Source organism: Arachis hypogaea, chromosome 13 (assembly GCF_003086295.3).
Source record: "Arachis hypogaea cultivar Tifrunner chromosome 13, arahy.Tifrunner.gnm2.J5K5, whole genome shotgun sequence".
Classification (NCBI taxonomy): domain Eukaryota; kingdom Viridiplantae; phylum Streptophyta; class Magnoliopsida; order Fabales; family Fabaceae; genus Arachis; species Arachis hypogaea.
Genome location: NC_092048.1, coordinates 135,043,193 through 135,185,726, shown reverse-complemented (window position 1 = coordinate 135,185,726; position 142,534 = coordinate 135,043,193). Strand labels below are relative to the sequence as shown.

The 142,534-nt window shown below is 34.7% G+C and overlaps 13 protein-coding genes and 3 long non-coding RNA genes across 19 annotated transcripts; 5 read left to right on the top strand and 11 right to left on the bottom strand.

Annotated features, from left to right (window-relative positions):
• The first annotated feature begins 13,235 nt into the window (after positions 1-13,235).
• On the top strand, positions 13,236-27,142 carry LOC112733868 (alpha-glucan water dikinase, chloroplastic). Its single transcript, XM_025782965.3, has 34 exons — positions 13,236-13,536; positions 13,747-14,045; positions 14,539-14,580; positions 14,685-14,794; positions 14,914-14,992; positions 15,104-15,195; positions 15,297-15,450; positions 15,809-16,051; positions 16,193-16,546; positions 16,663-16,773; positions 16,883-16,981; positions 17,076-17,213; positions 17,316-17,404; positions 18,278-18,412; positions 18,611-18,773; positions 18,851-18,940; positions 19,020-19,205; positions 19,563-19,625; positions 19,722-19,784; positions 19,875-19,934; positions 20,033-20,185; positions 20,593-20,676; positions 21,654-21,830; positions 21,911-22,017; positions 22,161-22,374; positions 22,995-23,098; positions 23,477-23,615; positions 23,778-23,903; positions 24,237-24,347; positions 24,558-24,656; positions 25,547-25,720; positions 25,848-25,940; positions 26,235-26,350; positions 26,712-27,142. Exons 2-34 carry the CDS (start codon positions 13,779-13,781, stop codon positions 26,914-26,916), a joined length of 4,440 nt encoding a protein of 1,479 aa, XP_025638750.1. The 5' UTR covers positions 13,236-13,536; positions 13,747-13,778; the 3' UTR covers positions 26,917-27,142.
• A 7,696-nt stretch (positions 27,143-34,838) lies between these two features.
• LOC140178027 (uncharacterized) lies at positions 34,839-36,013 on the bottom strand. Its single transcript, XM_072212707.1, has 2 exons — positions 35,734-36,013; positions 34,839-35,434 (listed from the first exon to the last, which is right to left on the bottom strand). Exons 1-2 carry the CDS (start codon positions 35,955-35,957, stop codon positions 35,002-35,004), a joined length of 657 nt encoding a protein of 218 aa, XP_072068808.1. The 5' UTR covers positions 35,958-36,013; the 3' UTR covers positions 34,839-35,001.
• Positions 36,014-41,996: 5,983 nt separating this feature from the next.
• LOC112733865 (protein neprosin) lies at positions 41,997-47,337 on the top strand. 2 transcript variants are annotated; one of them, XR_011870033.1, is made up of 8 exons: positions 42,144-42,681; positions 42,751-42,837; positions 42,919-43,134; positions 43,898-44,062; positions 44,312-44,365; positions 44,999-45,145; positions 46,622-47,064; positions 47,239-47,337. XR_011870033.1 is itself a non-coding variant. In XM_029291760.2 (7 exons), the coding sequence occupies exons 1-7, from the start codon at positions 42,514-42,516 to the stop codon at positions 46,997-46,999; spliced, it is 1,215 nt and encodes a 404-aa protein (XP_029147593.1). In that variant the 5' UTR covers positions 41,997-42,513; the 3' UTR covers positions 47,000-47,337. The 2 variants fall into 2 exon arrangements, 1 of the variants encoding a protein (XP_029147593.1); XM_029291760.2 differs by having other exon boundaries at positions 41,997-42,681; positions 46,622-47,337.
• Positions 47,338-49,615: 2,278 nt separating this feature from the next.
• LOC112733864 (large ribosomal subunit protein mL101 (rPPR4)) lies at positions 49,616-52,118 on the bottom strand. Its single transcript, XM_025782962.2, has 2 exons — positions 51,771-52,118; positions 49,616-51,043 (listed from the first exon to the last, which is right to left on the bottom strand). The coding sequence occupies exons 1-2, from the start codon at positions 51,996-51,998 to the stop codon at positions 49,799-49,801; spliced, it is 1,473 nt and encodes a 490-aa protein (XP_025638747.1). The 5' UTR covers positions 51,999-52,118; the 3' UTR covers positions 49,616-49,798.
• A 6,294-nt stretch (positions 52,119-58,412) lies between these two features.
• On the bottom strand, positions 58,413-58,911 carry LOC140178211 (uncharacterized). Its single transcript, XR_011870474.1, has 3 exons — positions 58,774-58,911; positions 58,610-58,703; positions 58,413-58,524 (listed from the first exon to the last, which is right to left on the bottom strand). It is a non-coding gene; the product is annotated as an uncharacterized lncRNA (long non-coding RNA).
• Positions 58,912-60,231: 1,320 nt separating this feature from the next.
• On the bottom strand, positions 60,232-60,918 carry LOC140178210 (uncharacterized). Its single transcript, XR_011870473.1, has 4 exons — positions 60,872-60,918; positions 60,600-60,665; positions 60,421-60,516; positions 60,232-60,297 (listed from the first exon to the last, which is right to left on the bottom strand). It is a non-coding gene; the product is annotated as an uncharacterized lncRNA (long non-coding RNA).
• Positions 60,919-62,358: 1,440 nt separating this feature from the next.
• LOC140177759 (uncharacterized) lies at positions 62,359-63,018 on the bottom strand. Its single transcript, XM_072210921.1, has 2 exons — positions 62,748-63,018; positions 62,359-62,645 (listed from the first exon to the last, which is right to left on the bottom strand). Exons 1-2 carry the CDS (start codon positions 63,016-63,018, stop codon positions 62,359-62,361), a joined length of 558 nt encoding a protein of 185 aa, XP_072067022.1.
• A 2,606-nt stretch (positions 63,019-65,624) lies between these two features.
• Positions 65,625-67,441, top strand: LOC112735514 (tryptophan aminotransferase-related protein 1-like). The gene is made up of 5 exons (XM_025785048.3): positions 65,625-65,839; positions 65,917-66,220; positions 66,302-66,564; positions 66,681-66,982; positions 67,093-67,441. Exons 1-5 carry the CDS (start codon positions 65,718-65,720, stop codon positions 67,284-67,286), a joined length of 1,185 nt encoding a protein of 394 aa, XP_025640833.1. The 5' UTR covers positions 65,625-65,717; the 3' UTR covers positions 67,287-67,441.
• A 217-nt stretch (positions 67,442-67,658) lies between these two features.
• On the bottom strand, positions 67,659-71,819 carry LOC112733863 (AP-1 complex subunit mu-2). The gene is made up of 11 exons (XM_025782961.3): positions 71,307-71,819; positions 70,854-71,000; positions 70,673-70,735; positions 70,379-70,555; positions 70,175-70,278; positions 69,673-69,780; positions 69,444-69,540; positions 69,246-69,343; positions 68,927-69,068; positions 68,718-68,840; positions 67,659-68,189 (listed from the first exon to the last, which is right to left on the bottom strand). The coding sequence occupies exons 1-11, from the start codon at positions 71,433-71,435 to the stop codon at positions 68,091-68,093; spliced, it is 1,287 nt and encodes a 428-aa protein (XP_025638746.1). The 5' UTR covers positions 71,436-71,819; the 3' UTR covers positions 67,659-68,090.
• A 1,161-nt stretch (positions 71,820-72,980) lies between these two features.
• Positions 72,981-75,942, bottom strand: LOC112735513 (lysM domain receptor-like kinase 3). The gene is made up of 9 exons (XM_025785047.2): positions 75,270-75,942; positions 74,694-74,900; positions 74,478-74,617; positions 74,301-74,390; positions 74,109-74,214; positions 73,740-73,891; positions 73,550-73,647; positions 73,317-73,458; positions 72,981-73,250 (listed from the first exon to the last, which is right to left on the bottom strand). Exons 1-9 carry the CDS (start codon positions 75,940-75,942, stop codon positions 72,987-72,989), a joined length of 1,872 nt encoding a protein of 623 aa, XP_025640832.1. The 3' UTR covers positions 72,981-72,986.
• A 2,742-nt stretch (positions 75,943-78,684) lies between these two features.
• On the bottom strand, positions 78,685-81,901 carry LOC112736059 (protein POOR HOMOLOGOUS SYNAPSIS 1). Its single transcript, XM_025785418.3, has 8 exons — positions 81,591-81,901; positions 81,202-81,318; positions 80,810-80,875; positions 80,588-80,691; positions 79,749-79,948; positions 79,613-79,659; positions 79,428-79,455; positions 78,685-79,090 (listed from the first exon to the last, which is right to left on the bottom strand). The coding sequence occupies exons 1-8, from the start codon at positions 81,864-81,866 to the stop codon at positions 79,029-79,031; spliced, it is 900 nt and encodes a 299-aa protein (XP_025641203.1). The 5' UTR covers positions 81,867-81,901; the 3' UTR covers positions 78,685-79,028.
• Positions 81,902-88,334: 6,433 nt separating this feature from the next.
• LOC114925006 (uncharacterized) lies at positions 88,335-88,859 on the bottom strand. The gene is made up of 2 exons (XM_029291272.1): positions 88,788-88,859; positions 88,335-88,682 (listed from the first exon to the last, which is right to left on the bottom strand). The coding sequence occupies exons 1-2, from the start codon at positions 88,857-88,859 to the stop codon at positions 88,335-88,337; spliced, it is 420 nt and encodes a 139-aa protein (XP_029147105.1).
• On the bottom strand, positions 88,856-90,275 carry LOC112735512 (uncharacterized). The gene is made up of 3 exons (XM_025785046.1): positions 90,071-90,275; positions 89,782-89,990; positions 88,856-89,719 (listed from the first exon to the last, which is right to left on the bottom strand). Exons 1-3 carry the CDS (start codon positions 90,273-90,275, stop codon positions 88,856-88,858), a joined length of 1,278 nt encoding a protein of 425 aa, XP_025640831.1.
• A 6,337-nt stretch (positions 90,276-96,612) lies between these two features.
• On the top strand, positions 96,613-102,177 carry LOC112733862 (uncharacterized). Its single transcript, XM_025782960.3, has 10 exons — positions 96,613-97,270; positions 97,476-97,961; positions 98,054-98,211; positions 98,390-98,473; positions 98,572-98,624; positions 99,210-99,291; positions 99,513-99,620; positions 99,759-99,882; positions 100,024-100,109; positions 101,515-102,177. Exons 1-10 carry the CDS (start codon positions 96,901-96,903, stop codon positions 101,734-101,736), a joined length of 1,773 nt encoding a protein of 590 aa, XP_025638745.1. The 5' UTR covers positions 96,613-96,900; the 3' UTR covers positions 101,737-102,177.
• An 854-nt stretch (positions 102,178-103,031) lies between these two features.
• Positions 103,032-110,494, top strand: LOC112733861 (protein MAIN-LIKE 1-like). 2 transcript variants are annotated; one of them, XM_025782958.3, is made up of 4 exons: positions 103,032-103,228; positions 107,953-108,695; positions 108,813-108,900; positions 108,993-110,494. In XM_025782958.3, the coding sequence occupies exons 2-4, from the start codon at positions 107,974-107,976 to the stop codon at positions 110,295-110,297; spliced, it is 2,115 nt and encodes a 704-aa protein (XP_025638743.1). In that variant the 5' UTR covers positions 103,032-103,228; positions 107,953-107,973; the 3' UTR covers positions 110,298-110,494. The 2 variants fall into 2 exon arrangements, with proteins under 2 accessions (XP_025638743.1, XP_072068806.1); XM_072212705.1 differs by having other exon boundaries at positions 107,953-108,900.
• Positions 110,495-124,318: 13,824 nt separating this feature from the next.
• LOC112733860 (uncharacterized) lies at positions 124,319-136,768 on the bottom strand. Of its 2 annotated transcripts, XR_003813204.2 has the most exons (6): positions 135,977-136,768; positions 135,756-135,869; positions 135,432-135,669; positions 125,975-126,084; positions 124,611-124,674; positions 124,319-124,521 (listed from the first exon to the last, which is right to left on the bottom strand). It is a non-coding gene; the product is annotated as an uncharacterized lncRNA (long non-coding RNA). The 2 variants fall into 2 exon arrangements; XR_011870031.1 differs by lacking the exon at positions 125,975-126,084 and having other exon boundaries at positions 124,322-124,521; positions 135,977-136,752.
• Between the last annotated feature and the right edge of the window lie 5,766 nt (positions 136,769-142,534).

The following is a 142,534-nucleotide window of genomic DNA, read 5'->3' as shown; positions in this document are numbered from 1 at the left end:
CGATGACAATTTCAGCAAAATTTACCCTTGCCTGTCTATAGGCTGAAAAATATCCGATTTTTTCATAATAGTAGAGACAAAGAAGAAAGAGAGAAGAAACTACAAAGTCGGGACAGAAATCGAGAAAACAGAGGACAAAATAAAAAAAAAGGTCACCAAAAAATCTTAGAGAAGGTCCCATTATCTGCCATGTCAGCAGCCACATCAGCAGAAGAGGACACGTGGCGACGCTAAATTGGAGAAAAAAAACACGTCAAGGATGACACAACAGTGACCTAGAGCGCGGATGTGGAGCGCAGGTTGATTGAAGCTATGTGTCTTCAACATGTGGACAGTTCTGGAGCATTGATTTGGGATGCAGATCAATAGTTCTGGATGCGTCTGGAATGAAGAAGAGGTGATGGCGGGTAGGGAGCTTGCGGTGGCACGTGGCAGCACATTAGGGCGTTTCTGGCGAAGTGGTTGGGCTCGTTGGACTCCGGACGACAAGACGAAGAGAATGGGGTGGTCACTGACAAAGGAAAACATTGGGAAAGAGATCGAAAACAGGTACAAAGAGGTTGTCGGAAGAAGAAAACATGAAAGGCTAGGAACGATTTTTCTTGGAAAAAAAACCTATGCTCTTGATACCATGTTAGAAACAAGAGAGTAATCTAAAGAAAGGGTTATCTATTATTCAGTGAATTGAAAAATAATACAATATACAAGGCTATATATAAATGCTAAAAAATCAAAGTAATAAAAGTGTAATATCCTAGAATAAATATACAGTTATGCTAAATAATTATAATTGATGCTAATTAATCCTAATTATACTCTAACACTCAGTAACATAAAACCCTAACTGTATACTATATACTAATCTACTGTATACTAATGGAGTGAATGAATACCAGTGACGCACGGTGGAAAATAGGAAAGACTCGACGGCGCGACGTGGAGAGTTGGCCAGAGATGCAGCATTGGAACAGTGACAGAACGCGATGAGGTAGAGGAAGAGGCCCCGCTTTACAGGCTTCAAAAGTGGATGAATAACAGTACGCGAGGTAAGAGGAAGAGACACGGTAGCGCGACGTGGAGGGAGAGGCAGCGACGACGAACCATGTAAGTGGAGCGGCAGTGCACTATAGAGATGCAATGGTAGCAGTGCATAGAAACTTTGTGACCGACAACGGTGGATGATGGTACAGGGGGAGATGGCATTGGAAAAGATGAAATTAAGGTTTAATGGAGATAAAAGATAAAAGTAAAAATATAAATGAATAATTAGGTTGGGATTTTTTTTCATGGTCATTTGGATCTAAGAGTGCAACCCATTATCCACGTTATTTGCACTCCATTCTACTTAAGAATTCTATCTAAACGTTTAAACATGAATTTTCTTTTCATTTAAAAAAATCTTTGTATATGAGAGCTAGCTCAACAAAAATACACTACTTGTAATTGAACTTTATTTTAAGTTAGGGCGGAAAACGAAGCCTAGAAAATTCTCACATGCATAAGTCATTTCATTAACAACTTCACATTTGGAATCTAAAATGTTTATTTAAATTTTTATTTACTCCCGTTTAGATTAAGTTCCAATAATATTTAGGCTCCTTTATTGAAAATTAATCAATTATGGCAAATGTATTTTAAATGAATTTTGTCATAACTTTATCATGTAGTATTAATTTTTGAAAATTTTATACGAAAAATACTTGCCAATAAAGGTGTTCAAGATTTAGTCGAATCCAAAATTTATTTTTGTCAAGTTTAGATTTAGGGTTAATGCTCAAATTCGTCTTTGAAAGATTACACAATCTTCATTTTCGTCCCCGAATAATTTTTTTAATTAAATTAGTCCCTGAAAGATAAATTGCTAGTCAAATTAGTCATTCCGTCAGTTGGATGATGACGTGTCATGTTAAGTGCCACATGTCACTTGACATGTAAAAAAGTTTTTTATTAGTCAAAATAGTCCTTGAAAGTTCAGACGTAAGTCATTTTCATCCCTCAAATTTTAAAAATTAGTCAAACTAGTCCTTATATTTTTTTTATAATATTAAATTTATAATATTTTTTATAGTACTAATTTTAATATTATTTTTTAAATCTTAATAAACAAAATTCTCTTTACATAAAATAATAAAATTTTTATAAAGTTATTTTGTCATTTGTTTTTTAAAATTTTATATTTTCAAATTGTAATTTTTTATGTGAATTTTTTTTATTTAAATGAGTTTATCAATTATTGTTGATTATATATTTAAAAATTTAATATTTTAAATTTTACTAAATAATATAGTAATTATTTTAAATTTTAAATCTTTTATATTTTTTAAAATTATAATTTTTATTATTATTTAATTTATATAGTAAAACTCAATAATTGAAAAAACTGGTTTATCACTACCAGTTTATATAGGAATTGAAGCAAAATTTGTGAATCTTCTTAAAATTTGACTCTAAGTATCACTACTATTACATCCTATATGTAAGTAATATCGTAATGAAAAAAAAGATGTAGTAGAAAAAAAATAATGGTATAACTTTGTTTAGGTTAACATACATAAATTTTGATTTTGAGCATATAACTTTGTTTAGGTTAATAAATACATACATTTTAATTTTGAGTATATATATATAGAGAGAAGTTCTCTGGTGACCAAGGTAGTAGTGACTAAGGGTGGCCAAAGATTCACCCACAAATAAGAGGTTGACATGTGAAATGGTTGATTATAACGAGAATCATTTTAAAAATATGTTTTTGTGAATTACATTAAAGCAAGGAGCCAAAATTTTCACAAATTTTTAAAAAAAAATTGGTGGGCCTTCGACAATGTAGGCAAAAAGTGGGAAAAGCTAAATTATAAGAAAAAAAAGAAAAATATAAATACATCAAAAAAGGGATAAACAAAAAATTGTGCAATTAATAAAAATGAGAAACCAAGTAAAAAAAATAAAAAATAAGAAACTACGACATTGATTTAAAGTTCATAAAAAAATCTTATTATTTTTTGTTATTTTTAAATTTACGTAATTGAATTCCAAACCAACAAATTGAGTAAAACCTCATTTAATTGCATTATATTTTGATTTTTTAATTTTTTATTATATATCTATTAATAATTATTGATTTTTTCTTTAAATGGATAATATAAGAAGGAGCTAAGCTGAAAACTTAAAATCAAAATTTGTCATATTATAAAGTTTTAAGTTTATTTTTTTCTATTCAAATATTTATATTAATAATTTGGTTTCTATTATATATTAGTTATATCTCTTAATTAATTTTTTATAATTAAAATTTGTAATTGAGTATATTTTATTTTTTTAATTTAATTTTTTTATTGATTATTTTTTAAATAGATATATACGAGATAAAAGAGGGGTACTTATTTCGGTAAATATTTTTAAAATTATTTATTTTGGTAATTATTAAATTTATTTAATTTATAAAAATAAAAAATTCCACAAAAATGTGACCATTATCATTCTTTTCACTCGTCATTTTTACTTAGATTTAATTACTCTACTAGTTCCTATAATTTTATTAAATTTATAATTAGATTTTTATTTTTTTTTTCAATTAGGTTTTTACATTGCTTTTAGTTTTGCAATTAGGTCATTGCCAATAAAAGAGTAATTAAAAGCAATGACCTAATTGAAAAACTAAAAGCAATGTAAAAACCTAATTGAAAAAAAAATATAAAAATCTAATTATAAATTTGATAAAACTATAGGGACTAATATAGTAATTAAACCTAAGTAAAAATGACGAGTGAAAAGAATGATAATGGTCACATTTTTGTGGGATTTTTTATTTTTATAAATTAAATAAATGTAATAATTACCAAAATAAATAATTTTAAAAATATTTACCGAAATAAATACCCCTCTCTTATCTCTTATTTTTGTCATATACATCTATTTAAAAAATAATCAATCAAAAAATTAAATTAAAAAAATAAAATATACTCAATCACAAATTTTAATTATAAAAAATTAATTAAGAGATATAACTAATATATAATAGAAACTAAATTATTAATATAAATATTTGAATAGAAAAAAAATAAACTTAAAAATTTATAATATGACAAATTTTGATTTTAAGTTTTCAGCTTAGCTCTTTCTTATATTATCCATTTAAAGAAAGAATCAATAATTATTAATAGATATATAATAAAAAATTAAAAAAATCAAAATATAATGCAATTAAATGAGGTTTTACTCAATTTATTGGTTTGGAATTCAATTACGTAAATTTAAAAATAATAAAAAATAATAAGATTTTTTTATGAACTTTAAATTAATGTCGTAGTTTCTTATTTTTTATTTTTTTTTACTTGGTTTCTCATTTTTATTAACTGCACAATTTTTTGTTTATCCCTTTTTAGTGTATTTATATTTTTTTTTCTTATAATTTAGCTTTTCCCATTTTTTGTTTACATTGTCTAAGACCCACAAAATTTTTTTTTGAAAATTTGTGAAAATTATGGCTCCTTGCTTTAATGTAATTTACACAAACATATTTTTAAAATGATTCTCATTATAATCAACCATTTCACATGTCAACCTCTTATTTATGGGTCAATCTTTAGCCACCTTTGGTCACTACTACCTTAGTCACCAGAGAACTTATATATATATATATATAGCAAAATGTAATAATGTAAGAAAAAGATTTTAGAATAGAAAAGAATAAGAGATATTTTGAGAATAATTAAAGGAGAGAGATAATTTTATTGAAAAAATTTTTAAGAAGAAAAGATATAATTACTAATGTTTTGTTTGTCAATTACATTTCTATTAAAATTAGTAGTATCAAAAAATATTTTAAATTTAATATTATGAAGAAAAAAATAAAAAAAAATTATATAAGGACTAGTTTGACTAATTTTTAAAATTTGAGGGATGAAAATGACTTATGTCTAGATTTTAAAATACTATTTTGACTAATAAAAAACCTTTTTACATGTCGAGTGACACGTGTCACTGACCTGCCACGTGGCGTGTCACGTCATCATGCCACGTGACACTTAACGTGACACGTCATCATCCAACTAACGGAGTGACTAATTTGACTAACAGGTTATCTTTCAGAGACTAATTTGATTAAAAAAAATCATTCAGGAACGAAAATGAAGATTGCGTAATCTTTCAGGGACGAATTTGAATATTAACCCTTTAAATTTATCATTTGTAGTTAGTGTTATTTTTGAAATCGAGTTCGAGTTATACTTCTCCTTGACTTAGCCAAAAGTCATGTTTCATAATTAAAACACATACTTTGTAGTAAGATTAGTAATAAAGTATTATATTTTTATAGTATATATTGTTATTTTTGCTTTATCCTAAATTTAATATTCAAATATAAAATTTTATTAATTTGTTATATATGAAGGGTATTTATAAATTTGATTAATTAATATTATTAATATTATTGATATTATTATTAATATTATTAATATTAATAAACGGTTACTAACCGTTTAGTACCATTTGGTTGAAGGGATATAACTTTTTAAGGATTATGTATGTTCAAAACATTGTGTCTATTGGCTAAAGGGACACAATTCTTTAAGAGTTGTGTATATTCAAAACATTGTATCTATTGGCAATAGAAAAGACACAACCATTTGTATACGTAACCAATCATAATTGCTATGTGCAATATGTATAAATAAGTCCTTGTTCATTATTTCAGATATGACGTACTAAGTGTACAAATTACTCAACCATTAAGAGATTTTCTTTGTTCAAGAGAGTTGAGAATTTCTTACTATTGCTAATTAAGAAATTCTTAGGTTTCATTGTATCTTGGGAGAGTATTGTCATTAACCCTATAGCAACTAAGTGTGGGGACAAATATCTCTCTAAAGAAAGCGATCTAATCGTGTCTTGAAACCACTACATAAATATAAGATTTTGTCATCTTACCATCTTCATATACCCAACAATTTTAGAGAGATATTAGTTGAAGATGGCACAAGATCAAAACACCACGTTCAAGGTCATGAATCAAGAGTTTGTCAAGTTAGATCGCTTTGATGGAACGAACTTCAACCGTTGGAAAGACAAGATGATGTTTCTTCTTTCGGTTCTCAATCTTGCATATGTGATTGACCCAAAGACTACACCAATTGTCGATGCCGCTGAAAACGTCACACCGGAAGAGAAAGAAAAGATCGTTCAATTGAAGAAGAAATGTGATGAAGATACTTTCGCATGTCGAGGTCATATCCTCAACACTTTATCCGACCGACTCTATGATCTCTACATGTCAATTCAATCACCATTAGAGATTTAGAAGTCTTTGGAAGAAAAGTACAATACCGAACGACAAGGAACAGATAAGTTTATCATGATGAAATATTTTGAATTCATTATGAATGATACTATGCCTGTCATGGATCAAATTCATGAATTACAAATCCTTGTAAGTAGACTTCGTGATCTACAAGTGGTGATCCCTGAATCATTACAAGTTGGAGTAATTATTTTAAAATTGCCTTCATCTTGGAATGGTTATAGGAAGAAACTTTTACATCTTGGTGAGGACTTCAATTGAGAAATTACTAAGGCATATACGTATAGAGGAGGAAACTCGAAAACGTGATGCTGTGTATCTTTCTCAAAGTTCTAAAGTGAATCATATTGATGAAAATAACATCAATAAGAAAAAAAAAAGTTCTCTAAAGATTCAAAGCAAGATAAGAAGAGACAAAGAGAGTGTTATCATTGTCACAAGAAAGGACACTATATCAAAGAATGTAGACTTCTGAAAAAGGAAGCATCAAAGACCAACTTAGTGGAAGAGAAGGATCTAATTGCTATGGTTGTAGAAAAAGTACAAAACATGCATATTGGCATGGTTACAGAAGTCAACATAGCAACACAAGGAAAATCACTTGAGTGGTGGTTAGATTCTGGGGCTACTGTTCACGTTTGCAATGATCGCAACCAATTCAAAACATATGAAGAAGTGAATAATAGAGAAGTCTTGATGGGCAATGATAACTCAGCCAAAGTTTGTGATCAAGGAAGTGTGGAATTAAATTTTACATCTGGAAAGAAATTAAGTTTAATAAATGTACTTCATGTTCCAGATTTGAGAAAAATTTAGTTTCTTTTAGTCTCTTGTGTAAGAAAGGATTCAAAGTTGTAATGGAATCCGATAAAGTGATATTGCTTAAGAATGATGTATTCATAGGAAAAGGATATTGTACTGAAGGCATGTTTAAACTTAGTATTAATAAAGTGAATGTTTCCTTGTATGTTGTTGATTCTTGTGATTTATGGCATAGTAGATTAGCACACTTAAATTACAAATCAATTGAATATATGCAAAAGAGTAACTATATTAATCTTAGTAACAAGGATTTTAATAAGAAATGTGATATTTGCATACAATCTAAAATAACTAAGAAACCTTTTCCTAAGGTTGAAAGAAATACACATTTATTAGAATTGATTCATAGTGATATTTGTGAACTAAATGGCAATATTACTAGAGGAGGAAAAAGATACTTTATAACCTTCATTGGTGATTGTTCTAGATTTACTTATGTGTATTTGCTTAGAAATAAAGATGAAGCTTTTGAAATGTTTAAGAAATATAAAATGGAAGTAGAAAATATGCATAATAAGAAAATAAAAGTTTTTCGTAGTGATCGAGGTGGAGAATATTTTTCTAATGAATTTGATCACTTTTGTGAATTACATGGTATTGTGCATGAATCTTCCGCTCCATATACTCCGCAACAAAATAGTTTGGCAGAAAGGAAAAACCGTACCTTAGTGGATATGGTTAATTCAATGTTACTAAATGCAAAATTGCCTTACAATTTGTGGGGTGAAACATTATTGACATCATGTCATATCCATAATAGGATACCATCAAGACATAGAAATGTTTTTATGAAATTTGGAAAGGAAGGAAACCTAATTTAAATTATCTTAAAGTGTGGGGGTGTTTAGCCTTTTATCGAGTTCCTGATCAAAAGAGAACTAAATTGGGGCCAAGAGCCATAAAAGGGGCTTTTATAGGATATGCTCAAAATTCTAAAGCATATAGAATATTAGACTTAGTGTCTAATGTAGTTGTTGAATCAAGAGAAGTAGAATTTATTGAAAATAAATTTATCAATGATTCAACTTTTAATTCAGAGTATCTCCAAAATGATACTAATATTTCACAAGAAATAAATAATCAAAATAATAAACGTCTAAACGACAAAGAGTTGATTGAACCAAGGAAGAGCTTGAGAGTAAGAAAAGAAAAGGACTTGGGTCCAGATTTTATTTCTTCTCAGGCTATCACCTTTTTGGTAGAAGGAACTAGGAATTCTGTAACAAACAAGATTCCTATTGTGATGAACATAGATGGTGATCCTCAAACGTTCAAAGAGGCTATGGCTTCAAGGGATTCTGCTTTTTGGAAAGAAGCAATAAACGATGAAATGGACTCAATATTATCTAACGATACTTGGGTCTTGGTTGATTTACCTCCAGAATCAAAGCCTATAGGATGTAAGTGGGTATTTAGAAGAAAGTATAACACTGATGGTTCATTACAAACTTTTAAAGCAAGGTTAGTAGCCAAGGGGTTTAGACAATAAGAAGGTCTAGACTATTTTGATACCTACGCACCTGTGGCAAGAATGACTTCCATTAGGGCTCTTATAGCATTAGCATCCATACATAAGCTTCATATACATCAAATGGATGTTAAAACGGCTTTCTTAAATGGAGATCTTAATGAAGAAATTTATATGGAGCAACCGGAAGGCTATGTGCTACCCGGAAATGAAAAGAAAGTTTGCAAATTAATTAAGTCTTTGTATGGGCTAAAACAAGCGCCTAAACAATGGCATGAGAAGTTTGATTCAGTGGTGTTATCAAATGGCTTCTCACATAATAGTGCGGATAAATGTATTTACTCAAAATTTACTAAAGATTATGGAGTAATTATTTGTTTATAAGTTGATGATATGTTAATCATCGGAACAAATTTAGAAGGAATTCGTATAACGAAGGAGTATCTAACTTCTAAATTCAAGATGAAGGATTTGAATGAAGTTGATACAATATTAGGCATAAAGGTACATAAGAATGAAGTTGGCTTTACTTTAAGTCAATCTCATTATATTAAAAAGGTATTGGAAAAGTTTGATCATCTCACAATTAAAGAATCCAATACGGCGTATGATCCTAATCTTAAATTAGAAGGAAACATGGGAAGACCTATAGTACAATTAGAATATGCTAGTGCTATAGGAAGTTTAATGTATGCAATGCATTGTACTAGACCTGATATAGCATTTGCTGTGTGCAAATTATCAAGGTTTACAAGAAAGCCTAGCAATCAACATTGAAAAGCTATAACAAGAGTTATTGGTTATCTCAAGAAAACCATAAACTTGGGATTACATTATAGTGATTATCCCATAGTTTTAGAAGGTTATTCCGACGCAAGTTGGATTACAAATCTTAGTGATAATAAATCCACTTCAAGATGGATTTTCACCATAGGTGGTGGAGCAATAAGTTGGGCCTCAAAACATGTATTACACATTCTACTATGAAGGCTGAGTTTGTAGCTTTATCAGCCGCAGGTAAAGAAGCGGAATGGTTAAGAAATTTGTTATATGATATAAAGCTGTGGCCACAGCAGACGACAGCCATTTCAATCTTCTGTGATAGTGAATCAACCATGTCTCGAGCATATAACAAGGTTTATAATGGAAAGTCTAGACATATAAGTTTGAGACATGAGTTTGTGAGGCAACTAATAGATGATGGTGTAATTACCATTACTTATATAAGATCTCAAGGAAATTTAGCAGACCCTTTGACTAAAGGTTTGTCAAGGGATAAAATCAAAGAAACTACTGCTAAAATGGGATTAAAACCTATTATTGCTAAATGATGAGAACCCAACCTTATTCTAGTAGACCACTAGTTTCAAGGTTTAATGGGTAATAACAAGTTATTTAGCAATTGGAGCACTAATGTATAGGATTTAGTGCTATTTATAATAAATTAGGAGGGTGAGTTTAAACTCTTAATGGAATGATAATATTATCTATCAAAAGATTCCACCTATATGAATATAAGAGTGGTGCCGCTCTAATCGAGAATTTTAGAGGTTTTATTCTCGTAAATATTCATGAAACCAGGATGAGCACAAGGCCATATAAGTGCTTAAAATTGTAAACTCTTGAACTTGGAAGGTATAAGTAATGTGTGTGGATTTTGGTACTAGCATATGGAGTATAGGTTTAATCGATTAGACACCTATTACTTCGTTAGAACTTTAAAATTTACACTAAAAGAATATTTAATCTTAGTGACACATTCTTTATGCATATACTTGTATGATATTTAAATTTTGTAAACAGTGGGGGATTGAAGGGTATTTACAAATTTGATTAATTAATATTATTAATATTATTGATATTATTATTAATATTATTAATATTAATAAACGGTTACTAACCGTTTAGTACCATTTGGTTGAAAGGACACAACCTTTTAAGGATTGTGTATGTTCAAAACATTGTGTCTATTGGCTAAAGGGACACAACTCTTTAAGAGTTGTGTATATTCAAAACATTGTATCTATTGGCAATAGAAAAGACACAACTATTTGTATACGTAACCAATCATAATTGCTATGTGCAATATGTATAAATAAGTCCTTGTTCACTATTTCAGATATGACGTACTAAGTGTACAAATTACTCAACCATTAAGAGATTTTCTTTGTTCAAGAGAGTTGAAAATTTCTTACTATTGCTAATTAAGAAATTCTTAGGTTTCATTGTATCCTGGGAGAGTATTGTCATTAACCCTATAGCAACTAAGTGTGGGGACAAATATCTCTCTAAAAAAAGCGATCTAATCGTGCCTTGAAACCACTACATAAATATAAGATTTTGTCATCTTACCATCTTCATATACCCAACAATATATAATTACCAAAATAGTATACATTAATTATATATTGAACTAACTCAATTTAAACATATTTATTTTGAATTAATTTAAATATGGGTGACTTGCATTCTACAACTACACGATTGCATTATAAATATCTGTATCAATTATATTCATTCATCTTCTCAATACTATTTTTGGATTCCTTTTCTCTAGAAAGAAAAGTTACTTATTTCAGGATTCTTTTCTTCTTCAATCCTCTTTCCCTTTTTTCGGCTGTTTTTGAGCATCTAAAATAATTCAGTATGATTTAAATGAGTCAATGAACAAACAATCAAGATGCCTATGATACAGTTCGCCGCAAATTAAAAGGGATTCAAATAAAACAAAATCACAACCCCAAGGCCATACCTCAACAAAAATAAAGTTAACAAATGGGTTTGGCTTTGCTTGTGTGGTTGGCTAAGTGTCTCTCATCTTAATGTTTTGCTACCGTCCGTTTTCATGTGACTAACCACAAATCATTTTTTTTTCCATTTTTGTGTTCTTATCAACTTTGCTTTATTTTCCAGCTCCTCACTTGTGAAAGCTCTTCATTTTCAACACCACTATGTACCTTTTGTAATGCTTACACCTAATTCTGTTTGCATCCCACATTTTCTCCGTGATGATTGATAAACATATATATTAATATATTATATATACTAATAAAGTAATAATAATTAACGGTTTTACTTTAAAGATCAGACGATATACTTCTGTTTATATGATATTCATTTATATGATGACACTTGTTTTATAGTTTTTAATAGTAGTTTCTTTGGAAGTTGTCATTTTCGGCCAAAAATGAAAAGAAATATTTGCCAGCGTGTTGAATTAAGATTTTATTGATCTTGAGAAAATAATAAATTAATAATTGAGTATAAATAATAATGCAGTGACGGATAAGATATTTGAATACGACCTTTGATTCAGTGATTCAAAGTCATAATTAATCATGTGTAAAATAAATATACGATGGAATTGATCACATAATATTTTATCAAATATCTATGCATCTTCGATCCTTCAAATACTCGGAATCTAGAAAAGCGGTCTCTTAAAATTACCAAAGTGGGGTCGAACAAGTGCATGAAACTACAAAATTGGTATAACATAAGCCAATAGAGTATAGACAAACCAAAATATTTTATTACTGTAAATCTGTAATAATATAACATTTTTTTTATTTACATAAAATTTTAAAAGACTTTTATACAGTGACGGTTTTTATTAGGGTAGATTTCAACTTTCTATTATTGTTTTCAAGATAAAGAAAATAGTCATATTTATACTCATATATAGCTAACTAATTCAGGTTGATCTAATAATTAATTTATTAATTTATTTAAATAAATATTAAAAATTTAAATTTTATTTTATACATATAATAATATAATAATTTATTAATTAATAATAAAATTTTAAATAAAATTTTAATATGTGATAAATTAATTTTTAATTTATCAGACTAAAAAAATCATAAAAAATCAAATAGTCATATATAATTGACTATTCTTTTAAATAAATTATTTGAACTTCAGTTTTAAAAATCAACAAAAATATTTCATACATTTAAAAAAATATTTCTCAGAATGTCTCTATTCTAATTTTCTCATTTTTTAGAGGTCGCGGTTCGAGTCTCATTCTTATCTTTGGTAAAATTATTAACATATATTTGTTTATACTCTATATTTATATATAATTTTAAATTCTTGTTATAGCAAAATAATTAATAATTGCCAATGAATTATAATTCAAATGACATAGTCTCTCTATATTTATTTAAGAGATTGCGAGATCGAGTCTCCCTATTTTTAGTAAAAAAAAAATTAACAATTCAAATAATTAAACTTTTTATAACAAAATAATTAAACTTTTTTTATGAAATATATTCATTTTTTCCACGATTCCTATATTTTTCCATATTATTAATGACTTATATGTTCATGTCTCCTAGGATTTCAACTATCGAAGGTCAATAATAATTGTGAAAAAAGAAAAAGAAAAAGTATACATGATTATGAGAAATTAAAGCAGTGAGAAACTGAGAACTATCAAACAAAATATCAAAGGAGGAATGGTATTTTCGAAAATAACCAAAAAGAGTAAGGAGAGATCAAGGATGAAGAAAAAGTTACTACTAAAAAAATCGGAAATTAACAATTAGAAAGTATCCTCTCTGACACGAGCCGAGTCTCCACGGGACAGGCACGTGATTACCCACCACGCCCGATCCCTATGCAATCATTTCCCGCCACGTGTCAGTCACCGTTGATATTAGTATCTCGGAGTGTAAGTACTCATGAGAGCTAGCGAGTGAACGAACCAACAGCTATCGTTCATCCATGATTCATTCACACTTCTGAAATCTGAATTCTGATTCCAAAGCGCGAACAAAAAATAAACTCTCCCCTTCGCCACGTCGTCGTCGTCATCATCATCATCATCATCTTCTTCTTCGTCGTCTTCGTTCGCGTTCTCCATTCCTCGCACCTCTCTCATTATCTCACACGATTCCGATCTCATACAGTTCCAGGCTTCCAGCTGAAGAAGCTTTGTTTCAACAAGGTTCCTTTTCTCCGTCTCCACTCCATTTCACGAACTTGAATCCTTATTTTCTTCGCATCGCTGCATTTTTACGATTTCTGATTGATTTACGTTCGATATTAGCTGATTGTTGATTTCAGCAATTACTAATTCTAGTTATCTTGTTGTGTAATCTATAATCTACGTTGATTAATGGCGTGTTGCTCATGAGGTTTTTTTGGATTTGTGTAGCATAAGGAGGAGGAAGAAGTGGATCCACGAATATGAGCAACAGTGTGAGCCATAGTATATTCCACCAGACTCTGCTTTGTCAAGCGGTTTCGGAGTATCAAAGTAAGGCTGGTTCTTCAAACTCTTTATTCCAAGCTTGGAGCGCCAATAAAGGATCGTATCCACCGAAGAAGCTTCTCCTCTCGACAAATTTCCGAGGGAACAGGCTCTGTGCCAGGAAACGCAAGTTAGCTATGGGAAAGCTCAGGCATCAAGCGGTTATTCCACGCGCTGTGTTAACCACCAATCCGTCTTCTCAGGTATCCTATATAAGCACTTATTACTGAAGTACTGAACCATGTTCCTTGTGGCTACATCGTTCGGATTTTATGTTATTTTTATTGTAAATGTGATTTTCACTTTTTTTTTTATATGATGCTGAGGCATTGTTATTACTTATTAGTATAATGCAATTCTGCAATTAAGGTGTAAGCTCAGATTACCTTTTACGTGTGGGAAAAGAAGTAGGCATGTTTCTTGTTTTTAAAGCGTGATGTAAAGGCCGAAGCATGTTGTTAAAAGTATTCAAAAAATAAGATTTGGTTATATTTAGCTTCAGGAGAAGACTCTTCAATCTTGATCAATTTTTTTCAAGCAAAAGGTTAGCCCCTAGGTGAGAACAGCTGATTCTTAAGACATAACAAGAACTGGCTTACAGTGCCAGTGTTGTATATCTTTTGTCTGAGACAGTAAGATGTGCTTATTTGAAATTGAATGTTATTGAGTATTGACTCATTTTTTGCCATGGATCAGCTTTCAGGGAAGTTCAACCTTGAAGGAAATGTCGAATTGCAGGTAGACAACTGCCCCAAACTACTGAATTTTATTTACTAATAATAAATACGGGAATGTAATGCAGTAATCTGTCAGCTAATTGATGCTCGTGATTGATGGAGCAGGTTGGTGTTAGCTCTCCAGCAGCAGAAGGTGCAACAGTAGTAGATATTCAGGTTTCAAGTAGTAGTGGCTCTCTGGTTTTGCATTGGGGAGTTATTTGTGATGGTCAAGGGTATGTTCAGTAATTATTCCTCTATTGTTTTAGGTAGTTGGACTGTTAAGTAATAACATGTAGTGGATCTTGTTACTTGAGGAAGATTTTGTCCACTTATACTTATTTCCTATTTCCAGGAAGTGGGTACTTCCTTCTCGTCGCCCAGATGGAACTAAAAATTACAAGAACAGAGCTCTTAGAACACCTTTTGTGAAGGTGAGTTTCCATTAATAACTAGAAGAGTGAAAAGGTTTACCGTTCACTTTCCAGGATACTGATTGACTTATAGATTTGATTATTTTTTTACTATTACTTTGCTCTTATTAGTCTGGCTCAGCATCCTTCCTTAAAATTGAAATTGATGAACCTGCTGCACAAGCTATTGAGTTCCTTATACTTGACGAATCTCAGAATAAATGGTGCGCATTACATAGTATTGCTTGTTTTCTCTGCTCTATTGAACTCAAAATGTTATTGTGATTGTGATATTGAACATCATCCTTTTTTCTTCTACACACAGGTATAAAAACAATGGTGAGAACTTTCACATCAAGTTAGGAGTCAAGGACAAGATACTTCAACAAGTTTCAGTTCCTGAAGACCTTGTACAGGTTCAAGCATACCTAAGGTGGGAACGAAAGGGTAAACAGCTGTACACTCCAGAGCAAGAGAAGGTCAGCAATGAAGCAGATATGCACATAGTCGATTTATTTATTTATTTTTTCTTTTCTTGGTAAAATAAGAATATCACTAAGATGGAGAGGAATACAAGGATATGGAGGATAGAAAGTCCTCCATACAATAGCCAAGAGATATCTATACAGCATCACTTTTCGATATTTCAGCAACATGAGAGGGAAATCCCTCCACATGCTCGAATTTGATAATCACAATTCTTTTCTTTAATTTTAGGTGTTAGTATTCAAAATCCACACTATATGGTCCATGGCTTTTACTATGCTTGAGTCGAAACTAATACATTTTGTCTGCTCATCTACTACCTGTATTTGATTTCTACCCGTATTATGTCAGGAGGAATATGAAGCAGCTCGACGTGAACTACAGGAAGAAGTAGCTAGAGGTACTTCTATACAGGACCTCCGTGAGAGGCTAACCAAAAAAACTGATTCCACTGAAGTAAAGGAGCCTTCTGTTTCAGAAACAAAGCCTTCTGTTTCAGAAACAAAGACCATCCCTGATGAACTTGTACAGATTCAAGCTTATATACGTTGGGAAAAAGCTGGGAAGCCTAACTACTCCCCAGAACAACAACTTGTAACTTTATAATATCCTTTTTAATCTTACATTTTTTTTCTTTTGATTATTAATTACTTATATCGTCAAAATTATAATTCCCATTTATTGCTTTCTGTATCTAATTAAATTTTCTGCAATCAATGTTTGCAATTGACGTAGTTCGAATTTGAGGAAGCAAGAAGAGAATTACTAGCTGAACTTGATAAGGGCTCTTCTCTGGAAGAGATACAGAAGAAGATTACCAAAGGAGAGATACAAACTAAAGTTGCCAAGCAATTGAAAACAAAAAAGTATTTTCGTGTTGAAAGAATACAACGGAAAAAGAGAGACTTAACACAGCTGATCAACAGAAACATTGCTGAAAGTGATGCTAAAAGTGTCTCTGAAAGTGTTGTTGAACAAACTCCAAAGGCCCTGAGAGTAATTGAAAGGTATGCCAAGGAAAGGGAAGAACATGATAAGGGTCTTGTTTTGAATAAGACAATATACAAGCTTGCTGATGATGATCTTCTGGTGAGACATTCTTTATCACATTGATGTTTTCTTCCTTTGTCATCTCTTTCTCTTAAGGGGGTCCTTCTTTCTTTTAGACGATGATCCTAATTTTGATAGTCTTTCATATTTTTAAGGTCCTTGTTACCAAGGATGCTGGAAAGATAAAGATTCACCTGGCTACAGACTCCAAAATGCCTATTACACTTCACTGGGCCTTATCTAGAACAACACCTGGAGAGTGGTTGGTGAGTATTTGGCTATTTGTTTGTTATTTCTAACTCTGATGGGATGATTTTGGATGTTAAAGTTGCTGTTTTTTCTATATCCTCTCATGGAAAACCATGGTTATCTTAGGTGCCCCCTGCAAGTACTCTGCCCCCTGGTTCTGTTACAATGAATGAGGCCGCTGAAACACCTTTTAAAGCTGGTTCTTCATCTCAACCTTCATATGAGGTGCCTTCAAAATTAATCTGAAGTTGTGATTTTAATCTCTTATTATTTTTAGATCTGTGATGAAGAACGCTAATAATATCAATCTAATTTTCAGGTCCAATCCTTAGATATAGAGGTTGAAGATGATACTTTTAAAGGAATACCGTTTGTCCTAAAGTCAGATGGAAACTGGATAAAGAACAATGATTCAAACTTTTATATTGAATTTGGTGGGAAGAAGCAGATTACAAAGGTTACACTTTCTGAAACTGTAACAGAGATTCCACTTAATCAATCTGTCTTGGTTTGTATAACCTTATCATCTAAACTGATAAGATTTTTCCCCCATTGAAAGGATGTTGGTGATGGAAAGGGTACTGCAAAGTTTTTGTTGGATAAAATAGCAGAAATGGAAGGCGAGGCACAAAAGTCCTTTATGCATCGGTGAGTAATCATTTGCTATTTCCATCTGACTTTTAATGGTTTGTTGAATTATCATCATATATCATCAAATCCAAGAATATGGTCAACGTTCAAGGATCTTTAGGAAAATCATTTGCTATTACTTTGTGGGAACGGATGTGCAAAATGGCCTAGGTTCTCCAATGAGAATGGATCCTCTTGTGCGAGATTTTTATTTGACCTAGTAATCTATTCTCACATCACATTACCTTTGCTCTGTCCCTTTATTTAAATTACTTTGTTGTATAAAAATCCAAAATAGAATATATTTGCAATTCCCATGTGACCATGTTTGTCTGCCTAAACATGACCTTGTTATGTTAAATTTTCACTATGATTTATACTTAATCTCCAAAACATACTTGTAACCTTAAAGGCAAATTCCTGGGCCACAAATATAACTGCCAAATTATGTCTGTGTTATGTGCATGCATACATCAAAGGCTTAGCTCACACATATATGTTCTTAACATGGCTGAAAATAATGCTTCTCCTAAACACGCATGAAAGGAAGTAATCATACATTTGGTAAACAAAGGGAGTTTCCTAGGTTATTCCTCTCACTTTTTTTCTTTTTTACTTTTTGGTCATAGTGTAGATTCTTTTCCAAATAATTAGTCTCTTTCGGTATGAACTTTATCTTCCCCCTTTTTCCCTTTTTATTTGTCCCTGAATGAGGATTCCTTAGCATATTATTTTCTTTCTAATGAATCCATGGCATGATCTTGAAAATTTGCCCTTCATCAACATCTAACATAGCATCATTGCTAATTTAGTGTGCTTACCAAAGTATTTTTTAGGATATTGTTTATTCAGTTGGATCTTGCTTGATCAATCATACAATTTTCCCCCCAGGTTTAACATTGCATCAGATTTGATGGATCAAGCCAAAAATTCTGGTCAACTGGGTCTCGCGGGTATTTTAGTGTGGATGAGATTCATGGCTACGAGGCAGCTCATATGGAATAAAAATTACAACGTGAAGCCACGGTAAACTTCCTATAAAAATGTTTATTATCACTTTGTATATGCACTTCTGGACAAAAGAGATTTTTAACCCCCCTCTGGAAAGTAGAAAACATGAATCACAATATCTGACTTTCTGCTTTAGATTTGGTTGGTTTAGTCATAAATTTGTGCTTTTTTTTCCCCTTTTCTAATCACAAGTACTGTTGCCTACTGGAACAGTGAGATAAGTAAAGCGCAGGATAGGCTTACGGACTTGCTCCAGGATGTTTATGCAAGTTATCCACAGCATCGGGAACTTGTGAGGATGATCTTGTCTACTGTTGGTCGTGGAGGTGAAGGTGATGTCGGACAGCGAATTCGAGATGAAATCCTTGTTATCCAAGTATGTATGATTTTTTTCCCCTGCTGTCGTCATATATTGATCTTAAATAACATTGAATATTTCTGTCTGATTTTCAGAGAAACAATGATTGCAAGGGTGGAATGATGGAGGAATGGCACCAGAAGTTGCACAATAACACTAGTCCAGATGATGTTGTTATCTGTCAGGTAATGAAGGTGTTGATCTCTCTCATTCCTTGTGGCTTGCCTTATCATTCTCACCTTTTATTTTGGTAAATCTCTACAGGCACTACTTGATTATATAAACAATGACTTTGATGTTGGTGTCTACTGGAAAACATTGAATGACAATGGAATAACAAAAGAACGTTTGCTAAGCTATGACCGTGCCATCCATTCTGAACCAAATTTCAGAAGAGATCAAAAGGAAGGTCTTCTGCGTGATCTAGGACATTACATGAGGACTTTGAAGGTTAGATTCATACATGTGGCATCGATTCCGCTTTTTGTTTTGCTTCTTTCTTGTTCTTTTTTCTTCTCTTTCCACGGTTGCACTTTATTGTTCTTTCTTGTTCCTTTTTTGCAATATTCTTGTTGATATTCTAATGTGGATGCATGTACATTGAGTCTGATCATGAGAGAAATGTTGCTGTGCACACATCATTTGGTTTCTACTTTGCATTATTTAGGGGAGCTCATTATTGCAATATTTGTTCATCATTCCTTTGTTGGTGGTTTTTCTACAATTCTTTGTTACTTGACACATTTGGCTCACCTATAGATTATATTTTGCCAAGTGACGATTATGGTTTGGTTACATCATATGCAGGCAGTTCATTCAGGTGCAGATCTTGAATCTGCTATTGCAAATTGCATGGGCTACAAAGCTGAGGTAACAACCCTGTAAATACACCTGCTTCCCGGGGTATCATCTGTATATATTTTGGCAGATCCTCATTTTATTTTTTTATGCTTTATTTTTCTTCAGGGTCAGGGCTTCATGGTTGGGGTGCAGATAAATCCAGTGTCTGGTTTGCCTTCTGGTTTTCCTGTAATGTTATCTAACTTTTCATATGACTGTTTGTGATGCTGTTATGCCTTCTGAATTTTTGAAAATTACTTGTTACTTGTGTCTAAGCAGGAATTACTTCAGTATGTCTTGGAACACGTTGAAGATAAGAATGTTGAACCCCTTCTCGAGGTTAATGTTGCTTGGATACAGTGCATATTCTTTTCTTTTCTTTCATTATTGTTGAAAATATAATGTTGACTTCCCCTCTAATATATATGTTGCAATAGGGTTTGCTGGAGGCTCGCCAAGAACTCAGACCATCACTCAGTAAATCCCAAAGTCGTCTGAAAGATCTTCTATTTTTGGATGTTGCTCTTGATTCTACAGTTAGAACAGCAGTGGAAAGGGGATATGAGGAGTTAAACAATGCTGGACCTGAGGTGACCCTATTTTAAGGACCTAATTGTTCTTAAATTCTGCTTGCCAACTTTATTTTCTTTCAAAATAAGTTTATAGGGGAGGTTTAGGGTGGCTTGAAAATTAGTTAACTATAGTGGCTATGAGTGGTCTTGAAACTGGAGTACAAGACGTGGAGATTTATTCAATATTTGACCTTGTTTTGAATGATGTTTGTATTCATTAAAAGAAAAGTTTATTACTAATTTTTACTATGGTATTTATTTAATGTTGAATTATAGCCACTATAGTCATTGATTCTGTAGCCACAGATGATTTCACCATATATAGATATATATATATATATACACACGTGTGTGTGTGTGTGTGTGTGTATATATGAACTTAAAATATACCGAGAATACTCTGATTTGATGTATGGACAATGCAGAAAATAATGTACTTCATATCCTTGGTCCTGGAAAATCTTGCACTTTCATCAGATGACAATGAGGATCTTATCTATTGTTTGAAGGTATAATGATGTTGCAGCTCATGTACATTTTATTTGTGCTTAATTTCTTGTTAGTGTCGTCGTCATGATTTCAAGGTGCAGAGTTATGCTTGTAAAAACTTAGTTTTGTTCCGTCATCTGAAATATTATGACATGACAGTAAGTCAGTAAGGATGAATTTTGCACGTGTTAAACATAAAACCATTTGAGACCCTGTAAGGTTGTGGTCTTGTGACCTGGAATTCAGGGATTTAAATCCTGTAAACAACCTCTTTGCTTATGAGGGAAAGTTTACCTACATCCTCTGATGGGGAGTTTCATGTGCTGGGCCACCCTATTTTTGAACCTTCAGCTACAACTTAACTTTGAATAGTGTTGGTTTCTGACATAATGTCAAAGCCTAGACTAAGTAATGCAAAGTTCAATCTTGGCTGCCTATGGATATGACCATGTATTGCCCATGCTTTAAGCCCAAGGGGCTCTTACACGAGGGGCATGTTAAATATAAAACTATTAAATGAGCTTTTAGGAAAACTGTTTCTTGACTGATTGTTTTACACATATTGTTTGTTTTAGATACAAGCTAAATATAATAGATGGTGCCAAATTAGAAAGGAGGTTGGTAGCATAAATATATGTGTGATTAGGTTGTTACTCAGCTCTTTCATGACCTTTGTTATTTTATATAGTTTTTCATTATGTAATAATATGTTTCTCCCTTGGTCAGTTACACAGTTTACAATAATCTAGATTATTGCTTACAAAAAATGTGGATGTTCATTTAGCAGCAGCAGTATATAGATAAACTCATCGAGCAAAATTAAGCACTAATCATAACACTGACAAGAATAGTATGATATCACAGGTGTTGTATAAATACTGGTGCTGAGTAACTTGTGATGTTATAGAATTTTGATGTTCATGATCTATTTGTTTAGATAATGGAAAATGTCCACCACAATATTTTATTGTTTCTTTTTTTGGGGCTTCTTTTGAAGGGATGGGATATTGCCTTGAGTATGTGCAAGACTACAGACAGTCATTGGGCATTGTATGCAAAATCAGTTCTTGACAGAACGCGCCTTGCACTTGCAAAGAAGGCAGAGTCATACCATCAGATTCTACAACCATCAGCAGAGTACCTTGGATCACTACTAGGCGTGGACAGATGGGCTGTATGTCCTTTTAATTTATTTACATGCTGTCTTCTTTCCATTTTCCCCCCTTGTTTCTCTTCTTAAATTTCCTTGTGCAGGTGGAGATATTCACAGAAGAAATTATCCGTGCTGGCTCGGCTGCTTCTTTGTCTACTCTTGTTAATAGACTGGATCCTGTACTCAGAAAGACAGCGAATCTTGGGAGGTGGAATGAATCATGCTTTTCAAATTTATTCCCTGATTTTTTTTCCTTCAATATAATGTGATTTACATGTTATATTGTCATATCACTTTTCAGTTGTTTGACAGTGATAACCTTCTAATCCAACTCTAGCTTGTCTGGAACAGCTGGCAGGTCATTAGCCCAGTTGAAACAGTTGGATATGTTGAGGTTGTGGATGAGTTGCTTGCAGTTCAGAACAAATCATATGAGCGGCCGACCATTTTGGTAGCAAAGAGTGTTAAGGGGGAGGAAGAAATTCCAGATGGTACAGTTGCTGTGCTGACACCCGACATGCCAGATGTCCTATCTCATGTTTCTGTACGAGCAAGAAACAGCAAGGTAGAATGGTTTGGATAGCCAGGTTTATTGTTGTAACTATCTAACGCTGCTAACATTAAATGATGAAACTGTTTATTTTATGTCTAATTTGGTGCGTCGTCAGTGTATGTGTACCCAAATAATTTGCCCTCACGTATAATGAATATTCTAAGATTAGGAACTGGTCAAACTGCTAGTTATCTTAGTGCACTCAGGCTAGATCTTAACTTTATAGTTAGTCATTATCTTAAACAAGTTAGCTTCATTTTAGTAGATTCAACTTCCAATCATTAATATTCCTTGAATTGATATGGTAATAAAATTAATGCTTGACCAATTATCAGTATGGTAAGACTTGAATATTTGCACCATCCCTTAACCCACCCCTGAATGTGATTATAATAAATTTGAAAAATAAATAATACAAGAATTACCATGTTGATCTTGCATGCCACCTCTTAGCAAAATTGAATACAATGAGAAGTATGTAGTTGATATTTCATGTTGATAAAGAAAAATTTTGTCTGATGATATATCAACAGAGTAAGACCCAGGTTTGGTTAATGAAAAATCTTATATGCATGATAATTTTTTTGTTGCTATAGAGATTTTCATATGCACTAAGGTTTCAAGTTTTTCAGGTGTGTTTTGCTACGTGCTTTGATCCAAATATCCTGGGTGACATCCAAGCAAATAAAGGAAAGCTCTTACGCTTAAAACCAACATCAGCTGATGTAGTTTATAGGTAACAGACCGAGTCATGTACAATTTCTTGGTAGAAAACCCTATCTGCCTCATGGATTTATATTGAGATTAATGCTTTCATTTACAGCAAAAGAATAATATACTTCCTATTCTAATTATAATGTCAATTTTTATCATCCTAAATCAAGCAACAACTATATAATATGAATAAATATATGAACAACTTTCAAGTCTTCAACATGCTTAACTGGTTCATACATTTGTACCCATATCGCATTATGTGAGATGAAATGTCTTCTAATAGAACAATCTCTTCATTCTCTCACCAGGGAACCAAAATTTGGATTTCTTTTTTCCTTTCTTATATTGTTCACTTTTGTTATTTCATATTATTATATTCATTTTTCATTTCTTACAGTGAGGTCAAGGAAGGTGAACTTACTGATAAGAAATCAACTCACTTGAAAGAAGGTGATTCTGTGCCACCCATATCTTTGGTCAGAAAGAAGTTTAGCGGTAGATATGCTATCTCGTCTGAGGAATTCACCAATGAAATGGTTAGATTTTAGAAATGTAGCATCAATTTTAAACAGCTATAGTTGCTATTGCTAATGTCTCTATTGGTTCTAGACATCATCAATTTGGCCAAACACCAGACACATAATTTCCTTTTACTGTGTACCTTCATTATAACATTGTGAAATACTGTGCTTTCCCAGGTTGGAGCTAAATCGCGTAACATTGGTTATTTAAAAGGAAAAGTACCTTCTTGGATTGGAATTCCTACCTCGGTTGCCATACCTTTTGGAGTTTTTGAACATGTTCTATCCGATAAATCAAATAAGGTTCTGCATGTTATCTCTTATATCAAGCTTTGTGGTTTTCTTCACATATACACATGCAGGCACAAACAGAAGTAAATTTGAATTTGAACCCTATGATCGTAAATTCAATTCTCATGACAAAATGTTACTCATTTATTATTATAGTCTAGGTGTATTAAGATAGCGTTCTGGCAGTGGCAAACTTATATGTTGAACCTTTATTGTTGTTTGGAATCAATATCTGAAATTTTGTAAATGCATGTGCAACAGCTATTACTTTTACCCATTTTTTAATATTATATGCAAGTATTTCTAATGATTAAATGAAAGTTTGGACGCTATGTTAACTAACAGGCAGTGGCTGATAAGATCAATATTCTCAAAAGGAAGTTAACTGAAGAGGATTTCAGTGCCCTCAAGGATATCCGTGAAACTGTTTTAGAGTTGAATGCACCATCCAAGTTGGTATGTTCTTTTTAGAATTAGGCATAACAGTTACATGTCACAAGGAATATATCTCTTTCTTTTGAATATTATAGTTGCATTTGAATATGAAAGGTCTTATGCCAAAGTCTAAACAAATTTATTGAAAATCTGGTTTTTGATTTTTGATAGATCCTGAAGGCATTATTTGATTTATATAGCTATCCCTACCTAATTGGATATTATTTTCAGGTAGAGGAGTTGAAAACTAAGATGAAGAGTTCTGGAATGCCTTGGCCAGGTGATGAAGGGGAACAGCGCTGGGAGCAAGCATGGAAAGCTATAAAAAAGGTGAGGCTTACGTGTGTACAATTTTTCTTAACTGAGATAGTTGTTTCACTAAAATTTCTCAAGTGTAATAGATTTTCTTTTATAATCGATTATGATAAGCTCAATTTAATGTTTCGATGAATAAAAAGTGATTTTTTGATAATATGTTTTGTTTAGATTGTATAAAAGAAAAATTGCTTTTGTATAATAAATTACTAGAAAGTTTATATAAGACAATTTTTTTCACAGTATATCAGTCAATAGTCAATGCTTAGTGTACATTTCGTAACTGTAAAAATAATTAGCTTTAGTAATTACAAATAAGAGAATAATTTTAATACATTGTCGTTATAAGAAGATTTACTATGTAATCGATTATATCACATACTTTCGCTGATATGTTAATATATAATTAAATATCATTGTAATAGGTAGCTTTTATAAGTCATGTGTAACTTTCCCCTATAGGTAGCTTTTGGGGTTAAGTATATTCCGTAATATGGTATCAAAGTATGTTTAATTGTTGTTATTGCCTTATTGGTCTACCCTTTATATGTCTAGTCAATCAAATTTCATGCTCCAGGTCATTAGAGTCCCACCTTGCCTAGAGATAAGGACTAGATAGACTTAAGTCTTGGCCAACGCTCCCTTAGAGTTCGCTTTTAGGTTGGTTAGGCTCAACTCAGTTCTAGTACAATTTTACGAGCAAATCTGCTCTGTTGATTTTCCTCTTTCCTCATTGAATTACTTAAATTTTCTCAAATTGTTGCAGTTGGACGTTTTAGCAATGTGTGATCAAACAAATGTCGACTGTAATTGAAGATGATTTGTTCAACTTGATTTAAAATTTTAGGAAAAATTATCTTTTTAATGCTCCTCTGTGATTTTTTTCTTCTTGTTTCTCCAAAAAGGTCTGGGGCTCAAAGTGGAACGAAAGAGCATACTTCAGCACAAGAAAAGTAAAACTCGACCACGAGTATCTTTCCATGGCTGTCCTTGTACAGGAAGTGATAAATGCGGACTATGCTTTTGTCATCCACACAACCAATCCGTCCTCTGGAGACGCATCAGAAATATATGCTGAGGTATAATTAATTGATTTTATGTTTTTGAGCTTATGCCTCCACACACTTCAAGATACATATTTATTTGAAAAAAGAATTGAAAGGACAAAAGCAGCAAGACATTAAGTGTCAAAATTTTTTGACATAGGTGGTAAAGGGGCTCGGAGAAACACTCGTCGGAGCTTATCCCGGACGCGCTTTGAGTTTTATAAGCAAAAAACATGATTTGAACTCCCCTCAGGTAATTTTTTAATGACCCCTCTTTTTCAGTAAAATCCGTATCCTTAGTTATCATTCTTTTTTAAGATTATGTCACAACGACAACTACTACAATCAAGCATTTTCCCATTATTGACTACATAGATCATTTGAACGTGTTGCATATGGGGAAATAACCTAGCACCAACACAATCACACATTATTGTATGAATCAAGTAAAAGAAAATTAGAGTAAACATGGGAAATTACCTGTACCAGTACTACATCTGTTGCATGAATTTTTTGTTATTCTACTGATGGTTTTGGGCTTCTCTAGATCTTGGGATATCCTAGCAAACCTATTGGCCTGTTCATTAGACGGTCAATTATTTTTCGATCTGATTCCAATGGTGAAGACCTAGAAGGTTATGCTGGAGCTGGCCTTTACGACAGGTAAACCTTTGCCTTTCATACCACTTCTTCGATGTTTCATTTAATTAACATAAATTTAGTGAAAAAAATGCCTCCAAACTATTTCATTTTATCCCAAATTCTGAATGAACTGATTCACCATTTCTGCCAAAACTTGGATTAAAGATGCAGAATTCAAAATTAATTGAACGTGGTATTTAATTAGCTTATCTTAAAAAGTTTGTGTAGAGATAAGAGTACATAACTGAATAAAGAAGTACATTTCAAATTTTGGTATACCAACCCTGATGTAAAAAAAGATCAAGTTTCCTCGTCCCTGTTTTGTTGCTCAATTGCTGTAAAAAGGTTTTATGACATTATGACCAACTTTCCTTTATGACAGTGTGCCAATGGACGAGGAGGAGAAAGTGGTGCTTGATTACTCATCTGACCCATTAATAACAGATGGTAATTTTCGACAATCAATCCTCTCAAGCATTGCTCGTGCAGGAAGCGCAATCGAAAAGTTGTATGGCTCTCCTCAGGACATTGAAGGTGTAATCAGGGATGGGAAACTCTATGTTGTCCAGACCAGACCACAAATGTAAGCCACTACACTTCCATGTACCTCAACTATGTTCATCGCATGCAACATGAAGCTTCCAACGTTAGGGAGGGAGGTAGCTTCTGTGAATTTGAGTACACCTGCGAATTGCCAAATTTGCTTATATTTATATACTTAATGTAAGTGATAGATATTTAAGAATAAAAAATAATTCCAAGTGTAACCATGTAATCGCGAAAACAATGTAAATTATACTATATTGCCCTATACTCTTCTTCTTCTTCTTTTTTTTTTTTTTTGGAACAAAAGAGCTCAACACAATAATGTGGAGCAACATAAATAAGTAGATAAAATGTTTCTTTTATGTTATCTCCGGCATAGCCATCAACAACAAAAAGGATCTAAGACTACTCCATTCTCTAATGCTGTTTAAAGATTGCTGAAACACCTCCTCTGCACTCCCTTTCTTGTTATTGAAAATCCGTCTGTTCTTCTCTAGCCAAATGTTCCAAATAACCGAGAAGAAGCACATAAGCCACCTGTTACGCTCTATCTTCCTGTTGGCAGCACCTGTCCAACTCTCATAGTGTTCTTTTAGGGAGCCCGGAAAAGACCACGATCTCTGAAATTCAGATAGCCATAGACACCATACCTGCCAAGTAAACTCACAATCCAGGAACAAATGATGAATATGTTCAACTTCTATATTACACAATCCGCACATGTTATCACCTTGACTCATAATACCCAATCTAACCAGTCTTTCTTTAGTATTCACTCTTCCTATCAGAGTAAACCAGATAAATAACTTCACTCGTGGCGGCACCAAACCTTTCCATAAGGTTCTTGTGAAGCTGTAGCTAGTTATGTCCTCCGAGAGAGATTCTGACTGTACTACCTGCACAAAAGAGTTAGTTGAGTATATACCTTCCTTGTCAAATTTCCAATAAATTCTGTCAGGCTTATCATGTGCCAGCTTTACAGGTCGTAACGTCTCATGCAATTGAACCACCAGATCCAACTCCCATTGGTATAAATCTCGCCTCCACTGGAAATTCCAGATCCACTCTAACCCATCCCAAAACCCACAATCCCCTATGACTGATCCTTTTTGGTTTGAAATGGAGAAAAGTCTCGGAAAATTCATCTTTAACGGACCACTTTGTAACCATAGATCTTCCCAGAATCGAGTCCTCCTTCCGCCACCCACCTCCATAGACAACCCCGCAATCATCTTATCTTTTACAGCATTATTCCTGAACTGCAGATGACAGATATCCTTCCATGGACCCCCTCTAGTAGGTAATGTTTGAGCTGATAACATCACATGCGGGTTCAACTCATAGCAAGAGCGCACAACCTTCTTCCATAATGGACATTCTTCTTTCGAAAATCGCCACCACCACTTGAATAGTAGTGTGGTGTTTCTAACCACAGCATCGCCTATCCCCAATCCACCCAATTTTTTGGGGGCTTGAACCACCTCCAACTTAACTAGCGCCAGACCATTCCTGCCTTCCTCTTTGTTTCATAGGAATCTTCTCTGTAGTGATATCAACTTATCTGCCACTGCCTTTGGCATCTTGTACAAACTCAAGTAGTACACCGGCAAGCTATTTAATACAGATTTAATAAGGACCAGCTTACCCGCTTTATTGAGAACCTTTGCTTTCCACAGGCTGAGCTTCTCCTCCACCTTGTCAATTATCGATTTCCAGGTCCTTACTAGTCTTGGGTTCGCTCCTAAGGAGATGCCAAGATATTTGACTGGGAGGCAGGCCTCCTTACATCCCAACAAGTTGCACATGTCGTATGTCCAATGCTGTTCACAGTTGACTGGGATTAAGCTTGATTTATCAAAGTTAATGGTTAACCCCGACATCACCTCAAAGCACCTTAGCAGCCTGGCATAATTTCTGATAGTCTCTTCTTCTGGTGGACAGAACAATATAGTGTCATCCGCGAACTGGAGGTGTGACAGCTCTATATTGTCCTTACCAACTAGCAGCGGCATAATACGTCTATTCCTAACTGCCTTCCCTACCATCCTATGCAGAACATCAACCACTAGAACAAACAAAAACGGAGATAATGGATCTCCTTGTCTCAAACCTCTCTCCATCTTAAACGGTTTAGATGGTGAGCCATTTACCAGGATCGACATAGATGCTGTGCCAACACACTCCTTCACCCACTCCCTCCACCTCTGGCCAAAGCCCATCTTCTGTAGCACGATGTCCACAAAGCTCCATTTAACCCGATCATAAGCCTTCTGAAAGTCTAGTTTGATGATTGTCGCTTTCTTTCTTCGCATCTTTAGCCATTGCACTGTTTCGCATGCAATAAGTGCCCCATCATGTATCTTTCGACCCTTCACAAAGGCGCTCTGCGTCTCCCCTACTAGACCTGGCATGACTGTTCTCATTCTCCTAACCATCACTTTTGAAATCACTTTGTACACGCAACCTACCATACTGATCGGTCGGAGGTCCTTAATCTCCTTGGCTCCAGTGTACTTAGGTGCAAGGGCTACCCAAGTAATATTGGAATCAGAAGGCAACCTTGAAGATCGAAAGAAATCTAGGACCGCTTCGGTAAACTCTACACCAATCTCATCCCAGCACCTCTTTACGAAATTCATATTATACCCATCACTTCCTGGTGCTTTGGATGACTCGCAATCCCAAACAGCCTCTCTAATCTCCTCTGATGTCGGTATTCTCTCCAAATCTATCGACTCCTCTTCATCAATCCTGTTCACCAGTCCGTCCCTAAAACCCACCACTGGTGACCTCTCCTGGTGATACAAGTCTTTATAGAAATCTCTGATAGCGATCTTAATCCGAGCTTGATTTCTTACCAACCTTCCGTTAATTAGCAGGGCATCAATTCTATTGTTTCTCCTTCTTGCCGACGCCAAGTTATGGAAGTACCTAGTGTTTTTATCCATATCCTTCGCATGCTTGGAGCGCGACATCTGCTTTCAGTGTATTTCTTTTCTCACATACCACTGCTTGCAACTGCTTACTAATGCCTTCCTTCTAGCCTCTGTTGTATCATCATAAACTCCATCTCCTACCAGCTCATCTATCTTTCTGATCTCCTCCTCAAATTGCTGAATCTTCTTATCTATGTCGCCAAATTTGTCCTTATGCCATCTTCCCAAAGGCACCGTAAGAGCCTTCAGTTTATTAGTGAATTGCATCTCACCAAGATTCCTCCATTCCTCTCTAACCATTCTTAGGAAATCTTCATGTGTAAACCAGGAATCTAGGCTTCGAAAAGGACGCGGGCCACCTCTGTACATGGTATTCTGAACTATAATTGGACAGTGATCTGACAGCCCTCTTGGACCCCCTTTTAGTCGAACCTCTGGAAACTCCTCCGTCCATTCAACACTGACTAGGACTCTATCAATACGACTACACGAGCGGCCTCTAAACCATGTATATTTGCGATCACTCAAAGGTAGGTCCACTAGCTGCATATCTTGTACCCAATTCTTTAAATCTTCTGCTGACACGGTTAATCTGTCCTGACCTTTCCTCTCCTCAACATGTATAATCTCATTAAAGTCACCCATATAGCATATCGGGACTTGACATAATCCAGCTACAAAACTTAGTTCCTCCCATACAGCAAGTTTTCCCGTTCTATTATGAGCACCATATACCAAACAGAAAGCACAACGAAATTCATTTTTCAAAAGGACTCCTTCTACACATAGCCATCTTTCCCCTTTGTAACAGTTATTCATTCTGAACAACATGTCGTCCCACATTAACAGGAGGCCCATGGACGTGCCGTCCGATCCTACAAACTCCCACCCCACAGCATTGCTCCTCCAAATTCGTATTACATCAAATTTAGTCACAACTTGCATTTTAGACTCAACCAAACCCAACATATTCAGTTTTTGTTTCTTTTTCAGCTCTTTAACCATACTCAACTTTCCAACCCCTCCTAACCCCTAACATTCCAAGAGCTAAAAATCATAATAAAAGAATAAATGACCATTTGTACTCATGAGAGATGAAAACGCTGACATTTGTACCCATGATAGCTCGAAACTAACTTTGTACCCATGAGAGATGCTGTCCGTGTGACAAAAGTGCCCCGCCTTGGATCTGAGCTTGGTTCGTGCCTTTCCGAACCTACGTGGCACTCCCAAACCCTCCCCCCAATATGAGCCAACCATTCACCATCATCATCTTCATCTTCTTCACCATCACCATTACCATAACCTCCATAACCTCCATCACCATCACCTCAGCACCGCCACAGCCACCTCCCTTCACCACAACCTCCGGCGACAACCCACACCGCCGCGCCCCTTTCTCTTCTTCTTCCCCTCTTCTCACCTCCGCTGAGCCTAGAAACCACAGCGCCAGCTCCTCCTCTCCACCAAAACAGCAAAATTTTCAAACACCAGCATGAATCAAAACACACCTAAATCCACTAACATGCATTTCTAACTAACCAAATTAAGCAAAATGAACTAAAAGCAATACAATGAAAGAAACAGAACTCAGGAAAAAACGCAGGGGATGGAAAATTATTCTTCTGTAATTGTTCCACTCAGCCTCCAAAATCAGAACTCCATGGAGCTCAAACTCCACTCATCAATGGCGTCACTGGGACCCGTTCCCCGCAAATTAAACACCGTCATCTCATCCCATTCCAAATTTCCACACTTCTCTCCTCCGAAGCCCTCCAATTGCTCTCTCCCTTCCACTCCTCTATGCTCCTACGCCGTTCCCGATTCCAAGAACCCCACCACCAACAGCAACAAGGTCCAACCCCGCCGTAAAAACGCCACCCCCACTGGTCGTTTCGCTCAAAAGACCCAAACTTCACGGAAGGAGAATCTTCCCAGAGAACCAAAACCCAAACTTGAATATTGCACGCAAGGTGTTTGATCGAATGCCAGAGAGAAACATGAGTTCTTGGCACTTGATGATCATTGGATACACTGAAAATGGCGCTGTGGTTTCTGGGCTTAGCGGAGGTGAGAAGAGGGGAAGAAGAAGAGAAAGGGGCGCGGCGGTGTGGGTTGTCGCCGGAGGTTGTGGTGAATGGAGGTGGCTGTGGCGGTGCTGAGGTGATGGTGATGGAGGTTATGGAGGTTATGGTGATGGTGATGGTGATGGTGAAGAAGATGAAGATGATGATGGTGAATGGTTGGCTCAGATTGGGGGGAGGGTTTGGGAGTGCCACGTAGGTTCGGAAAGGCACGAACCAAGCTCAGATCCAAGGCGGGGCACTTTTGTCATACGGACAGCATCTCTCATGGGTACAAGGTTAGTTTCAAGCTATCATGGGTACAAATGTCAGCGTTTTTATCTCTCATGGGTACAAATGGTCATTTATTCCATAATAAAATATTATTACACACCTTTTTTAACTTTTTTGGTCTGCATCTTCGAACCTTTTCTTTTTGCTTTGCCAACCTCCTCTTTTCACCTAGTGCTTCATTTTGTTCTTGTAAAATTGTCATTAGATCATCCTCTTTATTGAATTGCACTGCACCGGATTCTACTACCAGCTCCCATGCCTTTTTATTTTCGAGCATCTGTTCATCCCTGTTCATCGCCTTCACGCCGCAATTCTCCTGTTGTAAAGAGTCTTTATCGTCACAATTCTCACCTCTGTCCTCAGCAACCTGTTGTCCATCTCCATTATTACTGTCATCCCCATTCTCACCACTTCCCTCCTCAAGTCTAGTAGTAGCTCGTGTCATGTCGTCCCCTGGTGGTGAGTCTTCACCATTTTCAATGAGTCTCATCCGCAACCCCAGGGCAACCTTCTTCATCACCGTATCCTTCTCCTTTGTGGGCTTAGCGCGCGCTTCTTCCCTGGAGAGAGCAGGCCGTATATTCGCCGGCAGTGAGCTGCCATGGCGTAGGGGATGGACAGCTCTGCCGTCTACTGGATCTGCTTCCGATGTATGCTTGCCCGCTGCCATGTCTGTAGCGACGCCATCTCCGTGAACGCCTGCTCGTGCAGCCGCTCGGTGGTCATCCTCTACCTCAGCCGCCCAGTTTTTCGCCGCCTGGTCTGCACTGTCACAGCCGCTCTCTTGCTCGCCGGCTCGGTGGTTGCCACTGCTGCGTGGATTAGCCGCGCCGTCTACGCCCAGAAGCTCCTCCTCAAATGTGTCTTCATCCGCGGCGTCTGCCCCAGCAACGTTTGGGGTGAAGCCTGATGGGCCGACCCGACCCGAATCCAGCTGCCTCCCTCCTGATCCCATTGCAAGGTTACATGGGCCAAGATTATGACAGCCCAAGCTCCCTCCCATCTCATTGGCGACATTTTGGTCCTTATTGGGCCAGCAGTTTGGCCTTTTTTGGTCAGAAAACTCCCTCCCTAGGCGCCCTTTGTTCAGCCCAGTAGTAGTATAATTCCATGTAACTGTTTTATCTGATTCAGCATCGTTAGCCAAATCATAAAATCCCTTTAAATTAGTACTTCCCTTAATAGCAGAATCAGCAGTTGCCATTGAATTTTGAACGTGAAATAAATTGCAATAATTCCATTCATTCAAAATGTTTTTGGGAATTACCAATCTACCCTTGGCATCTTCTTCCTCCCTTGTCACCACCATTGCCATCTCAACCACCGGATCTCTGTTTATCACTGGCACTGTCACGTTCGAGCTGCTTGGCCCCAGAATTTCGCATGCTCTGGAGAGACAAGGTTTACTTACATCTTCAAGCTTGCAATGTGACTCATAGCTCTCATAACCAACCTCTTTAACTAGGACGTCGAATCCGCTAGTGCCAACTGTGATGTGAATCCATTTGTTGATTATGTCCATGATACAGGTATCAATTTGTACCCGTCCTACACTGAACGAGGTACATGATTCTGTGGCTTCGTCACACCCAACAACCTCTCCCCATTGATTTCCTATCGGCTTGAACGTCTTTGCTGACCACGGGTGCAAAGGAACTCCAAAACATTTTACCCATACCCTACGGGTTTCACTTCGTTCCTCTTCGTCCCATCTCCACACGCTATGGAAAAACTTCAACATATTGTTCAATTTGAACGTGTAGGTTCAGCACTTAGTATACTATCAAAAGTCAGGAGTGCTTTATACGCTCCGAGTTCTCGTACTTTCACCACTTGCGGCAAATTCTTTTCAATCATAGCCCTCAGCGACTTATAATCAATCGCCTTCGTCGTGCCACCTATTAGACTCCTTTGTAACCAAACCAGGTTCTCCTTTACCATAGGCACTTCCATCTTCTTCGTCCACCTGTTCCCGTGTGGGTCTTCTTCTCTTTTTTCCTCCCCCCTTAACTCCTTTCCATTTCTCCCTAGGACCCTCCGGCTATCCTTATGCAGCGGTTGAACCTTAACAGTGTTATGTACTTCATTCGTCTCCTTATGTCTCTGTACATTCTTTACTTCATTTGTACGTCGATAACGCGCTTCTCCTACTGAAACAACCTTGCCTCGTAGCTTCATTCTATCCATTTCTGCAATAGCTTTCAAAACTCCATCCTTTGTTGTATACCGGATGAACGCAAAAATGTATGCCCTTCCATTTTTCAATTTTCGTGATAAGTAGATATCATTTATGCGTCCCGTCCAATTGAACAACTGATATAGCTCCTTTTTTGATACGTCTTCAGGAAGGTGTTCTACAAAGATAGTAAACGACTCATTTTCCAAGCGATGATACTCTTCTCAATTCCAAACCCTAGGATCTCTATACAACAGCCTAGTGCTACCCCTCCCGGTGTTTCCCACCCCCTCTCTCTCTACCTCTCAATTCTCTCTGACAAGAAAGTAATTAGATTCTATACTCTTCTTCCTAGTCAAAGGTCTACGGACGGTGGTTAGTTTAATTTAGTTTGCTTTGTGAAAAGGTAATGCGTATGACGAAATTACAGGTTCCAAGTTTCTTAAACAAATTCCAAGCTGTTGTTTATATGAAAGTATCAGCACTGTCGTCCATATGTTAGAAGTAGCAAGCATATTTTCTTGACGAGCATTATTTGCATTGACAGAAAATACTAAAAAGAGCAAGATACTCAATTACAGTAACACTGAAACAGACTCCAAACACAATGTCACTGAAACAAGAAGAAACTCCAAGCACTACGAACGACACAAAGAATCACTGAGAAGGTGGACAACCTTCTGAAGTAAGTCCAGACACATTGATCCACACTTCATTCAGGCGCCCTGTGTTATGAGACGAACCATTGTACTGAGCAATGGTGTATGACCCCTTATCTTGTATAGTCCCTGAACTTCTTCCATCTTCGCGCCGTCTATTTACACTGTTTATAAGAGCTTCAATCTCTTTGTAAATGTTATCATCTGCGGCAAAACCACTGAAGGTCCTCACTGCAATGCATTGAGCCTTCCACTTCTCTACCTGCAACTTCAGCTCTTGATTTGGCAGTGGCGGTTTCCCCTGAAATCTAGCAGATACATACATCCTCACAACATAGTCATCCCCTGATGAAGGCATGCTGGTTAAGACCGGTGCAGTGAATGCAAGTTTTGATGAATTCAAATTGCCACCGTGAATGTATTCATACAACCTGCACGGCCGTTCTTTTGCATAAAAACTCTTTAAAAATAATTATGATACCATATCTAATTCAATACCCAGAGAATAATATAGCAATTTTTCTTCAAATGTAACAAACTTGCACAATAAAAATTTAGGCGTCTATAGATATCAAATATAATATAAAAGTGACTACCTAGAGTTCTGCTGTTGTGAGAATCATATCAAAATGCAAATGTGAAAAGTGCCGATAATATAGAGCAAAATTAAAAAATAACTCTTGTATTGTTTTATGATGCTTAAAATATATAGAGAGAAAGGAAACAAGACCTGTGGAATCCAGTTTTGGTGGAGTTGTCGAAGGAAGTTGGTGGAAGAACAAGAGCTGACATCCATGTGGATTCAGAGTAGAGTCTGATTTGGAAATCTGATTCAGACCTTATCACTGTGTATTTTGGTGTTTCAATTGCATGCACTGTTACTAAGTTGCCACACAAGCAACACATTACTATGGACAAGCAATGAAGCAAGCACATGATTATTTTCTTTTCCATGAGGTACTTCTTAACTTCTATATGACCCTTATTAGATTTTACTTGAACAATGATTTGCAACCTCGATTTTTATAGGCATAGAGCCAACTCAGACAATGATAATATTAAGTGGGTTTTTACGTCATTAACCACTTTATTTGTACGATGTCTGGCATGAAATGGTGCTTTTTATGATTCCTTGGTACTATATATATTGTATTCAATCTTATTATAATAAAGATGTTTCTGAAATCATAAAGATGTTATAATTTAATTTCGAATCATTTAGAAGTGCCACTTAAGCGAAAATCTTATGCTATATAGATTATAGAATATATGGCTAAAACTAGTTCTTTAAGTGATGATCGATGAAAGATATGAAACTATGAAAAATTAGCTTCTTTCCAAAGTATACAAAAGATGCCATGGCCCCAAATGATGTTATCATTGCCTAACCAAAGGATTTAGTATTTTAATTTTAACTTTTTATTTTATTTGATTTTATTGTGTGTGTCTGTGTGATTTCCAGACATTTTAAAAATCTATAAAAAAGAAAGAAAATGAATTACTTATTTATTAAGTAATATTTGAATTTTGAAATGTTTAAGCCAAGGATGAAGGTCCTATAATTCCTATTAACTTATTAAGAGAATAAATGATTTCTATTTATCTTTATGCTAGAACACAAGGATTATGATTGCGATTATGAATTTAGAATTATATAGTCATAGGAGATTTTATTCCTTCACATTCTGATTTTGTTGTCTCCCACTTCTTCTCCTTTAAATTAACACATCAACAAATGCTTTCCTAATTTAGCAGAATCAAAACCAAATTAGCAACTCCATTATCTATCACATACATATTATCGTACCAGCATATATACAAGGAACCATAAGTGGGGCAGTACCCTATGATAGACGTGTTTTGATTGATCTCAGTCCAAGCTTAATCATGGCTCATTATGAGTTTTCTGTATTATCCTCCCCATTACATGTCAATGATCCAATTAATGCTTTGGTATGTTTTAGGAGTTATTAATAACTTTAAATATATACACTATTATATTGTGCTTGGTATAGTGGATATCATGGTTCATTCCGTGTGTATCAAATAAGATATCTTACATATGTTGTTTACTTATATTATATACTTTTATCTTAAATACTGGTCGTGTGTGTCATCCTATCACAATGCTCAATTCTGCATTGGTGTTGGTGAGAAGAACAAGCCGTATTCCTTGACTTAGTAGGAAGGATTCTTTTGTACACATGTCATGTGTAAGCTCAAGCCAACTGACACATCATTGCATGCGTGGGACAAACATTTATACCATTATCTAAGATTGTTGGATTGATTGATACCACTAAGTACTAAGCAGTCTTTAAAATATGGGTTATTTGTACTTTGATTACTTGAAATTTTAAAATTATAAAACTCAATTTGAGATATGATAGCATAAGACATTGAGATAGAGAAGCAGTGTCCTACCTACTTATTTAGATGCACACTGCAGTTTAGATTTTCAGTCATACCATATCTCTGTTTTAGTGCTACTAAATATTTTTGTGTGCTCTCTATATTTATATATTTGTCTGAGCAATATATGCCAATACAATATAAAATAATCAATATCAACAAGTTATACCATTACTATTGGGGTAAATCACTAAAAGTTACTCAAATTATTTTGACACAAATTTTTTTTTTCTAATTTCGTTATCGACAAAAATATCTTCACATTATTTAAAAATATAATAAAAATATTCAAATAGAATATTTTTTTTTACAAGAAACGATTTTTGTATTTAATAAACCGCTTATGTATTTAATTCAGAATATATAAAAACATTTAGATAACTATTTAAAAAATATACATAAAAAATCGAATAAAAATTTGATTGTTAGATTTTTTATTTTTTAAAAGTATTATTGATTATTGACAAAAAAATCACAAAAAATATATACTTAATAAAAAATTATTAAATTTTAAGAATAAAAATATTTCATTTTTTTAATCTTGTTTGTAAAAAATCGCATCAAAATTTAAACTCTAAAACATATTTTGAGAATACATATTTAATATTAGATATTTTTATCTTGTATTTAAATAATTTGAGAATATTTTTTTCGATAATAAAATTTAGTCGTTGTCAAAATATTTCGAATGTATTTTTTGTAATTTTTCTTTATTATTATTATTGCTCTAAACTGTTTTCTTTTGTTTTTTTGGTTTATAAAGACCGCTATCTAAGTTGTTGGGCTTCACCCTGTCATGGACAATATATGAATGAACTTAATATTATTTCATATGATGTTGAAGCCTGTGTTTTTTTTGTCAGAAATGTGTAGTAGCTTGTTAATCAATAAACGTTACATCAGGCTTAATGACCCACATTCAAAAACTAACAGAAAACTAAAAACACAAACGAGGCCAAGTGAGTGACTAATAAATGACTAAGTTCTTTGTAAATTGTAATGGGCCTCAGTAACAAATTATTAATCTGTCGTAGTAGACTTTTATTCTAAAAATGATGTAAGTATATTAGAGAAAAACTTATTTTATTTTTTGGTTCATTTGAAATAGGTGACATTTATATATAATTGTCTTTATGTAAATTTAAAATTAAAAGTCGTTATATAATATGTTAAATTATCTAACGATTTTTAATTAGTAATTTTAGATGAAGATAACTACACATGGCATTTCATTATTTTTTTTTCAAATAAATGAACTGTATTGAAAATATATGGTCCATATAAAGTTAAGTTTTGTAAGTTAGCATGCATGTTTTGCAGCTAGGTTTCTCCTTGGGGTAGTTTTATTATGTGACATCTCATCCATGCACACATGTTTAAAAGCACATGATTAACCATCATTTTGTGTCCCCCAAACATGCAACATTATTAATTCCCATTCCAACTATATGGTTGGCAAACATGAATCATGGCCATGTTACATGTATTAATTAGTAGTATTAGAGGGATGAATATATAATGCCCCCCAAGAGTTATTGCTAGCATGCAGCACATCATAAGTGAAGCAAATGGGAAAGAGAAACATTCTTGTCTTAGTAACAATAATCCCACACTCCTAAATCATAGTCTTTAGTTTTCATCACACACTCTGTTGGGACCTAATTAGATGCTTCCCAATATCTTTCAATCACTTTGTCTCTCCGTAGCAAAAACCGTTTAGATGGTATAAATTAATTAAAATTATAAATCACCTTGTTAAATCCAAAGAAAGTTTATTAAAACTGAGTTGAATTTTGTACATAGTTTTTTTTTACCTATTGCAAACTTCGTATGCCAAAAAGCTAAGAGAACCAACAATTTCCTAAGTTAAGTCGTATTGTAATTGTATATTTAATTAGGAATTAGCATTAAGCCCCACAAACTCCTATGTAAAGGGATAATTACGATTTTAGTCCTTAAAGTATAGGTCAAAAATATTTTTGTCATCAACTTTTTTTTTACATACAAAATCGTCCCTAAAGTTTAATTTGGTTTTAAAATCATTCTTACTTTAGAGACCAAAATCGTACAGGGTGATGGCGGAAGCGGAGGCAGAGGTAGACCGCGGATACCTTCTTCTTCCCTTGCCCCTTCTTCTTCTTCCCTTTTTTTTCGCAAGAGTAGAATCACTCTCTTTTTCTTTTTCTTTTTATTTCACAATTTTTTTTATTATGAATAATTTGGTCTAAAATTTTAATATTTAAGTAAAAATGACAATTTTAAATCTTAGGAACGATTTTGTATGGAAAAAAAAAATTAAAGACAAAAATTTTTTTTAACCTATACCTTGAAAACCAAAATCGTAGTTAACCCTTATACAAAATCATTGCTTACCTAATCACTATTCCATTCTTGCAAGCCTTAGACATACATGATGTTTCTTTTGGGAATTTGAATATTATACTATGCACGCACAAAGAGAAATAGGTTTGAATCGATTGAATGAACCTTATTATTCGGAAACTAATTCATGTAATTAGGAAGGCATCATCTTCTATATGTCGTTTCATCATCATTCAAACCCAAGCATCTACCATTCTTTCTCATGATTCTATTATTCTCTTCTTTTAAAATAATGGCCACTTTACTAATATTCCACCTTTTTAAAGAGATAAAATTCTAAAGTTAGGTGCCTTCATAAATCATAATATATATGCTATCCCAGCATCATGGAATTTAATACGCTATGAAAGGTAGATAGGGTACATGGAATAATATAATGTATTTCTATGACTATGATCTTCTATCCCTAGCATCATTTTCATTATTTGAGATAGCTTAAATTAGCGTGTTAATTAGCTTAGGATACGGATGAAAATTGCTGTTTCTTAGCCGAAAATATTTGGTAACTAAAAAAAACTTAATAAAAAACTGTCAGAATTTACCTTATTTAACATTTATTGATTCTATCAACAATTAATGAATACTAAATAAAATAAGTTCTCACAGTTTTCTTTTGTCTCTCTGACATTACTGTTTTTCGGCCATCATTATAAATTTATAACTACTCTATGGAATTAATTATATTGCTATATAATGAATTGGAAATAGTAACAATCTTGACGGCTAAGTAAAGGATTGAAGAAATATTGTAATTGAATCATGTCTACCTTTTACAAAATCTTGTTCTCTTAACCTAATAATATTATGCATCCTAAATTAAGACATTTTCCACTTTTTTAAGTGGGATCGCATGTAATTATGGAGAGGAATGTGGTAAGTTCTTTTGACTTTGAATTGAAGCCCCACAAGGTGACCAAAGGAAGCAATAAGAACTTTTAATTAACCTCTTTGCCTTGTATATATAACTGGTAAGACATGGATTCATCACTTTTCTAATAAATCCAAGAGAAGAAGTCAAGGAATTACACCCATGTCATGATAGCAAACTGCTCAATTTCTTATAAGATGGGTTCATACATATATGTAAAGAATTGTATAAAAAACAACATCAGAAAGTCAAACAAAATGTGATAGACAAGGAAGAAATTGATGCTTAATTAAATTGAGTTATAATAATTGAAAGAACTCGTTTTATTTTTTGACAAGTATTTACTCTTAATGTTTATACAAAGCTTACCATTTTGACTTGTAATGTTTATAATGTGTGCAGTCTCTTAAATTAGTTTAATTCAATTTTGAAAATTTATGAAAAATTGAAGTAAAATTACACTACTTACTAAATAATTATATCTTTCAATCTAGTGATAAATATTTCGCTCTTAAGATGAAGATACATTCTCAATCTGATCTCTTAATATATTTGTTTTTAGTTACTTACTTACACCTTAATTATATTAATTATCGTTAAGTCAATATCTTAACTAATAATAAATTTGAGTATTGAATACAATATTAATATGGTCGGTAATGTTAGAAGACAATAAAATATCAGCCCAATCTCTTTTATAGAATTTTTTATTTTTTAAATTAATAAATATTAAATAAAATAAATTTAAACTGTTTAGACTAATTTTTTATTGTCTTTCAAATATATTGATCATTAATTTATTTTTAGTCTTTATGACCATTTTCCAGAGTTTCGAACTCTATTATAGAATTCTGCCTAATTTAACATTTGTATGATTTTTTTTTAAGAAAGATACTTTTATTTTTAAAAAGTATAAATATTTTACTTTATATTTGATAAATAAAAAGAATAATATGCTTTTTTTTTGTTTTTAATAAGTAAAAAGATATCTTTAAAACTAATATCAAAATTAAAAAATTTAATATAATTCTACATATTAATCAATGTGTATATTCATTTTTATTTTTTGTGCCTGTTAAAATTATTTAAATTTTAAAAATAATTTTACCGAACACAATTATATTATACTTTGTGCTTATCAATAATTACTTTTATTTTAATTTATCAAGTATAGCTATTGCAATTTTTAGAAAACCAACTTTAAGAAGCAATCTTTGAAAAATAAAGAGTATTTTCAAGTTGGATCTTTATTAACTATTACAAATCCGAGTCAATGGTACAATTTTCTACATTCTGTGCCTATTTTATATTTGAACACACGTTATATGACAGATTTTCTTATAGTCCAGACTCCATTAAGAGAAAACAAGTTCCGTATTCCATGGAACAAATTATACTCTACAAAATTCTGAGAATTTTCCATTTTCGGAATTTTCCAATTATTTATTATTATAAATATATAGACCTTCAAAATCCACTTGGCACCCAAAGCGTGTAAAGTATAGTGTTCTTATTTACATACTAGACCCTCCTCTCTTTCACTTCTTTTACATATAAAACTAAGATGATTTCATTTCTAATGATTACATACAACCCCATTTGCGTATTTTGATATATATGAGAGAGAAGAGAGTAGAAGAAGCTAAGGAACATTGTTCTGAGTGAGTTCCCAAGGCATTGAAAATGGTGAAAGATTATTAATTTATTGTGTTGGATGGTTATGGAAAAAAAAAATCAAGATAAAAGCAAGCTAGTCTTGTTTTTGTTTATGGAACTACAAGAACGAAGAATGATATAAGTGTGAAAAGAAGCTGTTTCATCATCTTCTTCTTCTTCTTCTATTCAAGCATGTCAAGAACAATCCTAGTACCTTTTCTTCTTCTTCTTCTTATGGTTTGTCATGTGGCATGTTCTTTTGAAAATCAAACCTTTAGGCCATTGGAGGAGCTACGCAAGTTGAGAACCATAAGAAACCATCTTCAGCAAATCAACAAACCAAGTGTTAAAACAATTCAGGTACATACCAAATTATTAAATGCATTATTAGGCCAAGGCTATATATGATTCTGAATTCATTATTTGCAGAGTCCTGATGGTGATATCATAGATTGTGTTGTGTCTCATAGGCAACCAGCTTTTGATCATCCTCTATTGAGAGGCCAGAAACCGTTGGTAATTAATTAATTCAATTATTTAATTAAGGTTAATATATCTTATTAGAATCAATAACATTTTTAATTGGGATTAGTGCAGGATCCACCAGAAAGGCCAAAGGGACATAAGAGTAAGAGTGAAAAAATGAGTGAGAATTTTCAAGTGTGGAGCTTCTCTGGGGAATCATGTCCAGAAGGAACAATTCCAATCAGAAGAACAACAGAAAATGACTTATTAAGAGCTTCCTCTGTTACCACCTTTGGAAGAAAATTAATCACTTCTTTTAGAAGGGATACAACTGGTGATGGACATGAGGTAATTAATCATCATTAAATGCATTTAAACTATAATTAAATTAAAGCAGCATTTATATTAAAAATATTACAAGTAAGAGTAACTTCTGTTTCTTCACATATATATAAATAAAGAGAAAAAAAAAAGGATACTGACAACAAAAGCATAACTTGTGTGTCTTTTTTTTTTTTTTTACTATTTTCTTTTTCTTCTTTGTTTCTTTTGATAGTGAAACATCACCCTTTTCCTATTTATAGCGATCACAGAATTCCATGGTTCCTCAGGTTTGTTTCACCCTGCAGCTCCGAACTCCAAAGCAATAAGAGGCTCTTATTATTGGAAGAGTTTCAAGTGTACCGGAAATATCGGTGTTCCAATTGTTTTAACTGTTGATCTGAATTATAAAAAATATATGTAATATATATTAATTAAAATCAATAGTTAAAACAACTGAAACATCAATGTTGCCGATACAGTTGAAATTTTTCCTTTATTATTTATTCTGTGTCTCCAACTTGGTTCCTTAGCTTTATCACACTCCTATACAACTACATTTCTAATTTCTTAACTTTTACAAAATCCTAACCTTGTGAGATATAATAAACTTATTTTATATTGTTATATTTAATTAAGTAATTATATTTAGTAATAATAAACAAATATTTGTGTATGTAAATTGATGAAATTAATAATAAATTCAGCTTATTAATTATGGATTACTGATGAAAATGAAGTTATTATAAATAAAAATATGTAGTTAATAATATTTCACATACATACACAGCATGCAGTAGGGTATGTGAGTGGAGATCAATATTATGGAGCAAAAGCAAGCATAAATGTGTGGGCACCTCTTGTAGAAAACCAATATGAATTCAGCTTATCTCAAATTTGGGTCATTTCTGGTTCTTTTGGGGATGATCTTAACACCATTGAAGCCGGTTGGCAGGCATGCACTCTTCAATTTCTTCAATACAATTAGTTACTTTATTATGCTATGTTTTTGTTTATAATATTCAAAAGTTAAGTATACTTATTATTTCTTAAAATGCATGCTTCCTCTATATATATTTGGTTAGTACTCACAAGGTAAGGTAGCTAGCATATGCAACTACTATACACCTACCTCTCATTTTCATTCATGTGTTGAATTTTGTAACTTATTCTATTATGTTAATTTCAAGTAAACTTCATGCAGGTCAGCCCTGAGCTCTATGGGGACAGCTTTCCAAGATTCTTTACTTATTGGACGGTATGTATATATGTAATGATTAAGTTAATTGAAGCAATAATCACATATTAAATGGGGTGTGAAACTACATATACCATGTGCTATATATACTTTTGTATTCTTCTATTATATATATATATATATATATATATATATATTTGAAACCAACTTGGGTTGGGTTGGTTGAGTGATCATTAGTCCTTGTTCTATCGGATTAAAAAATACAGTAAATAACTAAAAAATCGGTTTTGTTAGATAGACAATGACTTTTGTAAATAATGTGAATAATAGGCTTTAGAATTGACCCAATAAAGTAAAAAAATACTCTATCTTCAAATTATCTCATAAACCTTAACATTAGGATAATCATCTGTATACCTAATAAATTGAACATCCAACAATTGTTAACTGTGCATGAGTAAATCGAATCAAAAGAAATAATATTCCAATTAAAAATAATAAACATGATCATCTACATACCTTTGAACATTTGATATTTTCATTGTTTACATTATTTAGTATTCTCATTGTCTACCTATACTTTTTCTTAAAACATATATTTGCTTAAAGTGTAAGATAGATAGGAAAAGTGAGAATAATAATGATTCATATTTGTATTTATTGTTGTTGTTTCATATATATCTCTTTCTACAGACTGATGCATACCAGGCAACCGGGTGTTACAATTTGCTTTGCTCTGGCTTTGTTCAAGTTAACAATAAAATTGCAATTGGGGCAGCAATCTCTCCAACTTCTTCATATAACGGTGGACAATTTGATATTAGTTTACTCATTTGGAAGGTAATTAGATTAACTTCTCCTGGTTAATTACCGAATTTTTTTACCTTAGGAAAACAATAATACATTTTTTTAATGAAACGGCAGGGGTTAAAGTTTAAAATGAAGTAATACAGTAATTATATATATATATATATATATAAACTTTTATACTATTTTGTGCAAATTAATAGTTACTATAAAATGATCATAGTTTTAATAAGGCTTGGCTTATTCTTGTTCTTGGTTTACAGTATAGTCCTTTTGTGAGAGAATGAGTGCGGTAAAACAAGATCAGATTATGGGTCCAACCCATCTAAAGGATAAAAGAGATTTTGTTTTAATAATGAGACATGTCAGAACAAGACTGATGAATGCATACCATTGGATTTGAATACTTTATTTTTTTCAACTTCAACAAAATATGCAAATTCTATTGGCAAATCAGCCAAACTGAAAAGCATGGTCTATTATGAAAATCTCGCAATGTGTATTTAAAATTTGTTACATAACATTAGAAGCAAAGGCAGCATGATTAATATAAACTTTCACTTGATAAATAGTTAAATATTTAAAGAAAATAGAAAAAATAAAGGAATAAATTGTAGTGCATAAATTATTCTATGCACCACTTTACTCTCTTTATTACTACTTTGGAACATTTCATGAAATCGCTCGGTGAATTCGAATAATGTCCTGCAAACTCTTATGATTTTTTGTTTACTTCTTTGAAAGATTCTCCTTCTTTTTCAAATTAAAGAGCTTATACTTCTGAGCTCCTCACCCTTTTTGCTTCTCCCTCAATCCTCATCTATTATTATTTTAACAAAAAATTCCAATATTTTGGATATTTCATTCACCACCTTTAGTTTCTTGATATCTTTTTGACCCATTTCACTTCTTCTCATGCTAGCTAACATGTGCCACTTAATCATTATGTCTTCGATTTGAGTAGCTTTGCTTTGCCACAAAAACAAATAAAGTGTGCCGTTGAAGAGGAGTTGTTTTTTTTTTTAATTATATATTATTTTCTTAGTAAACAAAACTACTATTTTTATTTACTACTTAAATGATTACCTTTAAAAATAAATAAATATGATTAAATGACAATATAGTAGTTAATAGTTAGAGCATGTGCTAGTTTCAAGTTCAATTTTATTTTGGGTCATACGAGATGACACAAATTGACTATTTGTTATAAATAGTGATTTGAAATTAAAAATAAAATTTGTCCATCTTAATTCAATTAGAATTTTATATTATTTTTAATTATTTCGTCAACATAATTATACAAACGGCAAATTTTATTGATTTTTCATTAAGGTGATATCGATTTTATTTCATCAATTAATTCTAATGCAGATTTTAATTCTAAATCAATTCATTTATTGAAAGTATCAAAAGTGATACTCTAAAAATCCTCCTTTGGAGATGTTCTTAGTGTATCAAAGTTAAATTTTTATTTATTTATTTGTTTATTTAAAAATTTGATTATGACAGGATCCAAAGCATGGGAATTGGTGGCTTGAATTTGGGTCAGGGGTGTTAGTAGGGTACTGGCCATCATTCTTGTTCTCACACTTAGGGGACCATGCAAGCATGGTTCAATTTGGGGGTGAAGTTGTAAATTCAAGGTCTTCAGGGTCTCACACAAGCACCCAAATGGGAAGTGGACATTTTGCTGAGGAGGGGTTTGCAAAAGCTTCATACTTTAGGAATTTGCAAGTTGTGGATTGGGATAACAATTTGATTCCATTGAACAATCTAAAGGTTTTAGCAGATCACCCAAATTGCTATGATATACAAGGAGGCATTAATAATGTTTGGGGGAATTACTTTTACTATGGTGGTCCTGGAAGAAACATCAAGTGTCCCTAAGGGAATTAATTAATTAATTAATTAATTAATCATATAGAAGAATTATATATAGATATTAGATAGAGGTGAATCTTTTCTTCTTTTCCTTTTAATTTCTTTTTTTTTTTCAATTTTGGGATAGTACCCATTTTCCTCTCAAGTTCTTTTAGTTAGTGATCTTGGGTAATTTATTTTTATATGTTTAAATTAAAGTTCTAAATTGTTGATTCCTTTCTTTTCTTTTCTTTTTTTACTAACAGGTCATCCATTGATCACATATTGCTTTCTGGAAATTTTTGTAAATCTTGGAAGGAAAAAGAGTAAATATACTATATGATTCTTGGTATCCCTCCCAAAAATATTGGACTATTTAATTTTTCATATATGCTTTAATTTCCTCATTTCCTCTATTATTGTTCTTCATTGATCAGTTTTGAATTAAAAAAAAAAAGAATGCCAGATGAAAATAAAGTTTTAACATTTAATTAATTAATTAGTCTTTTTATATTCTTAAATGAGAGACAATACAAGACAAAACTTACATGGAAAAATAGAGTTAAAGTTTTAATTCTTGTAAATCATATATATGTTTTTCGTTCATGAATTGATTGAAGAGTTGTAACTTGTAAGTGACCACATATGCAGCAGCATGCGTTGCAATTCCGATCTTTATCATGATTGTCAAACGTCCACAATCCTTAAAGTACTCAAATTTATACATGCACCATTCAGCAAAATCATAGCTTTTTTTTTTTTTTTGGTGATTAAATCATAGCTTTTAATAATAACAAGTATGCACACATTGTGTCCAACTTGATAGTATTTACCTGCATTGATTACCCAGCTATCTTTTCCTTAAAGACTACGTTACTGCCAGCCATCATTTAAGCAATTAATGTATTATGTATATCCCGTTAATTGCAATATGTCTGTAGTGTACTTATAAATTAATGTATAGCATATATGAACGTATAATGAATATAATAATAAAAGGTAATGTTAGGAAGACAAAAAAAACACACCAGAATTTTTTTTATATAGTATTTGTTAATTGTTATATAACAAGTAATGAATGCTAAATAAGTATAACAATTATTGAATCTTTATTAAGACAAGTTCGGGCGATTTCTGGCTAATTCTTTTTTGTTATCAAACATTTTCGATAAATAAATAAGGTGAAGGGAGAATTGACTTTGAAGGCAATTATAATTTGTGACAGATGAATGTGGCGCTGCTCATTTAGGCTTTCGCATTCAGATTCAGTGAGTGATATACATATGTATCTCTCACTTGGACCACAAGCCAATGCATAGGAAAGGGGTTTAGTACTGAAAAAATATCAAGTGTTTCTTCTGTCTGAAGAACAGAGGCATATATACACAACATTATTATATTTTGGTTTTATGCTTTTTCTTTAATGTGATTTAATTTACTTTATTGTTTTTTTTTTTTTAAATGCAGAACTATGTTTAGAACTTAGGATCACACACCTGGATGCTGTTTCTCGTTTGTCTCATGTATCGTTTGGCTTTAATCTTACCCAAAAAAAAAAAACAGAGTCTCCGTTTTTTAACCAGAAGTGTCTATATAATGTAATTCATTAGATTTAAAAATTTGAAATTGATTTTAGGGTTATAAAAGTTGAAGGTTTTTTGGGCAAGCAGATTGTTGTATATAACTATGTTCATGTACTAATGGCGAAAGTTGATAATACCTGTTAGCATAAACTATGAGTTCGACTGTGAGTATTGTAAGTAATTAACAAAAGGGTTAAAAATTGAATAATAGCTCAAATGACATAGTCTCTCCATACTCAATTAAGAGGCTGCGGGTTCGAATCTCATATCTTTGGTAAAAAAAAAAAAAAAAAAAAGTGGGTTAAAAATTGAATACTCCTCATCGTAGTGAAATCTTGATGGTGGAAAATAACAGTGGAGAGGCTGAAGTAAAGATATCACAATTAACATATGTTTAAAAACCAATCTTATCCTAATGGATAAAACTGTCACAAAGTAGGGTATGTTATTTGATTCTCAAGATGTAGTAAGAACATGGGTTCTTGTCCTTGAAGAGCAAGTAATAGAAAAAAACGTGGGTAAACTTCGGTAACTATCAAAAAATGCTTTTTCAGCTCAAGAATTTGTTTTTCTAGAAATAAGAGCAGCAGCAAATAGTTTAAGGGAGACTTCCACTAAACACCACAAATCACACTAAAGCAAATAGTTTCCAGCTTGGTCTTTTTTCAATTTATTGTTGTTTCCAGCTCTGTTATTCATTTCCTCTTTTATAGCATTTTGTTATTTCTTTATTTTAATTCCACGTTTAAGATTGTTTAATTAAATTTTGGCCATCAATTCATGTTAAATTTCTGTTTATATCAATTTATTGCCAATAATACAAGAATTTCATGTTCCACTACTTGCAAAGTTAATTTCAACATTAAAGTCGATAAATCCCGGGTCGAACTCATTTTTTTAGAGTCAAATCTGCTTTCCGAATTAACATCTTAGATACAAGCTTGATCGGCACTTGTGTCGAAGTCGAACAAAAATCAAGCAAAACAATACCCAAACACAAATGTTTGATCGTTGCCAAACCGTAGTTCCCTTCGGGAATAATGTTTGGTACCAAATAGCATTACCGAATCCAAAATCCATCTAATCCATTTCCCATATTCAATGGTCGAAAAAATGTGTCACTTCAAAAGGTTTGAATTTAATTGACATACCAGATATTATTACCAAAGCCAAAATGTGTGCAACGTTCAGGGCTTCATTGATTTTACAGCAATCAAAACTTGAAGGATGAGACTATCACTATTCACTCCACTGAGATAGCCTCAAGCAACTTCTTGGTTTCTTCACTCACATCCACTTTCTCCATCTTCAATCGTCGTCGCAGAGCAGCACTGGTCCTACCAGCAGCTGCATAAGTTCTAATCAAGGATTCAAACACCTCTGCACCAAGAGATTCCACAGATTTCTTCAAGATCTCTACAAATTCTTCTGCACCATCAACATTTTTCTCTTGCTCAAAATGCTTCATCATAACACTAATGGTCTCTGATGATGGAACCCACTTCTCGCCATTTCCTCTACCAATTGATACTGCATTGTCTAGACAATCCACAGCCAACTTAAATTCTCCTTTTCGAAGATGGTAATCAAGAAAGATCTCCCAGGTCTTAGCATTAGGCTTGGCACCCCTCCTTCGAGCACGTTCCTTGATCTCTTTGGCCTTCTCCAGCATATCTAGTTTTGTGTATGCTCCAATCAGAGCATTTGCAATTCGGATATCAAACTTAGGACATCCAGATTCCCACTCCCGGAAACATTTTTCTGCTCCGGGAAGATCTTTCAAATTAACCAGCACTTGAATCATGTTCAGATAACTTATGTTTGCGGTTTTAGGAAATGCCAGCCTAAGAGAACGCCAAACCTTGTAAACCTCTAATAAGTTACCTGTTCTCCCGTACAATGTGATTAGAAACTGGTATGCAGAGAGATCTTTGCGAGCATTTCTCTTTTCCAATTCTTTGAGTGCTACTTCTGCCTTCTCAAACAAGCTAGCATCGACATAGATTGATGCTAAGTTGCTATATGTCGTCCAATCTCCAGTGACTTGATCATCCCTCTTCATCTCATCCATAACCCTTTCAACACCAGAAATATCATTAACAGCAGCAAGAGCTCTCATCCAGACATTATACGAGTATGTGTCCAGCATTATACTGCTAGCTTTCATTTCTTCTATGATGGAGGGAATCTTCTCTGACCGCTCTACTTTAGTATACAGAGTCATAAGGCTATTGTAAGACATGGAACTTAAAGGAAGCTTGAGAATCTTCATCTTTTCCATCAGACCTTCTGCTTTTTCAGTCATCAATTCCTTACAGTAACAGTTGAGAAGGGCTCCATAACATAGATGATTTTTTGCTGTTTCAGGGAGATTAACAAAATAATTCTCAGCAGCAGCAATGCCTTGAGCTTTAGCAAGCAAATCAAGATGTATAGCATGGTCACTGACTGTCTTGTTCATATTCCTCTTAGCCATGGTTTTTGAGAGCTGTAACATTGGAGAAAAAGACACATTTTTCCATAAATAATTTAAGTAAAAGAAGCTACAGTCTGCCAACTATGATTTCTAGATTTAATTCTAGCTTAGTGTCACACTGGACCAGCAGCATACATACCCAGCAACAACATAACATAAAATTCAACACCTAATTACTCAATTTGATACGGAAACAGCAAACCAAACCTTTTTCCATTAAGACTAGGCAGGGTCAGTCATTGGATTTTGTGATGCCATAGTGTTCTTTCATAAATTATATTCATATTCAAATCATTTCCATCCAAACCTCTTATAGTATAAATCTAGCTACTGAACCACCACTACCCTTATCTGATTCAGTCTCCTTACTAGGGCCTACATAATCTCAAATTCCTTCAGGTTATGAACGAAAACCACTCCTCTGCATATATGATTTTGTATTATCACTAGTTCACTGCCACTCTTTTGATGAAGTGTTCCACAACCAACAAAACTAGGTTTGATGCATCCACATTCATAAATCACATAAATCCATAGCTTCTAAACAATCACATCAACATCAGCACTATAATCTCTCAGAAATAAAACTCAAACTAACACTAGATCAAAACACAGTTAAGATTATATCAATTTGACCACTATATCATGTTCTCTTTCTAAAAATTACGAATTCAAAAATGACGTAGAAATTGTTAACTTACAAGTAACCAATAAAATTTAATACAAAAAACAAGAAAACCTTGAGAGCAGGGGAATAGAGATGGCGTTGGCGAAGCTTCTTGAGTGTGTCGCCGACCTCCCATTTGTAAACGCGCTTTCCGCTCTTGAAGAATTGGTTCAGCTGCTGCCGCACGTTGAGTTCAGCGGAACCTTCCCTGAAGAGCTTCAAGTAAAGCGCTTCGTCCAAGTACTTCTTCGAACGCTTCACAACGCTCTTGGTGCGCCCGTAACGCTGCATCACCGACATTCTCGAATTGACGTTGCTGCTCCTGCTTCTGATCTTCACATTCCAAGGAAGGAAGGAAGCAAACCCCAAAACCCTAGTTCTTCGGAGGAGAGAGAGGGATCTGCTCAGGCTAAACAATTGGGCTCACGTAAAGTTTGGCCTCGAGGCCCAATTTCTGTTACTTTATGGTCTTGTTGGGCTTCGGCCCGTATGCTTACCAAAACCAACAACAACTTGACAAAGAATAAAGGTTATTACTTATTACAAAAAAAAAAAAGGCTATTACTTACCAAGTATGTAATCAAATTATTCAAATAAGTGGTGGAAGCATGTGATGTAGTGATAAAGTTGTTTGTCTCGAACCAATTTGGGTTGGTCGAGTGGTCAGCTCACTCGTCCACTTAAGCAAGTGTCGGAGAGTTCAAATTCCACCTTGTACATGTAGCAATTCATTGACTAGCAGCAGACCCTTAAATAGAATTCAGATCCGCGACGGTTTAATCCTTAACCTGTCAGGTTGGGGGATACCGTAGACAAAAAAAATATATATATTTATACTTTGTATGATAAAATAAAAAAAATATTTGATAACAAAATAAAAATAACTAAAAACAATTAAAATTTGTTTTATTTAATATTTATTAATTATTATAATAATTAATAAATACACAATAATAATAAATACTAAATAAAATAAATTTTTTTTTCCTCCATAGCATTACCAAAATAAAAATAATTCAAATCAATATGCCAAACTAATTAACATATAGAAGTTTATTAATTCCTTAAATCAATTAAGGACAATAGTAACATCGCCCAATCCTTCAGGATATGCTTTGTTCATATAACCAAATCTGTTATCTATAACCTATTTCATAAAGAGTTCTATTTTAAGAGTTCAAATCAATATGCCAAACTAATTAATATATGGAAGTTTATAAATTCAATAAATCAATTAAGGACAATAGTAACATCACCGAATCCTTCATGATATGCTTTGTTCATATAACCGAATCATTTATCTATAACCTATTTCCATAGAGTTTTATTTTAACAGTTATCTAAAATATTTTATATAATTATTTAATTATATTCATTTTTTAGATAATTATTCACGCACAATATAAAAAGGTAATTATTTTTTATAGAAATATAAAATTATTCTATACATTGTATTAAAATTAATGCTAGAGAAATAAAAAAATAACTCAAACTTACTTTATCTAATATGTATTAATTATAGTAATAATTAATAAATATTAAGTAAGATAAATTTAGACTATTTTAATTAATTTTTTTCTCTCAAATATTATTGTAAAATTAAATTCAATTCCATAAAACGTGTTACCAAATCTAGTCAATCACAATGCATACATTTATAGAAGAAATTTCATTTATGGTAGGGGTGTTTATTGATTGGATTTGATCTGTAAATCTATAGTATTTATCTGAATTCGATCTGAAAATCATGGATATGAATCTGATTTGCAAGGTTATTAGATCGAATTCGATCCGATTCACACACCAATAAAATCGGATTACGGATTTTATGTAAGTATCCGCATATCTACAGATCCACAAAAATAAATAAATAAATAAGTAAGTAAATATTTTTTTTATGTTTTATTTTAACTAATAATTATCATATATGTTGTATTCTTTTAATTTTATTATTTAAGTAAAGTATGTTTAATATTGTTACGATGGGTAACCGGAGATGGTGGGCTGGACTTGCTAAGTTAGCCCAATCGTCTGAAGGAAGCCTTTGAGATGGTCTGCACCTTGGGGTCCTCCGTCCGACTTGTGAGTATGAACGAATGGGGGGTGGTACCTGCAAGGACACTCCGATGCCTAAGTCAGCAAGGGGTTAAGCAGGTTTAGAATGTATTGGAACTTAGAGATACCTGAGGGATGTCAGTGTACTTATAGTGGTGAACCAATAACCACCGTTGAAGTAGTGCCACTTTTTTAGGGTGTTAACCGTCCCTTTATCTTAGGGAGGTTAAGATATGGCTCCTAGAAGTGGTTAGAGAGATTCTAGGAGCAGTTACTCATTCAAACGAGTGTTTATCTGCCAGCTAACTCTCATCACCGACTTCTTTAGAGTAAGTCGGGGTAGGAACCGACTTCCGGGGAGGATGGAAGGTGAGATGCGGGGCTCATCCTTTAGGATTGGGCCTTTTATTTATACCTGGGCCTTATCATTGGGCCAGGGTATGAACAAATATTATTTTAATAGTAAATATATTTAAAAGAGTAAAAAAAAATTATTGATATTTTTTAATAAAAATAAGTTTTTAATTTTTTTTTCTGTTTTGCAGATATATCCGATATCCGCAAATGTGTGGATCAGATCGGATCGAATCCAAACAAAAAAACTGCGGATATTATATCCAATCCGATCCAATAATTTTAATGCGAATCAAATCGAGATTTTGGCCATATTCAATCCGGGTTCACCCCTACATTACAGTATATCCATGGGAAATCTGACTTGTCTAAATTCATCACCAGATCTTAAATATGATATCGGAAAAGCTCTGCATACAAGCCCTAATGGCTTGTATGCTTTACAAGTTCATTAAACAATAAAATCAAAATACGCGCTTCTTCAGGTACGTTGATTACACGCGCTATATAACATCGCGCGTATATCTAACTACCAGATTTAAAATATTTCTTTCCTTTTTCGTTTTCGTTATTTTGAGATTTCGTTTTTCTTCTTCTCGCGCTTCTTCCCTCCTTCTTTTCCATCGTTTTTTTCGTCTCCTTTTCTCACTAGCATCTTCTTCGTTTAGGTTACCTTTTTCTCTCTCTGCAATTCGAGCTTCGTTTTCTATTTTTGATTTGTTGTTTTCTGAAATCAAAGTTTGATCTCGTTTTGAAGATAATGGATCATTCAACCTCAGATTGTCAGCTGAATCCAGACGAAGTGGATTATGAGTCAGAATCTAACGAAGTCCCTGAGGTTTGATTTACATAAGATTAGTATGAATTTTCTTTCAGTAATTTGTATAGCATTGTGTAGTTGAAAAATTGCTGAACATTGACTGTGAAAGTAACACGTTTACCTGAATCTGTCGATTCAATGTATTAGTTGTGATTAATTACCTGAAATTTGTAGCAGACGCTCGGGTGTAGATCTATTTTTGTTTGGGTGTATTTTAGCTAGAAGTGTGGGTGTATTTACACTTTACTGGTTTTTTGTTATTTTAATTGACTTATTGTTGTTCAGGTGTATTAGACATGATTAGGTGTGTTTTTAGTTTTTGAGATGGTGTATATCTGCAGGCTGTGTATTTACAGTTTATGGCTTTAAAAGTCATTCTGTAGTTGAGTTGTATCGTATTAGACATGATTGGGTGTATTTGAATCATATCTATGGGTGTATTCACAGATCTGACACGGTGTATTTTGCAGCCTCTCTCAGTTGTTGATGACGAGCTTGTTCCAAAGGTCGGAATGACCTTTACCACCCTTGAAGATGCTGGAAAATTTTACAGGAACTATGCCAAGGCTGCAGGTTTCTCTACAAGAGTTCGCTGCACAAATAGGAAGGGAAACGAGATTAAGAACCAACTGATTACATGTAGCAGAGAGGGAAAATGGAAATCTAAAATATCTCCGACCGAGAAGACGAATCCGACAGCCGGTTTAAACTGTCCCGCAAGAATTTATATACACACATTGAAGGATGTTGGTGCTTGGATAATTTCAAAGGTTGTGCTGGATCATTCACACCCCTGCTGTCCAAGTAAAGCAGAGATGCTCAAACAACACAGGGAACTAAGCATGTCCATTCGTCGTACGATAGAGAATAACGAGGAGGCCGGTATCAGACCTAGCAAAACCTACCAATCATTTGTTGCGGCTGCCGGGGGTCACCGCGAGCTAAATTTTATCGAAAAGGATGTGAGGAATTACATTACCAGGGAAGTGCGGAATGTTTCCGAACAAGAAGATGCAAAGGAATTCGGGAAATATTTGTTAAGAATGAAAGAGAAGAATCCGAATTTCTTTTTTGAGCTCCAACTCGAAGAGGATCAATCGATTAAGCTGGCTTTTTGGGCCGATGCAAGAAGCAGAGCCGCCTTTGAGTATTTCGGAGACGTCATTTCATTCGACACCACCTACAACACAAACAGGTAACAAACTGCCCCTGTTTATGATGCTAAATTAATTTATTTTTACGAATCCGCATCAGAGGTGTATATTGGCTGTTTCATTGGGTGTATGCGAAGCATTTGTTAAGGTGTAACTAATGATTTTGCATTCTGGACCATGGTAATTTGTTTCAGGTATAATTTGGTCTGTGGTTCTTTTGTCGGGGTGAATCACCACGGTCAATCAACACTTCTCGGATGCTCTTTGATGAAGAACGAAGAAATTGAATCATTCAAATGGTTATTTCAAAGCTGGCTTCGTTGCATGGGAGGAAACACTCCGAAAGGGTTTCTCACCGATCAGTGCGCATCCATGAAAAGGGCTTTAGAGGCCTGTATGCCAACAACAGTTCACCGCTGGTGTATTTGGCACATCATGAAGAAGATTCCAAGCAAATTAAACGGGTACAAGGGACATGCCGATATCGAACAAGAAATGAGCCAAGTTGTTTGGAACTCTCACAGCAAAGACTCATTCGATAGGAATTGGAACGATTTTCTGCTGAATTTTGGTCTTGGGGACAACAAGTGGCTTTCAGGTAATGTCTTTTTAAAATCTGCAGCAGAGGTGTAAATTGTATGTCCCCTAGGGTGTATTTACAGCCTGTGTTTGGGTGTATTATGCAGATCTGTACGAAGACCGTCACATATGGGTTCCTATCTATCTGGATCAGCACTTCTGGGCAGGGATGAGAAGCACACAAAGGAGCGAGAGCATGCATTCATTTTTTAACAAGTATATCACCCGGAACAGCTCGCTTATTCAGTTCGTCAAACAATACGATAATTGCCTCGGAAGCCGGGAGCAAGCAGAGAGAGAATCAGATGCTGCAGATTTTCATACGGTCATACCGTGTGCAACCAAATCCTGCATTGAAGCTCAGTTTCAAGATGCGTACACTCACGCAAAGTTTAGGGAAGTCCAAGCGCAATTCAGAGGAAAGGCAAATTGCATCACCAGATTAAAGAATTCCGCTCTAGGCTATTCAGTATACGAAGTCGGAGAACAAGTTTCCAGCTCAATATTCAACAAGTTCGTGGTTACTTACGACTCGGTTGCAGCCGAGGTAAAATACCATTGCTTATTATTCGAGTCGAGAGGGATACTATGCCGTCACGCACTAAGCGTGTTAAGCTTCGAACAAGTAAGCCAAGTGTCACCGAGATACATACTTGAACGATGGAGCAAGAAGGTAAAGAGGCGACACACACACATCAAGAGCAGCCACGACGAGCCACTAATGGAGCCAAGAAGCAAGAGGTTCGACCAATTGGTTTTTCGTTCGCAAAATATATGCGAATTTGCCTCCGAATCGGAGGAGCTGACTGCAATTCTGCACCGTGCGTACGATAATGTCATGGCCGAGATGGAAGCATTAAAAGCCAAAAGGAAGGGGACATCTTCTTTATCCCACGAAGACGCCAACTTGGAATCCGTTAACGAGCTTCAAAGCCCGCCAAGGATTCGAACAAGAGGACGTCCAAAAAACAGGCTAGGTTCAAAGCTGGAGAAACAGATCGCAAATGCCACAAAGAAGAAGAAGACGAAAGTTTTAAGCGAGGTAAAAGTAATGTTCTTTAAATTTGTGGCGATTGAGTTTATTTTTCTCGTTAATAGTTTAGGTAATGTGTGTGTGTTATATTTCAGATAAACCTTTTTGATGCTGCATCAGCGGTGCATTCAAATTGCAGCCAATATCAGGGACACGTTATGAGTTATCAGTTTAGGGTACCAGCAGCAGGGGATAACTCCTTGGGTGTATAGTTTTACAGAATATGGGTGTAAAAGCACCGTTATTTTGGGTGTATTTTCGTTAATTCACAATTTACATATAGACACATATATAGATACATATAGATCAAAAGCTATAAAAATTCTCAGGTTATGGGTTTATATTTGATTTGATGTTTTTCTTCATATTTTAGTACATGTAATTCATATATTTTGAATACATCACAGACAGTTTGGGTGTATATTTTATGCAATCTTGGGTGTATTATTAGACTTGCGTTGGGTGTAACAGTTTGTATATGCCTTGATTTTTTCCTTCATATTTTACCACCTGTAATACAGCTTTTGAATACATCACAGACAGTTTAGCAGCACGGATAGTTTAACTATGGGAAAAAATATACATGGAATAGAAGTTGTTGATAAATGGCAAATATTTACATCATTTGTTCAATTTACAAACTACCAAGCAGTTGGATTACCCAGTTTCTATATCAGCAGAATTAATCTGACAAAAAGGACTTAATAATATAGAGGATGGCTTCGACAGCCTTATAGCACTACTCTCTCTAATTGCCTGATCTCTCTGTGTATTCATCTCACTAAATAGTATCCGGGATGCGTACTCCACTCTATAGTGGTCCACCTCCTCCTACAATTAAAAAGTATATTCTGTTTAAACAGCAATATTAATTCAGTAAAGTAATACAGAGTTATATGGTTCTAAAGACAGTTACCTGTGGCCAATTATCCCATTGATACTTCCCATTTTTGATGTTTTCCGGCTCAATTATCTCCATCCACTTCATAACGTACACAGCGCAGTCATAGCTGAAAACGAAGAAAATAAATTACAAATCTCATTTACAAAAGTTTAATGTTCAGACTCACAAATTTATACCTTGTTTTTTGGCCTGATATTTTAACATATGGTGATTTAATTTCCTTCTCCCTCTCCCCTTTCTGAAGAGGTTTCCCGCCGGCATATGTTATCAATCTTGAAAATACGTATCCCTTAAATACGAAAACAAATCAGTAATACACCCGAATGAATGGACACGATACACCCAACTGAATGGACAATATACACCCATCACAACTAACGAAATAGACCTATCTATTAAAGTAAAGAAGACAGAGGCAACTTACAATGAATTTATTAATGGCCTTTCTTTCATCGGTGGGAGCTTTTTTGTGTAGCGGGTCAAGTATTTGACATTTCCGCTTTCTTGTATTTATCAGCCATAACCACCAATGCCCCGCGTAGCAGACAGGGGCAAAAATCTGAAGGATTGCCACACATGAACAGTGTGTTATTTTATTTTGCAAATAAGTAAATAAGCGTACTAACAAATTTAGCAAACGAAAACTTACATATGGGTGCGAAGTCAATTTTTTTCTATCTATGAAGGGAATGAAACTCGGGTAGGCTTCCACCCTGAATTCCTTTTCCGTTTTCGGTGATACGAATTCCCCGTTTGGATGATCCGAAAGTGCCATGCACTGCAAGAATGGGAAACGAGAAATGAAATACTAAACTTACACCCAATCGAACGTAAAAAATACACCCAAATCAATACAGAAAATACACCCGAAGTTTGTAGAAGTAATACTTACCACAATATCGGGGGGGAGACAGTATATTTGTTCTTGAAATCTCTTTTCATTTTTGTTGTTGAGGATGAGGCAGATGGCAGATACAATCTAGAAATATATGCCGAAATAAATTTTACATTAATAAGCATTGTAATTGACTTTGGTGTAAAAACATTAATTTTATTATAATATTACCTGAGATTCTATATCACTTTTTGCCTGGAGGGAAGCAAGGTGCATTCTCATCAAAATGTATTTTCCTTGGCCAATCAGAGTCCACATTTCCTCATACTTGTTAGTATTGCCATCTGCATCTTCCTTCAGTCTTGTCCCCCAGATGTAGCACTTTTGTTTCATATCATCCGTAATCTGATATAATCCCCGAGGAGTTTCAAACTTTGCAGAACTTTCTCCCCCAGTCTCCCTTTGAATTTGTGGACTTGTGTTTTTTCCCTTCGTCGCGCTGCTTGCTATTCTTTGGACCAAACTGTCCAATTGTTCTATCAAATTCGCAGCTTCTGGAGATTTTTCCCTTTCTGTCTCCTGCGTTGACGCCCCCTCCTGGCTTGAATCAGTCAATCCAAGGCTGAATGATGGCACCCCTGGATCTGTTTTAGGAACATAGGATGCTGTCCGTGCCATCATCAACAGGGCAGCAGCGTCTTCTGCGTCTGGATGACTGCGTCATCATGTATAAGAATAAGAATAAGAATAAGAATATACGGATGATAAGCAAAGATTGATTTTAGTCTGATGAACTTACATTTTAGTTGGAGCTGGGGGAACCGTGGGTGTGGTCTCTTGAAGTTGTTTGGGGGTTTCAGGAGTGCTGCACAGTTACAAAAAATTAATCACGGCGTAAAAGAAACTAATCAGGAACAATATACACCCAAACTGTTAGCTAATATACACCCAAACTCCAAACAAATATACACTCAATACTATTTCTTACGTTTCTGTAGTCCCTTCAATCTGTAGCATAGGGGTTGGTTCAAAATCTGTCTCAGTGGTTGTTTGGGATGCCGGCACAAAAACCTGAATCGGGACTCTAAACAAGAAGAAAAATGAAAGGTTAACAACGCCTTTGAAAATAATAAGGTTATAAGGTTGAAATATTATTGGAAAACTCACATTGCAAGCGCTTCGGACGGTGTCTGTTCCCTCACAACCATCATATTCGAATCAGACGGACTCAACCTAAAATACACCCGAACAATTCAAAAAGAAGACATGCTTTGTTTTTTTGAGAACTTACATAATTGCAGTTTTTGCTTTTTTTTCCTGCCTTTTTTTTCTTGAATAAAATAATAAAGGGCTTTTTTTTCTAAAAAAAATATATACAGAATTAGAAGTAGAAGGGTAATAGAAGAACAAAAGTAACGGTTATTTAAAAGAAAAATTACATGCTCTGTGACGGCTGGTTTACACTACTCTGTTCTGTGTGTCCTTGAGAGGAAGGACTATCACTTCCCAAGTTCACAGCCGGGATTCTAAAACAGATTTCATGTTATTCCAACTTATTAAACAACATACACCCAACTTGATCCACACAATACACCCAAATGGTTCCACAAGATACACCCAAATCATGATAATAAGATTTTATTAAATAATAAAGCTTCTTACGTTTCAGACGACACATAGCGACCTTCTGTCGATCGCAGGTCAGGTTGGTTCTCGCTGCGAAACAAGAAACAATTATTAGCATACAAAACACAACAAAATATGAAATAGACAGCCCAGCAAGACATACCCCTCTGCAGCAGATTTATCAACGTTTTGCCCTAGCCATTCTTCCAGTTCGTCACTTGATATTTCATATGTCTCACTACATTCATAAAAGAAGATTTTAACAAAAATAATTACGACGATAGACGGTAATAAAGCTTACGAGGTACTGTACCCGTCAAAGTATTGGTCTTCTTTAGGAGGTGAATCCTCCACGAGAACTTTTTTCTTTTTTGGTTGTGCTCTGGGTGGAAAAAAAAGAGTACGAATCAGAAATAAAAAATTAATTTTATCACAGAATATTATGCAAATAAGTGCTTACTTTTTTGGTGTTGTTTTTGTTTTTTTCTTCTCCTTCTCCTTCTCTGCAGGTGATGATTCTTCGCTCCTATAAGTTAATAATAGACATTTCAGTTAATACACGAAATCTTTATAATGAAGCCAAAAGAAAGGAGTAATAATTTCAAGACATTACTCATCACTTTGTTCATATTCAGATTCTGAATCAGAATCTGGCTCCTCTTGCCTCTGCTTTCTTTTTCTGGAGTCCATTCTGGAAGGCAAACAGTGATTATTTAGAACATACTAAAAATACACCCAACGTGATCAACAAAATACACCCAACTCGAAAAATAAATTACACCCAAGTATGGTACTTACTTTTTCCCCTTTTTGATGGGGTGTTTTCTTGCTGAATCCTCTGAGTCTTGTTGAGTCTCAGACTCAGAGGTAGAAGTTTCACTGTCAGTAGCTGTTTCTGTCTCCGAAGACGATGTTGGACTCGCCTTCCTTTTTTTTGTTTTTTTGATTTCTTGTTTTTTTTCTTTTTTTTCTTTTTTTTTCATTTTTTCTCTTGCTCTTGTCTCCGCCATCTTTACAATCCCCTGAAACATGAGATATTTTAGCTAGCAGCATTCAGGTAAATAAAATACAAGCAATATATTATGTTTACTTACCAAAATTTCCTCTCTTTCTGCAGTCATTCTTTCCACCAACTGCTCCTTAGTCCAGTTGGCAATCCAAGGCTTTGGTGGTCTTTCAGCCCTCTTCTTGCCTTTGTTTTCAGAAAGGTGAAAGTATATTATCATGAGGGCAAAGAGGCAGCCATCAATTGCCTTCTTCTTCTTCTCCTGGTAGTCTGTGATGCCCTTGATCAAGAAGGTCAAAACATGCCCCCCCCCCAGTTTCTCTCCGATATGCCGTCCATCTTAAAAATTGGGGCGAGGTGCACGGGCGATATTTTGTTTATCGTCGTTGGCAAAAGGAACGCCATCTGTATGTAGAGGATGAATATCCTCTTGAACATCAGGCGTTCCTCTTCGCTGCCAACGCCTATTTCCATCATTTCATCGGTAAGATTTTTGAGGGTCTTACCCTGGAATCTTCTATAAATTATTTTGTCATCATCAGAAAGTTGCTTATACTCAACTTTCTCAGGAAACAGATTTCCTACAAAAAAGAAAACAAGAAAGTATCAAAATCGGTTCAAAAACACCCAAGCATCAACCTTAAATACACCCAATCATGAACTTAATATACACCTATAGTTACCTGTTGCATTGATGCCAAGCGCATCACCTATTGTCTTTGGTGTTATTTGGAAAGAACCATATCCTGTCTTCAGTCTGTTCTCCCCAAGTTTGAAGTTGTTTGCCAGTTCCCTTAAGAGTTGGTGATCCACCCTTAGAGGTGGGACGTGCATCAACCCACCAAATCCGAGATCCCTGACAATTGCCTTCTTCTCCTCAGTCATGTTTCTGAACTTATCACTCAGGAGATGTGTGGCACATTTCAGGTCTTTCATTTGGTTTCTTGCTGCCATTTTATCTGAAACGAAAAATACACACAAATATACACCCATTAGTAACAGTAAGATACACCCATATGTAAGAATCAGATACACCCATTGATAACAGTGAGATAGATATTATTCAGATACATTCATATATATCAGTCAGATATCAGTCAAACATGCTTCAATATCAAGCAACATTACAAGGTCTAATAACAGTAAGATACACCCATATGTAAGAATCAGATACACTCATTGTTAACAGTGAGATACACCCATAGATATGATTCAGATAAATCCATATATATCAGTCAGGTATCACTCAAACATGCTTCAATATCAAATTAATTGAGATATCAGTAAGATACACGCATATATGAGTCAGATACACCCATTGATAACAGTAAGATACACCCATATGTAAGAATCAGATACACCCATTGATAACAGTGAGATAGATATTATTCAGATACATTCATATATATCAGTCAGATTACAAGTTCAAACATGCATCAATATCAAGCCACATTACAAGTTCAAGCAGTATACAACCCCCAATTTACGGAATAAACCCCCAAAAATCAACAACAGTAGCAAGAGAACTTAGAACAAGAATGTAGAACGACGTAGAACTTAGAAGAACAACGTAGAACTTAGAACAGTCTAACAAAGAAGCAAGAATAATAGCCCAGTAAACCCTAGAAGAACGACGTAGAAGAAAACTAAAATATACAGTAATCTTAATGAACTTACGTTCAGTGTTGTTGCTTCGTTTTCTCTTCAGATTCTTCACGGAGAGTTTGATGTTATTTTGATGGAGGTTTCGAACAACGATTTGTATATTTTGAACTTTGATTGTTGCTCGAAAATGGGAGCGTTTCCTTGTTTTCGAAGCGTTTTGAGAAGTGGAAGAAGTGGAGGAAGTGGAAGAGTTTGCCATACGTAACCGTTTGTGTTGAGCGCGTGATTTTGACGCGCCATGTTATGCTTCCTTATGCGCGTGTCTTCGATTTGGGCTGGGCCAACTTGGATGCTTGGATACTTGTATGTGTAGCAGGCCCGATATGATATACATTAATAAATAAATTTGTATCTTGAATAATATATAGCTAAGTTGCAACTTTTAATTTGGTCAAAATTAAATAAGTTAGCTTAGTTAAAATTTTTTACTTAGTCAAAGAACAACTTAATCATGTGGTGAAAATAAATTATAAATGATGATAAAGTTAATTTAACAAAATTGTATAAGATGACAAGTTGATAAAATGATTGAATAAGTCGTGATATGTATGTTCTTTACATTATTATTTTTAGCAAATTATATATAAGTGATTAAAATATTTGCTAATATATTATGTTTTGCATAATATTAGTGATTGAAAATTAAAAAAAAAATTCATAAAACTTTTATATTGTAATTTTTTTTGTATGAATTTTTATAACATGTAAGAGAGTATTATAGATTTTTCTATATATATATTAGGAGATTATAATCTTTACTACTTAGTCATACTATTTTCATTATTACTTAAATTATGGTTCAATTTTATCAATTTCTCATCTATAAATTTTAGTTGTGTTATTCTATTTAATTAACTTAGATACCCAACATAGAGTAATGTATTATTAACTAAGGGAGTTCAAATCCAAAGGATCTAAATTAAATTGCTCATCAAATCTAATTCAAATCCGATTAAAATCATATTAATTTGAATTTAATTGGATTTTATTTTTGATAAACTGCATGGATTGGATCAAATTTTAGATCTACTTTTTTAAATTAATCCGATCCAATCCAATTTAAATCACACAATGTAATATAATAATATTTATTTTATTATATTTAAAATTTTACTTATAATATATTCAATTTGTTATATATTTTATCTTATTCATGTATTATTATTATTATTTAATGAATATTTTGTAAATTTAAAATGAGATTTATTTATTTATTTATTTTAATCAACTTATAATTTTATTTATATAATTATGTTATTGTTGATTTTTTAAGATAATAGTAAGACTTGTTATATTCTTTTTAATTATTTTATAATCCACACACCTAGTAAAACGAACCTTCGATATATCCATTATTCACATTGTTTAGTATTTTTATTGTTTATCTATACTTTTTCTTTACAAAAATATAAATCCAATTCAATTCAAATCACTTAAAATTGGATTAGATTGTCTAAAAAGAATTATTTAATCTAAATCGCATCACAAATAAAATTAATGTTTGAGTTAGATAAATTTTTGAGGAATGCTAGGGGGCAGCAATTTTGGTATTTTGTAACCATCAATTGGCCATCAATAGTGTTTTTAATGGTGTGAAATTACATCTAATGGTGGAAGATCACTCACTTTTGTTTTGATGGTTAAGAGCTGGCCAAAAAACACAAAAATTGCTGCCTCATAGACTTTTCCTTAATTTTTTACACAAAACCGATTTAAATCGGATCGGGAACATCCCTGCCGCTAACAATTTTGAGTTTTGGCTTATCTTGTAGCCAGCACACGTTGTCTTGGCCTCATGGATAAAATATATAACGAAGATTTTTTTTTTCCTTATTTTTCAAGAATGTAACCAAGATTCCAAACATATACATTGTATATGTAAGCAAATCACAGACATAATGAACGAGTGAGGCTCCCATTATTATTGTAACGAGGGAAATAAATAAACGATAAGCACATTCCAATTAACACAAGTAGTATTCATCAGTATGGTTACTCTACAAGGCGAGGCTTCTGATCCTGCCAACCAAAATTGGTTGCCTTGTGCCAATGTTACAATCACAAACCCTCTCATCACAGACTCATCCAACCTTATTCTTCGCCTTGAAATGTTAGCTTCTTGCCTTTTTTATATAGAATTTTCAAGAACATGTTTTAATTATGTGATGTACTATTGTGAATTAACAGGGGTGACCCAAAATTGTTTGTACCCTATTGGAAGATGATGAGTGACAAGTGCAGCGTGGTGATTGAAGGGTGGAAGTTCATGAGCCATGAGAGTGACGCCAGCAATGTGTGCCAATACTTGTTACCGGAACTGGGAGACGCCATTAAAAGGATACACAGTTTGGTTCATAACGCTGCCATTCAAGATAAGCACATCATCGTGGGAACCGGTTCCACCCAGCTTTTCCATGCTGCATGGTTTGCCCTCTCCTCTTCGGATTCCGTTCGCCCCATTAACATCGTTAGCGCTGCTCCCTTCTATTCGGTGAGCTTTTGTTCACTAATAATCCCTTGTACCCCAAAACGCTTCTCCATCAACTAAGTTTTATGGTTAATGAATTTGCAGCTTTACCTTGATGGGGTTAAAGCGCTGCGTTCAGGGCTGTACCAATGGGCAGGTGATGCTGCCACGTACGATAAAGATGAACCATATATTGAGATGGTGACCTCACAGAACAACCCTGTTGTGAGGTCTGCGTCTCAAGGGAAGCTGATTCACGATTTTGCATATTATTGGCCCCAATACACTCCCATTACTCACCATGCTGATCATGATCTTATGCTCTTCACATTCTCCAAATGCACTGGCCATGCTGGTTCACGTATTGGGTCAGCACTCGGCAGCACCACCTTTTTCATTATAAAGTCTAAACGATTGTATGTGTTTATTTATATGCCTACATTAATAATTGATTTTTTTTTTCTTTTTTGGGGGGGCTCTGAAGGTGGGCTATTGTGAAGGACATTGAAGTGGCCAAGAAGATGGTACACTTCATTCAAGTAAGCACCATTGGTGTGTCAAAAGAATCTCAAATTCGAGCAGCTAAGATACTAGGAGTGGTATGTGATAGTTACCAAAGTTTGGGACCCAAAGAATCTGAACACTTCTTTGATTATGGTAAACGCCTCCTGAGGGAAAGGTGGGATAGAATGAGGCAAGTAATTGGGCAATGTGAAGTCTTCACTGTGGCCAAACCCTCTAGTGCCTACTGTAACTTCACTAAGGAATCATTTGAAACAAACTCTGGTACGTTCTTCACTGCTTAGAGCTTTCTCCTTTTTCCTATTCAATTACTTATCCCTTAGTGCTTATACAATGATTATAATGTAAATATATTTGCTTTCCAATTCGTACAGCCTTTGCGTGGGTGAAATGCGAGGGAGGCATAGAAGATTGTGGAACATATCTGAAGAACTTGGGAATACTTGCGAGACCAGGGAGGTTATTCGGTGTCGGTCCGGAGTTTGCTAGGATTAGCATGTTGAGTACGAACGATGAGTTCGATGAGCTGTTGACTAGGTTGTTAAATGCTAGAAGGGAATATAATTAGATGAGTGGAAATGGTGGTTAATAAGATTTTAAAACATGGGCATGGATCCATTAAATAAGAATAAGATCATGTTTATATCTTTATCATTGTCTGCGAATGTAATACCCCTTTCAATAAAGTGGACGTGAAGATAGACATTGTCTTGTTACTGTTAATTTTGAGCATTTAAGGATCCAAATCCAAATATATTGATTGACATTATTTTTCGTCTTGACAAAGGAAATACAAACGCAACAGGGTACAGACATTCAATAATTGATGCTGAGCACACTTTGACGCAGCTCTACACGAATAGGACTCAAATCAAACTGCAACGCCGTCTTTTGATCCGAAAAAAAAATTTAATCAATAAAAAATTGTACACCCACGGGCTGGCCAATCATTTTCCTTTCTGTAACTGGTCTCTACAAGTCATTTACTTGGTGGTAATACAAAATCCGGCCAAAATAACCCCTCAAAAATGTAAACCAAATTACAATTTGATGACAGAAAAAAAATTGGAAAGATTGTGAATACAGAGATGCAAATTAAAAAAAAAAAAAAATTCTCAATCGAAAATGGGTTGACCAAAAGACTATTCTGGCTTAACCCTTGGGAATTCATGATTTTCAGTTGACAAGAACTTACTAGACAATGAGCAACTTATATGCTGCCAGAACAGCTATCATCAACAGAAAGATGGTTCACCAAATAAATTCTAATTACTCTTAATACTCTTTCCTCAATCCACCAGTTTGAAGCCATTAATCATTGAATGATACAATTATTTGGTGAATTTCAAACACCAAATGGGGAAACCGGATCTCATATAAGCCTCAATTCATACTCGCCCGCCATTGTTATGTATCTCACCCATGGAAGAGCCTGGTACCCGCTTTTCTCAATTATCTTCAAATATCTTACCTACAAACCAAAATATTTACATGTCAATTACTTCCTCGATCAAAATAATCAAAGCTTCAGTTAACTTTAAAAGAACATAAATGAAAAAAGAAAAGATGTCAAAAACAGATGAAGCTGATGCTGATTTTACTTCTAGCAGACATAATCTAAAGCACTTCAAATAAACTCCAGCACAAAATCATTAAGAATGAAAAATGTATAAAATTGTATTAGTTTATGGTTCTGTTAAAAATCCTTATTTTCGTTCCTAATTATTTACTAATCCAATATCATAGATGAACCCTTCTCATGACCTAAATATCAGCTCAATTATGAAAACAAAACAAATTATAATAAATTCATGCAGCTCAAAAATCACCCCTCATGTCAGAATGATACAAGAGAGATAAGTTCAAGCAGTAAACTAAAAGGGCAAATAGAGAGAACAGGTTGAAATATTCATCCACCAATTCTAAAATAATGAAAACTGGTGTAACTAACTAATAAAAATCAGGATATAAGAAAAATCTTCTGGATATGTAGCATTACCTGTATCCCTGAAACAGTAAAGTATGGTATCTCAAATTTTACACGTATAGGAGCTTTTCGCTCAGGAGTTGCTTCCTCGTCTGTTATACTGGGAAGACGGAACTCTGCTCTTAACATGTACTCCTGAATGTATCAAACAACAGAACCAAATCCATTAATCACAATCCAATTAAGGTTCCAATTTAATGCCATTTCCAAGTGGTTTATACCTTGCCCCCAGGAAACGATCTTATTTTCCAAATTAATGCATCTTTTTCGGGTGCATAGGATGCAGATCCCATTGACGTTCGAACATTTGGATTGGTTGCATCAGCAGGTACAGGCAGCTCAATCTCTACATTTGTGGCAGTGCTGAAAAAATTGGATTCTATGAGTGCTTGTGGAAGTAAAGAAATTTATCGTGATCTTAAATCTAGAGCAAAGTAGCAAATTATCTCATGTTACATAAATTTAAGATCAGTGGATCTCCCATCTTCTATCGAAAAAAAGAGAAGCAGGAGGAGTAAGACGATCAAATAATATCAGTACCTACGTTCCTTAAATTGACTCCTAGCTTTTACCATAATCTCAATCCGGCTTTTTGAATGCCTTTCAACTTGTGCTTCCACCCAAATTAAGGGTTTAACCTGAAACCAAGTATGTTAGCATCAACTGAGACTTCAAAATTCATTTCATGCATGTATGTCTACCCATCAAACATAAATTACATATTTAAAGAAGAAGAACCTGTGTACTGAGTCTATATGTCATCAAATCAAATGATCCATCAGGTGGTATAAAGGATATTGTTCTATCATTTTCAAATCGAGCCAAACGAACACACCTGCATCAAATGCCAGCATATCATTTTAAAAGAACCATAAGAAGATAGAAACATGTTTGCACAAAGTCTATAGAAATCTGCATCATAAAAGACTGATCAGTTTATCTAGCCAAAAGAATTAAGAACACATACTGATGAAATTTGATATCTTCCAAGTCAATCGCTTTTCCCTTGGTTGCTCTACCTTGTGCCTCTAATAATACTCTATCATTTAAACCAAGTTTGCACTCCGGCATACCACTGTATTAAATAAGCAAAAAATTGAGTTCTCAGATAAATATTCACGAAGAGGTATGGTTAGGTTAGGTATACAGAAACTTCAGTGTGTAAAGTCTCTCTTCGGAATCAATTGCAACTCTAAAAGTAGGATCCCATGAGTAAAGTTTTTGGATCAACATTAAAAATATCTACTGGTGTAAGGTTTAACACCTGCTCCTAAGAAAGCATTAAAAGTATTGTATGAATGAAGTAATCAAAGCATGGATAATTAGTAACAAAAGAAAACAACATACTTCAAATTGTTAACTGATTCAACCATTTGCTTTTCTCAAATTGTGGCTAGGCCATATTGCTAACGTATACCTACTTCACCAGTAACCAATCTTAATTAATATCTTCAGAGCCAAAAACAAACCTCAAATATGTTCTCATCTTCAGAGCCCCAACAACGTCAGATCTAATTATTTGTCCATTGCTATTGACAAGTATGTTAACACTCTCCACAACATCCAAGAAAACCTAAACAAATGAAAGAAATATAATAATAGTCATTGATGACTCAAATCACAAAATTACAATTCAAAATGATCCACATATAATATAGCTTTCATAACGCAACCTCATTCTTCTTGTAGTTTATTCCTTCACTGCGCCAAGACACAGCATTTGTTACAGCCATGGGGGGTCTCTGCGTAACTTCCATTCTATAAGCATCTGTTTTGATAAATTCGCTAAGAATCTTTGCCTCGGTATATTGTGGGTAACCAAAGTCCATAATTTCATCAAGTAATTCGTACTGCCAAGTAAACAATAAATCAGCAGTGTTGCTTATCTTCTTTATAACAAACGAAAAACCTAAACAAAAGAATGCAATTAACAAATTACTGAATCCAAAGCTACACTGGCACTTTACCACAACAACAAAGTTATCCCTAAGAGACTCCTCTTCCAATTCTTCAAAATAATGTTTAAACACCTGCCACAGAGACACGGATGATCCAAATCAATTACTAGAGCTTAAACTATATAAAACTCAATTTCTAAACCATGGCAATCCAAAATATTCAAAATCATAACTACGCAGTGACACTCACATCAACTACACGATGCAGGAAGAAAAGAAGGCTAGCGGCATTGCAGTTTTGCCTTGTTGCTGTCATGACGTAAACATTGCTATGTTGTACGAACATGTAGGTCACACCATTATCATACACAACTGGATCTTGAGACTGCGGATCCCCCTATACCACAATTTCCAAAAACAACAAATTAGGGGGCAAAAAACAAACTGAAAGCTGCAAATTCTCCATTACATCACCGCCTCAAGCAACATAAAACTTAGCCAAATCTTAACACTCAGATTAGCAACCGCATAACAGAAACAAAGGCTGAATCGAATAAATTCAAATTAAAAATAAATAACATTGGATTGTTGAAAAGAGGATCGATAAACAGGTCAAGATAATTGAGCTGCTACTTGTGAGCTAAATTTCTCGTTATGCAATTAGAAAGAGATAGTGATGAGAAGAAAGGGAAGGATTAAGTACCTCTTTCTCGATGAGCTTGGTGAAGAAGCGTTCGGCCTCGACGGCAGAGACGTCACCGCGGTAGTCGCGCCAAATGAGGACGCGGCCTTTGATGTCGAGCAGGAAGAGAGCAGAGGCTGCCCCTGCCATTGGTAGATCGGATCGGAATTAGGATCCGAATCAGAACCAGATCGGGATCTGGATCAGATCAAGAGTTCCGAAGAGGAGGAAGAAGAAGCGCTTAGGGTTCAGCGAGGCATGCTTGGAAGCTGAACCATAGAGAGAGAGAGAGAGAGAGAGAGAGAGAGAGATGAAGAGATGATTCCTTGTGTCTTGTGTTTGTGTGCAGTTACAGGTTGGAGCTTCGTCTTCGGGTTGATGTCTGTCTCTGTTTCTTGCAATGGATGGAGCTGAGGAACATGTTACCTTGGGTTGAAAATTGAAATGAATTGAAACTTGAAAGTGCTCTAGCCTATACGCATGGACCCCAACGACGCCGTCTTGAGACTAAAACTAGCTCATCAAATGAAAAATACAAAACGCCATGTCGTTTCCTTTTTATTTATTTATGACTAATATTTATTTATTTTTAATTAATTTGTAATTACTAATTAGTCCAAATAGATTGTCAATTTTTTTTATATTTTTAATAATATGATTTGAAAATAAAATATTGAGAAAAATTCCTTTCATGTTTTACTTGCATACTTGCATTCCAAGCTTCTCTAACTCTCTTGTCTCTTGATAGTTTATTGATTATCTTCTTTTAGATTTGTAGATAGTAATTCACAAGAGTCAATTATCTTTGATAGCATTTAGTAGAGACAGAGATTGAAAGACAGATACTGAGAGAGATAGAGATTTATTAGAGGCCGAAATTAAAATAAATCTCAGTATTCTATTTGGTTTGGTACAAAGTGGGAGATAGAAATTGAAACAATAATGAAGCTTTAATTTAATTTGTACAAAGGATAAAATTGAAATTAATTAATTGAAATGCGAGTATTTTAGGTATAAAATGTTATTAAAATTTCAATTTCCGTCTCTAAAAATTTCAGTCATCTGTGTCCCTACTTTTTGGAAGTACTAAAATACTGAAATTTTGGAAACAGAAACAGAAATTTTAGTACCAGTCTCTAAGCCAACAAACATGATACTGAGTCTTAGTCACTTGTCTCTGTCCTAGTACCTCAAAACAAACACTACCTTTATAGCCTAACATTGTAATTTGTGGTATTTTTTAAAATGGTAGAAAGTACACAAATTGGAGGATTTAATTTCTGTGCCTCAAAATTTTTAATTTTTTTTAATAGAAATCGGACCGTCCAATTTCTGTTCCTCTCACAAATCAGATAGTCTGATTTCTATACTTCTACAAATCGAACGGTCCAATTTCTATACTTCTAATAAATCAGACGGTCCGATTTTTACTTCTTTAATTAAACGGTTTCATATTTGATAATAACACCCTTAATAGTCCACATTTCAAAAAATACCATTGCCACTCCAATATCAAAAACAAAAAAGTGCCAAGAGTCAGAGAGTGTCATAGTGATACACATACTGATATCTGTATTTGTTTTTTGTTTAGCTATGAATATGTTCATCTGTTTCTTGTCATATAAAATCATTTGCTTATACATGTAAAGCATAATAAGATCAATAATTACAAGAGAAAGAGAGTGAGTTGTGTTGTGTTGTTCATCTTCCAGTAAAGACACCACTGAAGACTTGGCTGTTTCCACCAAGGGATGCTTCCCATTCTATGGAGTTCATCACTATCTGTGACAGTGCTCCAACCAAGTCCCTCATTTCAGGCCTTTCTACTGGATCTTCTTGCAAGCACCGACCTGCTATCTCTGCTACCTTCAACACGTATTCAATGGGATAGTTTGCTTCAAGGTTCTTATCTATCACATCTTCTAGACCATTCTCTGGCTCTGCATCTTGGAATATTTGATGTACCTGATGAAGAAAAAAAGCCTCATGCGTTTGAAATACTGCTAAATGATCATGTCAACATACACTTACAAGTGAAATAAGTGATTTCATTTTGGTGCCTTCTTCGTTCTTGTCCCGAAACAGTGCACGTTTCCCTGTTATCAGTTCTGCTAGAACCACTCCAAATGCAAACACATCGGTTTTGGGGGTCACCTGAAGCTCCTTCACAGATCTTAAACAACAAGGTTTGTTAAAACTTGAAATTGTATGCAACAAGACCCTAGTTATGGTTGAAAAGCAATTAGGCATGGCATCAAGCTTACTCGGGTGGAAGGTATCCTGGTGTTCCAACAAGCCTTGTTGCTATGAAATTTTCATCATTGCTTCTGTCCACCAGCATTGCAAGTCCAAAATCTGCTACCTGAATATCATATCATATCAAAGATCACATGTAACTTAAACAGTGACAACTATGAAGCACACAGAATATTATTTCTTGTGATGAGTTGTAACCTTAGCTCTGAGCTTCTCATCAATGAGAATATTGCTAGTCTTTATGTCGCGATGCACATATCGAGCTTTTGTATGATCATGTATGTATTCAATACCTCTTGCTGCATCGAGTGCAATCTGAACCCTTGCATTCCAAGAAAGAGGTTGGTGCCCTGCTCCATTACCAATTTACCATGCTTTAGATTTCTTCACACAATGCTTAATTTCATGTTGTACTACTTAAGGTAGTATAGTATTCATAGTATTTTTATAATAAGTACAATATGATCATTATGTAATGCTGCCAAGTCTTCTGTTATATGGCATTTTCAAACAAGTCTCTTATGCTTTATTATATCCCAACAAAGAGATCTTGGAGCCAAAATATACCTTGCTCTAATGGATCATGAATATGTTCACTGAGAGATCCATTTGAAACATACTCATACACCAAATAGAGGTGATCTTCTCCTCTGGCATATCCTAATAGCTCCACCTGCCACAGTTATTTACTTGTTTATATGTGTAACTAAAATTGGATGATTTTGCATGTCAGAGAACACTTGAGAGCTATTTGCTTACAATGTTGATATGATGGATCTTACACAAGGCCTTGAGTTCCGCATAGAATTCCTTAGTCTTATTAGACCTCATCTTTTTCACAGCAACCTCCTGCAAGGAAATTATAATTCTCCAAGTTAGCACATTGATTAATGTATTATTCTGGCCCATTGAAGAACTCAAGGTGGATTTGCATACCTTCTGCTCTAAGATTCCAAAATAAACACTCCCATACCCGCCAACTCCGATTTTTCGAGCTTCATCAAAGTTATTTGTAGCCTCTTCTATCTCCTCAAGACCATATATCACTGGCCTCTCTGATTCAATTTGCATTACATCTGCACCAATGTTTTAGTCTCCTTATTCGTGTTTGAACAATAAACCTTTTGTTTCCAAATGCACATGCTAAATTACCTCCCATATATTCTTTGTAAAGGGTGGAGTTATGCAAGGTAATATTTCTGTTGACAAATGATCTTTTAGAGACAACTGTGGAATCATTTCTGGTGATTTGATGGACTCTCCTTCTCCAAAGAATTATGAGAATGGTGATAATGATAACTGAAAGTAACAGCACTCCCACGACGATACCAACTATCATTGGCCAGTTCCGTTTCGTTTCTGCCAACAAGGAGGGGGAAATACAAAGAAAGACAGTGATCACTGTTAACATCAATGCATCCGAATTTTTTAGCTATGAGAAGCATTATCAGATGAAGTGGAAATAGATCAATAACAAAAGACTTGTCATTCATATTTCAAATTAGGAGGAGACAAAAAAATGTAAAAACTATTGTAACATCCGACCATGGCGCCTATAACGGCTGCAACTCCTTATTCTAGATGCAGTTCCAACAAGCTATAAGAAAATAAAGCTACTTCTTTGCTAACAACTAAAGTGTAAAACATTTATAAATATAACTCGTGCACAAGTTAACAAAAGAAATCATGGACCTAGCTAGGAGTTGAGTTTGATCTGAGACAACTTACTTTCTGGGGGTTGTGGAGGAACCCCATGAACCCCATTCAATTCCAAAGGAACAAAGAGCACCCAACCAATATCTATGAAACCAGGTTTCTGAGCTAGAATCTTGTTCATTCTCAGCAAGGCAGGCAGGGTAGCATTAAGCAAAAGGGAAATTGTTTCTGGTGTATCATTCTGCTGCACTGTATATGTGACAACCCTTTGACCCTCATCCTCGGAACACCCACATGGAATGTCTATTTCTAGATCTTTGCCTGGAATTAAACTTTGGGTGATCAGCATGGCTTGTCCACTGTAAACAGAAGCTGATATGTCCACAAAGATGTCCCCATGCTTCACATTTTTGTAGGTTGTATGATAGAAATACCCGCTGAGGTTTTGTGTGTTCTTGCAAGAACAAGGAACTGTTATGAGGTAATCTTGCCTTGTTCCATACTTAATAGGCTTGATTTGTGAAGAGTTAACAGAGTAATAAAATGCAATTTCTTCAAGGCTGTAATCATCATGAGTTATGTGGTAGAGTGAGGCAGTGCATGTATTGGCAGCCTCTACAGAGCAACTTAGCGGGTCCATGTATGTTGTTTTCATTGAAACACGAAATGCAGAGACTCTGATAGAAGATGAAGTTGCCAAAAGAGAGAAGAGAAGACAAAGAAGATTATTGAGAGAAGAAGACATGGTTGTTTAACTTTGTTTGTGATCATTGAGTGAAATCATTATGAACACAACATCCTTAGGTTCCTAGAATGATGTAATCCGTGACCCTTTGTCTTATAGTTTTGAAATTTATTTCAAACTCAGCATTAGTCAGCGATAACAATAACGATTAGAATAGAGTAGAGTCAACCATTTTGTTATTCCAGAAGTGTGTAGAGTTAGGATTAGGAGTATGTCACCCTGGAATTTGCAAAGTACTGCTCGATGTTTACAATTCTAAGCCGGCATAGATAGTGCCAACAAGTGTCATGATACCATGGCCACAACGGCAGTTTTATTTTTACTTTTATCTTTTCCATGCAAGTTGCTTGATTCTTTTTCCATTAATTAGTGCCACCTGAATCTTGATTTTGTGTTTACATGAAAAACTGCTTAACTAAGTTCAATTTAAGGAACAATTTCATCATCCTAGATTGATGATGTTACTATACAATTAATATGAAGAAAGGTTCTCATTTTGTAAAGTTTTGAGTCTGAGTATATCCAATTATGTGACTCTTAAACAGTTAACACCAACCTCCCCAATCTTTGGATAACTTTGTTGTTAAACGCGTCATTAATATAGGTTAACCATTGGCATTGTCATTTGATTTGATTGCTCTCTTAAAGATGTTTACAATTTTGTCAACTCCAACTAAGAGAAGTCTTTTTTTTTTATTTCAATATTTTAGGATCTTTTTCATCTACTTCAGAATCTTCTGGAGTGTTTTCTTTTTTCAAGAATTGTCTTCCCTCTAATCCTCCCAAATACAACTCGTGCCATCACTACACTCAACTCTTTAGCAATAATAATATCTTGAAATCTACAATAGAATAAGTTGAGGTTTCTACAATAGAATACATTGGTGTGATTTTTTTTTTGTTCTTTTAAATAATGAATTGTCATTTTTTTTTTTGTGTTTCTACCGTATTTCCCAATCCAACAGGTCAATGACTAATCCGTCACGAATTAGAGTTCTATTTAAGAGTTTGCTGGTGGCTTATTGAGTTGCTGCATACACAAGGATAGATTCGAATCCCGACATTTATTTATGCGGACCAGTGAATTAACTACTAAACTAACCTAATTTGGTTGATGATGTCATATCTTGTGCAATGCTTCAAGTGCATATAAGCTGGGAGCAAGTTGTTAGGTTCCCTTGACTTTGTTTACCTCGCCGGCTTCGAGTGATGCATGCTTCTTTCAAGAGACAGCTGACGAGTGTTGCAAAACCTTGTATCCATGCCAGGAAGCAACAAGTCAGACAATCTTAATTTCGAACACTCCGTTGACCTTTTGCAGCTTTTATTTTTAATCGGGTACTTAACTACTTATTAAGAATATTACAAAGAGTAATGCCAGAGAACCAATAATCCTATAGCAGTTCGTTTCAGTTCATATTACAGTAAGTTATTAAATAAATTTAGTATGAAATTCATTAAAAATAAATTTAGTTCAATTTCGGATATTCTTATTTTAAGAATTTTAAATGTTTTTATTTAAAGAATGTAAAATAAATATATTAGAAACTTAAATTTTTTACATTTTTAATATTTTTTTAAATTATAAACTTAATATGTGTCTTTAGGGTACAAGATATATAAATTTTAAAAAAATTTAGATATAAATAAAACTATGATAATGATGGAAACAAATTTAGTGACAAGTTAGATAAATAAATTTTTCATTTTTGTGTAACCACTCAAATGGCTCTTTCGGTTGCTTTTAATAAATTTTTTATTAGTATACACGTTAGATAAATAATGTTTTAATAGATTTTATAATTTAGTTAATATGTGCTCTAAATACATAAATTAAAATTATCAATTTTTTTAAAAAAAATGATACAAAGCTTAGCTTCTAATCTTCTTTTTTTTTTTTGCATTTATTAAGATAAAAAATTTTAAAAAAATTTATTAATGATAATTTTAATATATGTCTTAAAATACATAATAGCTAAATCTAAATTTTATTATATAATAATTAAATGTTTAAAATATTATTATAAAATAAGTTATTGCTTTTTAAAGTGAAGAAAGATCAATCCATCTAAAGATGATTCTCAAATAATTATAGAATAATAAAAAATTTATAAAAAAAACTAAAGGATTCAATCTCAAATTGGTTAAAATCAATTTGAGCGTTCACTTGGATTTGTTGTTATAACAAAGGAGAATGTAGACAAACAATTTAAAATATTCATGGGAGGATCCTGCCCCTCACTGTTAATTCGTCCTACATGACAAGAAAGGGTTCGTTTTTTCTGTTAGCTGTTATAGTTTGTTTTGCTGAGTGAATTTGCGCGTCAGACAAAGTCTAATTATTATTGAAAGCCGGAAATGACGTTTTTACTTTTTTTAGTCCTTAGCTTTAAGTTGACTTGAGTATATCTACTTCTTTTTAAGTAAATAAATGATTAATTTAATCTATAAATTTCAAAGGATATTAATTTATTTCCTAATATATTTCATAAGTCATAATCTTTACAATTATATTATACTCCTGATCATTTTAAGAGACATAAATGATTTGCAAATTACAACTTCAGACTAAATTGATAATTTTAAGGACTAAAATAAAAACTATTTACAATTTCAAAGAACAAACTAGAACTTCACCCCTTTTTTAATGCTAATATAGAAGAATCACTTTGAGTAAAGTGCAAAAGGCCAGAAAGTTATAAGCAAATTTGATTGGGTTAAAAAATAAAAGAAAAAGAAAATGGTCAATCCCGTTATTGATTTCTAGTTTTGCTTCGAATTTTCTGACATCACCTCTTTAGCTGTGACTTCCTAAACAGAAATCACATTATATGATTTATTTGTATATCTATAAGCTGATCTTACATTGCCTGCTTCCTGGCATTGCTATTTACTGAACAGCAGAGGAAGCTAACGAGAAATTTAACCTTGACTCAGTAAGTTAGTCTGTGCTTTGGTGTTAAATGAGAAAGGACATACAAAGCCACAGTACATTTGGGGAAATTGTGATAGACGTCACCATGCTTCGGCAGCCAGCAGGATATGCTAAGCTGCTCAGAGTGTTGTTCTCAATGCCCCTCGGAAAACTACGGCAACGACAGATCACCCCCCAATTCGTCGATAACTTTCTCCACTTTAACCAACATATCTAGTAACATGAACATGTAACATAAGTATTGTGGGAAAATGTTAGCAGATCTTGCAATATTAACAAAAGAATGCATTCCGCACAAGTCAGTTCAAGTTCAGACCACTAATTCCCCCTGATGTTGAGGTGCACAGAAACGGTGCAGAAATATCCAAATTCAGCCCAAAGAATAATAAGAAGCGTTCAGGGTTTTCCACTCATGTTTTAAAATAGGAGTGGAGATAAAAATGACAAGACAAATTAAATAAACAGAAATGACACATCATAATGAACGAATGAAACAGAAATAACCATTAAGTAATCCTAACAGATATAAGTGAGAAGGACAGATTGTTACCTTGGAAGGAAGAGTCTTCCATGTACCTCTACATCAAAGGAAAATAAATAACATAAAACACGGTCAGCAGAGAAAATGTGTTTCCAAATTATTGTCCTTATACAGCATATTATTAATAGAAGCACCATGAATAAGGTGATCAAAAGCATAATCCAACTTTCTTAGCTAAAATTCAAGATATGTACCACGATTTGGGACTTCAGTTCAATTTCCTGGGAAGCAATTGGTTGAGCTGCAAGACATGATTTTGTTCAAATGAAAAAGTTTATGGTATGAAACTGGAACACGTATTATGTAAAAAAAAAAAAAAAGTTCACCCACTATGGTTGATCTCAGAGCAATCCATCAGAAGTGTGGTAAAACTGGGTGGCAAAGCTGGGAGGATTCCTGCAATGCTGAAACCAGGTGGTGCTTCCATTTCTTGGGTGCCTGAAGGCTGCTTTTCTTCGGTTTTAATACTTCGTGGCATTTGTGGTTTGTAAGTGTCAACGGGAGTCATAAAGCTGGCCTCCTCGCTGGGTCTACAGTCACAGGAAGGCTCAATATATAGTCTCCACCCTCCGTCACAATTTAGTCAAGGTTTAATTAGTCTGTTGGTCTCTATAGTTTCATCAAGTTTCATCAAATTTTTAATTAGATTCCTATATTTTTTTTCCTTTCAATTGGGTCTCTACACTGCTTTAATTTTATAATTAAGTCCTTTCTAGTGTAAAATATATTAGAGTTAACTGAATATTTTTTCACAAATTGAGGATATTTATAATTAAAAACTTAATTAAATCTTTGACCGCATGTATTTTGGTAAAAATATTATGTTAATTTTAATATTTTTAACATGAAAAAGATCTAATTACAAAATTAAAAGCAGTGTAAAAACTCAATTGAAAAAAAAATATAGGTACCTAATTAAAAATTTGGTGAAACTATAGACACCAACAAAGTAATTAAACCTTTAGTCAACTCATACTTCAAATAGCTCATGAGAAAAATATATTATTCCTATGGCCACAATTGAAGGGAAAAGACGAAAGAACAAAGGATGTCCATGAAAATATGAACAGTGGAGTGAAAGGTTATGTACTAACTGTTAAACACAATGATAATTGTCACGTCCTCACATTCCTCCCAATATAGCCCAATTACACAAAACTCCTTTATACCTGTGGCAGTGCTTGTTTGAGGAGACGAACTCTGACTGTGATGAAATTTCAGATCCAAAGTCAGTATTTAAGGGTTCTGGATCCTTCTCATCTTTCAGGAGCCCCTGGAAGGGAACATAATCAAGAGTTGACAATCAGTACTATGGTTTCTAGAGTCCAGCCCCTGGTTCCATGTGGGTGAATGGAGATTATTATATTACGATAAGCAACGGTAGAAGTCACCTTCAAAATATTTACAAATGACTGTGCTTCATATAGTGATGGAAACCGCAAAGCAAACTTTTGAATCTGACAAATAAAATAAAAAGTAAGTGTAAAGCTCGTAACAACTCGTATAACTCTCTGATGACCGAAAATTGAGAAAAACAAGCATGGCCGAAAATAATAGCTATGTGTGCTCTGAGATTCAGTTGGTAAAATAAACTAACAATACTGTCACGCCCTGCAAACCCCCAGAATCAACTGTGTATGATGTTACAGATTACAACAGAACAATAATATTATGGAGATCGGAGAGTGACCAGCGAGAAAAAAGTAAACCTATCAGTCTATCACAATATAAAGTTATAGTATCACAATACCAAAATACACAGCATCGAGAACAAAAATCTTACCTCGCCTACGGAATCTCTGAAGCTCACAAGCACAGTTCTGATTCCCCTAGCTGGAAATCCAGAGACGCATGACACCTGAGGCCACGAGAAATGCAGTTTCGAAACGTAGTGCTCTTCCTGCCACAAAAACCACACAACACTGATCAGAATCTAAAAATTCGAAAACTCCATTCTCATCCACTAAAATGGCTTTCGATTGAAGCGTAATCACAAGCAATTCTTGTCAGATAAAAAAGATGCGAATAAAAGAAATACGATCTGAAAAGAACTCCGAATTAAAAGGAAAAAACTGAAGCGAGAAAAGATAAATCGCCGGAAGTAACAAATTAAGCAAGCTAACGAGTAATCGAAAGGTGCAGAATGCAGTAAAAGTGAAAGAAAGGACTGACGAGGAGGCTGGCATTGAATGAGACGGTGAGGATGACGTCGCGGTGGGAGAGGTCGGGGAGAAGGCGGAGGAATGCGACGGAAGGGGAGGAAATCCAGTTGCCGCGGGGAGAACGGCTTCGGAGGCGAGGAGGCAGAGGGAGAAGGCCGGCGGAGGAGGATGGCGATGAGGTTGGATAGGGAACAAAGCGCGCGAAGCAGATCTCCCACTGGTCTCTGATGGTGGTTGCTGAGTTATCAACGTCGTTGCTTGGTATCACCGCCAGAGATCCCGCCATTTTCCCGCTTTCGAGTACCAAACTCGCTCTTCAGTGCTCTCTTTTATAGCGTGGATTTCAAATTTAGTCATTGGATTTCTTCTTCTTCTTTCTTTTTTTTTTTTTGTTTTTTTTTTTTTTAAGTTGAGCTGCAGCTGCTCTTCTTTTGGGGGTACCAACAAAATTTAGGATTTTTTTAATTTAAATTTAATGAATACATAAAAAACGAAAATACATAGAATATAAAATAATTAGCTAAATACACAATGTATCACATTTCGGATGCTGAGAGGTGAAGTAGAAAATAAATACATCTTAGCGACTAAAATTCTATAATGCGATAATACGACGCCGTGACGTATTTAGAGTACACCCGGGATATGTGTTAAGTGGGAGAACGGTGACTGAATATTCGGAATACGCATAAATTTGGAACAAGGTCTCAATATTCGAGATATTTGTAAAATATGTAATTCTAATCTCAGCATTCGAGATATGCTCGGAGGTATATATATAAGGCCATAGCAGCCAAAATTTTCGTTCATTTGAATAATTTTTAAGAATTTTGTGACTTTATAACATCTTAACTTCGAATTTCTTAAGTACATATGGCCCCCGACAATATGTTCATAATGGAGACATCAACAGATTAAATGCAACTTGGCACATAGCTCGAGCATTGGATTTTAAGGTTAGTTTTTTCTCCGTCTTTTATTTTCAGTAAATAATTAGTTTAGATGTTTAGCCTTTAGTAACTTAGTTAATGTGCTAGGTATTTTTAGTAGGGTAAGTTAGAAGTTCTATATTAACTTAGTTAGGTATAGTATGCTTTGATATTTTTATAAGTAATTGCAACTTAAGTTAAATAAATAAAATAGCTAAATATAAATTAATATATTAAAATATTTGTTCGATCATATCTTTCTACTAAACTTATCGTTAGATTGAAGTCATCTAGAATATTACAGTCAAGTTAGAATAGTGCAACATGAATGATTTATTTTTTAAATCTTGCTTGATTGTCCTTTCATTACTTAGTACTGTGAATATTAGTTGGGCGTGATATTACCGACATTGCGAGTTGCATGCCGCTTATTGTCTCTTGGATCTACTATAGGTTCCCGTCATTTTGTCCGGCGGATATAACATCATTAGGTTCCCACTTGCAGTTAAGTATGCACTTGTTGTAATTATTTTTTAATTTAACAACTAATACACAGTGGATACGATTTAATTATTGCAATTAATTAATTTCTGTCAGTAATTTTTTATGGGTGTAAGTTGGAAAAACTAGGGCAATAAAGTTAGGATCGCCATGATGGCAGGATCCAGACTTTACATCGTCGCATCGATAGCCTTACTTTTGATCAGGTAAGACATGTTTTGTTTTTTACATTATTTCATGCGTTGGTATGTTGTTCCTAATTATAGTACTTTAATGTGATGTGACTAGTTTCGACGAACACCATACGAAGATCTCCAGTTAGCTCAGATTAAGCCTAACTGGCTTACTAGTGACAGAGAGATTTATACATGAATGGCAGTTGTCTCCCTTGTCTGCTTTTACTTTGTAGAGTTTCATCATGTTGACAAAATGAAGAGGCATCTTGAGGGGCAACAACACCGGTCAGCAGATCCGGTGAACGTCGACAAATTTCTTTTCAAAACAAGGGGAGATAATGCCTGATGGCCCAACGTACACCGCTAGTGGTACGACTTGTTTACGGGACGTTACCAGCTGTACCACTTGGTGACCATCGATGGCCACCTTAATCCTTGTCTGACACAGGAGTACCTCACATGGTGACAGCAGGCATGTAGAGTTAGATTTCAATATGGGGAGGACATTCTTGCTGGTCCGAGAGCAGCAGCATCGCCTGCTGATATCCTCCATGTGGCCCTGGACCAGATAGATAACTTAGAGCTTCCACTTGATGCCCCAGATTGGAGACAATGGGCTAGGAGGCGTGCCCGAGATGATGTTTGGAGACCGGCTCGAAGGGTACGCGATCAGCTGTTAGACGAGGAGACTGAGTATGCACGGCAGGAGGATATATATAGAGAGTTTTTTTTTTCATTGGGATAAATTACAAAAAAAAAAACTGATTATTCTACATGAGAACAAAACAGAAAGAGGAGAAAGAAAATATTGAATTGTGAATTGTGAGGAAATGATTGAGGATAGGAGGATATATATATAGAGTTTTTCTCCAAGATATTTAGGGTGTAGAGACACCTACACCATAATACACATATCTCGGGTGCTGAGAGCCGCATTACACGTTTGAGCATATCTTGGATGCTTAGACTAAAATTACACGTTTTAAACGTGTCTCGAATATTGAAACCTGTTTTCGAATTTATGCATATATCGGATACTCAGTATCCGGTCTCTCACTTAATACGTATTATGGGTACACTCTGGATATGTCATGGCATCGTATCGTCCCAGCATGGGGTCTCAGTCACCGAGATATGCTTATTTTTCACTTCACCCCTCAGCATCTGAGATGTGATACGTTGTGCATTTAGGTAATTACTTCATATTTTATGTATTTTCATAATTTATGTATTTATTTAATTTAAATAAAAAATTTCAAAATTTATCAAATTTAAAATAAATTGTAATAATAATGAGAAATTCTTTATAACAAGTTTACTTTTAATTTCTTTAGATTAGATCTAAATAGTGTTTAATTAAGTAAAAATTTAAAATGAAAAAAATTGTATAAAGAAAAACAAAATTTGAAATGAAATATCTTTTAAAATAATTATAATGTGCAAATTTATTTGGAGGTAAAACGTTCTTATGTGTATTTAAAATTAATTGTGTGTAAATGAACTTGATAAAAGAAGTTAGAGATGAACATAAATACGTTTGAAATGATTTTACATCAGTTCTACAATAATAATTATGAATATTTATAATAGATTTTGATATTTAAGTCGGTAAGAGTTTAAATAAATTTAAGTGAAAATTTTTTTTGTGACAAATTTGGAAAGATAGGAGACTCGAACCCGCAACCTAAGTGAGAATTGAATAGGTGAAATACCTTATTGAGGTATTTATAAAAAAAAGTAAGAACTAAAGAATTAGCAATGTGATCTTTATTTTATCATGGTAAGAAGTTATCTTTTACTGTGCGGGAGGTTACAAGTCTTACAACTCAATGAATAGTTATACCCATGTAACTCGTGTAGTTAAAATAGTTGGGAAGTTTTTACAGCTAATTTTGTTGGTAATGAATTGGAGGACTGTGTTATGTATAATTGGTAATGGATATGGAAACATTTCTATTTTTAATTAGAAACTACAAATCGAATGTTTAAATTTAGGCGAGGGTAAAAAATTGAGGGTTAGATTTTGGGTGGAGATAAAAAATTGAGGGTCAATTTTGGGTAGGAGTAGAAAACTTAGGGTCGATTTGGAATTAAAAAAAACAAAAAAAAATTAAATTGGAGGGTCCGATTTACTTGTTCAAAAAAAATTTCAGTTTGAAAATACAAATTTAACCTTTAGATTTGTAAATTTAAAAAAAACTACAAATTTGATCTTCAAATTTATAGTATCAATACAAAATAAAAATATGCTAATTTTTTACATTATTAAAAAATAGGGTTAACCACCAAAAACGTATCCAAATTATTCAAACGCTGACAAAAATGCATCCGAATTTTACTATCGACAAAAATGCCTTTAAATAATTTAAAAACACAACAATAATATTCAACAATAAATATATATTTTGAAAAAATATTTTAGAAATTAAATTTTGATGTGATTTTTTACAAACATAATTAAAAAAATGAGATATTATTATTCTTAAAATTTGGTGATTTTTTTCTAAGTATATATTTTTTGTGATTTTTTAAAAGTATTATTAGGCGTTAACAAAAAAATTACAATATATATATATATATATATACTCAACGAAAAATTACCAAATTTTAAAGAAAATAATATCTCATTCTTTTAATCATTTTTGTAAAAAAATTGTATCAAAATTCAATCTCTAATATATTTTTTGAAAAATACATATTTAATGTTAGATAATCTTGCAAAAAAACTAACATTAAATATGTATTTTTCAAAAAATACATTAGATATTGAATTTTGATACAATTTTTTGTAAACATGATTAAAAAAATGATATATTATTATTCTTAAAATATGGTGATTTTTTGGTAAGTATATAATATTTTGTAATTTTTTAAATGTATTATTGGTTGTTAATAAAAAAATTATAAAAAAATATATATTTAGCAAAAAATCACCAATTTTTATGTATAATAATATCTTATTTTTATAACCATGTTTGTAAAAAAATTGCATTAAAATTCAATCTCTAAGGTATTTTTTGAAAATATATATTTACTGTTGGGTATTGTTGTTGTGTTTTTAAATTCTTTGAAGGCATTTTTCTCGATAATAAAATTCGAGTATATTTTTTGTCAGTGTTTAAATAATTTGGGAACATTTTTTGTGGTTAACCCTTAAAAAATACTACTTGTACTCCAATACAAAAAATAAAAAAACTAGCTTTTACTTGTTTTTTAAGTTGGGTCAAAATAGTCAAGTGTTAAAAAATAACAGAAATTATTTTTATTATGGGTAAGATATTGGTGTTTTGGGAGAATATTGGAGGGTGGGGTGATTTACCGGGTGGTGGAGCTGCCAGTCAACACGCAGGGGCGTGGTGACCCTGCTACGGAGCAACGTGTCAGCACCACGCAGGAGCGAGGTGGAGCTGGCGTCGCGGAGTCCCAATGTTCCTGCACCACGAGGGGCGTGCTGTAGCTGCTGCCATGCAGGGGACAGGTTCCCCGGTAAACAGCAAGCGTGGCCTCTTCATTACTCTATATAAAGAGCCTTCTCCTCCAACTGCAACACAAAAAGAAAGTGTTGGTGAGAGGATTTGAGGGCAACATAGAAAGAAAATGTGTTAGTGAGAGGGAAGAAGGGGGTTGCGAACTCATCAAAGGGGAAGGGTGTTGCTGCTCCACTAGGAGAAAGGGTGGGATTATTTTGTATTTATTTTAAAGAATGGTTCGTAATTATAATGCTCTGGAGGAACATATTATAAATTATTTGGATCATCCTATTTATGTAAGTTGGTAAATTATATTTTTATTGTGTATTTTAATTTGTGTTATTTTTTGTTATTTAATATGTTAAAAATTTATTTTTTGTTAATTTTAAATTAATTTTCTGTTATAAAAATACTAAAATAAAATATATATTATAGTATATACTATACGATATACTAAAAATTTTTTAAAAATATATATCTCTTTACAATAAAAATATAAAAATAATACTCTAGTAAAATAAAAAATAAATATACTGTAAATAAATAAATATGTATGTTGAACATATGCTGAGATTGTCGGCGTATGTTCCTCAGCCACCTGCACCTCAGGTCCCACCTCAGCATGCAGTGTTTGAGCCGGTTCCTTATTATGTACCACAGCCACAGGACCAGAGTGCGTCCAGCCACCACTCTCATCACTCTCAGCACAGCCACCATTCCGAGCACTCTCAGCACAGCCACTATTCACAGCACTCTCAGCCGATACTGACGATTCCAGTCGGTCATGATTGGTTTGACTTCTCCGTCGGCGGTCACGGAGATCAGCAACCACAGAATTGGGCCAATACTAGTTTGGGTGGTTGGTCAGATTTTAGTGCTATGCATTCACCGTCAGCCTCAGCTGATCCACGTGGGCCTTCAGTCGGTATGAGCCATGGTTTGCGGCGTCCTGCTTCTGACCACACATCAGAGGGTGCATCGTGTGATAGTAGATGCCTTCGGCGGACATACACACTTGTTGACGAGTACAACCCCGGTGCATCCGCTCCAGCGGACGCAGGTGGGTCGGCACCTCCTGCAGAGGCGGGTGGGCCGGCACCTCTGGCAGAGGCAGGTGGGTCGACCGCTGCAGGTATGGATGACTCAGTTCCAGGTCACCCATATGACCTACGGACGGAGTGAAATCCACCTGATAGGTATACTCCGTCACGACCAGGGCTGGGCATGATGGGTAAGGCACTGAGCTGGATGGGTCGTAAGAAGTGAGCATCGGGTTGGGGTTTTTTAGATTTCATACTAGGGTTTAATGTAATTCGTATTTAATGTTCTATATGTTGGTCGATGTTATTCGTAGTTAAAACTTTGTATATTTGCTTCAGTAAGGCAGTAAATGTTAATATTATCATGGTCTTAAACATCAATGGATAATCTCAAATTTAAAAATACAAACACGACTAAGACAAAAAAAAAGAAAATTTATTATAAAAATACAAATTCAAAAATACAAACACAATGAAAATAAAAGTGAAACCCCCCCCCCACTCGATCCAGCACGCTGAGGACATTGACTCCGACTATGTCCCTGAGCACCACAGAGACGGCATATCCGAGGACCACGCATGTCGCGTGAGTCCATTTCGTTCAAGTATATGGTCAATTTCGGGCGACCTTTCGACGTTTACCTCAAGGCGGGATTAGCGACCAATGTGGGTCCCTCATACGCAGGCCATGTCTCGGCATCACCTAACGGTGAGAACTCGAATCTATATACCTTACGGACCTCTGTCATCTTGTACACGTCATGCACATACATCTGCCAATCGATTCGCTGGTTAGCACAGCAAGCAATAACATTGCGACATGGTATCCGTTCCACCTGAAAGTGCCCATAGTCACACGTACGTCGTGCAAGATCAACGACTAACACCTTTCCACTAGTCATTTCGCGCACCTCAAATACTTCATTCCGTCTATCAAAACGGTGCACAACTATATTCCCAGCCTGTTGCATACTTGCCTCTATCCACTGTTGTGCGAATACGGAATAAGTATATCCAGCACGTTTGCGTTTGTGAGTCTCAGCACTCTTCCATGTAAACAGTTCATTTAACCGATAATATGTTGCTCAGACTAGTGCTAACACAGGTAGATTACGGGCACCCTTCAACACTGAGTTAATGCACTCGACAAGGTTCGTCGTCATATGGCCCCATCGATGTCCCTCGTCGAATGCCAATACCAATGTCTAAGTCCAATGGCATCACACCACCTAGCATATGCCTCGCCTCGCTCTTCCAACCTCTTATAGTTGATGTTATACTCCTCCATCGTTCTTGAATACCCAATGTTGACCACAAGCTTTTGCAAGTGAGGGACTTTGAATGCTCGTAGGAAGTTGCTGCCGATGTGCCTTATACAAAACATCCACCATGCTCTTGGAGGTTGCCAGTCACCTCCGGAACGATTTACTGCTGCCCGAATTGACTCATGCCGGTCCAAGATCATACCCACACCATCTTTTCTGACAACATGCATTCGCAGATTCCTTAGAAAGAAGTGCCACGCATCAGCTGCCTCCCCTTCCACCAAGGCAAAAGCGATAGACACAATGTTCTGGTTCCCATCCTGTGCAACAGCGACCAGAAGTGTACCTTTGTACTTTCCATATAGGTGTGTTTCGTTAACCTGAACTAGGGGCTTGCAATGCCTGAATGCCCTAACGCATGGATTGAAACTCCAAAATACGCGATGAAGTATTTTTACCCTTTGTGCCTCTTCATTCCCATTGTAGAGTGGGCGTGTTTCTATCTGGACAACTGACCCAGTCATCTTCTGAACCATAACCGAGAGCCACCACGGCAAGGCTTGGAAACTCTCCTCCCAATCACCGAAAACTTTCGCTATGGACTTTTGCTTTGCCAACCAAGCCTTTCGGTAACTGATGGTATAGTTGAACCTTGACTGGACTTCGGCTATTATAGATTTTACTTTTATGGACGGGTCAGTCTCGACCAATGGCCTTATAGCCTCAGCAATTGTATCCGAGTCCAACTTGGAATGATCCTGCGAAATCACTCCCATTGTGCACGTGTGCCTACCGTTGTATCTGCGTATCTCCCAACAACCTTTTTCCGTATCAAGCTGGCTCGGATAAGCCAGTCGCACCCACGCCCATACATCTTGCATTTTGCATAGAACGTCTGTGGCTCATACTCATACATGTCGTAGTCAACTCCTCTAGCGATAGTGTAACTTCTAATTGCTGCCACGACCGACTTTCTAGAACTATATTCCATTCCAATCTGGAACTCTCCGTCCTCGGGATCAGCAATGCCTACAGAAAATGCCCATCATCGTTTATTAATCAATCCAAAGTATAGATTAAAGATAACATATTATTCGATTATCACATACCTATGTTTGAATATTCCGGAAACTCCGGTGCATGCATGGCGTCGAGATCCAACTCACGCATAAAAGGTGGCACGTTCATCGGTTGACTGATCGAGGGGTGAACCACTACATTATCAGCTGCTGTCTCAACTCCCACATCACCATCCTCATCTTCGTCGCCGGCTTCGTAAGTGGCTTCGAAGTCCTCTTCGCTGTCACTATTCATTCCCTCCTACACTGCAGCTCTATCATCCTCCACCTCTAAATCATTTTGAATCCCTTCCGCCTCTACGGTTTCAAACTCAATATACAACTCAATCTGTGGCTGTCGTATCTGAGTCTGCCGGTGAATTTGAAACATATTATGCATAGTCACTTCGTTAGTGATTGACATGATATCAAACTGTATTAGACCACCAAAAACTACAACCAGATTCTGGTACAGAATTCTGCTCACTCTCATTAACGTACTGATGAACGAATTTTTGACGGTATAGAATTTCACAAATGAATTCTCGTTGTAAAGTATAGTTTCTAAACCAAGCAATAATCCTTTCATACAAAAAGTTGTTTGTCACTAGTACAAACCCCTAAAATTTATAAACCGAAGTATTGGACCTCGGGTCGTTCTCCCTAGGAATTGTAATGAAGTGTCTTGTTATCGGTTGTGAGTTATATTTGGGGTTTTTAGGATTTTTAGACAAGAATTATAAATGGCAAGAAAAGTAAACTAACAACTATAAAAGGCTCTTGGTAAGGTGTGAGAACTAGAAGTCCTATCCTAGTTATCCTTCTCAATTGTGATGAGAATTGTTCATTACTACCACTTAGTTAACCCTTACTAATTAAAGGAAAGTCAAGTGGATGAATTGACTTGAGCCACAAGTCCTAGCCAACTCCCAAGGAAAGACTAGCTTTAGTGCACTCCAAACCAATTAGCAATCTCTCCAATTATCAATCAACAAAGGGATTAGATAACTCAAATGTCACTAATTACTCTACCTAGGCCAAGAGGAACAAAATCTACACTATATCTAGAAGAGGCATTTCAACAAACACATAGAGTGCAATAGAAGTAAACATTATTAATTGCAAGAATTAAAGGAATCTACAACTACAAAGGCAAGAGATCAACAATAGAAAAGCAAAGAAGAACAATTATTATGAATTACCTCTTATTGAATTGGAAGAATGTAGAAGGAACAATACTAGATCTACAACAAAATATAAGAACAACATAAAGGAAATCATAACAAAAGAATAGAAGAAGATGAATGTAGCAACAAAGAATTGAGAGATAGAAGTGGAAGAAAGCAAAGATTAAAACCTAGATCTAAGAACTAAACATAATCCTAATCCTAATTCTAGAGAGAAGTGAGAGCTTCTCTCTCTAGAAATTAACTCTAAACTAATCATAATGAGTGTGTATGATTGAAATCCCCCTTGCTCTTCAATCCTTGGCTTTAAATAGCATCTTTGGCGCCAAAGTTGGTTGGGATTGGGCCCCACAACCCTTGAGAATTCGTTGGTCACGTTTTCATTAAAAAATCATAAACCAGCACCGACGCGTACGCGTCCATGGGGTGATTCGCAGGTGCGCGCAAGCGCCAGGTGCGCGCGCGCGTCCATGGGCGAGTTCAACTTCTTTGACTTTTCATGATTTCTCCACTTTGCATGCTTTCCTCTTCACTCCTTTGATCCATTCCTAGCCTTTTCAATCTGAAATCACTAACAAACATATCAAGGTATCTAGTGGAATCAAAGGGAGATTAAAACCATCAAATTAAGGGTCTAAAAGCATGTTTTCACATCTAAGCACAAATAAGGAGACAATCACAAAACCATGCTATTTCATTGAATAAATGTGGATAAAAGGTGATAAAATCTCTTAAAATCAATACAGGATAAACCGTCAAAACGGGGTTTATCACGTACCTCCCTCCATGCTTTGACAGAGACCATTCTGAAGTTCCATAAACGTCATGGTGAATGGAACCACAAACGAAAATGGATTCTGGCACACAAACCTCACTCCTTCGTGAGTATTACATATTATCTCACCGTCGCGATACACTACCATGTTTGCGGTACCCTCCATTACACTAAAAACACAATCAAAGAACACTCACACCCTTCCTCAGAATGAAAATGGACTCGAGCACTGCCTTATATAGAGAGTAGCATTCACCACGCCCCCCACTTTTTGATTGCCTCAGGCCAATCACATTCTGCCACGTGTCAGGACGCTCTCACGTGCCACGTCATCACGCCCCCACGTGATGCTCAGGTGTACCAATCTAGCTCCGCCACGTCATCATCACGTCCCCACGTGGTGCCTACGTGGCACACTCCGGCTCCGCCATGTCATCATCATGCCTCCACGTGGTGCCTACGTGGACAATTCAAGCTCCGCCACATAAGCATCACTCCCCCACGTGCTAGGTCAGCATGCCCCCACTTAGTGCCACCGTGTCCCACTCAACCTGCACCACATCATCTCGCCTGTCACTTGTCACAGTCAACACGCCCCTGCGTGTTGAGGATGCATCCACCATTGGGTAAAACATAATATTCTCCCATTTCTGACCAAAACACCACTCTCCTTCCCATATTGAAATTCTTGAGCCTAAAAAATAACACATTTCTATTTTTTTTATAGGATTGAAGATTGATGATGGCTAATTTCTTTTACATATTATATTTACTGTTAATGAATCACTCAAATATTAGGTATTTTGGTATTTAACAAATTTCTGGAGGTACCTGTGACAAATAAAAAAATATTTTTGATTCATAAGAGTACAATCTATTGAGAGTTTATTTAAAAAAATATATTTTATTTGTAAAAATGGCATTTTCTAACCCACAAACTTACTGGCAAGTGCACCGGGTCGTACCAAGTAATACCTTACGTGAGTAAGGGTCGATCCCACGAGGATTGATGGATTAAGCAACAATAGTGTTTGATAGGATTAGTTAGACAAACAGAAAATAATGTTGAGATGCAATATAAAAGGCATTAAACAATATAAAGAATATTGATGAAAGACAAGTAAATACTTTGGGAAGAAAATATGGAGAAGATAGTTAAGGCTTCAGAGTTATCTATTTTTCTGGAATTATTTTTCTTACTAACTATTTTAATCATGTAGGATTTAATTTATGGCAAACTATATGTGACTAGACCCTAATTCCTTAGACATTCCTAGTCTCCTCTAAAATTTATCAACAGCCAATTCCTTGGTCAATTAATTCCAATGACCAAATTCCAGTTTATATGCTACAAAAACTCTAATTACCTAAAAATAAAAGGATTATATGTCACGTATCCCGTTAAATCCAGATAATTAAAATTTAGAAGAATATGTTTTCAAGCTATTGTTCAAGTAAAGAGCTTTTCCAAGTTATACAAGAACTCAAATAGAAAGATGGTCATACTTCCGTTCCACCCAAATTCATAAAATAAAGAGCGAAAACAATTCTTAAATTATAAATTCATACATAAATTAAAATAGAAAAAGCAATAAAATCAATCTATAAAAATAGACAGAGCTCCTAACCTTAACAATGGAGGATTAGTTACTCATGGTTCAGAGTAGAAAATAAAGATTTTAATAAAATGTATTTTGGCATAATCTTCCCGTACTCATCTAAGAGGTTGCGGATTCGAGTCTTCATATTTTGATAAAAAAAAAAGAAATTGTCAATTTTTAACTTTTTATTAAATACTGCTTTATATTATAGCAAATTATTTAATAGTTTTTTAGACTGTATACCTAGAATATATAATAAATATTTAAAATTGTAATTCATTTACACATTACATATTTCAATAAATATTATGTTTTATTAATTTAAATAAAAAATTCCATCTTTCGATTATTACTTACGAATACTTTTAATGTAGATATTGTAATTTTGGTAAAAATTTGTCTAAATTTATTTTCACCTTGATTAAATTCGGTGTTACTGTAATTCAATTTTCATCCAATTAAATAAAAAAAAGTTTAAAATAGACCCCATTAATATTCAAAGTTATTTCGAGTAAGGATAAATCCAATTTCACTCGTTCTTATACGCCCTAGTGCCCTACTATACAACCTATGAGATGCTTGACTGAGTTTTTTTTTATATCAAATGGGATGATTAAAGGCGATGCTAAATTAAAAGTGACTTAAGTGATGTAATGTTAGAGATGACATTTTAGCAAATTACTTTGAGTTACTGTTTTATCGATTTTTAGTAAATTGATGGTGATTTGATATCTAGTAGTCTGAGAGCGAAACCTATTCTTTTTTGCACGTATCAATTTTTTAAAAGTGTATCAAAGTGTCTTCGATTAGATGAGATTTGGGAATTATAGATAAATTAAACTTTGAAATTCAAGGTAAAAGATGAAAAAATAAAGTTTTCGAAAAGAAATGTTGACTGTAATTGAAAAGATTGCGTTAAAATTAAACAAAGCAAAAAAAATGCCTTTAACCAAGTCAAAGGACTTTAACATAAAAAATAAAGGTACTGAAATATAAATTGAATATGGGAATCAAAAGTTGCTTAAAAGATAAATTTACTTGAAAAATAGAGTTTACAGAAAATGTAAATGGAAGATTAAAAACATGGAAGAAATCCTACATAAATTAAACTCGAATGCAGACTCAGAAATTATCTGGGGATGTGAGTTTACTTGAGTGTATTTCTGAAACGAAGTTCCAACCTTTATTCCCTAAAATTTTTTGGTATTTATAATTTACTTTTGGTAACTGACGATTAATTACAATTAATTACAAAATTACATCTTTGAATGTGCTACCCTTGGTAACCGTTCCCGTTTAAAACATTTCCCATGATTTTTGCGTGTGATAGAAGCCACTAACTTCTCCACTTCCATAATTACCCGAATCTCTTATTCGAATAATTTTTCTCAATTACCTGACTCAAGTTCCTTGTTCGATTCGACTTGCTCAGCTTATCGAAAGGCCTTGAAATCGAATTCGTGTCAAGAACCTCCATCTAACGCTTGAGCGTGTGTCTTTTCGAAAGTTGCTTATGCTTTCGACCACTTTACCGATTCGAACAATTCACCTTTATCGAAAATATTTTCTCGATCAATAAATTGCCCCCTTAGATTAATGTGTTTGCCTTCGATAACTTTATTGGAAGATAAAACACTAAATCCAAATTCGACATGTTTTTCGAGATCTACGCTTCCTCTTTCTTCCACTTCATCTTTCTCGCGAAGTTACCTCTTTTTGCATTCCTTCTTCAGTAACAGCTACAGTAACACTTTAAATTCACCAATCTCACTCTTATTCAAACTTTTTCTGAACTCGTTTGTTCTTTGCATTCCTCTTTCATTACAGAATCTTTAACCTTTCATCTCCTTTCCTTTATTTTACAAAATGGCCGCTTCCTCTTCTCATACTACTGTTCAAGACAAAGGAAAAGATCCTGCAGTAGCACTGCCGACTTCACCAGCCCTACGTATATTAAATCAAGTCAATGATGAAGTCATTGACGACCCCCGACTGCAAGCTAATGATACTAGGATCTTAATCCCCTTCACAATAGGCACAGATACCCATTGCTTTCTTGGACCAATTGAATCTCTAGAGAGGGTAAACAAAAAATTTTCTTTCTTCTTTAGTGCCGAATGAGAAGATCTATTGATTAACCAAGCTTTCAACATCTCCTATTTCATTAATAAAAAATCTTTTAAGAATAATTCCAAGAATAATCATCGAAGATTCGATTTCACAGTCTGGTACCAACGCCTTGAACCCACAAAAAATGTTGACTGGAGGACTTTAGAAATACAAAAACTGTTAAGACTCTCCTATTTCTCACTTAAAGCTATTTCGAACAAGAATAAATCTAATTTCACTCGTTCTTATACGCCCTAGTGCCGCTTTTGATTTTTGGTGTGGGAGAGAGAAACGTGTATGACAATATGGTGTGAGAAGAGGGGTGTTTTATTTGGCTATGGGATGACACAAATCGGAGGCACCGATTTATTTGCATTGTTTTGTTTTTTAAACAAACAATCACAAATCGGACGGTTCGATTTGTGATTTCGGAAATAAAAAAAATTAATATTAAAATCGGACTGTCCGATTTTTATTTTAACAAATAAAAAAAAATAAAAAATACAAATTGTACCATCCGATTTGGAGTTTAATTTTTTTTCAAGCAAATCGGACCCTCCGATTTGTAATTTATTTTTTTCATCAAACAAATCGAACCGTCCAATTTGAATAAAACACCATATGAAAAAAAAACACCTAATTTTCCAATAACAATGTATTACACACATATTTAACCAATATAAAAAAAAAAATTAGCCCCTAGTGCCCTACTATATAGCCTATGAGATGCTTGACTTAGTTTTTTTTATATCAAATGGGATGATTAAAGACGATGCTAAATTAAAAGTGACTTAAGTGATGTAATGTTAGGGATGACATTTTAGCAAATTACTTTGAGTTGCCATAACTTTACTGCTACAACTTTGAACTGTGGAATTAATTATTCCCGTTTAAGCAAGTTGCTGATGCTGCTGATTACATCGGGCAGAGACTTTGGTGAACCTTCCAAGCTGCAACGAAGATAAACACAACCACGTATTAATCCTGAGCCAGTCATCCAATCATAAAGCAGTAAATTGCAGACTACATGGTTTCATTTTAATTTGCGTCACACGCTATCATCCTCTCCAATCGATTTAAAAATTTGCATATAGCTCTTTCATCCTAATCCTCTATATCTTCATTCTTCACTTCAAACTATTTTCGAGTTTTTCATTCATTGCACCATCTCCAAGGAAAAATAGCTGCATCAGTTTATCAGTCATCGCCATGAAAGTCCTGCTTAATCTAGAACCTTCTTCTCTTTTTCCCACGCGCTCGATTTTTGCCGATAGATCCCGAAGCTCCACTCGCTTACCGGTTCTGCCGTTCCCCAAGCTCTGTCGCCGCCGATGGATCGTGCGGAGGTTGTCTTCGCCGGCGAGAGCGGTGCTGGATTCCGCCCCAGTCGAGCAGTTCGAGATCCCTGAGTTCGATTTTCGGAACCCGTCTCTATCTTCCTCGTACCGTGATCCAGCAATGCCGAAGCCGAACCAAACGGTTTTGGAAGCCCAGGCTAGGGTTTGCACTGGACCCATGCAGACTCGCCCACTCGACGAGGAACAAGCTTTCAAGGTCTTTGATACAATTCTGAGATCAGGTTCTTCTTCCTTTCCTTCCATTCAATACGTTACAGTCGTTTGTAATCATAGCGGAATTCCAATTCTTACATGTTACTAATTTATGCTAAGTTTGACAAATCAAAAGCTTAATTCATTCCTGGTATGGATTAACTTATTTTGCTATTCATCTAATCAAATTCGAACATGCTAATTTTTCTGATAATATGTTATCTTTAATCTTAGCTAGGGGAGAGCTGAAAGACGAAGACGAAGTTTCAAAAGCTCAACTTGGAGCATTTTTTGCGGGGATGACAATCCGTGCGAATGCATTTCCAGAAGCGACGCAATGGAGCGAGGGGGAAACACGTGCTATGAAGACTTTCTGGCCACTTCTAGTCAGGGCACTTCCTTCTGACGTGATATTTGTGGCGGACCCTGAAGGATCGATGATGGGGTTGGGTAGCTCAATCGGGCCACAATATGTTGGTAATGGCACCAGTGAGATGAGATTGGTTGGTGCTCTTAGGGAAGTGCTGGCTGGAGGCCATCTTGGGTTTGAGGAAGTCCAAGGTGTGTTGAAGGAAGTTCTACCCTTCCAAGAGGGAGATGGAAAACCACCACAAGGAGTAAGTGAGGCATTGCTTTCCGCATTTCTAATAGGTCAACGCATGAACAGGGAAACTGACCGTGAACTAAAAGCATACTGCCTTGCATTTGATGATGAATATGGTATAAGTTTTAATTTGATTATTTGGTTCTGGCCAGAACTTAGCCACTTCTCTTAAATCTTTGTTGTTAATATTTTATAAGTTGATTATCAGGCCCTGCTCCTATTGCTGATGTCAGATCCCTGACTCATTATGGTGAGCCTTATGATGGAAATACACGCTTCTTCAGGAGCACGCTATTTGTTGCTGCAGTTAGATCCTGCTATGGAGAATCTTGTCTACTTCATGGTGTAGACTGGATGTCACCCAAGGTGTGTCAATTATTTCCCCTATTGGATGTCGTGGTTGTTTTAGTACCAAACTAAGATTGTGCTATTGAAGTTAATTTTGTCCATGCACATTGTATTGTATTATTCGCAGCATTATCTACCTTAATATTTCATCCAGGGAATTAATTTTTTATTTATGAAATAAACATTTGCCTTTCAGGGGGGTGTAACTGAAGAGCAGATGTTGAAGTATATGGGGGCAAATATAAATTTATCCCCTTCAAAGGCAACGAAACTTCTTGAGGTCCTTCAGTTTCCTGCAAATATCTGTTGCACCACCAATATTTTTTTTAGTATCTTCTTTTAGCCACTGTATATAATATCTTTGTGCATTCTTTTCAGGACGATGAAGTTGGTTTTGCTTATGTAAGTCAGCGTGATGCTCGTCCATCTCTGTATGAAAATCTCACCAAATGTTATCACTCTAATCCTTGTTAACTTTTGGAGGGGCTTTTATTGGAAACTTTATATGCTTTCCTTATGAAGTTTTTAAAATGTTGATAGATAGTTCCATTAAGTAAAGAAGCTCAGTCCTGGTCATTCATCTTCGTGTAGACATATGGAATATTCTACTATACTTTCCTTCGATCTTTTAGTTCCTCTCTTGATTCAATTTAGTTTCTTTAGTTAAAAATTATGGGAAATAGTTTTGATTTTCAAACAATGTAAAATATCTCCTGTTAGCTAGGGCTAAGTTGCTTCCTATTTGAAGTGAAATCATAAGTACCAAATAGGGACCTTACTACTATATTTGAAACTTTTGGGTACTATTTTACATAGTCTAAAATCTGTAGGGACGTCTTGAAAGTTGAAATAGTGTGAACAATTAACAATGCGAAATAAATGAAAATGAGTAATTTTTAACATAAATTATAATGCTATTTTTGAAAATGTCCATTATGGTTTTGCTATCTATATGTATATTCATTATAACAGTTATGTCAGAATGAAGTTGGTTGAACCTGTTATTTTTTCTGCAGCTACTCTCTAGTTAGGATAAGGGAGCACATAAAGAAACGTCCTCCACTTGCAACGACTGAAAAGGTTCAACAATATGTAAAGGTAGCACCCCGAGTCCGAGTAGCTTATCTTGTTAGCAGCTGTTCATCTACTTTAGTTTACTATCCTTAATTTTGGGTATGATGTACCATAATGATAATATGCAATTAGTTCCCCCTTTTTTTTTGTTTGGGGATGTGGGAAGAGGAGGAAAAGGGGGGGGGGGGGGATTTGCTACCCATTCTTATATTTAAGCTGTTCTTTATTATTATTTTTTAAAACAGGCCAGTGGTAAGGAAGCTATGGTTGCTGGATTTTACCATGAAGGTTATGAAGAGCCATTGTTAATGCTCATGAAAAGAAGGGGTATACATTCTGGTTTAGTTGTGAAGGTTGGAATTCACCAGAGTTGGTGAACCATTTTGACTATTGTTTCCCGATAAACTATGTTGTATCATAATTTTGTCATATATATATCAAGAGAAGTCACCTCATGTAATCTTAGTTTATGGGGGATGCTCTTATTATAGGGAGAGGAAGGAGCTCTTTCAATGACTACAAGATTGAGATCAGTTAATGCAAGCAAGGGACTTCCTGTGAACTACTGTTCAGGGTTCCGTTCACTTAACATTCCATCCACTTCTGAACCTGGTGGTATGTATTTGGTCTCTTTGTTTTCTTATAATATTACCTGCTTAAAAAATTATCTGATTGGACTGCTAAAACTTGCTAATACTTAGTTGACTGCATTGTCCAATGCCATATTCTGCTTAAACAATTTATTTCATTTTGCAGGAGTGACACGTCAAGGTTTTCATCTTGAGATTAATGCTAAGGACTATGGTTTCCAACCTACAGACACACCAAGAACTGATAGATCAGTAAGATTTTTGTGGTGTTTTCCTTTTTTGTTCCATTCTATCCTGCATCATCTACATTGAAGAAATATGCTCGCTATTCCCTTTCTTTAATAGCATGATCTAAATTTTTCTGTTGCTTGTAGTGATGTTTATTCTTTATATCAAGCATTACAACGCTTTTTAAGTTCAACATATATGGGGCAGTGAGAGACTATTTAATACTAATTCTTGACAAAGAACTAGTTTGTTTGTTAGTTGAAACAGATGATGTGAAAATTGTAGGAGCTTCAGGGATAATGATTGAAGTTAGTGAAGGAGGAGGAGGAGGAGTAAAAATGGAGAGGGGAAGAGCCAAGGGGGAGAAGGTTAAATCAATTAGATGAACCCCTATAATTACCCAATTAAAACTTACACATGTAAATTCATGTAGCAGAAAAGCTCCCAAGCATTCTGACTGTTGGGGAAAGAAACCTTCTTTAAATTACCAGCTCTGATATTGATGACATCATCCATAGAAGATAAAACCTCTGCCGGCTACATATGCAAATTCTCTAATTTGGCAACACCTGTTTTATATCGGGCATCACAGGACTTTTTCATTTCCTATTATGCAGCAGATTAGTAGACTAGTTGACTGTTCAAGCTTGTATGTCCTTTCAACCGCATGAATTTTGTCTAATAATGTTAATGGAGTGGTAATAGACTAATAGTTGTAAGCAATAGACTGAATTCAAAGTGAGGAAACGGTTATCAAAATGTAAAAGGTAAGGAAAGTGAATGTGAGATTGGTCGAGGTGGGAGGTACTTTGGGTCCTTAAGCAGAGAGAGAGAGAGAAAAAAAAGGAGGGGGGGGGGGGGTCTGGTTGTGGGAGTTCTTTCTCTTTTCAGAGACCTCAGTTGGGTTGGATCAAAATAGTCCAGTTCCTTGCAATAAGACCTGATTAAGAGTGGTTAATTCCATGGAGACCCAAAAAAAAACTTTTGTAAGGAATACTAGTAAAATATGTTGTGGTTGCAATTTCTGAGCTATTAGAATGATCTCTTCCCAAGTTTAGTCTTAATTATATATTCGTAGGCTCTGAAGTATTCTTCTGTTGTGAACTCTACCCAACTTTGAAACAAATGTTTGAACAGTAACTGTAATACTTGAATAGTCTTTCATCCATGTATGTTTTTGCTCCTATTTCCATTAATGTGTGGAATAACCAAGTTTATTTAAATGTTATAGTTTGATCTATCTATTTTGGATTTGTTGAGAGTTTTGTTCTTTTGGTGATGTATTCAACTGTTACTGCCTCTCCAAACGATTTTGTTCTGTGATATGATATAATATCACTCGTAATAAGCACCTCATATTTAGCCACTCTTCTGATGGCGAGAGCCAAAGTTGTTTGACTGACATTTTTGTTTCGGTATGAAACTCAAGGTCTCAAAGAACATTGAATTGGGCTTAGAAGCTCTTCGTGGAGAAAAAGGACCAGCGTATGATCGAATTGTTCTGAATGCTGGCATGGTGGATCACTTGCTTGGAGCTGATGGTGCAGAAGACGTGTCTGTTTCCCTGGATAGAGCTAGAGAGGCCATTGACAGTGGCAATGCTTTGAAACGGCTCCTAAATTATATCAAGATCTCTCACAAAGTGGATTGAATTAGTCTCAAGTGGTTGAACATTGCCTATAACCTTTCTGTACAATTGGTGAATAAACGAGGGTTACCCTTTACCGTTCCCGATCCAAAAAGGAGGTAGAAAACAGAACTAAAGATAAACCAAAGGGTTGATTATTTTTGCACATGGTTTTGAGGTTTAGGTTATCTTCATACAATTGTACAAGATTGTCCATTATACTCACGAAACACCTATAGATGCCTTGGTCAATTGTCAACAATTTTCAGCAGTCTTAGTCTAGATACTGGAAGTGAACATAGATACTGGAAGTGAACATAGGTAATTCCATTCGCGTTGCCGAGAGATTTTGAAACTTTACTCACACACAGTCTTGGATCGTATTTATAGTTTATTCATTTTATTGTATACTTTCGTATTGTCAATTTGACCTACTTTTTAGCATAGCGTATGATTTTGACTCTACTATTTAGTTTTTAGTTAATGGAGTTGTATAATTATTTTTTATTTTTCTAAAGACAAAGAATTTTATTCATTTGGAATATAGAATTGCAAAAAAAAACCCAACTATTAAGCTAGTACATGCAGAATTGGGGTTCTCCCAAATAAACTCAAAAGAGTAAGAAAGGCTTAATTTAGAAAAGAAAATAGCACTTCAATGTGGGATTGCAGCAAGTTCTTGAAGAAGCTTTGATGCAGATGCAGCGATGGAATCTGATGATGGAGAGTCTTTCTCAAATACATAGCGATTGAGCATTCCAGATGTAGCAGCATACAATAGCCGCAAGATGGAGGAGTTGAGCACCATTAACCCTTAACCGGAAAAACAATTTGAGGTGGTTCCAAGCTTGATAAAAGTGATCATTTTTCTCCAGCATCAATGATCCCCTGTAAATTACATTTTTTCCATGTTTCATAAATTGGGCATCGAAAAAAGCAATGATTTATGGATTCTTTTTCTCTGTTGTAGCGCTGGCACATAGGATGGATAGAGGTTATACGATGGTGGAGGGCTTGCATTACTGAGATTGAGCCATGAAGGGATCTCCATAAGAAAAATTGAATTTTTGGGGGAAGACCCATCTTCCATAGGTCACGCCATAATTCCTTGTTTCTCATTATTTCAGGGCATAAGTCTATGGGTAAATGATGGAAAAGGTAAGCTATTTGGTATCATGAAGACACGTGATATTTTTCATTCTTATTGAAAGACCGAATGATCTCATCTTCTCCATCACTAATATTGGTTGCAAAAATTTGTCGTCTCATCGCTTCTGAAAAATTATGTTCAATAAAATTTTGGTTTCATATTTTGCCAGGTAGCATCAAATCACGGACCTGAAATAGAGGCTGAGTTGGTACAGAATTAGCTTCAGAAGGGAGAACATAGTATGGATATGGAGGAGAAACCCAAGGATCTCCAAAAATTTTGATGTTATCACTGGTTCCAACTTTCCGGTGAAGACCCTTCTGTATCACTTTTCGACCCTCAAGAACACTCTGCCACCCCAAGAAGGTAATATTCCGATCTCAGCTTGCATTACATTACTGTATCTAAAATATTTTTTTCTGAGCATTCTAGATAGTAAAGATTGAGATTGTTTGACTGTTCTCCAACACTGTTTTGCCAATAGAGTTAGGTTCTGAGCTCCTAAATCTTTAAACCCCAAACCACCTTCTTTCTTAGCTCTCGTCATAATATCCCAGCTAATCCAAACTATTTTCCGTTCTGAACCCTTCTGACCCTACCAAAATTGAGCTAAAATACTGTGAATCTCTTTAATAAGAGTATATGGGAGCTTGAAGTAATATAAAGAATAAACAGGCACGGCTTCTCACATTGCCTTGATAAGTACATGTCTTTCAGCCAATGACAAAAGGCGTCTTTTTCGCACTTGCACTTTCTTCCTAACTTTCTCTTTAATCAGCCCAAAGGTAGTCTTTTTAGAGCGTTGGACAACAGAAGGTAGCCCAAGATACTTGTCTTGAGTTTCTAGGTGTCTAATATGCAGCTGGTTAACAAGAGAGATTCGGATATCAATAGAAATATTATTACTGAAAAAGATAGCTGATTTATCTAAATTAACTTTTTGACCGCTAAACTCTTCATAAGTCTCTAGAAGTTCCAAAATATGATCACAAGATTGAGGGGTAGCCTTGCAAAAAAATATAGAGTCGTCAGCGAATAAAAGATGATTAACAGTAGAATTTCTTCGATTGATCTAAATATCTTAAATGAGACTATTTTAACGTGAATCTTATTTTTAGTGGCGCCACCAAAAAAGTTTGTATTCTTATTTAGGATTTAATTCATTTGTGTTTTAAGAGCACATTTTAAAAATATGATAATAGAAAATTTTTAATGCTTAATGTATTTAATGCATTGAAATCACAAAAAAAAGTTAATTTTATAATAATTTTTATAAAAAAAAATTATGATATACTTAACTTGTTTTTAGAGTACAAATTAGCAAAACTCTCCGGATTATAAGCAAGGCTTACCTCTGTGTCTAAGAAAACGAAACAAGCAAAATTAGTTGAATATAAATATGATTAATTAATTATATATGTTGCAGGATTTACACCCCACCCTTCTTGGTACCAACAATAATTTGCTTAACCTATATATATAAATAAAAATGAAAAATAAAAAACAAAAGCTATCAATTAATATAAAGGGGAAAATAGAGATGAAAATATTATACAGTTAGAGAAATTATAAAAGTAGCTAGCAGTGCATATATAATAAAATTGTAAAAGTATTTTCAATAAACTACTTGTAATTAACATAAATAAACCTTTCATCCTTTTTGTCCTTTAAAATAAAATAATTATTTCCTCCTCAAGCACCACAATCATCTGAAAAGTGAATTCCTATATCTGGACCAATTTATGACGTCAATACTCTTAACGTCCTCTGTTATGTTCTTTGTTTTGTTGGCTATATGAAGCATTTGGAGTCGACATGGACTGAGTGTTCAAGCTAGAAATACTGTGTGAGAAAGAAAGAAAGAAAGAAAGAAAGAAAGAAAGAAAACACACCAATTAGTCCTTCTTTATTACTAACCAAGTATGTGTGAGTGTATCAACTTTAGAGAGGCGAGAGAACATACAAAAATCGCCACCGTTATCTACCAGCACTAATCTAAAACATAGCATTATTATTAAACTACCTATTTAATCTTTTAAAAGATTTAATTGTTAACAAAATATCAATTGAAAAAAAAAAAAAGACATTTTTATATTAAAAGATCTTATCACTTATTTATGAAATGTTTTAATTTAATATATGAATAGTTTTTACAATAAAGCTAGGCTTCCAAAATTTTTTAAATCAAGTCGTAGTGCGCTTCTTCAAACGTATGTATATATGCATTGTTGTCGTTCTTCTTCTTCCTCTTTCTCCTTTTTCTCTTTCTTTATTATCATCGTCGTGGTCATCATCATCGTCATCTTCTTCTTCAACAATATCGTCATCTTCGTCGTCGTCTTCTTCTTTTCTTGTTTTTCTTGAACGTCTTCTTCTTCTTTTTTTCTTATTTGATTCTTCTCCTTTTTTCTTTTCCATCTCATCCTCCTTCATTATCATCATCATCTTTGATGTCATCTTCTTCTTTTCCTATATGTTCAAAAAATTAGAGCATAGAAATTTTTATTTACAGCACATAAATTTTGATGCACAACACAAAATTTTCAATGATCACATATCTTGCACATTGACACTCAACCAACAAAATACACATAGTACATAAATATTAATATACAACACAAATTTTGATGCATAGCACAAATATTTTTAAAGAACTATATGTCTAAAACATTAATACCCAACCAACAATATACATACAGTACAAAAATTCTGATATACAGCACCAAAAAAATTGACATGCAGTACATAATTTTTTATGCACAGCACAACAATTTTTAAACACCACATGTTCAGAACATTGATTTGTCCATCCAACAAATTACAGTCGTGACACAAATTTTTGTACTATGTACAAAAATTTATGTACCATAAATAAAAAATTATGTATCATATGTAAAAATTTTATGCTATATTAATAAAATTTTTGCTATGTACAAAAATTGATGTGCTCTTTCCATAAATTTATATGTTCTCCAACGAAAAGTGCTGAAAATTGCGAAAAAGAAAGAGTGGTAACACATGCATGCGTGATTTTTTTTTTTTTATTTGTGTAGTTAATTAAACTTAGTACAAAAACATTTGTACGTGTAACATTACTCTAATTTTTATTTTCATCTCATTAATTCTTAAAAATTTTAGAATGAATATCTTACAAGTGAAATTGAGATTAAAGGGTTTTATTTAGTTAGATATAGTTTTCACTATTCTTTAAATATAGACTCTCGAATCCAAATATAGCTAGATCTAGTTTTTATAAATTTAAAGCGTTTTATGTTTTTAATAAAAATTGGTGTGTCTCCCGATATATATTTTTTAAAATATTTTCATCACACTTTCTGTGCTATATCTATCTCGTGAAATTCTAAACTATATAAAATTATAAACAGCGGGAAACTTTACAAATGAATAGATAAGGAGCAGTAGCTTAGCTCGCATCAATGTCCTTAAATTTAGAGCTTTAAAAAGCTTTTATCACAAATTTTATGAGGATTAGGGACAAAACATCGTGGAGAGATTCAGCACCTTCAATCATTAGTGCGTGGCGATTATTGGTGAATAGAAAAAAAAAAAAAAAAAAAGCTTGTAAGTTGTAATGGATGGAGCAATGCATTCTCATGAAAACGTGAGCCGAGTCCCCTTTATTAATAAGATGGACCATTATTTTATTATAAGTGATCCTATAAATATTCTGTAACCTGTAAGTGATCCTACTAAAACGCCTTATATACATTGAATCTATACATAAATTCTAAACCCTTTAAGAAAAAAAAAGAAAAAGAAAAAAGAAGAATGAGTTGACAACAGAGAAAATAAAATAATAGAAAAAACCAAAGAAGAAACCAACAAATTTAATACCCTGTAGTATAAAGTATAAATGGCATCTTGAAAAAGGGGTGGCCAAAAGAAAAAGGTGCTTTGTATTGCGTAGGAGACTTTAGGATGAAGGGAATAAATTGGGAACGTAGTTGATCCCAACACCTAAATATTTGGCGCCAAATTCTAACAGTCTTTTTCCCCCCGAAAAACTTGGCGCGCAAATTCAGTCCCATGTCTCTCTTCATCTATTTATTATTTTAAAAATGTAAGGGCAAAACACCATAATAAGCCAACATCACTTCAAATTTACGTATATGAGCCAAAAAAAAATCGATTCAGCAATAAGCCAAATGGTATTTTAATGTAATTCGAACCAGGTCAGTTCGAACTGCATTTAAGAATAAATCGAACCAGGCCAGTTCGAATTAGGAAGAAAGAATTGTTGGTAAATCGAACCAGGCTGGTTCGAACTAGCAATGCATGTAATTCGAACCACCCTAGTTCGAATTATAAGTAAGTTAGGGTCTTCAAGTAATTCGAACCACCCTGGTTCGAATTACTAGTGATTGGGCTATATAAGGAGTTCGAATCAGCCTCATTCGAACCATTCTCAGCTTCCCCTACCCCACCAAATCTCAGAGAAAACGACCCAGATTATCTCCGACAAAGACCTGAACGGAATACTCTGCTGATGGGAGACGATCCGGCACGGTTATATCGCTTGGACGAAGTCGCCCATATAGCTGGGGTCATCAACGAGGAGGTTAGTACGGATATAACTTTCTTCTACCGGTACATGTGAGTTAGTGGTTTTGCATGCGGTTTAGATGGTGGTTTATGTTAGTGGTTTATGTTAGTGGTTTTGCATGCGGTTTAGATGGTGGTTTAGTTGGTGGTTTATGTTAGTGGTTTATGTTAGTGATTTATGTTAGCGGTTTATGTTAGCGGTTTATGTTGGTGGTTTATCTTAGTGGTTTATGTATGTGGTTTATGTAAGTGGTTTAAGTTAACGGTTTATGTTAGTGGTTTATATTAGTGGTTTATGTTAGTGGTTTATGTTAGCGGTTTAGTTGTGGTTGTTTAATGTTAGATCTTTCATGTCAGTGGTTTATGCTGGTTTCTTATGTTAGTTGTTTATGCAAGTGGTACTCGTTCATGGAATTTTAAGCGCTTATATTTGGTACGATTTTTTATGCTTTATCAATTATCGTGTTGATTATCTTTGTCACTGGTAATTAAGTTGGTCCTAATAATGCGGTTCATTTCTTTCGCAGCCTCAGCGATGCATCAGGAGCATGCGGCGGCAGCAGGGCATGGTCCTCGATGACAGATACGTTCCGTACCTGCAGATGGCTGGTCTTTACCATCTTGCAAGGCTGAACGATAGATGGTTCCGGTTGGACGAGGCCCTTGTCAGTGCGTTTGTCGAGCGATGGCGTCCGGAGCCGCACACGTTTCATATGCCGTTCGGAGAGTGCACGATCACACTCCAGGACGTGGCATACCAGCTGGGTTTGCCAGTGGACGGGCGTTACGTCAGCGGCTGCCTATCAGAGTTCCATATATACATCGAGGGTGGCCGTTCAGCCTGGGTTTGGTTCGAGGAGTTGCTTGGAGTGGTACCTCCTCCTAGCCAGGTTCAGCAGTACGCGGTCAACTGCAGCTGGTTTCAGGAGACTTTTGGTGAGTGCCCGGAGGGAGCTGATGAGGATACTGTGCGTCGATATGCCCGTGCGTACATCATGATGTTGTTGGGCACGCAACTTTTTGCAAACAAGTCCGGCAACCGCATTCACATCAGATGGCTTCCGTTTGTAGCTAGGCTGGAGGAGATGGGGACCTACAGTTGGGGTTCTGCAGCACTTGCATGGTTGTACCGGTGCATGTGCCGAGTGGCGAACAGAAATGTTATCAAGATAGCGGGCCCACTTCAGCTACTTCAGTCATGGATTTTCTGGCGATTTCCTCGGTTTAGGCCTGCAGGATTTGAGACGTTCAGCTGGCCATTGGCCTCGAGGTACTGTACTAAACTTTGTCTATTTCAATTTACTACACATAACTACATGTTCATTCATAATGTATTGGATACCCTAAGCACTCATATAAGTAGCTGTAAGACATGTGCATGGTGCAGGTGGTCAGGTTACATCCCTTCCAGTAGCGAGAAGGGTCCTAGAGTTCAGATGTGGAGGCTATGGATAGACCGGTTGCAGGATAGAGAGGTCAGTATGTCAGTTAATAAGTTTCTTTATTTAACCACGATTTACGAGTTGGGATCACGAGTTGCCCTGACATTGTATAGTTCTCGGTGCAGTTTATCTGGATGCCGTATAGCAGCCCCGATGTACTTCAGGTCGTGCATCCAGAGGTTTTGGAGCCTCGGCATATGGTGCTGTGGCGGTCTGTTACATCGCTTATCTACTTTGCCGTCATAGAGTGGCATCAGATAGATAGGGTTCTTCCGCAGTTTGGAGGGGTGCAGCCCCGTTCACAGGCCGCCCTGAACATCGACTTTCTGATGTCGAAGGACGGCAGAGGCGGCGATCGATGGTTCCCGTCCCATTTGGAGAAGTGGCATCTGTATTGGGACTCCCGTACGGAGAGCGTGCTGAGGTTCGATGTTGTTGCTGACCCTGGTCCGTCGCATGAGTTCTTGGAGTGGTGGAGTCAGCACGGGAAGAGGTTTTTGTCTCCGGATCCGCAGTTGGGCGATCCGAGAGCTGTTGCTATTCCTGTTGAGGCCTCACAGCGGGGAGCTGGGCGAGTTCCTGAGATGAATCGACCTGACGACGTGCCGGATAGGCGGCGGGTTGATAGGAGAGCTCGCGTGGGCAGACGGCGTAGCCAGCGTGACTGGGGGTGGCTTGAGTGTGCTATGGAGGATGATGACGAGGCCGGCCCCGCTGGGGGTCGACGACGACGCCATCCTGGCAGAGGTAGAGGGCGTGCTGCGGTTCATGCCGCTGCACCTGACCTTGAGGACGATGACGATGATCAGCATGGGCCCGAGGGCGGGGATGGTGCAGGGGTGGCTGCAGTTGTTGGTGTTAGTACCCATGATGGGGTGCACGGAGGTGAGTGGTATGGCTCAGGGATGGGTGACGGGGCTGAGCCTAGTGACGCTGGACTTGGGTCGGGTCCTTTTGGACATTACTTTGTTGGAGTACCCACCGACGACCAGCCTCAGCAGGACGGTACTCCATGGGTTATTCCCGGATCACAGTGGCAGGACTTCCTTGGGGCAGATACGCTTGATGCGGACTTCGGCAGTCCATGGTTTCTAGAGGAGATTACGGCTATCATGCAAGAGGACGAGCCGGGCAGGAGGCGTCCTCAGACCCCTGGCACGCAGGCACCCTTAGATGTTGATCTGAACGAGTCTGCTACGACACCTGTTGGTGACCAGTTTGGTTTGGGAGGTACCCCACATTCCGCTTACACCGCTGCATCACAATCTGTCGCCGGGCCGTCTGCCGCACTTGTCCATTTTACGCCACCCGCACAGCCTGCCCCGCATGAGGACGCAGATGAGATAGAGGATGAGGAGCCGTTTATCCGCAGAGGTCAGAGGCCACGGGTACCCCGTCGTTGTGGGACAGGCTCCCACTTGTTTAGATGATTTACTTTTCATGTATTTTGGACGTTAGGGTTCACTCATGTACCTGACCCATGTGGATTACTGTTGTTACTTTAGAGCTGTTTTTCCTTGTTGTTTCTTCATCTTATTGTACTTAAAAATCTGGTATTTACCTAGTGGATTACTGAATATGTATTATCATTGAATCATATAACACTTTAGTTATCAACTTTTGCATTCATGGGATTTCTAGCTATATTCAAATTCAGATGCAACTTTTTCATTACTAGAAGGTAAAAAGATCAACAGATTACATAAGTCCTCTAACATAACATGTAACAGGAAAAAAAATCAATAAACACTAACAATAACAAGATCGCTACAACTGGCCCCCCGTGTGAGACGGTCCTCCAAGCTGTGGGCAACTCCGGCGGGTGTGTCCGGGTTGGCGACAAAGGCCACACCTCTTTGGCCGATTCGGATCTGCTTCGTCCATATTCGTCCGTATCCTAGTGGATCTCGGACGACCCTCTCTTGCACGCCTCTTGGCAGGGTCTGGGATCACGGTTGGCCCGTCGTAAGGTGGCCAGAATCCTTCCGGTATCGGCGGTGTGAATCCCATCTGGTACACACGGAACACTGAACTAATCTGATACACGCTGTGAACATAAGAGGACCACGTAACCCGTGAGTAGGCGCAGTAGGCAAGTGCGTGCTGGCACGGGAAATGAAGTGCTTGGAAGTACCCGCAGTCACAGGTCCGAGACGCAAGCGATACTCTGTAGGTACCCAATGAGAAAGAGCCCGTTGGAGTGGTCTCGGTTACGGTGAACTCGGAGTTATCCCGGTCATACAAAGTCACCGTGAAGCACCTCGCGGTCTTCAAGTTGGCCTCTATACACTTCACCAAGTACTGATTGAATTGCTGTCCGGTTCCCATCTGGGCCTCAGCCTCTCTCCCCTTGCGAACAAAGAGTTCCGCAAGCCTTCCATAAGTTGCCTTCACCAAAGAGCATACAGGGAGGTTTCTGACACCCTTTAGGACAGAGTTCACACACTCCGATATATTCGTCGTCATGTGACCGAATCTCCGTCCCTCGTCACGATGCTGAGTCCACAAGGAATAATCAATCCGGTTCGTCCACTCACACATCGCCGGGTCTTCAGACCGAAGAATATCAAACCAGTAATCAAACTCAACCTCTGTCTTGGCATATGCGGCATTCACTAGAAGCCTACGTGCGTCTTTGCCCTTGAAGGTAAGGGCAAAATTAGCCGCTACGTGTCGAATGCAGAATGCACGGTATGCAGATGGAGGTAACCAACCTCCGTCCGGAGCCTCAAGCGCAGCCTTTATGCCGTTATACCTGTCCGATATAACCAGAAGATCGGGCTGCGGTGTCACGTGCTGTCTAAGGTGGGAGAGAAAGAATGACCAAGACTATGCATTCTCACCTTCTACTAGTGCGAATGCAACGGGTAGAATGTTGGAGTTCCCGTCCTGTGCAATCGCGATGAGCAAAGTACCCCCGTACTTCCCATACAGATGGGTCCAGTCAATGCTAACTAGGGGCTTGCAATGGCGAAATGCTTGGATGAGCGGTGAAAACGTCCAGAAAAGTCTGTGGAAAAAAGCTTGAGACTCGTCTACTTGTCCACTAACTCGAACGGGGCTCGTCCGTAGGATTGCAACAGTACCGGGCATCGTCAACTGGACTCCCAAAACCCACCTGGGGAGCTCGTTGTATGACTCATCCCAGTCACCGTATATGAGGGCAATTGCCTTCTGCTTCGCCATCCAGACCCTCCTGTAAGTCGGCCTAAACCCGAAGTGTGCTGCCGTGGCATTTAGGAGCACCTTGATGCTGACGGATGCATCAGCCCTAACCATTGGCATAACGAACGCGGAAATCACATGATAATCCAAGCTCCTGTGGTCACTCGAGATGGAGGTCGCAAGACAAGTGTGAGGTCCATTGTACCGCTTGACCTCCCAAATGCCCTTGCGCTTCCGCAGACTCAGTCGAATCAACCATGTGCACCCATTCCCAAACTCAGAACACTTGCCCACATAACGGCGATGATCAGACTCCACAACCTTGTACTGTACCCCTCACCGGATGCTGTAAGTCTTCACACTTAACAAGGCCTCGTCTTTATCCTGAAATTGCTGACCAACCTGGAACTCTGTCAAACCAGCAGTCCCTTCAGCATCTCTAGCTCCGAATCCAACAAAGTGCCCTGAAACACCCTCTTGCCTCATGGCATCCAGGTCCAAAGAGGAAAAATGTGGTGGATACTGCTGTGTGCCAGAACTAGAACCACCGACCGCCAATGCAGGCTCAGTCGCTCCAACCTCGTCGCCGCTGTCATCCTCAATCATATCCGGCTCGACGTCGTCCTCCTCTACATCACCCAACACTCCGTCTCCGACGCCAACCGGTGGAACTCCCTGTAAAGCGTTCGGCAGAATATCAACTGATCCTACCAGGTCGCCTACTCCATCATTCAGATCAACAGCAAAAGACGGGGAGGCGACTAGTTGGACCGCTGGCTCGTACACAGGGACGGACGAAGAAGCAACGGCAGGCCTGGAACTCGAACCGGCTGCCGCTGCTTCAGTGGTGGCATTCCGGTTCGAACCCCCTGAGCTGGATACCACATCAACCAGCTTTGCCAACAACTCTGGTGTCCTCACCTCGGGAAACTGCCTCCGACATAGAAACATGACTTGCAGGTCCTCATCACTACCAATCGTGAAGCAATCATACTTCACGGTATCCTGCAAGACAGTGATTGGAATGCGATAGAAAAACTTCTTCACTCGCTTCGCACCTTCCAGACCAAGTTTCATCAGCACAGATCTAACAAGGTCATCATAGCTCGTCGTTGGTTTCACGACAATACAGAGAGGATCCTTATCTGTAAACTTCACACCGGAGCGAGTTTTCCTCTTAATGGATCCTCTGTGGTGAACCAAAACCACAAAACTCTCCTCACTAGCCATCTTACACCCTCTATGAGAGCAACTCACGTTTAGAACCATATATATACTGCACTGTCTACCACTAAATCGAACCGGACTGGTTCGAATTCGGTTTGTGTAATTCGAACCAGCCTGGTTCGAATTACTTCATCCAGCGTCTCCCCATATAATTCGAACCAGCTTGGTTCGAATTATGTGCTGCAGTTTCCTCCCCTGTAATTCGAACCACCCTGGTTCGATTTACTTGAATCAATTTCTCTCTTAGTAATTCGAACCACCCTGGTTCAAATTACTCATGAATGGAGTTCGAACCACACCGGTTCGAATTATATAAATATAGGGTTTGGCTCATTGCAGAAACGAATTTCACTTTGGCTCATTTAGGTAATTTGCAACTTCCCTTGGTTTATTCTAGTTTTTTGCCCAAAATGTAATTTATATACTAAAATTAATCAATAAAATAGATTATTATATATTTATATATAAATATATGTATTGTATAATTTATTTTTAATATATATTTTATACTAATAATTAATTTTAATAGCTGATTTTAGCGTACACATAACATAACCGTTATTATTCTATTTATCTATTGGCTATTGCCATATGCTAAGCATGCACAATACATGTATATATGTATGTAATGTAATATAACTATGTAATGCTACCGTGTACACTAGTGCCTTATCAATCACCTTTTACTGCTAGAGCCGTTTTTATACATATATTTTATACTGTATAGAAGTTTAAAATCAACCATAATTTAGTGATTAAAGATTGTGCGTAAAAGATCTTTATAATCTAATACCAAATTTGATTCCTCATTAAAGTCATCTTGAAATTATTACCCGTTCTCACATTTAATAAAATCATATTTAATAATTATGGAAATATTATAGAAATATAAATATGAAAAATAATAAGAAGTTGAAGAAAAAACTAACAATTACAACAGACATATATCGGTATAAATGTAGATCAATTAGTAACTATTTAGAATAAGGGAAGCATTCTCTCCTCAATCTATCCTGATAATTATTGCGTCACACATTATTCTCATTTTCTTATGATTTTTTTTATCGTGGGTTTATGATTAGGCTTTTTTATATTTGAATAAAAAATTCATTCATTTCCTTTTTATATATTATTAGCTAATTTTGCAGGCACAGACTGTAAAATTAAAGAAAAGTTTATTTCATAAGCGCAGTCTATGAAATAAGTAACAAATATATTTTCAGATGTTTTGCAGTACACTATCATTATATGAACAAATCATATACACTACACAATTTTTGTTTTCTAACCGTTTATTGAGATTTATGTTTTAAATGAAGTCAATAAATTCATTAACTTTAAAATATAAATATTAATAAAAAATATTTTTATTTGAATTTAAATAAAATAAAAAATTAAAACTAATCAGAATAAAAATTTAAAATTTTAATTTAAATTCTAAAAATATTTTTTTATAAATTTATGAATTTAAAATAGAATGATTAATAAATTTTTAAAATTTATTAAAAATCATCATTTTACTTATTGACATCTAAAAACTATTACTAAAACTTTTGATATTGAAAAAATTAATCTAAAATATAGCTCTCTAAAATAAGAAAGGATTTAAAACTTAAAAATTTTAAAATTAGCAATAACAAACTATATACACTGTTTATGGCTCAAAATAAAATTAGGCTCAAAAGGAATAAAGCTCACCCAACAAATGTGGCCTTATCTACTTTTATGCGTGACGGAAATTCAGCCTTACTTATTTGAATAAGTAACTAACTCCTAAAATATCTTATATCTACCTAGAAGGGAAATCTAAAGTTCTAAACAAATTTTCTAGAAAAAGAGAAATGGCCATCCACCATGTAAAGTGGAACTACTCTAAAAAGTGATTATCTTTTATACTATAAATACAATGAGATCTTCAAGTATATTTAAAACCCAATTTACTAAAAATATGCTTAAAATTTTTACTAATTTAAGCATTATAGTCTCTTGTAGATAACCCTTCAGAACATACACAAATGTTGGTCGCCACTTTGATCTCAATTACCAAGCAACATATTCACATTGGGGGGCATCAATAAAAGAAAAAATATTACTTTTTAAATATTGCAAATAAATCAATATCTTAAAACTCTAAAAAAAATGAAAATATATTGTGACGGAGGGAATAATCAAAGTACATTAAAAATCTAAAATTTGTCTTCTTACTTTTGCTTCTTTAACAGTAGTTGTTCTTGATGAGTTAATACTATATATTAAGAATTAACAAGCTTAACCCAATAAACAAACAAATAAAGAGAAGGTGGTACAAGAATGAGAGGCAAAAGTAGCATATATGAGAAGGATGAAAGAAGAAGTGAGGCAATCCTAATATTCGTCGTATGTTTGTCCTGTCAAATGCTCAGCAAATTTCACGGGCACCCCCACACTCACAGAGCCTAGAATCTTATTTTACTTTTACATCTCTTTCTCTCTTGCATGCATAGTAATCAGTAATCACTGTGTTACCTCCCATCACATATAACTTTTTTTTTTTTTTTTAATTTTAAAGATTTATCACGTATGTAAGGGACTAAGGGTGTTAAAAAAGTCACTAAAATTATACCATTTTTGTACACATATATATTATGCAGTTTTTTTAAAAAAGATTGAATTTTTTAACTAACTATATAAGAGGAAAATATTAAAATAAAATCTAAAATGAAAACTAATACTATATCAAATTCTAAAACAATCAATATTTAAATATTTTGGGGTTAAGAATTTTAACTTAAAAACCACTTTTTCATCATAGGTTGAGAAAAGTCTGTAGGAGTAATCTAAACTTCTAAAGTTAGGATATTTAGGTATTATGTTTTACGATAAATTTTATTGCGTTAGATTCTTATGTATGTTAAACGTGGTTTAAATGTTTAATTGTTTATATTTAAATATTAGTGTAAATATATAGTATTACAAAAGTAATTTCTAATTTCCTTTTAATAACTATATGCTACGTATGCACTAAAATTAACCACCAAAATCAACTACAAGTATAAAATACGTGTTGAAATATAAATATAAATTAAAAATAAATTAAATCACACATATATTTATACACAAATACATTAATGGCTGATTTTAGTGACCAATTTTAATATATAAATAGTATTTACCAATCAATTATGATAATTTATTAGTTCTCTACTATGATGCATAGATTCTGACACGAACACAGCACACGACACGGCATGACACGGAACACGCCGACACACGAATTTAAAAATCTTATAAGACACGGGAACGCCAATATATATAAAATATGATGTATTCTTAGAAAAATAATAAAGATATTTTGATATTTAATTAATATTAAAACATAAATTAAATTTTTAATTGTTTTTAATATGTTATTTTAATTATATAAAGTATTTAAAATATTTTTTATTTTAATAAATAATAATATATACTATTTCTAAATTTATTTTAAGAATATATGTTAAGAATAAAGTTGGACACGTGAAATGTGATAGTATTTAGATGTATCCAAGCGTGTTCGGAGAAATCTTTTTATTTTTTATTAAAACACGATTGAATACGACAAATACACATGTCGGACTAGTGTCGGTGAGTGCCGTGTCCACATAGACACGGTAACTCAGCAAAGTATCAGTGCTACATAAGTTCTCTATAAGAGGTGGAACTAGGGTTTTTTTTAAGACAAAAAAAAATAAAATTACAAGATCAATATAAAAATAAAAAAAATTATACATTGAATTTTTGAAAAAGGGGGGGGGGGGGATTCCCCCTTGGTATACATTGTAATTATCGTTATAATAAGGGATAGTCTAATTCTATTTTAGTTAGTAGTTCAAGAATTAAAGATTTCTCGAAAAAAAATGTTGAAAATTCGAAATTGAATTCACAATTAAGAATTTCGTATATAACAATAATATAGGAAGAAGTAAGTTGATCAATGTGTTAAAAAAATAGTTATAAAGACCATAATTAAAATATAAATGTGTATTTTATAACTAGTAGTTTAGTTAAATCTATTAAACTATTTAATTATGTTTCGCATAATATGTGTATGTATTCTTACACAAGAATTATTATAACTATATTTATGTAAATGAGACTACTTATTTAAATATGGATACATTTATAAAAAATAATAATTAAGATATTGATATATATTATATTAAGTAATTGATTTTTGAACGGTGATACAAAATACAAAAAGTAAATTTTTAGTAGTCAAAATTTATAAATAACACTGAAATTTTTTATGATGACATAGTATTTATGACAAATATATTTATATTATTTTTTTATTTTACATAGCTATATTTTATTTTATTAAATCTCTGACTTGATAATAGATATTTTATCCATAATAAAAACATGAATATTGTTACATTATTTAAAAAAAAAAAGATATACGATAATGCATAAAAAGAGAGAGAATAGAAAAAAAGAATATGCAATGAAAAAGAAAAATTGTAGATGAAAGTTACTAACGAGAAAGACATAAAAGAAAAAAATGTGTATATAGCGTATAATTTAATTGGACTTAGTTTAAAAAATACTTGATCTGTCTAATATTTTTATATAAAAAAATATTTTATTAAAATATATCTTTTTGGTTGATAATATATTGAATATATATTTAATTTTTTATTAGTATATTATTAAAATATATTTTTAGAATACAAATAACTAGATTCACAATAAATATACACATCTGTATTTTAAGAGTATATTATTAAAATGATATCAAAAAATTTTGATATTGACAAAAAAGACCCTAAAAGAGATGAAAGATAAAATAACTCTCAACAAATTTTAAAATTTGACAAAAACACCAAAACATAAAAAAACATGACGATATAGTGAACAAAAAACGTTGACCTAACAATCGAAAGTATTGAAAGAGAAAGAACCTTAAACCCTAACAACCGAAAGTACTGAAAGAGAAAGAACCTTAAACCCTAATTTCCTTAAATCACATCCTTTACTTTCTTCCTTATTACATTCCTTATGGAACAATCATAGAAGGTTTTTATCATCACCATCACTATCTCTACCCTTTTTCTTACACCTTCGCCATGCCAGTGGCACCACCATGCTGCAAGCTTTCTCAAAGGCTCATCGATCACATCCTTGCCTTCTTCTATCTTCCGCTTTCTTCTAAGCTCGTTTATATGCAAGAGATGGTATGTCCTTCTGTTCAACGATTCTTCTCTTGAATTACACCTTCAAATCTCACCTAGACGCCACTGATTCATCTTCTTCAACCACAAAATTTGCAAAAGCTATATTTACAAGAACAACAACAATGACGCCACTATCACTTCTACCAACCACAATAATAAGGATTCACCGATCTCATAAAAGATTTTCTATTGGAAGAGCAAGCAATTATGAATTTTATAGAGTAAGATTCTTTTTTATAAGTTTCTAAGATACCAAAAGAGTTTTGGATTGAAAAAAAAAAAGAGAAAAAAGTCATTGAACATCTCATGATTGGTGATGAATGAACGGTTATAAAAAGGGTTTTGGATTAAAAGAAAAGAAGAAAAATATCATCGAAATTCTCTGTCACCATCATTAAAATTTTTGCGTTCATTGTGACATCATACTTTTATGTTTAGATATTTTTATCAAATTTTAAATTTTTTTGAATTATTTTATCTTTTACATCGTTAAATTTTTTTTTTATCAACACTAAAATTTTTCAGATACTATTTTAATATTTTACCCTTATTTTAATTATGACCAGTGCATTACCCGAACTACCGATTAAGTTTGGAGATGCCTAATAATACACAATTTTGCAGTGATATAATTGAATAAGAAATATTGTTATCTTGAATAATCCGTGGTATAATTTAATTATTGAATTGAATTAGGTGTCGGGTATAGAGTGGTTGCTTATGTCACGAGCTTGGGTTTCCTGCTCTCTTCCTCGGGTTCCCTTTCCCTCCCTTCCCTCATTGGCCTTTAACTTCTTTCAACATTCATTCATTCATTCAACGTATTCAATTTTTCAACCTCATTTATTATACTCTCTTCACTCTCCACTCTCCACTCTTCTTCTTCTTTTTCTTTATCCAACAAGTGTTGAATCAAGAATCCCAACAATATTAACGTGCCCACCTGCTCCAAAGAAGAAGCGAAAACCTTCTTCAAAGTGCAATAATTTCCGTGGTGTTGCTGTTATCAGAGAGTTCTTCAACCCACCTGACTTAGAAACCGTCTTCATCCGCCATGTTAGTTGAGATTCTCATCATCAATCTTAGACCTACCTACCTACCATTTCATTCTGTTATGTCTACCTTAGTCCTAACTAGAGGATCGGTAGCTCAGAGCGAGATTAGGACTATTCTGTATAGGGAAAACAAATTAATTAATAAAAATTGTATCTTAATTAATTAACTGTCACTACTTGATGTATGTTGTTGCTAGTTTTATTTCTTTACCATAGCGATTTATGGACATTGTTTTCAACTTTCAACCTAGTATCTATATCCATGTATATGTATGACTATGATGTGTGACTACTGTTCACAAACACGCCTACAATAAAAAATAAAAAATAGAGACATGAGAGATATGAAGTCAAATATATGAGAGAAGAATGTGATCCAAAACTTGCAAGTTGGAAGGTACAATCCTTTTCAAAAGAGTTAGGCAGATGCTGCACGGTTCCTATCTCATTCTTCACTCTCATCCATCATAAGCCCCACCCTAACTCCTATTTTCATATTCTTTTTCACAAATATCACTATTTAATGTTTTATCTCTTATAATTTATTTTTATTTAATTTCAATTAATATTAATTATTATTTAACGATAAATCGGTAAAATATTTTTTTTTCCTGTTTACAATTTTTAAAGAATATCTATATGATTTAATTTTATTCAATTTTCTTCTTAATATATATTTTTTATTCATGTTAAAATTACTTTTATATATATTTTATTTTATTCTTAATATTTTAGATAAAATTAATATTTAAAAATAATTTTAGTATAAATTAAAAATATTAAAAATAAAAATAAAAAAATAAACTTCAAAAGACAAAAATAACATACTTTATCCATGATCTTGTTATTTTGACTAAAATTATTCGTCCTAGTATTATGCATTCATGATCTTTTACAAACTACTTCAAACATTAAAGTAAATTACTTTTTTTTTACTCATTCAGAGAATCAATTAGAGGTGAAGTCAATTCTAGCTAACTAATTAAAAAATAAATTTGTTACACAATAAAATAAAAAAATAACTCTCTACTATCTTAATTTTTAAAATTTTAAAATCAAAAATAAAAAAAAAAAAAGTTAATTTCTACCATAGTTGGTTTCCTATTTTTTTTTTTTTTTTACTAGTTAGGGTAGCACATACACGAGAGAATTGCACACAATATGCCCCACATCTCCATATATATGAAAAAAAAAAGGTACTTCTTTTGCACAATATTCAATGCAGAGTAAGGTCTAAAATTCGTCTCATAAAAAGAAGTTTGCACCAAGTTATTAGTTCAATCCTAGTTAGTTGACTATAGTACTACTACTCTTATAAACATGAACAATTCGATTTGATATGCATAAAATACCATATTATGTGTCTCTAATGACCCCCACCCACTTGATGTATCGATAGTGGGGAAGGTACTCTATAATGCTTTTGTGATATATTGAGTTAGTTCATGGATGGACTCATATGAATATAGCGACAAAGCACATGTGGAGGGAAAATATTAGAATCCTATGCTAGTTTTGAACGGCCCTCTTTTTCTATCACTTCTCTAAAGCCGAAAGAGTTTCTGATGCCCAATAATTGGCACACTCAAACTCTATCATAATAATTTCCAAGTCATTGTTATCTTATCTTCTCGTTATCACGTATTACTACTATATATTATATAATTAAATATGGAATGTTTATCATCAACATAAATAGTCATCACTAATTTACTAATTAAAGTGGGAAATGAGCTAGAAGAAGTTCACCTAATATCTAAAACAATGGTTTCTTGGGATCGGAAAGCATTCATCAAACAGGTCTAAATTAAGGAAAAACTAGAAGATTTTGTTTGGTTTTGTTGAATTATATATATATATTATTTATTAGTACTACTATGCTTATACTAATCCATAAATCAGTCTCATTTTATATGGAGATCACATGGTCATAACCAAATTTGATTGGTACAAAGACACGCATGATGTGCATTAATTTTAGCAAATTAGTTATTTTTTATCCACTAACTGTTTATTTTAAAGATACCAGAAGATTTGGCTGGGTTGGTGGTTTAAGGACCATGAACTATACCTTGTGGTTTATTTATAAAAGAAAAGTGTATATTAATTATAGTAAAAATAAAATAGAGATGCACCAATGATGGGGAACATGTGTTTTTTCACCGTTTCCAATTCCATTATGGCTGCAGTTTAATGCGGGAGGAAACAATTGGTATTTATACGTTAAAATCAGTCATATATAAATATTTGTACAATTTAATTTATTTTTAACATATATTATATATTTTTATATATATTCTATAGTAATTATTAAATTTAATAATTAATTTTAGAGTACACCTAATATAATTATTTTGTACGTTATCTTTATGAAAATCTTTTCATGTTGCATGCTAGACTCCTAGTTCTCCAAAAACAAATAAATAATTAATAATACTCACGACTCATTCAAAACTAAATATTTTAATTTGACAATATATTATATATATATATGCTGTGACAATGATCGTTTCAAAAATCTATACCTACATTAACATAAATAATTTATTATTAATAATTTTGATGTATTATTGTTCGTTATTCCATCGTATATTCCGTTTTGTAAGCTCTTTGATTTAAATTAATTTAGTCAAATACTTTTATTGACATAATAATAATAAATTAGTCGGATAATAGACAAATTTGTTCTATTTTACAATAGTCTAAAGTTAAAATCATGGGAAAAAAAAAAGACGTGGCTAAAATGTATTCTAAACTCTAAATAGTAATACACATGTTAAAAATATAATAATAGAACTTCTTAAGTTTTTAATATATTTAATATAGTAAAAATTTAAAAAATTATGTTTTCAAAAATTTTTAGTCAGATATACATTTTAAAGATATTTATATGATGAAATTTACACGTTGTCCTGGAAGACATTTGGGTTGGGTGCTGACTAGGCAGCTGTGGTGCGAGATGGAGGTAGAGATTGGCTCACCAAAAGAAGGCATGATCTTGACATCGCCTGCTCCATTGCCACCTGCGTGCAACAAGTTTGCTTCGTCGAAGAGAAGCTAAGTTGATTCCATGCCCACCAAATGATACGGGTGAGCATGGGTCGATTTGGTTTGGGTTCAAAGTGAAATTAGAACTGAATCGATCAAAATATAATTAGTTTGATTTGGTTCGAATTTACGTTTTTTGTGTATGTACCCGAACCAAACCAAACCGATTAAAAACGGATTGGTTCGGTTCGGATAATTGGGTATCCAATGATTTTAAAATTCATAAAAAAAACAAATTTTTATCTTAAAAATTCAACAAGTACAATAAACATGTAACATTAATTCTAGCTGGAGGTGTCTTTGCAAGGCTTGGGAAGTGTTGAAGGATGGGTTTGCTTGGTGTATTGGAGATTTGAACCAGAATTTTTGGTTTTCTAGCTGGAGGAAAGAAGGACGGTTATCTAATGAGATCGATTATGTTCACATTTCTGATTCGAATCTTCGGATACAGGATATTTGGTCGGTTGGTAGGTGGCATTTGGATACTCTTTATTCTCCTTTATCTCAAAATCTGAAAGATAATATTCTTTCTTACAATCCAGATGAACAAGCAGGTCCGGAAGTGGGTTGGTATTGGAGTGGGTCTGTTGCCAAAGTCTATAACTCTCGCAATGGTTACTTGTGGTTGTGTAAGCAGCTGTTTGGTTCGGAGGAGCGGGAGAATTGGCTTTGCCTTTGGCGCCAGCTTGTTTCGGAAAAGCATAAATTTGTGGCTTGGTTGTGTCTTAAGGAGGCTCTTCCTACTGCAAGTTTTCGCTTTAGAAGAGGGATGTCGTCGTCGGATAAGTGTCCAAAATGTCTTTCTAGCCAGGAATCGGTTTTACATTGTATTCGGGATTGTCCCAAAGCTCAGCTTGTCTGGCATAGGTTGGATATTTCTTGTCATCCTTTGGATTTGAAGAACTGGTTCTTGTATCATAGCAGAGAGCATCCGTTCAAGTTCTTTTCGGGACTTTGGTGGATATGGCGAGCAAGGAATAATGACATCTTTAATCCCGATGAAACTTGGCCTCCGAAAAAAGTGATTTGTCTGGCATTAACTTCAGAAAAGGAGCTTAGGAATATCTTTGAATTACAACGTATGTCCCTTCCCTCTACTCTAAATGGTTTTTGGAATCCCCCATCCATTGGTACTTTTAAGATTAATTGTGATGCTAGTTATTTTGGTTCCGGTGATAGTGTTGGTTTTGCTTGTGTTATTAGAGATTGTAATGGGAGCTGGCAAAGGGGGTGTTTGGGAATGATTGAGAGTAATAGTATTCTTCAAGGAGAATTGTTTGCTATTTGGAGAGGATATCTCTTAGCTTGGGATGTGGGTCAACGAGATGTTATTTGTGAGACGGATTGTGTGGAAGCATTTAATCTTGTTACTCAAGATGGTTTTGGGTTTATTGATCCACTGGTGCTCAAAATAAGAGATATCATGCATTGGAATTGGCGGGTTGACTTTCGTTTGATTATGAGAGATGCAAACACGGTGGCAGATACTATGGCAAAGATGGCGATGAAGTTACAACTTTCGCATGTGGAGCTTCTTTCACCTTGGGAGGAGTTTAAGAGTAGTATTAAACGGGACTGTCCCTCTATTTAGGCAGTTCCTTGTTTTGTTTGTTTTGTTTTTCTTTGTTTAATTTATTTCAGTCACCAAAAACATGTAACATCAATAGAAATAATCCAAACATGTTAAACACCAAATATATTAAAAATTAAATTCATTAAAATCCAAACATATTATAGTAAATAATCTTTGTCTAATAAAAATACAAAAGTGCAATAAAAATATTAGAAGCTAAATACAAAAGTCTAGTAAATAATCTTTCAAAGAAACTAAAATCAAAACACATTAAAATCCAAACATTAGAAACTAAATACAAAAGTGCAATAGAAATATTTGTCTACTTTTTAAAGTCTTTACTCCATAATCCTTCATTTTATCAACCAAGCATGTTTAAGAGAGGAGTTGTGACCTTCAAAAAATCAGCATATAATTAGCTGATATGAAATTGATTAATTGAAAGTAACTCAACAAACAAATAATTAGTGAAAAAATGTTAACCTCAAATTGTTGTAAACAACATCAACTCCAATGACTTGATTAGATATTGTTAAAGCTGAAAGCTCTACATTAACAGTAATTAAATTATTATTAGAGACTCAACAATAACAATAATTACATAATGATTTAAAGAAATATAATTTAAAAATAGTTACTTAATTCAAGTTTTTTTTGGTCCTCAAATTCTTACTTTAAATAATGTATATTCTCTTTAGTCCTCAACTAATTTTGTGAGCAAATTAGAGACTCAATAGTAGAAAGACTTAGAGCTTGTTTGGGTGAGCTTTTAAAAAAAGATCTTTTTTCGAGTTATCTTTTTTTAAAAGATCTTATAGAGAAGTAAAAGTAATTTTATGTTTGGATATCTCATGTAAAAATGTATTTTTATCAATCAATTATGTTTGGGTATAACAATATAAAAGTACTTTTTTGTTTATTTATTACATGAAAAACATCTTTTTTTTAAGGAAAAAAGATCTTTTAAAAAAAAATGTAAATTACAGCTTCTCAAAAAAGATCTTTTTTTTATTTTACTAGTGCTTTTACTTTTACTACTAGAAATTTTCCAAACACGTTAAAAAATAAAAAAAGATCTTTTTTTAACAAAATAATGGCGCCCAAACATGCACTTAATGAGCTTCTAAATTGGTCAAGCACACGACGACTAGTACTAAATACTGACTCAGAAGACACGGTAGAGACGGGAATAGCCAACAAATCCCTAGCCATATAGGCAAGAGCATAATACTTCATTGGTTTCAATTTCCACCCACATAAAATGTCAAAACCAGGAATGTTATCCTCCACATCATCTTCCATGTATCTTTCCAACTCATTCCTTTTGACCTCACTTTGTTTTTCTTCAACCCTCAATCTAAACTCATCCTCAAAGCCATCTTCCTCCTCATTTGCATTTTCACCACCAACCCCATGATCATGAGAGGCAATGCTAGAATTAAAACTACCAGAAGAACTACCATCCGGAAGGGAATATATCATGGAGTAATACTCAAACAGCTTAGGAATGATATCCTTCAATTTTTTTAACATATCTTTGGCTTGATTCAACCTATACACCCGATTAAGACAAAATTCAATATACTCATACTTGTAACGAAAATCAAGAAAAACAGCCACAAAAGAAAATAATTTATGCCATTACCCTCCCAATATTTGTCTAGTTTCACTTTCATTTGTGTCGCCATCTTTTACAAACCATCATTGTTATTCTTTCTCCACTTATTCAAATTTGTTTAAATATCACACAATTTATTGAAAAAATTATTACATGTAACATTTAAAGAACCAGAAAAAATAAGAGTTGCATCATAAAATATTTTCAAGAACTTCACAAACACACGTACCTTTTTCCAATCATTAGCATCAGGAGGTCTTCCTTGAGATTCAAGGGCTAACAAATAAAATGAATCTTGATAACTAAGCCGACTAAAAGTCGATTCAAACTTCTCAGCAGCTTCTAGCATCAAATAGATAGAGTTACACCCAGTAGACACATCTAACACTACACTAGTCTTACAAGTTATATTAGCCTCTTGAACACACCTCTTAAAAGCTTGTATCCTAGCAGGAGATGACCTAACAAACTTGCATACAATTCTAATTTTACTTATTGAGCTATCAATCTCTTTCATACCATCACTGACAATTAGATTTAATATGTAAGCACAACATTTCATATGCATGAACTCCCCATTTAATAACGTTGACCCATTCCAATCACCCATGCTTCTAAGTAAATACAAAATTGTAACACCATTAGCACTAGCATTGTCAACAGTTACATAACATATCTTTCTAATACCCCACTCTTGCAAGCACTGTTCTAAGGCTCTCCCTATAGTCTCACCCTTATTATCAGTAATCAAACCAAAATTTAATATTTTTTATGCACTGTCCAAGACTCATCAATATAATGCGCAGTTACACACATAATTCAAATTCTGAATTGAGGTCTAAGTATCGGTAGTAAGGAAAATCACTTGGCGATTTTCAGATAACAAATTTCTCAACTTCTCTTTCTCATATCTGAACAAAGCCATATAGTCTCTAGCAATTGTCCAACGGAAGGGAACCTTAAACCTAGGTTGTGCTTTACTCATAAATTGTCTAAAGCCTTGAGTCTCAACAAATTTAAAAGGAAGTTCATCAACAATTATTATATTTGCAAGAGCAAGACGAGTTTTCTTTTGATTAAAATCAATAAGCTTCATAGTAATTGCATTAGGGGACGAGGTGGAGAAGACGATGCGCCTAACGCGTGATGGAGAAGACGATGGAAAAACTGGTTGCGTGAGTAACGATGAGGTGGGAGGAAGCTCTGCCTCTGCTAGGGATTTTGGGGTTGTTTACTCCATTGGGTGAGAGACCGAGAGTCTAAGAGGGTGCCGCTTGTGACACAGTGTTAGGGTTACGAGTTGGAAAACTCACTAAAAGTCATATATATTTTTTTATTTAATTAATATATGATCGGGTTCACGGATTGGTTCGGGTTCTGCAACCCCAGAACTAATACCCGAACCAATCACTAACAAAACTCATCAGTTTGGTTCGAGTTGAACCCGATTACCCGTTAGTTCCAAAACCAATTTAATTGGTTTGGGTTCGGGTTCGGACGAGTAATCGGGTACTCGCTACCCGTGTTCACCCCTACCAAATGACATGGAGATACTCCAACAACAGTCCCTTTTCCCATTGATTGACAGTGTTGAGCAGAGCTTGGAGTCGTCATTGGAGAGAGCTCGTGGTTGTCGGATTTTGTGTGTTGATGGTGGTAATGGCAGTGCAGGTAGTCGCGGTGGTGCTGATGAAGGATTTTAAAAATTTTGGGATAAAAAAGAGAGAGATAAAGGTTAGCCACCAGTTTTTTACCATCAATAATCTTGAAAGGACTGTATCTGGAGAGGAAGAGGTCAAGGTATATTAGTTACCTTGTTACTTGGGTATCCACGGGTCAAATTTTTGGTTTTCACTATTAAACAACTAATTTTTGGTTTAGTGCTCGAATCGGATGCAGGTATCGTGATGATGATTACAGAGGAAAGGATGTTAAGAGAAGGAGTAATAGAGATGCTGTTGATAATGATTATCGTGATGATGTTAATGTTGTCATGGTGGTGGTGATGGAGTAGCAGAGAAGATGGTTAAAGTGGTGGTATGGAGAGATGTAAAAATAAGATATTTGAAAAAAAATAGATAGGAGTGGAATTAAAGTTGAAGATAAAAGGTGGAATAAATTGAAAATTTTATTCAAAAGATAAAAATTTAAAATTTGAGTATGTTTATCGTACGAAACCCATCTTCAATAAGTACATTAGTTTCTTTTTTTAACAGGTATTTTTGTTAGCATTCATAAAATTTATGAGTATAAATAGTTATTTTTCCTATTTTAAAAGCAATCTAATTAATATGAAAATTATTATTACATTCTTATTAGGTGAGCATTAAAATATATGTCCATCAGTTTATAAGAACAATATAGACCTGTCCAAAAATGATCTTACACAACTTTTTATTTTATTTTATACTATCAGTTTAATTTTAATATATTATTAATGTAAAATATTTTATACAATTATTCAATTATATTTATTATTTTAAATAATTATTCAAAAGTTATATAATTAGATATACATATAAAATTGACAGTGCATTTAAATTAAATTTTATTATTAAACCAATACTTTATTTTACTATGGCCATTTATTAAACCACCTTTTTTATTTTATGATTATCAGATCAAGCATACTTTGAACTTATTAATAAATATTTACTAATTATAATAAGAATTTGATTTTAATGTATTATTAATATAAAATAGTTTTATAGATATATTTAATCACATAATATTATATAATAAAAAATAATTAATTTTATATTAATTGCATAGATTATTATTTAAAAGAACGAATATAATTAAATATAGTTGTGTGTAAAATATTTTTGTAGTGCATTAAAATTAAATTTTTATTATAATAAACTTTCAAATTAAACATAATAAATCCATCTATAAGAGAAGTTAATATATATATATATAATTAGGAAAAGTCTAGGGCCAGCAATTTTTTTCAAATTCTGGCCAGTATGTAACCAGCAAGGAAAAGTGAGTCATTGAATGAAATCTCACATCAATCTCCCACCATTAAAATCATCATTGATGGCTATTTAATAATTACAAATACCAAAAGTTGTTGGCCTCCTAACACTCCTCATTCAATTATATATATACTCCTCATTCAATTATATATATACATGCAGAGCGAGAATTTATATATACGAATGAAAGGATTCCAATTTAACAAAAGCTAGCTTCCGTACTTGGTACAAAATTTATGGATGTACACAGAAGAGACGAAGAAGACAATATTTATTAGAGCGTAGTCCGTAGAGCAGCATGTACACAGTGGACAGTAGTTACTACTTACTTGTTAGGTTATGTTTGCGGAGAATGTTTTCAACTTTTCATTATTATTAGGTCAATTCTACGGTATTAATTATTTGATGTTTAAATTTTATTTTTTATGATAAATTTAAATTATTTTAAAAATATTTATCTTTATGTTTTTTAAATTAAATATTATTTTCTAAATTTTGTTGATAAGTTAGATACTATAGTAATCAATTATTATTATTATTATTATTTCTGCATTCACGTGAATGAATGATCATTTGAATAGCCCCCACCTTCAGATTCACCATCAGAATCAATAACTTTAGGCATATGCATATATGTTATGTTAATCAGTAGATACCACATTATTTTTGCTTTGCTTTAATTATTATTTGTCTTGTGCTGTCATATATATATCATGGCATGCAGAGACAGAGAACATATATACATGAGACGACAAAATAATGATTCATCTCCCAATTGGTGTTTGTGTGCTTCTAGTTACCATGATTTACTAAATTTACATGCATGCAACTGTATCTTGATGCATGTGTATACTCCTAAGTAATTTATCGAATATAGTTCAAGACTTGTTAAGGGTTGAACTATAACGAGATGGAGATGAATCATAATACCCAATTGAGTGTGTGGTACGGTGTTGGGTGCAACAAAATGAAAAGAAAGATTTGCATATGATAGCTGATCTGAAAGCTCATATAAAAAGGTTCGGATTCGAGCTATCATTGAATCGTAAAAGGTGAACACAGGCTTTTTGCAATTACTTTAATTTATAAGAAATTTAAAGGAATATGATCGCATCTACCTTTGAGACTAGGGGTGTACATGACCCGACCCAGCCCGAAGACCCGGCCTGGTCCCGAACACTTTTGGGGCGAATTTAGTGTGATTTCATCGGGTCTAGGGTCGGGTAAGGATCTTAAAAATAGATCCGGACATCATTTCGGGTCGGGTCCGGGTCATAGCTCGGGTCACCCGAACTCGGTCCGGTGGCCCGATCACCATACACAATTAATATTTTGTGTTATTAGTGATGGATGATGGCTATTCTTATGTGGAATTTAAATATTGTAAACCTTAATATTTTGTGTTATTAGTCTTTATAAAATTATAAGTTAATGTTTTATGTTTAAAATGCATAAGACTTTAGACTAATGCATAATAGTGTTATTTGTATTGATTTAAATATTTGGTGTTATTAGACAATATTAGTATTGATTATGGTTATGCTTTAATTTTAGAGAAGGGTTGGTTCTTGTTATATTTTTTTAAAGTGAATTTTACTATGTGAATTGTGAAATAATGGTTGGAGATTAGGTGATTTTTACAAGCTAAAGACCCGGTTTTCACCCGGTTTTTACCCGATTTTCACCCGGCCCGAAGATGCATAGGTTTCATCGGGTCTAGGATCGGGTTAGGGTCTAAAAATTAGGCCCGATCTATATTTTGAATCGGGTCTGGATTAAGCCAAACCCGGTGTGACCCGACCCATGTACACCCCTATTTGAGACTACAAATAGTAGGGCTTTTTTATTTTATTAGGTAAAATCAATGACATGGATCAAACAACATACACCTCTTATTTATATCGCGTGAAATATGAAATTTTTTAGTTTAGAATCTAAAATTTAGTATTTATAAATTAGAATTTGGGTTTAAAATTTAGGGTTTGAAGTTAGGATTTAAAAATTTGGAATTTGAATTTTAAAATTAATTTAAAATATTTTTTATTTTTAAGGATCTATTTTTTATTTATCATAATGTATCCATTTAAATTTTGTTTATTTTGATAACTAAATTTCATTCTTTAAATTTGCTAGATTTTAATAATATATGAGAATAAATTTGATTTTGATTTTTTATATGATGTGGATCATAAATAAATAAAATAATTGGTTGCTAATGATAACGATTTTAGTGGTGTATGTACATATAATGGGATTGTTATAATAAAAGAAAGAGATAAAAAAATTAAAGAAAAGTATAGGTAATCAATAACATTTTTGAATAATGTGTGAACAATATTAATTAATAGGGTTAAAAGAGTAAATTAATTTTAAATTTAATTAGTAACATTAAATTATGATGTAGTGTATTTTTATTTAATTGGTGGTTGTTCATATTATTTAAAATTATCATTATTTACCTAGCACTCCCAAAAATTAATTTTCTTCAACTAATAATTAGCCAACAAACGGGGGAGTATGAAGAAAATATAGTTTAGGTTATTATTATAGAGGGGGGATTTCTTTTTCCCAAAAAAGAAAGAGATGTAGGTAGAAAAAAATGTGCGTTTGAAAAGCTGGATTTATTTTAAATTCTTCTATTATTATTTAAAAAAATGACCACATGTTTTTTTATTATTATTATGGAGACTCTTCTAATGTGGCTCAAGAGTGCTACACATATTAATTAAGTGCTTTTCAATTTTGTGCCGTCAGGTTTTTGTGTGCCGTCAGGGTTTCTTCTTGTAGTGTGCGTTAAAATTTTGATGATTGGTGAGAGATAGTGTGTGTTTCAAACCAATTTCAAGGACAATTCCAATATAGTCAATTGAAAATTGAATCGGTGTGTGTGTTCAAAATACAATATCAATCTTACCGAATCAAGAGGAGCGACAATCAGATCATGATAATGATTTTGATGAAGAAGTGGTCGTGTTAGAGGAAGAAGATGTGAGATCAGGTATTGAAGGTTGTTTCAGGAGTCTGGTGGGGAGAATTATGGTAGATCGGGGGTTTGTGATGGGAACTATTGAAGGTGCATTCACTGCTATTTGAAATTATCCAGAAGGGTTCAGAATCAAAAGTCATGGAAACAATATTTATCAGTTTTTCTTTGCCAATGAAACTGATCTGATTAGGGTGGAGAGGGGCTCACCATGGCTAATAAAACAGTGTGTGATTCATCTAAGACGATGAAATCCTGATTTAAAAATTGCAGAAGATGACTACTCAAGAATACCTATGTGGATCCAGTTGTGGGATATGCCTGAATTTTGTAAAACAATAGAGGCGGCAAGGAGGATAGGGGGGTGAATTGGGAGCGTCCTAGACGCCGATCTCTTTGCAATGAGGGTTAGGGGTGACAGAATTATGAAAGTGAGAGTGGAGGTGGATGTTACGAAACCACTCAAACAAACCATGAAGTGAAGTACGAAAAACTGGGAGTTTATTGTTGTTTTTGTGGATTTCTTGGGCATGAAGAGCGAAGTTGCAATCAACTCCTTGCATCTCCAGAAATAGAAGCACAGGCGGAATTGAAATGGAGATCTGATCTAAAAGCTGAACAAGTAGGATGGAGAGTTGGGAAGACAGAAGAAACCCAGAGACCCAACCTGACAAGAAAAAACACAGTTGCGAAACCTACCCCTGTTAGTTTATTAAAAGGCTTTGCTAAACTAACTGTTCAGGCTCAGTTCCATCATTTGATATTTCCCTTCCTACAAGCAATTTAATTGACCAAACTAGCTCTCAACTTGGTGCACCTCATAAAAATGACGGGAAGAGTAACAAGAGACAGAAGATCAAGCATCTGGCTAGAGGAGGAGGGCCGGGAGACCCAATAGTCAGTGTATTAGGGGAAAAACGAAAAACAGAGGCGATGGAATAATTGCAAGCAGACCAGGAGGACTGGAGTGTTAGGGAAGGAAAGAATGTGGACGGGGGGGAGGGTGCCAACCCAAATATGGCACCCCAAATGCAATGAAGATGATGATGTGGAATTGCCGGGGTTTGGGGAAACCCCTGGCAATTCACAACATAAAAAGGATTGTAAGATCCCATTCCCCCGAGGTGATGTTTTTATGTGAGACTAAACATAAAACCTCGTATGTTAATGGTCAACTACGTACATGTGGATTTAAAGAAACCTATTGTGTTGATGCAAATGGTACACCTGGAGGTTTGGTGGTCGCTTGGAAAGAAGAAGTTAAGCTGTTGGTGAAAGGCAGTAGGAACTTTTACATTTGGTTCATAGTGGAGGACCCAGATCAGCAACGCTTATGGGAGGTACTAGGAGTTCACCTTCATAGTGTTGATCAGATTCGCAATGGCCAGTTTGAAGTCCTTCTCCCTATAATCCAGCAAGCAGGAGAAAGATGCATGGTAGCTGGGGATTTTAATGCTATTGTGATGTCCCATGAAAAGAAGGGAGGCAGAGGGAAATCACCCCAAGCGATGCAGCAGTTCCAAACATTTATCAACAAGGGGGGATTGATAGATGCAGGATACATAGGAGATAAATATACATGGTGGAACCGAAGCTGTCAGGAGAGAGCAATTAAGGAGCGACTGGATCGGGTCCTAATCTCTTCAAAACTACGAGAAGAGTATCCCATGGCTAATGTTACCCACCTTGATGACAACGGTTCAGATCATAGACCGCTTTTAGTCCACACTAATCCGGAGGCTCATCGGGGCAAAAGAAGGTTTCGCTTCCAGGAGAGATGGTGCGGGTTAGAGGCAGTGAATAAAATTGTGACGGAAAATTGGAAATTGAGGGCGACTGGGTCGGCAATGTTCCAATTGTTTCAGAAACTCAAACGTTGCAGGCATGAGCTGGTGAAATGGCAAGCTTCAGGGGCAGGGAATAGCAGGAGAGCTATGGAACAAATAGAAGGTAGACTAGCAAGAATGAAAGAATGGCCAAACGAGTACGAGAAGGATGTAATACTGCAGCTGGAGGATCAATTGGCAGAGGCTTATACTATGGAAGAAAGGTTCTGGAAGGAAAAATCAAGGGTGAATTGGCTGCAATGGGGTGACCAGAATACTAGGTTCTTTCATTCCAAACATCAAGAAAGGACTCGAAGGAATAAAATCTGAAAGCTAGAAGACGAGGACGGACAGTGGTGTATTACCCCCCGAGACTATTGGGGAGAGAGCACAGAGGTACTTTGAGGGTCTGTTTTCAACTAGTTCTCCTAGTGATCCAACAGAAGCTTTAGGCGGTATAAGTAGAAAGATCTCAGCTGAAACTAACAGGAGACTAACAAGGCCAGTCAGTGAGGAGAAGATTAAGAAAGCTGTGTTCTCAATTAATCCTACAGCAGCCCCAGGAGATGACGGATTCACCGCTAAATTCTATCAGCACTATTGGAGTATCATTAAAGGCGATGTATGTCGCGCTGCTAAAAGCTACTTTGGAGGTAACAGAATTCTAAAAAGTTTTAATCATACCCAAATTTGCTTGATACCAAAAGTGCCTAATGCTACGATGATGTCTCAAATTAGACTTATAAGTCTAAGCACAGTTTTCTACAAGATTATTTCTAAAATTCTTGTTCATAGAATGCAACCACTTATGAGCAGAATTATTAGTGATAATCAAAGTGCTTTCATTCGGGGTAGACTGATTAGTGATAATATTTTGGTGGTGCATGAATGTATTCATTTCCTGAAAAATAAAACCTATGGTGATAGTGACTTAGCTCTAAAACTCGATATGAGTAAGGCTTATGATCGTGTTGAGTGGAGTTTTGTATGGTTTGTTATGGAAAAATTGGGTTTCTGTAATAGATGGATAGAGTGGATGAAGGAATGCGTGTCAACTATTTCTTATTCTGTTATTGTGGATGGTTCACCATTTGGCTTTTTCAAGCCAACTAGAGGGCTCCGGCAAGGAGATCCCCTCTCCCCATACCTATTTTTAATCTGCGCAGAGGGACTTTCCTATCTGCTCCACAAAGGAGAACAGAATAACCCGTTTTAGGGACTACGGTTGAACAGGAGATGCCCATCCATCAATCACCTATTATTCGCAGACGATTCTATGCTATTTTGTAAGGCAAACCAACAAAGTTGCATTCAGTTACAAGCCATTCTAGAACTGTACAGTAGCCTCAGCGGCCAAGAAGTCAATTTGAATAAATCAGCGGTGTTTTTTAGCAAGAATACACAACGGGAGGTAAGGAGCGAGTTGGCGGCTCTACTTGGAGTTCCTAATGTGGGTACTCAAGATAAATATTTAGGCTTGCCCTCCATGGTTCACAGATCAAAGAAGGAAACTTTTGCTTACGTGAAGGACAAGGTTACTAAAAAACTGAATTACTGGAAAAGAAAGTTACTGTCTGTCAGCGGAAGAGAAATTCTAATAAAAGCAATTGGCACTGCTATTCCTATATATTCGCTAAGTTGTTTCAAGCTGCATGAGACATTAATTGATGACCTACATAGGATGATGATGAATTTTTGGTGGGGACAGAAACATACTGAAAGGAAGATGCATTGGATCAGCTGGGATACAGTAAGCAGAGATAAACAGGAAGGTGGCTTGGGATTCAAAGACCTAAAAGCTTTCAATCTAGCGATGTTGGCAAAACAAGGATGGAGATTATTAACCAAGCCTCATTCTCTATTCTACAAAATTTTTAAAAATAAATACTTCAGACTAACCTCCTTTCTTGAAGCAAAAAAAGGGAGTAGACCATCTTGGGCATGGCAGAGTCTCTTGGAATGAAGAAATGTCCTCGAAAAGGGTATGAAATGGGCAGTCTCTCGGCAAGGGATGGTAAAGATATGGGAAGATCCTTGGTTTGGAGATGAACCCCCCTTTCGAATTCCACCAAATGAGTCGGACAACCAACAATTAATTTGGGTTAAACAACTGATGGATGACTCAGGAAAATGGGACCTGGACAAAATCAATGCAATTTTCAGCAATGCAACCAGTTCCAAAATATGCCAAACAAAGATCGAAGAGGATAAAGACAGACTAACCTAGATACATACTAGTTCCGGTGAGTACACTGTAAAATCTGGCTACAACATTGCATATCTCTTTTTCCATCCAACTTCAGCGATACTCCATGAACGATTCAGGAAAAAGGGGATCTGGAAAGCCATTTGAAAAACTAACTGTCAGCCAAAAATTCGAATTTTTATCTGGAAATTAATTCACAACGGCCTACCAGTGAAAGAAAAGCTTCATGAGCGCATACCTCAAGCAGATCCGCGCTGCCCTCGTTGCTCTACCGCTCCAGAATCAGCCTTGCATTCGCTGGTTTTTTGCCCACAAATTGCAGAAATATGGAAGAACTCTCCAATGGCAAGTGCAATTCCCATGAACAATCTTCTTCAACCTTGGCAATGGTGGATTGATGTTGTCGCACCTATGAGAAATGGACGTGAGGCCAAATTCAACATGACTGGAATAGCTTATCTCCTTTGGGGTATTTGGCTGGATAGGAACTCCTTGATCTTCGAAGGAAGCAGAAAAGACCTTGGAAAAATTCTGACCCAGGCAATGAATCTTGCAGCAGAATTCAGAAGAAGTAGGAATCAACAGCACTGAATTGATTCTTGCGTTTTGATACCCAGAGACCAAAAACTACACTCTTGGAATGGTGGGTTCGACGACGCACGAAGAAGAAAAGAGTCGCGAGCTTCATTAATCTAAGTGGGTTTCTATAGCCTTTGAAGGCGAAGAATCAAGAAGACTTTCCTCTTTCTTTTATCTGAAGACCTAATCTCTTTAGATTGCTCTTATTAATTTTTTGGAAATGTCCCTAATTTAAGTTTTATTGCACTTGTACCCCCTAATTGTAGTTACTGTACTAGAACTCCTTTACTGCAATAAAATTACTATCTTGAAAAAAAAAAAAAAAAAGAGTGCTACACATATTACATTACGTAGTATAAAGTATAAAGTATTGGTACAGGGGCGTGGAGTGATTATTAAAATTAAAAGCAGTAGATTATCCTCTAAAATTGTTCGAGTTAGAATTAAGAAGAAAAAATTAGAAGGAAGTGTAGGTGGTATCGTTGACCAAGACATAAGCTAGATTTTGCTTGTCGACAATGCCTAATTGTGGAGACATGGTATCTATGCTTATTTGAATTCGAGCATTTATATGATGTGAGTCCAAGTTTTTGGATCATAACAATAAAACCAAGAAGGATTATTATTGTTGATAAAGATTAAGTTCCAAGGTGCCGGTGGTTTCTTGTCGTTTAGTGTTTGGATCCAGAATCTAAGCGGTACCCTTTCTCTCTCTCTTTTTCTTTTTTTTTTTTTCCCTAAAAAATTATCACCTACAAATTAATAACGTTGTTATCGTACTCCCTACTTAAGAATGATAATTTCATGACTAATGTCTTTTAAACAACAATCTTGGTGAGATATAATTCTTTTTCTTTATAGAAATTGCTTGTCATAACCTTTCTTATGTAATTTTACAACTATATATTTCCACAGAGATATTGAAACACGCAGTTCACTTAATTTCAGAGCTTGGCAATGAGCCGATTGTGATGAATAGGCTTGGCAGGGAGGCTTGGTGGAACAGCCACAACTGGGGAGCAATTGAAGAACCCATGTGGCTGCATCATCATTATCATCAATAGTTTTGTGAATAATAATACAAAATAAGGTAAAAATTCAGTTACAATTAAGTTTATGTTAAAAAAGTCACAGCCCTGCAATTACAGAAACAAAATTCAGTAAGGAGAACAAATAAACCGATAAGCATTTTTGATTAATAGCATTTTTGATGGAAAAATAATGATATTGATTACAGTTCCCCATGATTAATAGCACTTTTGATGGAAAAATAATGATATTGATTACTCATAATAAAATACCCATCTTTTTTTTATGGAATGATTCCGACAAGGCTGCCAAATCAGCAGCAATCACCCATCATTGAAGACGACACAACACACGCACACTAACACTACCTAGGACTAGAAAATAAAATATTTGAAATTTTTGTATTTCTTTTCTAATAAGCAAGTTACCTTCAGTTTGTCAAATTATCATCTTGAAATTTTAGCATAATTCCTTTTCTAACACTTGATTTTTCACAGGTATTCACGTGTCGCATACATCTGTCTTATCTTGTTTACACTATAAACGATATACATACAAAATTATTTCGTTTACAGTGTAAACGAAATAAGAGAAAAATATTTATTTCGGTAAATATTTTTAAAATTATTTATTTTAGTAATATTATATTTATTTAATTTATAAAAATAAAAAATCCAATTTACATTTGGAGGTTACTACTTACTATCATTGTTTTTGCTATTTAGGGCTTTTATTTGTTTTAAGTCAAGTTAAATTCAATATGGCCCAAAATGAATTTTGTCTGGGTCTATGTTTCATGTATGATCAAACCCGATGCAGCAAAAAAAAAAAAAAACTACAAAAGCAGCAGCAAATTGAAGAAGGAATGGAAGACTACTTCAAAGAAAAAACAAAGAAAGAATAAAAGCCCAAAAAAGAAAAATTTAGAGAGGAAGAAATGGAAGATAACATAACAAGATGATTCCTAGGTGATGGAAGTCATCGTTACTGTTACACAGTATCAACATATAGTCTAAACCTCTTCAAAAAGTTGTATAGTTCTGTTATGGAATATTTCTATAAGTCCAATATTAAAAATTGGGTTCAAAAGTATAAGAATTTTTAAGAAATCGGTTTGATGAATAAGTATTCTATCAATTTTCAAAGAATATATTATAAAAATAATATTAACTCCTCATAATCCATTCTAATGCTTAATAACTCAATTTTATGAAGCTAATTGTTATATTGTAACCATCATTCTATTGTTATAACATTGACTATATATATATATATATATGGGTCTAAGAGTATCATATGATAAGACGACAATAAGATATCAAGCATCTTATGACGAGAGTAGTTCATGAAAAGAATAACTCATAAGAGAGCTCGTAACATCACAACCTCACAATATATGCACTATTATATTCCAAATACGTACACTCAGGTATGATCTCTATCTTAATTTCTCTTGTGATCCATGCTAACTTGAGCGTCGAAGTCCTTGCAGGAACCACTTCTATCATTGGGAATAACGAACTCGGAACATTACGATCTCGGAATAGGAACACCGGAGGAGGATGGGACCTGCAAAGAAACTCCAACGCTCAAGTCAGAAAGAGTTTTTTTAGCTTTCTTTGAAAGAGAAAATAAAAGGGAGAGTTCTCTGTGTACTTATCCTGCTATGTTTACTTGGTTCTATTTATATAAGATTTGTATATGACTTGATTGTGGTATGTTCTCCTCATTCCGAGATATGAGGCATGGATACAGTCCGAGAATATCGCAGAGAATCATTTGGTGGCTTCTTTGAAAAAGGTATTTTTAGGGTTATCAGCAAGTAACCGTTCTCTTTTTGAATTTATTGCACGTGGTCGAGTTATAGCACACGCGGCCGACTTATCTGGATGGATCACGAATTGTTCTATTTTGAATTTGCAAGTGGCCGAGCTATAGCTTACGTGGCCGACTTATAAGGACAGATCATACCTAATCTCCAAATTATAGCTTATATCTGCCGAGTTATAATGACCAGATCATAGCCCCCAAGCTTGACCTGTTTATATTTAGGAGAAGCAGGTTGAGCTTTTATGAAAATTGAGTTATAACTTGACAGGATGTAGAAGAGATGCGGCTGTGTTATAATTCGAAGATATAAGGATTAGCCCCCAAGATCAACCTGATAATCTTGAAAATAAAATTGGACAAGCTTGTCATTAAAAAATAGGTTGCTTATTTCAATATATTTTTGAACGAGCTTATAGGTGATTGTTTGTTGGAATGTTTTCGAATTATAGGTGATTATTTGTTGGACTGACGCCGACTTATAGGTGTCGGTTTGTTTTGATTGATTCAAACTTATAATTATCAGTTTGTTTGAAGTGATTCTGACTTATAGGTGTCGGTTTGTTTGGATTGATTCTGATTTATAGGTGTCAGTTTGTTTGGATTGATTCCGACTTATAGTTGTCGATTTGTTAGATTAGTTCCGACTTATAACTGTCGGTTTGTTTTTGTATGCCGACTTTAATATTAGTTTGCCATAATATGTGTAGAGCGTACACAGTAGCCGAACTAAAGGCATGGATAAAAATAAAGAATGATGAAATTAAAAATAATATACTCTTTATTGAGGATTACCCTCTTAACATAGAAGGTATAGAATAAAAGTGCCTTATTAAAACCATTCCAAGCAAAATTCGGTGTAGGAAAAAATCTTGTGAGTGGAAAAAAGAGTATATCTTCGAGTCATAGTTATTTTCCTAGTAGTGCTTGAAGTGTATAAGTCCTCTGCCGATCAATTTGTTGATTCAAAAAGGTCTTCCTGGCCATCTTCTTTTGATAGAGTTGGTTTATTGATCCGCCAAACTTGTCTAAGCTCTTTTATTTCCATCAGTCCAACTGCTTTTTCTCGAAATTCTGCTAAAGTCTTTGGCTTGATTACGGCTATAGTCTCTTGAAACTTTTCAGGATGGAGGCCACTTTTAAGTGCGTGTAGGTGGACTTCCGAATTGAGGTATGGGATTTCCATGGCCGCTATTGTGAAGCGCGTCATGTAATCCTTCAAACTCTCATATTGTCCTTGCTTGATGATTGTACTGAGATAGTCTAAATCTCGCACATAGATTTCGGATGCTGCAAAGTGGTTTATGAACAATTTGGCAAATTCGTCCAAGCTTGATATCGAACCTACAGATAAGTTAGAAAACCATAATATAGCAGCTCCATCTAGAAAAATTGGAAAAGATTGGCACAAGATGGGGTCAAAGTCACTATTGAGAAACATCATAGATTTGAATTTTGTGACATGAACTTTAGGATCTCCGATCCCCTTGTACGGCGTTAAAGTCATTGAAAGTGTAAAATTTTTAGGAACTTTAAAATTAATTATTTCTTCTGAGAATGGGCCAGTCTGTCGTCTTTCTGTTTTAGGAGGGGTTTTCCCTGTTTTCGCGTTTGATTCTGACTGACGTTCCTCGTGGAGGTCGGCATTGGCCTTCTTATTGTCATTCTTTTCTTCGCCATTATTTTGCATTGTTGCTAACAGTTCGGCCATTCGTTGGTTTTCCGCCTGTAGAGCGGCATTAGCAGCTAAGAGTTTGGCATTGGTTGGGTTGGCCTGAGGAGTCACTGAATGATCTGTCATGCTTCGACTTCTAAAAAAGAAAAGAAAACACAAGTGGATTATAGTAGTGTTAGATCAAAACTAAAAGCGAGGCGGTGGCCCCACGGTGGGCGCCAAATGTTCCTGTCCAGTAATCTGAGTCGATGTATAACTCCTTCTTCCGTATGTATGGAGTTTTCTATCCGAAGAGTACAGACGTCGAGCTATACTTCAATCATTGAGGAACACCGGAGGAGGTTGGGACCTGTAAAGAGACTCGAACGCTCAAGTCAAAAAGAGTTTTTTAGCTTTCTTTGAAAGAGAAAATAAAATGGAGAGTTCTCTGTGTACTTATCCTGCTATGTTTACTTGGTTCTGTTTATATAAGATTTGTATATGACTTGATTGTGGTATGTTCTTCTCATTCCGAGATATGAGGCATGGATACGGTCCGAAAATCTCGCAAAGAATCATTTGATGACTTTTTTAAAAAGATCTTTTTAAGATTATCAGCAAGTAACCGTTCTCTTTTTAAATTTGCTGCACGTAGCCGAGTTATAGCACACGCAGCCGACTTATACGGATAGATCACGAACTACTCTGTTTTAAATTCGCAAGTGGCCGAATTATAATCTACGTGGCCGACTTATAAAGACAAATCAGACCTAATCTCTAAATTATATTTTGTATAATTATCAGATCAATTCAAATCTTTGATGATATCTATAATGTTTAATAAAAGGATAGCTATAATTCTTAATCATTTGATATAATTGCTAATTTGCTAGAGTATTAGTCAAAATATGTGGGTAAATTGGTAAAATGATCCCTTCGGAACAACAAAAGGACAAGAAAAACAAGATCATGCATGACGGAAAAAAAAGATGCTAAATGTTGACTACTGACCTGCTCCACCAAGACAGCCGAGTAGCAATCCCATTCCCATTCCTCTTCAAAATATGACTATAGATTTTTGTGCGGCAAAAATAAGGAGTATATAATTTAGGTTTAATTATTTTCTTGATTTTTATAATTTTATTAAATTTTTAATTAAATTTTTATTTTTTTTAGTGGAGTCTTTATATTATTATTAATTTTGTAATTAGAGTTTTTTATAGTGTAAAAAATGATAGAATTAATTGAATATTTATTTATAAATTAAAGATATTTATAATTAAAAATCTAACTAAATCTTTGATTACATGTATTTTGGGAGAAATATTTTGTTAATTTTAATATTTTTTATATGAAAAAAATTTAATTATAAAATAAAAAATAGTGTAAAAATTCAATTAAAAAATGTATAAAAATCTAATTAAAATTTTAATAAAACTATAAAAATCAATAGAATAATTAAACCTATAATTTATTTCAAAAAAATTAACAAAAAAATTAACAGATATTTATTTAATTATTTATCAAAAAGAATGTTGCCAAATATGAAATGAAGACTTTTTCTTTTCTTATTCTTTTGGTCTACAATCATTTTCTTTTCAGAAGTTATTATTCTTTACTTTCTCTATTTTTTAAATAACTTTGTTTTGATTTGTTTTATACATTAAAAAATGTATATATTTATGTTTATTTTGTATATAAATATAT

Excerpts from the sequence above, each read along its gene's own strand:
- LOC112733868 (XM_025782965.3), top strand. The coding sequence starts at position 13,779 with ATGAGCAACAGTGTGAGCCATAGTATATTCCACCAGACTCTGCTTTGT. Across the intron at positions 16,982-17,075 it reads CATCTCAACCTTCATATGAG|GTCCAATCCTTAGATATAGA; the intron begins GTGCCTTCAAAA and ends TCTAATTTTCAG. Across the intron at positions 19,785-19,874 it reads GTTTGCCTTCTGGTTTTCCT|GAATTACTTCAGTATGTCTT; the intron begins GTAATGTTATCT and ends GTGTCTAAGCAG.
- LOC112735514 (XM_025785048.3), top strand. The coding sequence starts at position 65,718 with ATGGTTACTCTACAAGGCGAGGCTTCTGATCCTGCCAACCAAAATTGG. Across the intron at positions 65,840-65,916 it reads CTTATTCTTCGCCTTGAAAT|GGGTGACCCAAAATTGTTTG; the intron begins GTTAGCTTCTTG and ends GTGAATTAACAG. Across the intron at positions 66,565-66,680 it reads CATGCTGGTTCACGTATTGG|GTGGGCTATTGTGAAGGACA; the intron begins GTCAGCACTCGG and ends GGGGCTCTGAAG.
- LOC112735512 (XM_025785046.1), bottom strand. The coding sequence starts at position 90,275 with ATGAATAGTGACAGCGAAGAGGACTTCGAAGCCACTTACGAAGCCGGC. Across the intron at positions 89,991-90,070 it reads TCCGGAATATTCAAACATAG|GCATTGCTGATCCCGAGGAC; the intron begins GTATGTGATAAT and ends CATTTTCTGTAG. Across the intron at positions 89,720-89,781 it reads CCAGCTTGATACGGAAAAAG|GATCATTCCAAGTTGGACTC; the intron begins GTTGTTGGGAGA and ends GTGATTTCGCAG.
- LOC140178027 (XM_072212707.1), bottom strand. The coding sequence starts at position 35,957 with ATGGAAAAGAAAATAATCATGTGCTTGCTTCATTGCTTGTCCATAGTA. Across the intron at positions 35,435-35,733 it reads ACCAAAACTGGATTCCACAG|GTTGTATGAATACATTCACG; the intron begins GTCTTGTTTCCT and ends ACGGCCGTGCAG.
- LOC112733864 (XM_025782962.2), bottom strand. The coding sequence starts at position 51,998 with ATGTCGGTGATGCAGCGTTACGGGCGCACCAAGAGCGTTGTGAAGCGT. Across the intron at positions 51,044-51,770 it reads TCTATTCCCCTGCTCTCAAG|CTCTCAAAAACCATGGCTAA; the intron begins GTTTTCTTGTTT and ends CCAATGTTACAG.
- LOC112733861 (XM_072212705.1), top strand. The coding sequence starts at position 107,974 with ATGCGGCGGCAGCAGGGCATGGTCCTCGATGACAGATACGTTCCGTAC. Across the intron at positions 108,901-108,992 it reads ACCGGTTGCAGGATAGAGAG|TTTATCTGGATGCCGTATAG; the intron begins GTCAGTATGTCA and ends TTCTCGGTGCAG.
- LOC112733863 (XM_025782961.3), bottom strand. The coding sequence starts at position 71,435 with ATGGCAGGGGCAGCCTCTGCTCTCTTCCTGCTCGACATCAAAGGCCGC. Across the intron at positions 71,001-71,306 it reads CCAAGCTCATCGAGAAAGAG|GGGGATCCGCAGTCTCAAGA; the intron begins GTACTTAATCCT and ends ATTGTGGTATAG. Across the intron at positions 70,556-70,672 it reads GGGATAACTTTGTTGTTGTG|TACGAATTACTTGATGAAAT; the intron begins GTAAAGTGCCAG and ends TTTACTTGGCAG.
- LOC112733865 (XM_029291760.2), top strand. The coding sequence starts at position 42,514 with ATGTCAAGAACAATCCTAGTACCTTTTCTTCTTCTTCTTCTTATGGTT. Across the intron at positions 43,135-43,897 it reads CAACTGGTGATGGACATGAG|CATGCAGTAGGGTATGTGAG; the intron begins GTAATTAATCAT and ends ATACATACACAG. Across the intron at positions 44,063-44,311 it reads CCATTGAAGCCGGTTGGCAG|GTCAGCCCTGAGCTCTATGG; the intron begins GCATGCACTCTT and ends AACTTCATGCAG.
- LOC112736059 (XM_025785418.3), bottom strand. The coding sequence starts at position 81,866 with ATGGCGGGATCTCTGGCGGTGATACCAAGCAACGACGTTGATAACTCA. Across the intron at positions 81,319-81,590 it reads CATTCAATGCCAGCCTCCTC|GAAGAGCACTACGTTTCGAA; the intron begins GTCAGTCCTTTC and ends TTTTTGTGGCAG. Across the intron at positions 79,949-80,587 it reads TCAAACAAGCACTGCCACAG|ACCCAGCGAGGAGGCCAGCT; the intron begins GTATAAAGGAGT and ends CTGTGACTGTAG.
- LOC112735513 (XM_025785047.2), bottom strand. The coding sequence starts at position 75,942 with ATGTCTTCTTCTCTCAATAATCTTCTTTGTCTTCTCTTCTCTCTTTTG. Across the intron at positions 74,618-74,693 it reads TTACAAAGAATATATGGGAG|ATGTAATGCAAATTGAATCA; the intron begins GTAATTTAGCAT and ends ACATTGGTGCAG. Across the intron at positions 73,892-74,108 it reads TCATGATCCATTAGAGCAAG|GGCACCAACCTCTTTCTTGG; the intron begins GTATATTTTGGC and ends GTAATGGAGCAG.
- LOC112733862 (XM_025782960.3), top strand. The coding sequence starts at position 96,901 with ATGAAAGTCCTGCTTAATCTAGAACCTTCTTCTCTTTTTCCCACGCGC. Across the intron at positions 97,271-97,475 it reads TGATACAATTCTGAGATCAG|CTAGGGGAGAGCTGAAAGAC; the intron begins GTTCTTCTTCCT and ends CTTTAATCTTAG. Across the intron at positions 99,292-99,512 it reads AGGTTCAACAATATGTAAAG|GCCAGTGGTAAGGAAGCTAT; the intron begins GTAGCACCCCGA and ends TTTTTAAAACAG.
- LOC140177759 (XM_072210921.1), bottom strand. The coding sequence starts at position 63,018 with ATGGCAGCAAGAAACCAAATGAAAGACCTGAAATGTGCCACACATCTC. Across the intron at positions 62,646-62,747 it reads GCTTGGCATCAATGCAACAG|GAAATCTGTTTCCTGAGAAA; the intron begins GTAACTATAGGT and ends TCTTTTTTGTAG.
- LOC114925006 (XM_029291272.1), bottom strand. The coding sequence starts at position 88,859 with ATGACGACGAACCTTGTCGAGTGCATTAACTCAGTGTTGAAGGGTGCC. Across the intron at positions 88,683-88,787 it reads ATCTACCTGTGTTAGCACTA|TGGATAGAGGCAAGTATGCA; the intron begins GTCTGAGCAACA and ends TTCGCACAACAG.